At 44.9% G+C, this 121,896-nt stretch overlaps 1 protein-coding gene across 1 annotated transcript; it reads left to right on the forward strand.

Annotated features, from left to right (window-relative positions):
• Positions 1-60,557: 60,557 nt before the first annotated feature.
• GLDN (gliomedin) lies at positions 60,558-116,202 on the forward strand. The gene is made up of 10 exons (XM_010969519.3): positions 60,558-61,229; positions 82,551-82,602; positions 94,578-94,595; positions 94,968-95,075; positions 105,156-105,293; positions 107,495-107,632; positions 110,169-110,246; positions 110,339-110,464; positions 111,477-111,627; positions 113,075-116,202. The coding sequence occupies exons 1-10, from the start codon at positions 60,567-60,569 to the stop codon at positions 113,550-113,552; spliced, it is 1,950 nt and encodes a 649-aa protein (XP_010967821.3). The 5' UTR covers positions 60,558-60,566; the 3' UTR covers positions 113,553-116,202.
• The last annotated feature ends 5,694 nt before the right edge of the window (positions 116,203-121,896 follow it).

Raw genomic sequence — 121,896 nt, forward strand, 5'->3', positions numbered from 1 at the left:
TGTTTGGCTTTTGTAATAGATCGTAACGTACCAAGAGAAGCCAGTTACTAATCACAAATAGAAAACGGACCATGAGGAGGAGAAAAGATCTGTGCGTACACTTCCGTGACAGACAATAATGCCGCCGAGTCCCTGGGAGGGAGTGACATCTTCACGGGGCTCTCTGCTGAAACTTTGACTCCTCGTGGGGGTCTGAGGCATGTGCTAGGAAATGTGGATTTACCTACACGCATGTACCTGTCCCATGCAAACAAGTGCAATTTGGAGTATGAAGACCTAGGAAGTGTGAAGCTACTTTTGTCTTTTCCAAAGGAAAATTAAGAGGAAAACGCTACACGTAGGAAAATATTAAGTCAGATCTGAAGTGATCTTTGCCTTTAGCTAGATGTTTGTATGTGTGAATGACTGCCACTGCTTCGGGTCCAGGTGTGTATGTGCCAGGAGATGGGGGTTTGCCTACAAAGCAATTATTATCTTCTTCCCTGTGCTCAGGTATAGCCTTAACCAGGAGACAGCAGTCAAAACTATTGGTTAAGCAGGAAAGGCTTGGCCTTGGGGGTCTTTCTCTCCCCGCTCCTGGTGACTTAGCTCATTGATACCCTCCCCTCAAATTAACTGTTACTTAAGTATTACCCCTCCCAGGGGCAGGAATATATTTTTAAATGAAAGACTCTTATATTTCCTCAAGGTTCAAACGAATGACAGCATTCCAAGCTTCTTAATGGGTAAGATAGGTGATGGTTGGGAGCAAAATTAAGCGAGACACAACCCTTCACTGTGTAACACCAACCACAGCTCCCTCCTCCATCTCTTTCCCTACCTCCTCCATTCTTCATAGGTCTCTTTGGTCCCATCTTAGGTGAGAAGATAGCAAGCAAATACGTGGTCAAATAGTGCAGTTAAAAATCAAGCTAAGAGGTAAAAAGAGTACTTAGGATCTTACACAGTTTTTCCTTTACTAGCTTCCAAAGTGCTTGCCATTAGAGAAGACTTCTTGCCTTTAGCTTGATTGGTAAAGGACACACTGTGCAGGAGGTGGAGCCAGGGCTAGAGGCCGGGCTGGAAGCGTTGGGTGGGATGACGAAGAGATCTGGTTCTCATTCACTCTCTAGCTCTGGTCACTGTCAGATTTGCATCATCTCATCACTCATTTACAAAATAGATGAAAGACCCACAACCAGTTTGAATTTATTCAGAGATACATGGCAGTTTAAAAAAAATTTACAGCCTGTGCAAATGGGATGGGGCCAATGTTTAGCAGAAATTCATTACAAGAGGAGATGAAACACTGACTTTCTCCAAGCCAAGCTATGAGCCAAATGAACACATGGCATTTGAGCGCCAGAGAACAAACTCAGGTAAGCGCCAAGCAAGCATTTTCTCTTAAAATCTCCTCCTCCTTTTCCAATCCCCCCCCCAATTTTTCTTTATTGCCTTTTTTTTTTTTTTTTTTTTTTGAGAAAGAAATGGAAGCAGAAAGGAAAGGGATCCAAGACAGAAGAATTACAGGTAGAAAAAAGCCAGAGAAATTAAAATTTCCAAATACGAGGTCGGTACTTAGGAAATGCTAGTTGACTAAAAGAGGAGGCCAAGGGGGAAAGAGGCCATGAACTCGACTGTATGTTTCTTGAGGCAAAAAGCACCTTATACTTTCTTTCCCCAATTCCAAGTACTTTGTACAGGGCTTTTGCATTTTGAACACAAATGCTCTTGTCAAATTCTGAGTCAAAGGAGGGGAAAAAAAGCAGAAAGGGTGGGCCTGAAGGGATTGCACTACTCCTTGGCCCTGTATCCCATGTGCCCGATTGCCTCCCAAGCCATGTGCTCTGCAGACATTTGTATTTTAGACCTCAATCTAAAAATAAAATTACCTGCCCTTTTTATCCATCCGTCCAGCTCTCTCTACTCCTTTGGTTCCAGTTTGGCTCTCCCCACCGTTGTGGCCATTTACTTTGGATTCTTAATTTCTACCTCTGGGGCATGAGGTTCCACATCTACCTTTTGGCTACCTCTTGCCTATCAGGAGGTAACTCAGGCACCATTCAGGATACCAATCCTTGGTAGACTTCAGGCTTTCACCTGCCTGGGTGGAGGTAGGGAAATGCAATGGTCTATGAAGGACCCACTCAATTGTCAACACTGTGTGGCTGAAGGAAACAGGCTTGGATCCATGGGGGCTCTGCCTATGAATGTCCCAAATTAAAGCTTTGAAAGAAGATTTTTCACATGAATGAAACTGTTTGCACCAAGGAATGTGATCTGGTGCCATTTTGGGTCCTGGAGTACAGCAGACCACTTGTCCACAGGTACCTGGACCACAGAGCCCCCACAACCTGATCCCACAACTGCTGGACAGCTGCTCAGTCCACGCAAGCTCCATCTCCCAATCTCAGGAATGGAGGAGCAGCTAGGAACCCAGAAGTGTAGGCTCCTGCCTCCAGACCAGGAGATGGTACACTTAGAGACATCAAGCCCCAAGGCACCCTCTGCAGAAGTGGTTGTCACTGTAGGTGCCTTTCACTGGGGAAAGCAGTGTCCTTTGATGCCACTCCCAACTGAGCACCCAAAGATCCATCTATTGCCTACTGTCCAACTGCTGTAACTCCCCCAGGACTTGCTTCTCTTGGCCGAACACCCAAGATACCTTTTCTATAAGGTTCACACCTTAGCTAAGAAGTAGGAATTGTCTACTCCTATCCTGGGAAGGTTCCAGTGTAGTGGCCTGCAACTCTGTTCTTATTTCTCCAGGAAACTCCTCAGAAGAGGCCAAATGGCCTAGGAGCATGACCTGCTAGATAAGAATGGAGGTTGCTTCAAGTGTTTGAGGTCCTCTCTAGAAGGACTTCTGCATGTAGCCTAGAGCAGCTAGTAGAAGCTTGACTGCTACCATGCAAGACTGCTTTTTCCTAGCAGTTTTACCTTGCTGGGTGCCATTGTGCTGGTCAGAAAGCTACTCTTAGAAGCCAGGGCACCAGAGGGCACCAGAGGAGGGTCTGCCCTGGAAAAGTCACCTCCAGCAACCCAGCCCAGCAGCTGATATTAAAGAGTAGGGTTTGGGCAGTGGAGAGCAGCAAAGCACAACCACCTCCAGTTGAACTTCAGGGCAACTTTGGGAGTTGTGAGGTGAAGGGTCAGAGGGTCTGCTCTCCTGGGGACAGCTGCTCATCCTGGCCAGGGGTACTGCAACCAAGCTTGCCCTTGGGCTGATTGCCTCTCTGGACTTAAAAATTTTGTCACAATCCACAGAGATTTCTGGCATGCTAAGACCTGAGATACGGAGGGCTGGGTCAATAATGAGCAGACCTTAGGACTTGTGCTTATAGCTGCCTTCCCTGATCACAACTCCTCCTGGTCTCGCCGCCTCCTTGCAGTGATAAAGGCCTTAAGACATCACATTTCATCCTCCCGTTTTCAGCACATCATCACAGCGCTACTCAGCAAAAGTTCCTCTAAACACCTTGCTCCGCATCCAGATTGTATCCCAGAACTTGTGGGGGCACGCCCACCAGTTCTCCAATAATTACCTAAAGAGCAAGGCCAGACAAGTGTATTACTTGGGTGCTCAGGAAAGATTTGCCCTTGGACCCAGCACCAATGATGGGCCTGATCCAACTATTCAGGTAATGTACCTGCCTTGCTAGAACACCCCTTCTCTCCCCTCCCTCTCCCTCTCCCTCTCCACCCTGGCACAGAAAATATGGCTTCCGCCCATACCACTGTCCCAATGCTCTGGTCACACCAACACTCTGGCAGCCAGCCTGCCATTGGGAGAGCTACAGCATCCCCCTTCCAGGAAGCCCTCCAAGACACCTTGCTCTGACATGTTGAAGACCACAGTGAAGAGCCCACCAACTACCCCTGGGCTCCAGAGCAGGCACGTGTGTCCAACTCTTCTTGTAAGTTACCAGACATTCAAGGCAGCGAGCTCTTGGACTACAATTTGTGTGATAATTAACATAACGAAAGAGCAGAGCCTAATAAACAGCACCATACAGTCCAATTTCACTGCTTTTCTTAGAGAAAGAACCATGATGTTCTTCTCATAGATTGTCTGGCCCTAGTTGACCCTCTTCACAGCTGGTAATTTACCTCTGGTCACTGCCTCTGACAACATTCAGGCATTCATTGTACCCATCTGTTGAGTAGTTTTCTGAGTGAGCAAAGGATGGGGAGAGGGATGGGAAACAAGAGAAGGATATGCTGTGGTGGGGGAAATGTAGAAGCAAACCAAAGCCAAGTGTCCTCTTGAACCTCACAAGGTGCGTACATTACTGTCCACACTGAAAAAATTCCACAGTAACCTACTAACTCTGGAATCTCCTAATCCTCAAGAGAAAAATGGGAGATAATTACTAATTGCAACACAATTATAAACCAACAATATTTTTAGCAAAGTACAGTTAAACTGAGCAAAATTCTTACAAGTCAAAACTAGTCTCTATTCTCCTCTTTCTCTTGTCTGACTCACCCCTGAGTCCATCTATTCCTGTCTCCCTCCTCTACCTATACATCCCTTCAAGCCACCTCTCATCTGTAGGTAAGCACCCTCCCTCCCACCTTGTCTGTATACACCACTGCTGGGACAGACACACATCTTGAAATGCGGTGGGCTAAGATCAAGGTCAAAAAGCACTAAACTAAACTGCTCTGTCTTCAGGCATGTTTTGTTGGGTTTTCTCCCTGCCTTTAAGATTGATTCCTGTCTGAACCACAATCTTCAACCAGCAGGGTACAAAGTACTTCTTTATTTCACTCTGCACATAGCATTTCGAAGCCAAGTGTAAGTGTGCCTTAGCCGCCAGGCATGTCCAAAGCCCACTGTGTAAGGGCACCAGTCCTTCAATAGCTTAAAGGGAAACCTCAAAAGAACAAATGTTCTCCTGCTGTATGTGCTCCTGGCACCATCCCCTCCTCCCCATTCAGGGCTTCCCAACTTATTTTCATCCTGCAGGAGGTTTGTTGATCTGTAAGCATGGAGCAGGCATCCAGTGGAAGGGTTGATAAAAATCACCCAGAAGGAAATGAAAGGCAAGGAATCCACGCACAGGAGATACACTGGCCTACATGCAAGAGGTCGACACTTCACACCCGTGACATCTTGAAGGAGGTAAGCAGTGGCAGATTCAGAATACACCTCTAGCCTTTAGAAGGGACAGAAGGTGCTGCTCCAGTCTTGCTAAGGCTGGCTCCAGCAGAAAAAGCTTTCAGTTCATCCTCCCTATCATGTTCATCCGTGGGGCGGCATTGATAGAGCACAGGGACAACATGAGTGGGGTTTTGCCACCACATGTTCCTCCTACACATAAATCATCTAGATGACACTCACTCCGAACGAAAAATACCTCTAGGAATGAGCTAGAAAATTGGATCAGTCTTTCCTTACTTGCCTCTCCTGTTTTTCCCAGTCCCCTAGACCAACCCTAATCAAAATATAGAGAATTACAATGTTTAAGGAAAGAACCCAGCCTTTTAAGCCAAGAGAGAGTGGCTAACAGCTGCCGTGAGCTTAACATGATTGTTTCCAAGAGGCGCTGCTAAAGCAATGTGAACCTTGGTGCAAATCAGGGAAGGTCAGTTTTGAAGCAACCAGGAACTTGAGCCCACTTCAACTTAGGGCTTTTTATAATGCTGCTTCCGTGAGGGTGTTGTGAGCCTTCTCAGGTTCTTGGGCAGCTGTGGCTCAGACTTTGGCACCGCGGCTCTGCAGAAGGTCCCAGTTCCCACAGCTGCCCCCGCAGACTCCTCCTCCTCTCCTCGGCCCAAACACCTCTGCCCTAACTCTGCCCCAGCAGGTCTCCACCCTGCTCTCAAATGGCACCCCTCCTCCAAAGGGTCAGTTAAAACCCCCAAAGTGATTATTAAGCTGACTCCTGATTCTCCTCAATGATGCAGGGCTAAAACTGAAAGGAAACAAAAGCACCACCTTCTGGACATCCAACCCAAAGTAAGTCCAGGTCGCCAACCGATTTTATTGGCAACTGATAGGAAACTCTGGCTGTGTGCATCTTGGAGGTGGGGCATGAATTGAAGGTGCAATGTTAAGTTCAGTGCCTCAGTGAAATGATCCATGGGTGACTAGATTTGAGATAGATAGATATATATATATATATATATATATATATATATATATATATATATATATATACGTGCTAAAGAGTATTATTGGAGTAAAATGTAGTAATAAAAATCTGTTTTCATATACTGATTTAGAAGCACCATGGATTTGACAAATCATCTCAAGGCTCTGGAGTCTCTGTTTTTCCTTAGCCTATCTCCCTTAAAAGTTCATTAACTTCTCAAGAGTAAGGACCATGTCTTACTCATATTCCTGTCCCTAGAGTCCTGATGCCTGTAGCCCTCAATAGTTGGGCAGTGAGTTTTGAAAGAATGAAACTGTTTACCCTTTGCCTTAAGTCCCCATCCGCTACCTTCCCTGGGTGTCCTCGCATCCTGACAGCGGAGCTGCCTGAGCTCTCAATCCTGCCGCATTCCCATACCTGTCATGTCTTGATACAGGGATTCTTATTCAAGCAGCCACAGCTCTCCCACTGTCCAAAGTGTGGTACCAACTGGCTTCCCACTCCCAGTTGTCTAGTTTGGGCTTTGGTGCCCTGGAGCTGACCCCCAACTTTCCACAGTTGCTACTCAAGTCAAGATACTCTACCATCTCGTACTCCTTGGGATTCCTCTGCTGAAACCTGGACTCTTGCACCTCAGGCTTCACTGCTGGGTATGGGGTTCATCTCTGATCCCCTTTCCTTGTTCTGGGTGAACTGTCCAGTAAGCTCTCCAGCTGCACCTCCTTACCCTGTGCACGCTCCTGTGGCCCCTACAGAGACAGCATTCACTTACCCCCCGTCTTGCTCCTCTGCACTTACTCTCCTCTCACCCTCCATCCCCCTTCCTTCCTGGAAACAGAAGCCCTGATCTGAATCTTTGGCCCAACAGCCCATTCCCTATTAAACTCAGACTATTCTCAATGGTGACAGCCTCCTCTCTGCCCTCAGTCTGGTTTCTGCTTTGCCCCTCTGATGGGACGCTCCCACCTCCATTTCCTGAACCCCTGGTACTGACCAGTTGTTTAAATCAAGACAGGGGATTGCTGTGCCCTGTGTCCTCCCCTCCCAGCCAGCGCACCACTTAGCATATGGTCACAGCTAGTAAGAGGGCCCTGCCATCTCCCAGCCTTTCTTGGCAACCTTGAACACAACAAAGGGATCTGCAATATGGTGGTAACCCCCACCCCCACCCCCTACACACACACACACACACACACACTTGACTCCAGCTTCTTGCCCTGTCAACTAAGCAGGGAGGGGTTGTTCTGAAATGAGTTTATTGCTTTAGAACTAGGGTTTGGGGTTAGTTACATTCTTCGTGGAAGGAGGGGTGGGGGTTCAGGTCTCTGATGAGATATGCTGAACTGTCTGGGGACAGTCCCACTTTCCATGGTGTTTTACTCATTTCAGTGGAGGTAATTTACTTTGTGCATTACTAAAGATACAAATCCTTACATTTTAAAAGCTTTGTTATACTTTATACCTATTTCCAAAAACATTTTAAAAGAATTCCTTCTCAAATCGTGAATCTGGGGAAAGGGGGCCCCTAGATGAGTAGGTGACTGGGCCGCTGCTATCCCGGCCCAGTTCTGGGCATGGAGCCTCTCAGGAGACCCTACACCTGACTTTTGCCCCAGGTTTCATATGCCAAGAGTCCTGCTCTCATCAACAGGGACATGAACTTGGCTCTGCTTGTCATCATCCTTGGTTCCTGCCCAGTTGAGGCTGCAAACCACCCTCCTACCTTTTATTTGGGTGGGTGCTTTGGGGCCTTCTGCCATGCTCACATGGCAGGTTTACCTGCAGAGCGCTCAGCTGCCCACTGTGCCCCCTTTCCTCTACACTCCCCTCAGACACTCAGGATCCCTGATCATCCTCTCCCCAGCCCTTGCCAGAAAGCTTTCCTGAGTCATTCATCTCTTCTTGTAAATGGAGGGTAACCCTGGCACCTACTCTAGAGCTATTTGCACTTTAAGCCTTTTTCCAGTGAATCAAGGAATAAAACCTTGCCCCACTGAAAGAATTTAGCATTAACCCTTGGGAGCTGGAGAAGTTTGGGAGAGGCTCTCTTCCAGTGCCCCAATATCCTATACAATGCTCCTGCTACCAGACCCAGCAAAGGCTGTGAAATCAAGCATAAACAGCCCGCACATTCCTCCACCATGCCCCTGGCCCCACTACCTAACTTCAGGCCCACCACTGAGTGAGTGGAAGGTGGACAGCAGATGTGAAACTGAAGTTAAGTTAAAGACCCACCTTTTGAAGGCCATCTTCCCTGGCAGGTCCCAGCCTGCATGAGCCCACATTCCCCTAACTCCTCAGAGCTTCTATGTATTTCACATTCCTGCTCAGTTTCCCAGGAACTGCCTGGGAATGAGGCAATGTGTTTCTCTTTGCACAATGCCTGGCACATAGTAAGCACTCAGTAAATACTAGCTATTAGTAATAAGAATAATAAATCCAGGATGGGAACTATGGGATGGTTGCATCGAGGCTGCTAGGAGTATTCGTGGACCGCGGTGGTGGTGGGCAGCTAAATTCTTAGCACGTAGTGGACTATTCATTTAATGTTTCTGATCCAGAGGGAGTTTCAATTCTTTAAAGTATTTTGGCTAAATGACAAGGATAAGAGTCCCTTATTATACCTAAATCTCCAGGAGAGTTGAAAAAAAGATTTTCTGTGGACTGGCTGAACATCCTGCTCAATACCTAAGATGGAGGTTTATGACAAAACTAGTCTTCTGTCTCAGCTGTGAGGATTCCGACTGGTCAAGTGACTTTCATAGGACCCACCTACTTTCTATGGAAGGAGGCAGGTCTAGTAAGATGTATGAAAAGTGTAAAACCAATTAACCAAGCAAGATTCTTGTCTAAAGCCAGGGAACAGAAAGATAAACTGCTGAGGTTCTGTCTCTAGAGTCCAGAATTAATCTTGCTGCCTTAAGCCCAGGTTCACAGCACTATTTTCTTCCCTTCTCATCCGCTGTCATGTTGCTCTGCCCATAGAGGTTGGAATTTTGCCTCCATTTCCTGAGACTCTCTGGATTTTCCTCTGGTCCTCTTGCACTGCCTTGACTTCTAGCCTGGAGCACAGGTTTGCTCCCTTGCCCAGGACTTGCCATGCCCCTGCCCTGAGGGAAAGAGCACAGCACCTAGGTGCAGGTGAAGCCCCCACTTCACTTTGAGCATTGCAAAGACCCAAAAGCATTGCCCCCAAGCTCTAGATTCGATAAAATTGGGTAGAACGCTGGCTACCCTCCCCACCAGATGACAGATTCTGTGTCACTTTGGTCCCATCATGCCTTATGACTGAGCCAGCCTAAGTTCGACAGAAAACTAGGTTGGAAGCAGATTATTTAAGACCTTAAAAGTGAAGGTATGGAATAGGGGTGGAGGCACTGCAGGTGCTTAAGCAGGGAATCCATATGATCAGAACTGTGCTTCAGGCAGTGGTGGTGGGCAGCGTGGATTGTGTAGGCAGAACCTGAAGGCAGAGAGACTGGTTACATGGACCCAGATAACTTGTGTGCAGTGAAAGGCTGGAAAGGAGGGGACCAATGTGAGAGATGGTTCAGAAGAACTGACATGGATTTGGAAAGTGTAGAGGAAGGAAAAGTACATTATTACATTAAACAACCAGACAATTGCAAAACCATCTTTTGAATGCTGTCTTCCCTGGCTGGCCCACAATCTCCTGGCTCCTCAGAGTTTCTGTTTTCTTGAGATTCCCACTCAGTTTCCCAGGAACCACCTGAGAATGAGGCAAGGCCACGTTAGAGGGGAAATGTTCATGCTAATAAGAAATGGGCAAAGGGACCAACATTTAGCAAGTGCTTATTGTGAACGAGCATTGGTGGCATTCATGGAACACGAGAAAAAAGGACCTTGCCTCAAAGAGCACAGGCCAGAATTCCAGCCTAGGGGCGTGACCCCAAGTCCTTGCCCTTTTTGCACTGCAGTTTCTCTAGAGAAGTAAGAAACAGCAACAAATCAGAGGAGGAAGATAACAACTTTGAACATGTCCAGGCTCTGGAAGGACAGATGGCAGTTCAGTCAGCAGTTAGAAATGTTGGCATGGAAATCTGAAAATAGATCAGGACCAGAAGAAACCAATCTGAACATCAGTCACATGGACATTATAATGGAAACTCCAGGATACATCAAATCTTCGACAAAGAAATGGAGATCGGGAAAGAAAGCTCCGACTAGAACCCCGAGGGACACCCTCAGCTTACGAACTTAATGAAGAAGCAGAAAAGAAGCCATGAGAGTAGAATGAAAACCAGGAGAGGGTCATTCAACTGGAGTCCAAGGAAGGCAGTGTGAAAACAGGAAAGAGAAGCCATCAGCTTAGAACACTTTATACTGACAAATAGATTGGGGGAAAAAAACCCACAAGAAAAGGCCAGAAGCTTTAGCAGTTAGGAACGCACTAGTGCTCTCCCATCAGTCAGACTCAGTCAGATGGCGGGCAGGGGAGCTTAACAGCAGCAAATGTGGACTCTTCTTTCAAGAAATTTGGCAGTAAAAGAGGAAAGAACTGGAAAAGGTTGGGTAGGGGTGGAAGATCCTTCTTCGGACCAGGATTGCACAGACTTAATCACTCAATTTGTATTCCCTGTGATGCTCAAAGAGAGAAATGATCCTCAACCAGATTATTTATTGGTCCCAGACAGACCATACTGTAGTAGCAACAGTTTTATAATACCTCCCTTTCAACCCCAACTCCCTGGTGGGAGTAACTTTGCAACCATCACTGGCTTTAAAGGAATAAATCTGTAATATGCTGCTAGATTCTTGGCGATCACCTCACCCAGCCTTTCGCTGCACACAGCAGCAGGAATGGATCAAACTGGCATGGGGCCTTGTAGATCCAAAAATCTATAGAAAGTTTTGAGCATTTTCAAAACTGGCCAATTATATCCAACTTCTGCAGATTTAGTCTGTTCCTTGACATTCCCCCTTTCTTCAGCCTTTGAATTGGGAAAGGGGCTGTCCAGAGGAACAGTGTTAAAAGCCAACGGGGAAAGGCCCCTTCAGTTAGGGCCACAGGTGCAAGGGCCGCATGAGCATGAAATCCAGCTCCTGCTTCCTTGCCGAGTTTTGTGTCCACCCAGATGGGACACCTTTTTCTAAATTGCACAAAGGAGTGTAGGCTAGTGGGGGCTTGCTTATACACTTAGGTTGGGAGGAGGTTGGGGTCCTTCTGCATGAGTGGAGAGCAGCTCTCTCCTCAAGAGAAGGAATTCCTTCCTGATGAGGGCCCTCTAGCCTAGTCCCCAGTGACCAGACTCTGACTCTCTGCCCAGCCTAGTGAGAGGCTGAGATTGCTGGGGCAGAGTGCTCCATGGGCCACAGTGGGCTTGGGGAGAAAGGTGGGCTTCTGGGGGAGCACTGGATAAAATAGAGGAAAGGGCCAAGATGATCTGCTGAGTTGTGGGAACAAGCCTGTGTTCGGTGCCTGCTTCAAAATAGTGTCAATACAGAATTTGTGCAAATTATTTTCAACACAAAATTAGCAAGTCTGAGCTGTCACCCTCCTCTTTCATGAGCCAGCTGAGGCCAGACTGTAAGAGGTTAAATCATATGGAAACCCTTATTTTTAAAATGGAGCTACATTTAGTCAAGAACCACTTATGCAGGATATGTCTTCTGCCATTTACCAGAGAAAATGTGCTTTAATTCCTTGATGCCAAAGAATGTCTGACACATTGTATAATGAAACTAGAATAATTGAGCTACTTGTTCATTACAAAGCTCTCCAGCTGAATACCCTAAATTCTTCAGTGGCTGAGTGGGCTTCCATTGAATTAACAACGTTCTTTTAAAAAAAATTATTTTGAGGTAGGACACAATATTTACAATAGAATTTTTTGTGAAGCACTACCAGACGCTTTTTACTCCAGGAAGGATTGCATATTTTTCTTTGTTGATAATGCCAGGGTGATTCAGAAGGACAAGTGAAACGTTAGCCAAAGTGTTACACAGAAGTCCAGACGAGCTTCACTCTGGCCGTCTTTCTCTCTGTTCTCTCAGATCCCTCAGGGATCTCCCTTGACATTTCCCTGACCTACTGCCCCTCTCTCATGGAGTTCCTGCCAATTGCCTTGCCTCCAGGTAACTGAAACACCAATTTCCCTTCGTGAGCTGGGGAGCCCCATAAAGGCAGAGGCCATGTTGCATTAGCATCCCTGCTGTCAAAAGCAGGAAGCAGAGTACATCATGCCTAGGAGGCTCTCAGGAAGGCACTCATGTTGGGTGTAGAGACCTGGGGTTAGGTGAGAATCTGTAAAATAAGAACAGATAAACCAAGTCCAAACTCAGAAAGACTGATGCTCCCTCCTTCCCGAGGGACATGACCAGTGCAGTCTCCACATCTTCTCATTTCCTGGGAAGATTACATGGATTGCCAGCCAGCTGAGTCAGGGCTGTCATGTCACATTCAGGCTGGCTTTGGGAAAGCTGGCCGTACGTCAATCACAAAGTTCTGGCAGCAGAGAAGTTTGGGGAGTGGAGAGAAGAGTGAGAAAAGAGAGAAGGGACACAGTGAAAACAAGGCAGGCGGAAGCACGTTTCCAGGAGCAGGGAAGTGTTTTAAAGATCACAGACCAGTTGAGTTTGAGGACAACTAAGGAAAGGCCCCCGGGTTTCAGGAAGTTGCTTCTTGATTTTTCAATTATTTCCAAAGAGGCAAGGCAGGAGCTGGCTGGTAGGGAGGAGAGAGGGGCTGAGCTGGGGGTAAGGGTGGAGGTGGGGCAAGACAAAGACCACACATTTCCAGAGCAGCTAGGTGGGCGGATTAAAGCTGGGGGCATCTATGTCGGATAGGCTGGGGAGGGAGTGGATGCTGGGGTTTTGTTTTAGTGGCAACCCTCTGGGCAGCAGCTATGACAAAAGAAGCCTCGAGAGAAAGAATCCGAGTAGTAGAGGGAAAGTACATTCTTCTCCGAGGGAGGAAATAGAAAAGAACGGCTGTAGATTTGATACTCTTCTGTGAATCTCCCTGTCCCAAGTTAAGATGGCAACCCGGGGTGACGGGATGGAGACCTCAGTCACTTCTTTGTAATATGGGCTGGTCAGTGGAAACAGCAAATGAGCAGTGATGTGGAGCCATTGACCATCAAAGGACACTGTCACCTCTCAGCTGGTGATCCCCAGGGTCATTCCATGGACCGGTGTCCTTCTCTGGTAAACTTCTCACTGCAGTACGGACAATGAGGTTGTTTTCTCATAGAGCTAAATTCAATGTAAAGGACTTTCCTTTATGCTGAGATTATAATCTTCACTTTTTTTGTTACTAAAATGTTCTTTGCTGAACGTGAAACAATGATAGTAGCTCAGAGTTTGGGTTTTCCCCTCAATGTCTTTATACAGCCAAAGAAAAAAATACTGTTCCTTGTGGGTACCCCCTCTGCCACCACCACCCTTTATTTTTCATACTTCTGTTTGTAAAATAAATTCTTAGGAATAATTGTTCTCAACCTTATGTTTATATACCTCTAAAATACAGTACAGTTATTTTACATGAAGTATTTCAGAGCACACGAGGAAAGATGTTTTGGGCTTGGTCTCTCTGGCCAGGATTTACCACTGCATGCCCATGCACCAGTTGCACCGTGAATTGTTTCCTGCAGGGCCCACCTTGGAGATGAGCAGGAAGTCCAGTCTTTTCAATTCAACTACTTCCAAAAGGATCGAGCGACAGCCCTTGTGCACACCCACTGCGGAGACACCCTTGAACAGGTATGTAGTAGGGACAGGGCTCATGCAGCCCTGGGACCCCAGAACTTTAGACCTGGAGGGAACTTTAGAGTTTGTCTTGTCATCTAGTCTGGATTATTCTGCCTGAGACCCTTTTTAAGGGAGCACATTTGCCCACGGTCACACAATTCACTAGCGACAGAGCCAAGACAAGAGAGAGGCCCAGTCTCCAGACCCCCAGCCGGCCCTCTACCATCTCCGCCTGTTCCTAGCTCAGAATTATGGCAACCCCCTTTCCCAACAGGCGAGACACAAGCCAAACAACATCAGCCTCGGCCCAACATACGAGGCCTGTCAGGTGGTATGTGGAGTAGAGCGCCGTTTTCTCCTTTGTGACAACGGCTGTTTGCCCCAAATGCATAATGCCTTCCTAATTGTGTGACTCAGAGCTGCTGCTGCTGCTGCAGCCCCCACCCCCTCCCAGAGGGGCTTCTCTCCTAACGGCCCAGGGTTCAGTCCGTAGTCCACCTCAGCCTCCACGATTTCAACAAGGCTTTCCTGCAAACGCCCCCATTGCCCTGCTCCCTCCCCGACTTTCCTACCCAGTGCCCACCCCCATGAGTGGCATCTTGCCTCTCATGAACCAAACTGGCTGAGAGTTCTGATTCTACTGATTGGCATAAAAATTCTCATAGTAGGCTGAAAGATCAGGAATTGCAAACAAGAACACCTCCAGGGCTGGCAGAGACCTAGCAGAGTCACCTCCTGCTGTGGCTATACGGGCCATTGTGGACATGGTGCCACAGGAACATTAGAACGGAGGAGGATTTAGGCCACTCTGAGCAATGGGGGAAGACCCAGGAAAGCTTCACAGAGAAGATATTTGAGCTGGGCCTTGAAGAATGAGTTAGAGGCAGAGAGAGGACCTTCCAAATCCAGCTCCCTGCCCCTTGTCATATACCCGACCCTGGAGAGCAAAGCAGCAGCTACAGAGGACACTAGGGTTAAGAGCCAGGGAGGACCCGCCAGCTGGGGCACAGCTACTGTTCGGGGTCGTGTAGAGCCCAATGGTCCTTCCTTGCTGATTTGGGCTCTGCCCCAGCTGATATAATAAGGTCATCTGTCCGCTAACTGTAAGCTGAGACTTTATGCTTAAATGCCATTCAAGTTACTTCATATTTTGGCTTATTTAGTTCACTTTTTTAGATTTTGTAGAATAAAGTTTTATTGAGCCCATGCCACGAAAAATTAAGTGTAATCAGTTAATATTTTAGCTGTCACAATGGCAAGTTTGACAAGTTAGACTGACATCTCACTACCATTTTTGCCCTTGGGTAATGATGTAACCACTTCATGGTGCATGGTAATATGGTTAAGTTTAGTTGGAGATACGTTGTGAGCATGTGTATCATGGAAATTAACATAAAGGAACCCAGAAACAGATTCTTTGTGGAAAGAGCATTCGTGTAGGAATCAGGAAGTCTTGGCTTCTCGCCCCAGCTCAGCTCCTGGTACTAAGTATCTCATCTCTAACTTCCACCCACTTTACTTTCTTATCTGCAGGAGGGAAGCAGTTGCCTAGGGTGGGGAAAGATGGAATAGATGGTTTCTAAGGACTCTTCCAGCTCTGCCATTTCTATGACAAAACCCAAGGGAGTTCTTTCTCAAACACTGGTTCAGAATGTTCCCTTCCATGCCTATCAATCTTGTGTAATATTTGCTCCTGAAACCCCGAATCCTTGCTTTCTCAGGAACTCTTACCATTAGTAGTTGGCTGACTCAAAAATTGCTCAACTGCGAATGCTCATTGTCCCACTTTAGCTGTTGCTGAGAAAGAGCCAGTGGGGCTGGGGAAAGTGAGCAAAGGAGCTGGATCTGGGGCAGAGAATCACCCCTGGGATAATGGATCACTGCTTTTCTTCAAAGTAGACAATGAGGCCTGAGCTGACTGCAGATGTGAGCTTGCTCACACGGTTAGCAGGAGCTGGGAAGGGAGGTGGTGGGAGCCAGGCCCCCACCTGCCAGCTCTGGGCAGGTTTCTTGGAACCAACATGGGCATTTCTGGCTCCCTCAATCTATCCTTCTCAGAAAGCTCCACACATAGGCGAGCGGCCTTCTACCAAAACAGAGGATCCTTCCTCCCATGCCCTCCGTGGACTCCTTTCCATTATGGGTGTTATCTTCTGTCTGGTGGTGCCTGGGCTTCTTGCCATCGCCAGGGCTTCCTTTTGATCCCTGGTTTACATGGCTTTCTGTTGAGCAAATAAACACACACTCATCCCCACCCTCAACAAAACAAAGTCGATTCATTCACAGGAACTGCTACCCAGCTAACAGATGTTCTGGCCACCTCGCCCTGCAGCCAGACATGCTGCTGACCCCAAAAGTGAAAGGCTCTGTCACCCATTCTCATCCCCTAGTCGGCCAGTTGCTATCCAGGATTATACAAGAATTTTGATATTTGTCTTTCCTCCCCTACTCCTGCCTCCACAGCTCTTAGTGGCTCTTAAGACAGAGCTGTTCCCAATGTGGCCTTTGATCAGGTCAGCTGGAGCCTGGAAAAGACGGGCCATGTGGTCAGGGTTGCCTTGCCACAGCTACTCACATCCTCCATCTGCAGACCTGACTGTGCCTTTGGAATGGCAAGGCCATGAGGAGCCCTTTGGGGCACCTCCCCACCCAGAGAGAGAGCAGTGAGAAGCCCCTCTGTAGGAGTGTAATGGCCAACAAGTGCTGCCTTTCTGGCTTGTCCTGACTTTGGGGCTCGGCAGTCTTCCTTTCACTTGTAGTTTATGGCCTCTCAGGAGAGACAAGACCTTCACTAACATACTCCTCAGCTTTTAGAGTTTAGGGTGGCGCCCAACCAAATGGTCCGGGAGCCCAGGGGAGGGAACGTTGACTTCCAACAGGACACTCATGTAAAGTTCTATGGAGGTGGTGACTTTTGAACTGAGCCAGGGGAGAGGGGATTTCACTGGACAGAGAAATGGAGCTGGGAGGGCCGTCATTTCTGCAGCTGTCTCTGTGTGAAGGCAGGAGAACGCAGAGCCAATCTGAGCAGCAGGGAGAGTGGAGAGGCAGCCAATGGGGCAGGACAGACCATACTGCCACAAATGCGCTCCTCCAGTTGGTCAGCCAGCCCACTGGGAGCCCTAAGGCACCAGGAGTCCTGAACCCAGTTTAAGTAATACTCTTTAGACCCTTTTCTTCACAGAAACGCAGAGAGAGGATTTTGAGGGGGAAGTGACCCCTCAAGAGTCCTTAAAAGGCAACACCATGATCTCAATTCAACTTACTCCTTGTCTAAGGCTTCTCTGGAATCGTTCCAACAAATGTTTGGGATCTTCCAACATTTTTCTACATAAGTTACTGAGTGCTCTATGTCTACCCCAAACTGCAGCTAACAAGAAGGATTGCAAGGAGCCTATTAATTTGTCAATTAGAGGTAAAACTGTCTAGAAATCACTTTGGTGCTTTTCAAAGTCATCTCCAGGGGGCAATAGAAAGAGGTTTGAGTCACTTGTGACAGCATTGAGTGAAACTGACCCCTTGCTCCCCTGCCAATAGTCAAGGCAGAGAGTTTGAGGAATAAGACCCTAAAGGGCCTGCTCTCACCATACCTGCCAGGCCTGGAGCTCTAGAACTTCCTGTGCCAGAGGCCTGCGGAGTCCGAGCAGGACCACCACCAGCTTCTCCTCTAGCTCTAGCCCTACACTGGGAACCAGCTCCTGCTGCTTTTCACCCCTACAAGGAACAGCCTTTCCTCCAAATTATACCCCTCTTCTGCACCTTTTTAGTGTATCAAATGATCAGTTAATGCAATAAAAATATAATAAGAAGGACATTCCCTTTAAGAAAACCATCACCCCGAGAAACAGAAAACAATAGTAGGGAACAAACTGAATAGGACACCAATAGGATTAAAGGCCAACAAAGTGTGATCAAAGAAACAGCAAGAGGGGGAAGAGGCAAAGAGAAGTGAACAGAAAGCTAAGAAAAGAAATCACCTCCCCAAGGAAGATAACACAGTCGAACCAGGGGGAGGTAGGGGTGGGTGTCAGAAAAGAAATGAGATCCAAAAGGAGCTGTCACATTAAGGGTTAAAGAGGGACTTTGCTTGGGCTTGGAACAGGCATTGGAAAACTATACTTTGGAGGCAACCTACAAGGCAGACACTGGAAATACTGAGATTGAGTTCAGAGGCTGAAAGAATACTGATGTGGGGAAATCCCCAAAGGTAGTTTCTCACCCTGCACTTGGCCACATTGCCCCTTATGGTTTGCCTGTCTCTGCAGTATTCTATGGTAATTCTTGCCCCATAAGGGCAGACATTGAGCATACACCTGTGAGGGCAAAAGCTTCTTTTCCAAATTAGATCAGTTTAGCCTTTCTGGTCTTGAGTAGACCAGAGGCAGAATTCACCTCGGCCAAGGCTCCTCTCGCTGAGCTACGGATATAAAAGGTCAAGCAGAGAATGAGTGTCCCTTTCCCACTCCTGAGGATTCTCAGGGTCAGGGCCAGAGGCCTGCATGCTGACCCTACTCTGGCTGACTGACCATGCCTGCCTGCCTGCCTGCCTGCCTGCCTGCCTGCCTGCCTTCCTTCCTTCCTTTCTTCCTTCTGGCCATCCAAGACATGCTACCGCTCTCTCAGGCCTGTCTTCTGCTATTCATCCTTTGATTGACTAGACCCGATTTATCTGCGAGTTTTTTTTCCATAAAGAATCATGGGTTACTGTGTCTTTCCAAGGCTAGGGTTACTGCTGGCTAAATTCATCCCATCAGGAATGACTAGAATCCTGGGGAAATACTGGTTATGTTTGGGTTTAAAATCAGAAGTCCAAAGGGTGTGATGCCACCAAAGATTAAGCAAAAATTGTTCTTGAAAGTCATACAAATATTTTTAAGAGTAAGATTTGGGTAATGATTTCTCTGCCAGAGAAAAATTTTCACAAGATCCTTTCTACAATCTCCACAAAACGGTTGAGCTACAATTCCGAAACAGCAACAAAGGGGAAATGGGGAACTGGATTCAATATTTAAAGTGTAAACTTCTTAAGTATGTCCCCCACTTTTGTCTTTGTATTATGCTGTTGCCTCTTCTTGACCATTTCTTTTGTTCACATCAAGCAAATCATTTCCTTCTCCTCCCCACCCCATGTTCAGCTCCAGTCCTCTTCTTCCTCACATCTGTCTGCCTACAGACTCTTCAAAACATGTGCCCATACTTTGTCTGCTGGCAGACATGAACTAAACATGGACCTGACACTCTCACAAATTCAAGTGCACAGTCCTGAGCATATTCACTCTTTGAGGTCCCATCTCCCTTTCCACTGTGAAGCATCATTGCTCACTTGAGGGCAATCATTGGTGGAGTGACCTTGCATAGGACCAAAAGTGCATCACTGTCTCCCCTTCCAAATCACAGACTCATAGAATAATGGGGTTGAGTGTCAGCCTAACCACCCTTAGAGGGCATTTGTCATTCCAACCCTGAGTTCTCAACTTTTAATCATTACTCTCTATAAAAAATAGCCTATTTTCATCTGGGTGATATTGGACAAAATGTTAAAGCAGGCCAAGAGTCATCCTTGGTTTCCTCTTACTAGAGAATATGCCCAGAGTTCCTTGGCCTCTTTCTCACCTTTCTCCACCTGTATCCCCCCTACAGGTCACAGTCTTGGACTGACGGTATCCGTCCCCATAACTAGCACCACCTCCAATCTCTGCCTGTGGAAAGTTCCCTCTCATCCTCCTAGGTCCAGCTCAAATGCGACCTCCTCTGGTAGGCCTTCCTGGATACTGGATATCCAGCCTGCATCTTTCTCTCTTCTAAATCCCCATGACCCTTGGAATTGCCTTTGCTATGGTACTTGGGACTTTCTACCATTGGACAGTCAGCTCCTTGAGGGCAAGATCCATGTCTGATTCATCTCTGGGTCCCCTGCAGGGCTGAGCTCAGTAAACCCCTCCCAGGCATGCAGAAAGGGCTAAGGAAGGAGTGAGGCTCAAACCATGGCCCAGTGTGCTTTGCCAGTAGGCTGGGAGAAACTTAGGCCTGGAGTCTACCTCTTCCTAGGGCTAGTCAATCCCCTTTCTTCCCCTTCTCACTCCCAACCCATTGCTAAAGGACCTCTCTCTTTCAGTCTTTAGCCAACTGTCATGCAGGATAGAATCCACTGGGAAGGCTTCAGCTGTTAACAGCTTAGAATGTTGCTGCTCCCAGAAGTCTTTGCACTGAATTGGGGTTGGGGAGGGAGGTACAGGGAGGGGTGAAGAAGGTAAGGGTGCAAGCCTTCACTCCCCAATGACATGTACTCATGTTAGAGGATTTAAATATGACAGGCTGGGGAGAGAGGAATTGAGGGGGTTGAGAGGGCTGTTTCTTGACAACCCTTCAATCATATAGCCCCTTAGTATTCTGAGCTACTTTCCTTCTCTTTATGCCTGTGCCCCCTTTAAAAAGATACATGTCCTGGCAATAGTAGCCCTTAACTAAATAGTAACCATTCTTATTATTGTCACTAATAAATCAAAAACATAAACAACACAAACGTAAAAACACACAGAGCCCACCCTAAACACGTGAGTGCTTGGAGGTGCTAAGTAGGACATGTAGATGGATTTTGTTAGGCAGAGTTTCTGAAAGAAAGACTTTTTAAAGCATCTGCCTACCTGGTGGTGGAAACCAGGTTTTGTGTGCACAGAGAATGGCCAATGACTAGAGAGAGGGCCATTCTAGAAGACTGACAAGGGGAGTTGGTTAGATGGCAGGAGGCAGTAGGAGGGGAGAGAGGAGCCACGTTGAAGGGAGACATGATGATGAATTCAACTTTGAGTTGCGGTTTTGGGTGCTGGTGGGTTATTAAGAAGAAATGTCCCCTGAAGGTCCCAGGCTGAGAATGGAGAGGTGAGGCCTAAGGTCACAGGTGAGAATGGATCTTGCAAAGCAGCAGATATGAGGGAAAGGGCAGATGCAGGATGCAGCGGGGTGTCCAAATGGAAAAGTTTGGGGAGTGTGACGATATAGTAGGAGGAGCAGAGCTTCCAGCCCTTCTAAGCTCACCAACTGCAGCAGCAAAGTCTGGAAATATAAGGCCAGGGAAGAAAATATAAGTTAGAGAAGGAGGTCATTAGAAACCTGAAGTGTGCTCTTAAAGGCAGCCTTGTTTAAAATAAATATTGACATTGTCTTTAGTTAGTAATTTCAGAAATTAACATCGTTATTATTTTTCTGGGTTTGGGAGATATACTGAGGGCTCAATCAATGTTGAGTTGAAGTTCCCACTTGGCCCTCTCCCTGGTGCTGGATTTGCACAAATGCATCCCTTGTCTCAGGGGTATTGTGGAAACCATTGCTTTCTCCCTGTTCATCTCCCTTTAACTGCCAGCCAGGCAGTAAATCTTGTCAAATAAAATCACCTTGACGTGATTTGTGCCTCTCCTCCACCCACTATCACTAAGCTAATTGCTGCAAAATCTTAAAGGGAGACAGTAGTCCTTTCCATGAATAAAACTCTCTCTCAATGTTTTTTGAACCCAACTCTTGTTAACAGTGGTTTTCAGTGGACAGTGAGATTATGAGGAATGTTTATTTTCTTTATATTTTTTGCATTTTCCAAATATTACTTTGATAGTTAATTTTGTTTTGAAGGAAGAAAAGTATATTGGACATGATTGGAGTTATCACTCTTAGAATGTCTTCTAAGAGACTCCCTGTAAGCCATGAAGTTCTGAGTGACATGAAAATACATCTGTATCTCTTTTAAGAAAAAATTTTCAGCTTAATAGTCAAGGCTGAAATTTATTTTTTGAAAGATTTATGAGCATAAACTCTACAAGGTAAGCTTTAGGATTGCATTTCAAAATAGTTTGCTACCCTCCCACATGGCTGCTTCTCTTCCTTTCAATATAGAACATCACCCATGAATATCAGCTCCTTAATGCGTTATAAGAAAATGTGATTTTGGAAGATTCCTTAGAGTAGAATTATAAGGGCATGATCTACGTCATATGACTAGGAAAAACTCAGCTAGCAGGGAAGAATAGAGAAAACACATGGTTAGGATTGGCTCAAAACCAAATTCAGCCACAGGAGGGGACACATGCATTGATTCACCAGGCACACTGGAGAGGGGACTATGAGAGAGGAGCTGGGGTGTGAGGAGCCAGAGAGGAAAGCCATGGGGCCACATGGAGAGAAAGGCCCGGGAATGATAGAGTTATCTGGGACCTTTTCTGCTGAAATGTTAAATGCAAGACTGAGCCCATGGACCTAGTACATGAGGAAGATGGACGTGGTAGGTGGTCCCCAAGATTCCAGCCCCCTGGTGCACATGCACATATAATCCCTCACCCCTGGAGAATGAGCAGGACTTATGAATATGATGTAATTTCACTCTTGTGATTTATTTAACAGAAGGGATCTTGTAAACGAAATCAATGACCCTAATCAGTAGACTGTCAGTTAATTACAAGGAAGATCATTCTAGGTGGGCCTGAACTAATCAACTGAATCCTTTGAAAGAGTCCAGGCCTTCCCAGAAGTCAGAATGTTTTCAAAGCAGCAGAGATGCTCTTCTGTTGGCTTTCAGAAACAATCTACTGTGTTGTAGAGAGGACCACAGACAAGAAACAGCAGGTGGCCTCTAGGAACTGGAACTGAATTTTGCTAACAAGCAGTGAGCTTGGAAGAGAACCCTAAGCCTCAGATGAGACTGCATCCCCGGCCAACACATTGATTTCAGTCTGAGCAGAGGACGCAGCTAACCCATACGTGGACTCGAGAGTCACATGAGATAAATTTATGTTGTTTTAAGCCACTGAGTTCGTGGTAGTTTATTACATAGGAATAGAAAACTAATACAGTTGGTAAGGAGGGTGCAAATGTTGAGGACGGAGAAGGATGTAAGATCTGGGGTCCTGTGAGAAGCTTGGAAGCAAGAGAGTCATTCTGTGAGAGATGCTGAAGTATGCAATGAAACAGAGAAGACTTGCACTCCTCTTAAGGATTCCCACCTTAGGGTAGGGATTAAATTCATGTCTTGCTCAGGTGAGTGGTGCTGGCTGCAGGTCTGTGAGTTCTCCTGCCCAACAAGAGATTGGTGTACAGAAGGAAATCCAGAGGTGAGATCTACACCCTGGGTTTCAGTCAAAGGCAAATACTTCACTTTGGTCCCATAAAACTCGGAAAGCTTATTCCCTGAAATTTAGTTGTTTCCTAGAACTTTCTTTCATGTTGTTTGCTTGCTACCAAAGGCACAAAAACAAGCTCTCCCATTTTGTGGTGAATTTTCAATTCTTTCAGAATATTGAAAAAATAAAAGCACAGCCAGTTAATTTTTCCAGAAGAGCCAGTATTTGGTTTTTCTTTCTTCTTCTTTTTAAAAAAATTTGGAAAGGGTCACACCAGTTTCTTTTGAACTGGTGAATCACTTCAATGTTTGAATCATTTTAAAGGTTTCAGAGGGACTATTTCCTTTATATTGGAAATAATTAAAGGTTATATAATATGCACAGGAAGGATAAATAGCTTTAAAAAGACAACCCTCCATCTCTTTCTCTTCTACCATCTCAAGGGTCCTAAGTCTCCTATAAGAACAATAAAACATTTTTAGTTAAAAAGTTATCTTCATATGAAATTTCAAAGTTCTAGTAGATTGTGCAATAGAATTTTAAGTGCCCATTTTGTGAGAAAAGTATGGCACAGTGCTGCTGTCACCTCCACACCTGGAAACAAATTACAGGCATAACAATACAGGATGATTGTATGTGGTGTGAGGAGTCCAGACAAAGGTGTAATTGCAGAGGAGAGGAAATTGCCTAGAGACCAGGTGACCAGCCTTGAGCCTATCTTTGAAGGAAGGGCAATCTCTCATCAGTGATGAGGACTGAAAAGGGGAGGGCTGGTATGGGGCAGGAAAAATGCAGGAAGATTGGAGGGATCTAGGCATATTTGTGTAGCAATAAATAAACTAGTTGTGTCGAAGGTGGAATTCACAGCAGGAAGCAGAGATATTTGGAAAAGCAAGCAGCTGTGGAAGGTTTTGATTACTGAGTCTAGATCTTTCCTATATGCAATGGAAAGCCATTAAGGTCTTTTGGACCTAGCAAAAGCAAATGTTTTATGAAGATCCATGGTTGGTTGTGTTTGTCTGGATTGGTGGTAGGGAACCTATTGGGATTTTATGGTGAAAGTGATGAGGACCCAGCCAAGGCAGAGGTAAGGAGAGGAAGAGATGGCATTCAAAATATAATACACAAAATAATCAAAAGGATGTGGTGCCTCTCTAGGGAATCTGTTGACGTCATAAGCCTTCAAAGGTTTTGGCTGGGACTCTGTTTGGTGGGGACAAGTGGTCTCAGGCAACCTTCCTTTCTCTTTGCAGAGAAATATAATCATATGTGGGCTCACTGTAACATTTTTACAGAGTTAGCTCATGACTAATTGAGAACTTCAGAGATTAAAAATTAGTCACATCTGGAACAGAGCATTGTAATGGTGTGAATGGCTGCTTGCTCTGGGGCAAGTGTGAGCCAACTTTTAAAGATGCTCTGTGGGTGCAAATTGATGCAAAGAAACACTGCTCAAGCCCTAAGGTTCCACAGGCTTCCACATATCTTCTTACTTGGCTCCCTGCTAAGCTGCCAGATTCTGGGTTGCTTCAGTTTCCTCCTTGAGAAATATGTGTAATTAGCCTTAATGCTAGTCTCATTTTCACCCCTGCCATTTGACATCATTGCTGCCTCCACTCTTCAGCAATCATCAAACTGTGCAGTTACCCACTGCCTTGTACCTGGATTCCAGTGAAATGAAGAAGATGGAGACACTCAGAGTAAGAGCTAATTATCTATTGAGTACCTACAGTATACCAGGTCCTCTGCTAGAAACTAGCAGAATGTAAAGTGCTTAGCCTGGTGCCTAGTACAGCTGGGGCTCAGTCAGTGGTCATTTCCTTGCTCCTTCCTATTAAATTAGAAAGAGGGCATGAGATGGTGAGAGAAAAGGAGCCAGAAGGGAGACTGACAAGGAGAATCCCTGTCTGGTCTGAAATGAAACATGCAAGTTCCCCCAACCCTCCTGGAGCAAGAGGAGAAGCTGTCCTTCACTGACCACTTAGGAAGGAGGGAAGCCTTCCACCTCAAAGCTCCCAGCTCCCCTCTGAGCCAGGGCCAGCACTGAGGCTTGGGGGGAACTTGGAGGGGAGGAGTGACCCCACTACTCTGCTGCTTCTGGTCCCCACCAAGCCATCAGTCCTCTATCCTCAAATCACCCTTCTGGTCAGAGGAAAGTGTCTTAGAAAATGATCCCTCCATTTCCTTAGCTTTTCTTCCTTTGTCTTAGGGTCAGTTTCTGAATTTTTTTTTTAAGATGGGGGGGTTAACACTTGCTTGAATTATGCTCCAAGGAGATCTAGGTCTGAGAGCCTGGGCTCTGGCTTCCTAGTGGACTTCTTCCTCTCTTGTGAACCCCAGATCCCACTGTCAGGAGCAGGGTCTCTTTTCCCCAAAATTCTCCTCAGAATGATCCACTTGTCAGACCACTAAGTGTGAAATGGTAACATATTCAGAACCCAAAATCTTAGATGCTGGTGCAGTGGAGAAAAGAGAACCCACACTCAGGAGACCTGGTTTTAGTGCATGTTTTCCTGTTCAGACTTCGAGAAAATCATGTCACCCACTAAGTCTTAGTCTCCTTGTCTACCATCTAGGAGTCACAAAGCTTATCAAAAAGGCTTGCTGGATTGTGGTGAGGATGGCAAGATAATTGATGCACAGCACAGCCTTGCTGATATATGGCACCTACTTGTGCTAGTTAAATGACCGATCTTATTCTTCTGCCTCCTTTTTATCTCCTTTCCCAGAATCAACATTCCGGCCTTTCTTTGATGTAGAAAGAGATGGTAAGTGCTTTCAAAGAGAAATGGTAGCCAAGGTCAACTGAAGGAGATAGTTCACCTTCCTTATGAAGATTTATCTCCTTGGCAGATGGCCTCAGATTCTCCTACTCTTATTTTTTTAATACCAGATTCTATCGCTTTTCCACTTCAAGTGCTACTCTGGATGCTTTTAAATGTCTTCATTTCCCTTTTGAGTTCTGATTAACCCCAAACCAGACGATGTTCTCTACGACTATAGTAGGCAAAAAGATTGTTATTCAGAATAATCTTGGCATGTTGTAGAGTTCACAAAATTAAAAGTCGTACTTTTTATACAGTTTGGTAGAAGTGTTTTGTGGTTGTTTCCCCCTCAGAGGAGAGAGGCAATTAAAGATGTTTTCTAGAAAGGCAAAGCCTCAGAACAAGGCTGGGAAATGCTCTCTGGCAATGTGTTGTGGTTTGGTGTGCACAGGAGACCCTGAGAAAGATTTCAAGCTTGGGTCTTTCCTAAATTTCTAGTCCAAATTCCTGTTATTGTAATGGACTGTGAGCTCCTTGAGGACAGGGACCATGTTTTAGCCATTTTTGTATCCCCAGGATAAAGCACATAGGGGCATGCAATATATTGTTGCTGAGTGAACATTTATATCAAAGATCTATGCAAATAAGGCAGCAGACTTGGAGTCATAGAGTTCTGGGACCTGGTAACACCAGACCAGGGAATATCAGATTCCTGGATACGTGTTCTATCAGTGGACTCCTGCTAGTAAGACTCAGGGGAGCACCAACCAAAAGAAAAGGATTCCAAGTGTGTTGCTGGACTTCTGGTTCCAACCAAATGGAGGAGGTATATTGCATTCTGTCTCTCCCACGGATTACAACTAAACACTCTGAACAACAAACAAAATAAAACAAAACAAAAGCAATTAACTGAGGACTCTGAAAAGTAAATAAAAGGAGGAAGACTGGGGAGAGAAATGAAAACATGAAGTATGATCAATATGGTAGCAGCAAGTTTCCTGGAATTTTTATCCCGGTTGTGACCTGTCCATGACTTCTGTACAGAGTCATGAAACTGTATAGCAGTCATAGACAGCAACAACTCCAAAAAAACAGCCCATTTTTCTGGCCAAATGACCTGGAAAAGGAGACCCTGCAAGCCAAGAGAATGTGGAGAAAATCCTGTTCTTTTTTTCTCTTAGCTCATCCTCAAGGCTAGATGCATCCCTAAAACTGCACTGCCACCACCATGCTAGCAGCTCAGGTGCCTAAAATCGCTGAGAGAAAACCTGTACCTCTGGATAGAAGAACTCAGAAAAGTTCACACATAACCCTGTTATGTAAAAACTACGAGGGTAATACTCTTTTTTTTAAAAACCTCTTGTCAGGTCCTGAGGGAAGGACCAGTGGCATAAAACTGTGACATCATCAGTGGCTACAACTATGAGAACGATCCCCATCTTTCTAGGCAGAAGACCAAGAAAAGGGGCCCCTGGGAGCTAAAGAATGTGAAGGAATTCTTGCACACAAAAGAGTGGGAAAATGGGATTCCATGTATGAATTAACACAAGTCCTGGGCTTGCCTACAAGGTATACATGGCACAAACATACCCACACAGCACAGCAAAGACTTTGAAAGCTGAACTGACGGTGAAAGTACTACCTACAGAAGGTGAGACAGAACTTGCAGTCTGAACTTCACTGGTTTGTTTGCACGCTTAAACAAAACAAAAAATCAACAGGCTCTGATTTCAGCAGGACCGAGTCTCTTAACATATCATACCAAATGTCCAGGTTATAATCTAAAATTACCTAACATGATAAGAAGCAGAAAAATCTGACCAATTATCAAGGGAAAAGACAAGACAATGTTGGAACTGCTGGAAAAAAAGATTTTTGAAGCAGCTATTATAACCGTCCTTCATTATGTAAAGGTAAACAATCTTGAAATGAATGGAAAGATAGAACTCAGTAAAGAAACAAAAAACTACTTTAAAAAAAAAGAGAGCCAAATGGAAATTTTAGAATTGAGATGTACAATATCTGAAATAAAAAATTCACCAAATGCGCTTAATAGCAGAATGCAAATGACAGAAGAGTCGGTAGACTGAAAGATTAATAGAAATTATCCAATCTGAGGAACAGAGAGACAATGTTTGAAAAATAATGAATAGAGCCTTAGGGATTTGTGGGAATGATATCAGATGGTCTGACATTCATGTCATTGGAGAAGAGAAAAAGATTGGTATAAAAAAATTGGAAAAGCTAATAGTTAAAGATTTCCCAAATTTGGTGAAAAACATAAATTTATGGACTCAAGTAGTAGGCTCTGTAAATACCAAATAGAATGAACTCAAAGAAAACTGAACTGAATATCCCACTCCTTCCTCTCATCTTACCCAGCAGTGGCCTCCTCCTCACCTGCCTGGACCCTGAAGACATCTGTTTCTGACCCTCGGGTGAGGGAGGAGCACATGAACATGAGTCAGACACCTGGAGATTAATCCTGGCTCACTGAGTCAAGTGTGAGACCCAGTGAAAACTATTCCCCTGCCTAGGCCTCAGTTCTTCATCTGGAGAATCTCAGGGTTGATCTGCATGGTCTTCTAACTTGCCTTCCAGCTCTAAGATATCACCCATTATCCATTCCTAAGTATAGTTTTTCTATTTAAAAATTACAACATTTATTAAAGCCTAATGCTATGAAACAAGAGACCATTTTCCTGCCAAGAGTCTCATCACCTTTTGTAATGGTGCAAGTGACTGAAATGGGGAAGCTCACAGAACAGAACCAAAAATGGAGTCTCATAGCAACCAGAATGGAGGTCAGCTTTCCCCAGCAGTTTCCTACAGAGCTCTTCAAGCGCTAAGGGAAACCTGGGATTCATTGCAAAGGAAAGGAAGCTCTGCAGAAAACTTTCACTCCCAATAAATGTATTTCCAGTTTCATCATATTTTTCAGATGATAAAGAATGGAATGGAATGCCCCCATTGCCTCACATTCCTAGTGTGATGTCAAGTCTGTTGGAAGGCATGAATTCCCCTATGTCTGTAAACACAATAACTACCATTTGTATAGCATCTTACAGTTAACAGAGCAGTTCTTGTTTCATCCTCCCAACCACCATCCTCTGAGGGAGGTGGGAGCAATCACCTCCTGTTTGCTCAGAGAAAAGTCTGAGAGAGGTTGAGAATTTTACCCCAGACCATCCAGCACTGAACTGGAGAAAGCACCAACTGTTCTGGCATCCAATTCCGTCCTCTTTTCCCACCACCAAGAACCAGAGGCCCTGGGCAATGCCAAAGCCAAGCTGTGAGCTACAGCTACTGGGCACAGGGCCAGTTTACCCCACTTTAGGAGGGCAGGCTGTAGTAGATTAGATCCTCTCGGCTCATTCCTCCCAAGAGGAACACAGTGTTGAGAGTTGGCTCCGAGACGCTCTGGCCCTTTCCCGTTCCCTCATCTGCCCCTAGCCAGGCTGCTTGGCTGGGGAGGCTCTCTGGTCTCAGACACAGAAAGTTCTCTATCCCCACACCCTCCATTTGATGACTCTTTTGAAAATGTCTTCCCTCCCCTCCCTCCAGCCACCTGTGAATGTGCTCGCCCTCAAGTCAAGTAGGCTTGGGGATTGGTGGTGGTTTCTTCAGGTTTTACCACTGAGAGACCTTGAAGGGCTTTGCTGCATGGCCCCCATGTCTGCTTCCACTCGGCTCTGCTCTCCATCAGGGAATTACTGTCCCCTCCCATGCCTGAACATTCATTCAGCCTCCACACTGCATTGATGTGCCCACAGGTCATCTTTTCCTCCCTGCAAGAGCCATTTTCAGCTCATTTATTCACACACTGTCCCTTCATTTTCAAGAAAAATACAAAGTAGTCTCTTTGAGTGTGATAATTCTGAGTCATTGCATACTGTCATCATTTCAGAACAAAAAGAAGTCAAAAGGTGGGTGGATTCATTTCATCTGGCAAAGGAATAGGCCTTCTCTTCTTTGTTTTACCCTTAATGACTCATTCAACCTGAATCAAAGCTGAGCAGTTTTGGCCTTGGAACAGGAATCTGGAGGGTAAAGGGAACAGAGTGTAGGCATCACATAAGCTGGGGCCGTGGGCCCAAACCCCAGGAACCATGTCCATGTGGCATGAAGTGGGCAGAAAAGACTGTGAAAATAGAGGGGTAGAATGGTGCCATGTAAAGCCCTTGCTCATCTCTGGACCTAGTTCTTTCCTCTATAAAAACTGCTAAAGGCTTACACAAGAGTAACTTTGGAAAGGACAGGGACACGTGATAGCACTATGACTATTTCCCTGAATCACTGCACTTTCCTACCTGGGCATTGGAGCCTTGGTTTGGGAAAGGAGGTTTGACCCTCACCTGGCTTAGGTACCTAGAAAGGTGGAGAGAGGAGGCTTTGCTGTCAGACTGACTTAGGTCTGGGTCCCACCTCTGCCACTTCCTGACTCTGTGACCTTGGGACAAGTACTTAATCTCTCTGAGTCTCAGTGTTCTCATTTGTAAAAAGGGAATGGTAATTCCCTCTTTTTGAGGTAGTATCCTCTTTGTGAAGATAAAATGTAACATCTGCAAAGTGCCTAGCATGATGCCTGCTGAAATCATTATTATCTCCCTGACTCACATACAGGATGTGTAGAACAGTGGACAGTTTGGCTTGGTGGTCTTGGATAGTCATTTAATCTTCCTCAGTTTCTTCTTTGGTAAAATGGAATAACATGCTTGGCGAGAGGGTTGTGAACACTAGAAATGATGGTGTAAAGAGCCCAGCACAGCTCCAGTGCACTGTGGATCCTTAACTGGTGCTACTGATCAATTAGCGGTTATAATGATTTACCTTAGAGGTTGCTGTCGGGGCCAAATGCCCCTAAAAAGGGGTCCCTGGGAAGGTTGCAGCAGCCCTTAAATCAAAGCCAGTGTCAGAGACTGGAGACCAACGTAGGAACACCAGTGGGATTTGAGCCAGAGAAGGTGGGACCAGGGTGCCATCAGCTGGGACCAGTACCCAGAAGTGGGGGCAGAGTGCTCAGACAGCACATGGCTCCTGGAAGGAGACTTGCCCCCCCCCCCAAGGGCCGGAGAGGCTACTCCACACACCCAATTTTTGCAGCTGTGTCTACCACAGTTTGGGGCTCAAGAAGTCTTACTAATGGGTCCACAGGCCTCACTCACAATGCAGGTGGCCAGGCAGGGTTCTGCAGGGGCCTAGAACTAGTGAAGCAACACCCTGGGACAACAGCTCTCATCAGAGGGACCTGAGTCACTGCAAAAGACCTACAAGCATAAGCAATCCTTTGGGGGAAGGAGGACCTTTTGTCTTTTTCCTGGTGGAAGCTGGGATCTCAGGTTTTGGTCATGCTGAGATGTCTAGTGGTCCATAGACCCCTTGAGGTTCCAACACAAGTGGCCTTGGGATACATGAAGAACTCTATACCACTCTGAAAGAGCAATGAGATTTATCTCCCCAGTCCCTCCCTTCATTAAAAGTTTTAATTGCATCCACTGGAGAACCAGCTGTTTTTGGCTCTCCCAGGAAAACCACAACCAAACCACCGGCTAAAACCACTCCATGCTCTGCCTCAGTACTCCTACCTGCTTTATTGTTCAGCCTGGAATGTCCTCTCCATTCACCAAAGTCTTACCCATACACAAGGCCCAGCACCAGTCCCAACACTTCCAGGAAGCCCTCTAACACCTTTCTAGCCCATGACAGTTACCCCTTCCTTAAAACCTATGGTCATGCCAGCATTTTCTTTCTAGATAGCTCTGATTCCATGGCTTTGTTTGTTAGCATCTCTCTTTGTTATTTTACCTTTTTTTGATTATGAATGTTAGTTTCCTCTGTCTTTCTAGTTTCTTACTTCCAACTAGTCACCAAAGACTGTTGGTTGTGCCACTCAGAAATATCTCAAATCCATCAGCTTCTCTCTACTTCTTGGCCATTTTCTAGTTCAGGCCACCATCACTGCAACAGCCTCCTACATGGCTCCCTGCATCTGAACCTGCCCCTCCAATCCATTCTCCACTCTGAGGCTAGAGGACTCTTTCTACAATACAGATCTGCCTCAAGCACTTTACCCTACTGGCCTTGAGATAAAATATAAACTCTCCAACAGGCCTTTCAAACTCCTTCATTTACTGGTCCCTGCCCACTTTTGCAGTCACATTTCTCAACATTCCCCACCACTGACACTGAGGCCTGTCCCACCCTGGTCATGATGAAGCCCTCTCAGCTCCTCACACACTCCTTTGGATATTCTGTCTGGGACAGTCTTCCTTCCCACTCTCCATGCCCACGCACAGCACTCCCTTGGCCTGCACACCCCCAGTCTTCAGGTCTCCACTTCAGTGTTATCTCACCCACTAAGCCTCAACCCTTCCCCCAACATCCCAGTCCAGGTGACATACCTGGAGTACCTTGTCCCCCCCACATCATGGCACTTTTATCCCATTTTGTAATTGCCTGTTTTACTGGTCTCTGTCCTCCACTAGATGATGAGCAGTTTCAGAGCAGGAGCCATGCCTGCACAGTTTACTGTTCTATCACCAGTGCTGGGCCCAGTGTCTACCTTTAGTAGACTCTCAAGAAATAATTTTATAATGAATGAAGGAAAAGAAGAATGAATTTGTACATCCGAATCTTCAAGGACAGCAACCATTTCTTATGCTGCTCTTTTAGAATCTCGCTCAGGACCCTATGCGTTCTAGATACAAAGGAAAGGAGGTCATTATTTACTGTGAGTAAAATAGTCCTGTTATTTAAATAGCATGCTCCCCTATTTCTTGATGTTTCCCTCTCTCCAGACTGAAGGCTTTTTGAACTGCACACTAGCAAGAATACGGCTGATAACACAGTGACCTATATCTGCCTACAGGGGTCCCCAGCCAAGACTGGGAGGTTCACAGAATTCAAGGCCTCTGGAACCTGAATGGGCTGTTCCTCGAGGAGGAGCAGAAGAGGCCTTGATAAGTGTCCAGAAACTCACTTCTAGTCCTGCTCCTTCATTAGTCAGATATGGGATGATGGGCAAATCACTTAGCTTCTCTGGAGTTCAGTTTCCTCATTGGTAAAATGTGGTAAGGGGGAAGGGCCAATAATGTGTCTTCACTTACAGCTATGAGTTATCATTCTATGAGAAAACATGTTACGACATTACCACCAGAGGTGAAGAAGAATCAAGTTGTTTCCAACCTAAAGATCAGGACACCTGTACCACTTCAAACAATGTAAGTGTTTTGTAATCATAATCCCATCCATTATATGAGGCTTTAAATTTGGTAGTGAGTTTTCGTAATTTTTTTTCTTTTGATAACTGTGGCAGAGGCAACCATATAGGTATGTCAGTATCCCTTCCCCTCTTATTCCCTATTAATCATCAGAAATTGCAAAATGCTCAGTTAAAAACTATTCCCCAGCCTCCCTTACAGCTGGAATGACCATGTGACTAAGTTCTAGCCAATAAGATATGAGCAGAAGTCACGTGTAGCACCCAGGAAGCCTCCCTAAAGGGAGAGAAGACACTTTTGGCACTCTTTCTCCTCTCCTTCCTGCTAGCTGAATGAGAATAAGATGTCTGGAGCTTGGCAGCCATCGTGGACCATGAGGTGATGTGCTAAGAATGGTAGGGCAGCAAGACAGAAGGAGTGTGGGTCCCTGATACCTGGAGCCACCATCCCAGCCCTGGGCCACTTCTGTCGGACCTCTTTGCCATGAGAAACAAATAATTTCTGTCTTGTTTAAACTACTATTACTTTCATTTTCCTGTCACAAATAAACAAACCTAATCCTAATTGATAAAATAGTCATCTACTTTATACAAGACCTTGTGCTAAATGCTGTAGGGGATTCAAAGGTATATAAGATTTAGACACACAAGACCTGGATAGGAAGGTTCTATCTGGGTCTGAAGGAAAGGCTAAGAAAGGTTTGGCTTGGCAGGGCCATGAGGGAATTATGGGAGATGAGGCCAGGGACTATGATGAAAAGGGTTTGAATACCACGTTAATGAGGTTGGATTTGATCTTGTGACGGACAAACAGAGCAGACAACCTTGCCCCAATTTGCAAATGAAGAAGTCCATGCCTAGGTTACAGGACTTGTCCAAGGTTGCCCAGCCAGAGAGTGACAGAGCCAATCTCAGTTCTCTTAACACTTGGTCCAGTGTCATCCCGCACTTCTGTTCTGCTTTTGAAAGAATCTGAGGCAGAAAGAGTAGGAATGGTGGTTTTACACTCTGATACAGTCGGGGAACTGGACTGGGCACCCTTCCAGTTGCCCCCAAACTTCTGAGAAGAAGCTTTGGGAATTACCAGAAGTCTAGGATCCAGCCCTACCTTTAAGTTGGAGGACCCTTCCTGGGCCCCCTACTTAGCCACCCCCATGAGACTGCAGTGGCCAGGGTGCTCCTTGCTATGTAGTAGGTACCCAAGGGTCAGGCACAGTGCTGGATGCTCTATGCACATCATCTAGTTTACTGACCTCAACAGCGTAACAAAGTTATAATACCTATCCCTATTTTACAGATGAAGATGAAGAAACAGAGGATCAGAGAAATGAAGCCAAAGTTGCTCAGTTCATGGAAAAGTTAAGGTAAAAGGCCACGTTTGTTCATTTCCGTAGACCTGTTCTAATACTCACATTCTAACATCTTCCCATTCCCTGCCAAACCAAGGAACAGTTTCCTATTGCTGCTCAGTCTCCAAGGACTTACCTCGTTTGATGGGTTGACCGGTGCCAAGGGTCTCCTGCCAGATTCAAACCCTGCTCATTCCACCTGCAGTCAGGAGCCAGCATCTCATCCAGGAATCACATCACCCATGCTCTGCACATGACCCCATGCAGGTGAGGGATCTCCTGTGGAGAGAGCGGACCCACGGATGCCTGGACCTCTGTGACCTAAGGCCTCCCAAGACTCTTAATTTTGGCTGGTCATGGGGCAGGGATATCAGAGTCCTCCCATTGTAGGTTCTAGAGGTCATAGATTCCAGTGAGTTGTTTCATGGGATCAGGGACGCTCTGTTCTTTGTGTCCTTTCTGTGGCTGTCATGGTTAGAATGCATTTGTTCTGATTTGCACTGACATTCATTCAATAAACAACTGGTCATTGGAACTGAATCTCCTATCATTGCCAGCATTTAGAAAGTTGAGTTTCATTTTGCTGGTCATCTAGTGTGTATCTTTCCAGTAATGTGGTATGTCCAGTGTTCCAAAATGAACCACATATTCCCCTAAGCTGACTATACTGGTTTTCTTCTGGAAATTTCAGAGGAAGCACCCTGAGATGTAGCCTGCAGAGCTAAAGGTGATGGGTGGACCTTGGTCCCTCTGCATTCATTGCCCAAATACAAGGGGCCAGGCACTTTGCCAGGCTTTGCCCTGGGCCATCACCAGTCCACCCTGTTCTTGTCTTGCACAACCTCCCTTCCCTTTGGCCAGTCTCTGTTTCTTTCCGAGCTCAGCCTAAGATTCTCACCCCCACACCCTCTCCCCTAATCAGACTGAAGATGGAATATGTTCACCTTATTTTATTATAACTAGATATATGAGGCTTAGCCTAAGGCTATTAGTTTTTAATGGCTAATAGAATATTCATCCATTTCCTTATAAACACTGTAATCAACATTCCTATTCTCTGATGCACCACTCAAAGTATCTAAAATCAGACATGAAAGAGTAATATAAATTTACTCATAACCAAGTTTTCTGAAGATACAAGCAGATCCTGTCAGATGCAGAAGCACACGCAGTTCCCACAAAGACTTTCACGCATTGTAGCATGTCAGAATATCTCACCAGAGCTATTCGTTACACCTTGTAGACATTCTTACAAACAGTTTTTACACAATCCTCATAACCCACCATTGTCACCAATAAGTGATGGCAATTTAAGTGGATGGAGCATTACTAAAGGCTCATTGCTTCATTGGCTATAGCAGTTTCATAAAAATCATGCCCTAAGTGTTTCATATACAGCAGTACATTGCATTTATACATCCTCCTAGGAAGAATAAGCAGCTGGTGGGCACAAAAGGATTTTGAAATCCTGTACCACACCATACACGTACTAGCTGTCCTTCTAGACAGACAACAAAAGATGTTGGCCAAAATCAGGCTAGGTTCCAGACCCAGTTTACCTCTTAATAGTTGTGTGATCTAATAGGTCAACACTCTCTGAACCTCAGGTTTTTCATCCGTAAAATGGAAATGATAATAATGCCTGCCCTACTGTGAGGTTCAAACGAGATTAGGGATGAGAAATCCTTTCTAGGCCACAAAGCAACAATCATACGTTACCCATTTTTTCACGCATGTTTACTCTTAATCTTCACAATGCTAGGAGTGAGACACTGTCTTCCCCTTTTACGGACACAGAGACTCAAGTGACTAAGCACTGGAGGGCCTTAAGTCCAAGCCTCGATCCCCCCTGTCCAGTGCCATTTCCCCACTGTGCGATGGCCCAGCCCATAGCCCCCCCCCCCCCCATCACTGCTGCGTGCCGGGAGCAAATCAGCTGTCAAGAGCACACTCTGCCCTTTCTGCCGAGGTGCCTGACTGGGCTCAGCCCAGTTCAAGATGCTGACAAACTTCAGGCCTGGTGCCTGAAAGAAAGAAGTTTTTCAAGAATATAAGGTGTGTTTGAACATGTGACAGTTGATATATACAGAATAGAGATTTTTGCTTTCATTATCCTTTTCACAGTGGTTGCTGGCGTGAACTTTTGAGAAAGTGCCGAATATCTGTAAGAACATATATCTGCCTCATAGGGAGATTCTATAGAATTCAATTCTATTATTTAAAATAGTTTTTCTGCCAACCAGCCCCTGCCTGAAGCTTGACACAGCAACTAGACTGATAATCTACAGCTATCTTAAGACAACTTTGTCAACCACTTTGATTTTAAATCCCATTCTTTTGACTATTTTAAAGATTATATGTTCCAAGGTATCCTTCTAAAAACTTGGTTTTATGTACTTACAATTTTTTCTGCAATAGATAATTCTAATGGTTAAATTTGACCCCTTTGACAGAAAAGAGATCATTGGATCCCTAAGGGTCAAGGAGGAGTTTATTGCAAAGGGCTTGGGGGAGTTTTGAAGAACTCTTCCACACTTTGATTATGGTGGTGATTGCATTTGTCAAATTTTGGGGTCAGTTTTATTGGATGTAAATTCTGCTTCAGTAAACATGACTTTTAAAATTAAAAAAAAAAAAAAAAAGCCACACTCCAGGCAGAGGGGGACCAAGGAAGCCCTACCTCTGGCCCCTGCTGCCCGACTACCCCCAATACAACTGTGTTTGCCAAGCATCTGTGGAGTTCCTGCCTTCACCCCAGCCCTGGGCCGAGAAAGCACTCGGCAAAGCACAGGGGATTCAACAGCACTGTCCTGAAGAGGCTCGTCATCTGGCTGAGGGAAGAACTCAGAGACACGCATAAGCAACGGTCCAGCACAAAATAGCGCATGGTCAGGGGCCAAGTGAGTGGGAAAGACAGATGGACATTCCCAGAGGCTCTGTTTGTGGACCCTGGCAATTCCTAAAGGTCTCTATGGCCCCCAAAAGCCTGTGAACTATATGGAAAGAAATGCTGTTTAGAAAAGAGACCTGACACACGAAGTTCCTGCGAGCAGCAGCCCACTCAGGGAGCACGCTCCTCGGCGTGTGAGAGGTGGGAAGCGGGAAGGTAGCCCCCACCCCCATCCTTGGGGCCCTCCCATCTCTGGCTGCCGGGGCTGCTTCCTGGACATGAGGTGGACTGAGTGGGGAGCCGCAAGCACCTTCCCGCCTCCTTGCTTGGGTGGGTGGGGGGTGCTCATCCATGAGTTGCACAGGCTCTGGCCTCTTCAGAGGAAGGTGGCCTTATTGCCAGGCCCGGTGTTCTTCCCCTGATCTCTTGCTGAGAACAGGTGAAGCCTTTCCATGAGCTGTGAAACCCCTTACCTGATCTGGAGGCACAAAGGGAAAATTAATATAGAGAGCTACTTTAAATGCCTCCCTTGTTTTGTTTAGTGTACTTGCAGAAGGGAACTGCTTTGGCGGTTAGAAAGAAGTTTGATATAAGAGTTTGTTGCTGCTGCTGCTGTTCACCACCCAAACAGGAAAAACAAACGGGCAATACTCAAAGGTCAGTAATACCACTGAATCGCTTTAAAATGTATCCTAGACTCCCATCATTTGTCACGTTTTTAAATTTCTGGAAGAGTAGAGAAGTCTCTGAGGAGAATTTGTCGTAATCTAATTCTTGACAAGATGTTTTCCACCTTCCCTCCCCAAACTCCCTCATCAGGGTTTTGCAAGTACATTTGATTGCAACTCACCGTCTGGCCTTCGGCAAGCCCCTAATGACAGTACCCCTAACTTCCCCTCCTGCTCTGCAGCCCCTTTCAGTTCCGTGGGTCCAGAACCAGTGATCCCATTAAGATACAATGCAGTTCCTAGAATTATAGGTCTGCAGGGAACACAACCTGCTTCTGGCCCAGCTGTTCCTAAACAGCTGCTTACACAGAGGTTTGAGACTTTCAAGTCTCAGTAATAGCTCCAAGGAATTCAGTGTTTTCTTCTGTACCAAATCCCTCCTGGAACCACAAGCTCCCTGGACAGGTCTTAGCTGACCCAGTAAAAGGAAGGAAATTGACCTTCTGCGCCCCTCCCAAGCTTGCTCTTCCAGTGACCTCCTGGACCGCTTTCTCTGGACCCCTCTCCATACCCCAACTGCCCCAAGAGTCCAGGCCCTTTGGTGGCCCGCCATACCTGGCCTTCTCCAGGCCTCTCCTCCCCTGCCTGCTGAGAGGCTCCTTCTGTAGGGGCTACACTCAGGTAGGATGGAGCCAACTGACTAACTCACACTCAGGCTTAATGCTTCCTCAAGAATGAAAATCCAGATGTCCCATAGGAGAAGAAAGCCATAACATTTCCACAGAAATTAACTTTAAAGAGTGGAACTTGAGGCATCAAAGATGAACCAAGAGAGGGAGATGTTTTGTTGCATGGGAGCCTTCCAACGCCAAATTTTTGGATTTGGGTTTGGCTCTATTCTGTCTTTAAAAACTGTGTGCTCTTGGGAAATTTATTTAAGCATTCTGAAATCTGATTTTTATGACTATAAAGTGGCTCTGGAGCGTCTGACCCACCACTACGAGATCATGTGAAAGTGCTTGAAAACTAAAGTTCAGCACTGACTGGCATGTCCACCCCCCACCCCCCCACCGCCCCCGCAGATCGTCTGGAAGCAGCCCCTCTCTAAGTCAGCTGTATCTTAGCTCCACCACTCAGAAGCCCTGCAGAGAAGATGCAGGAGGGAGAGAAAGATGCTCATGTTTTCACTTCCAGCCTTCCCCACCCTTCATCCTCTCCCCACTGCCTAATCACTGCAGGGATTCCCAATGTGTGTGTGTGTGTGTGTGTGTGTGTGTGTGTGTGTGTGTGTCTGTGTCTGTGTCTGTGTGTCTGTGTGTGGATTCCTACCCCATCCCACCAACTAAGAAAACACTCCAAATCTCTGAAACCCACAGGCTGAATTTCACCATGGTCAGGGTTTCTGACACTGTAACGGAACAGCAAGAGACTGGCGTGCAGTGTGGAAGGGAGGAGGGTCTGTAGTGGATAAAACTAGGGGACGTGAGGGTTTTGCTTTTTTTTAAACCTACAGAAAAATATAGCCCCTATGACACTATCCACAGCATCTTTCAGCCCCCTCAAAGACTGGGCAGCACAATGACAAGCTTGGTGCTATTTTAAAATCAGGCAGCCCATGCAGTGGGGCTATTCCTACATTCTCCTCAGTCAGAGGTCAGCCCTCCAGTCCCCAACACAATGGGAACTCTCCTTATTTAAATGTAAACATTTCTTGTCTTCTCCAACAATCAATATTGATAAAATCATAAACACTATGCTGGCAATTATTTTAGCTGTTTCTGGTTACCACTAGGCTCGTATGATGACAATGTGCTCCCATTTATGTTTGAAAATCGTTCTAAAAATGCTCACAGAAATAAGAGTGAATAAAACAAAGCCAATTCCTAGGACATGAATCTTGTAAAGAGAGGGACCGTCATGTTTAAATAAACCCTAGTCTGAAATTAAGTAGTGCATGCTGGGTGACAGGGTCACACACTGATCAGAGCTGGGCAGAACCTTCTCCCAATCCAGCTCACTGCTGGTTGAGAATGAAACCGAAGTAAAATAATAGAAACAAAAAGGTAATTATGAGCTAAAAAGAGAAAAGGCAAATTCAAAGCTGTTTTAAAACTAAACACTGATTTAAATCCAACTAACAAACAAACAAAAGGAAATTAAATGAGAAAAAGCATACATAGAAAATGCAAATTTCAGATAGGCCGAGTAAATGTTAACTGGAAATCCATTACAGCTGTCCCCTGATCTGGAGTTTTTATTGTCAGCCATACAGATCATAGTGGGTCATAATTCTGAGGAGACAGTGATTGGGAAAACAAAGGTCATAAGCAAACAGTAACAAAACGCCAGGGCTTGTCTTTGTCACAAATTGAAGTCAGAAGTGGAGATGCAGCCTCATTTTTTGGTGAAAATGACCAGGAAGAATAAACAGAGAAATAAAACAGTTCTTTCTCTTCTTCCCACAAAAGGGAATAAAATACCAGTAACGAGAAAAACAAAGTAATTGAGAGAATTCCTGAGTCCAGATAAACTGTCCCAGTTTGATTGGGGTGGGTGCCCAAACCAGGCTGCTCCAGGGCAAGGCCCTTATAGTGGTTCTGAACAGCAGGCTGAGGACAGATGCCCTGTGGGTGCTTATGGCTGGCAGGGTACAGAGGTTGTAAAGACAGGAGACTGGGAAGAAAGTTTCCCTTGTAAGAACTTTTACCCTAAAGATATTCACCTCCTCCACCATCTGCTTTCTCTGCTCCATCCTCTTAGGCTAACAGTATGACACTAAACCATGGAGCTTGTCTCTCATTCTTATCCAACAAGTAATTAGAAGAATTCCTGAGTGCCCCCAAATTCTCCCGGTTTGATTAGGGTAGTTGTCCAAGTCAGGTTGCTATGGAGCAAGGACCTGTTTTACTGAGCACTGTCAGCCCAATCCATAATTTACCTAGAACCTCCCAGCCACGGCTTCCAAGAGACCAGAGGCAAAGCTCTTCTAGGAAAATGAAGGAAGAGAAGTGCATCTGCAGTATTTAAGTCAAATATCCAGAACTCCTGGAGAACAAGGAATGAGACTATGGCAAAACTAATAGGAACATGACATGGATCTCACAGTAAAAGAATTATTGCTGGGACAATTCTCAATTACAATAAAATGTACAAAGTGGCTCAAGTTTAAATATTATACATTCCAGGACCTAGACTTTCACTCAGTTTTTTTTTTAAATCAGAATTATCTAAAGGCATGCAAAGTATCTAAAGAAAGGAACAATGTACATATGACATAGTATTGTCTTTCAAACTCAAAAATAGTAAGTTGTAAAACAAGATAGAGTTGTAGCCCGTCCTCAAGCCCATTGGCCATAAATACAGAATACTGAACCTGGAAGAAGTCTTAATAGGAGACCCAGGTCTAGGGTGATAATATCATCTGACAAAATGAGGCACGGGGCCTTGGGAAGGGCCAGTGTAATGAGGGGCTTTAAAGCTTAAGCATCTTTAGCTTAAGGTTCATACCTCTGCCAATGTATCACTATGTAATTCCTTTAAGTAGTTGTTTATTGCCGTTCATTGACTTACAGACTTTTAACCTGAAAATATGAACCGCCTTGTCCGTGGCCATGCAGCTAGCTTGTGGAAAAGTCAGGGATCAAGCCAGTCTTTTAAATCCAAATCCAGAGCTGTGTTCCCTGTACCCCACTACATCTCCAGCTACTTTGTATTCAACCCTAATCATCTGAAAGTGGCTCAGATGTTTGGTTCCAGGTAGTCAATAAAAGGTCTTAATTATCTGGCATCTTGAAAGAATAAACACTCCTAACATTTAGAAGTAAAGTAACGTAGGACTTAGTCCAGCCCTAAAGGAAGCTGGCGGGTGATACATGGTGCCATATGTCACGCTGGTGACAGCCCAGATCTCTCCTGCTTGGGCTCATTGCTAGTCTCCATTCCTTCCAGAATCAGGTGCCAGAGCTAATTAAATTCTGATTAAAGCCCAAGGCACCACCAGGGGTTTAGCTGGTGAGCTGGCTGGTTAGAAAGAACAAAACAGCTCCTTCTATTTGATTTTCAGACACCGGGATTAAGTTAGTAGAGCTATCCAGTATTCCTTCCACATGATGCATCTATTCATTCACTCACTCATTCATTCATTCATTCGACATTCTTAACGAGCACCTTAGGACATAGGACACATCCATCTCTCCCCTTTAGGAACTTACAGTCCATTTGAGGAAATAGGAAATGAACTCATGAAAAGAAGTTAAGATGGAGCAAGTGTAGGCATATCAGGGGAGGGGAGAGAGAGGTTCTTTGAAGTGGAGCCTATTCAGGCAACCTTCATGGAAGAGGCAGAACCTATAAGCTCCCGGGAGGAACTAAGCAGGGAGCCTCTTGATCCTTCCATCCCTTAGTTAAAGAAAGAAATATCTCAGTGACACTAAGGAATAGGACACATCAACCGTTTTCCTAGGGATTAGTTAATTTCTGAAGTTACCCCAAAGTGGAAGAAAGTTATTGGGGACCCAGTTTCCTCACTGTACACAGGCCCCACTGTACATGGGCTTGAGACTGACAGAGAAGCATTTCTTCAGAGACACTGGTTCACTTGCAGTAATGGATCTCAGCCACATTAGACCCAGTGCTCTTTCTCATAACAAATCATTTGTAACTGTCCCTCTGTTACGCTCAAATGAAAACCACAGATAATACAGTCTGCCTACACACAAAATTTCCCAAGATCTATAATTTCAAAAAAATTCAAAATAATGTACTCGCTTCATTGTAATCCAGAAACAAAGAAAAGCAATTTTATAGTAAAATAATAAGTATGTCAATACTTGAAAAAATGTGTACACAATTACAATGGAAGAGCTAATGAGTAGTTAGATGTCTGCACCTACATGCAGAAAGATCATAGATGCAATAGGTGCGAGTGCTCACAGATTCACATGTGTTTTAAGGGCCACTCACCTACTGTGCTTGGCATTGCCATTCATAATATGATTTTCCAGAATGGTGCACAACCCTCAGTAAAGTTCTGAACAAAATGTACCACCTTCACTCAATTTTGCCCTCTTGAAGAATGCAGTGTATGTTAAAACTGCAAAAAGTCCTTTGCATTTTTATATAAAATAGAGTTGGATCCTAGACCAAGATAATTATGAACAGGATTTTCACAGATGTGAACATCCAGTGGGATGTTTGGAAGTCCCCACAAGGACTGTCTTGTACTGACTACTGTAGAACATGTGACATTTCTGCCTGTGTCCACTGAGTGCCAGTAGCACCCACACTACATCATTGTGACAAATGCTTCCAGAATTTCCCAAAACACCTCTTAGGAGGTGGAACCACCCTCTCTGGGAAGCCTAAGATAGAGGGCAGGGGTGTGTGTATGTGCGGTGGGGGTGTGGGGGTCTTCCAACAGCTGGAGGTAGGGGTCATCTGCTCACTCTGCTGCTTTCTGTGATGGTTAATTTTATGTGTCAGCTTGACTGGGTCATAGGGTGCCCAGCCACCTGGTCAAACATTATTCTGGGCATTTCTATGAGTGTGTTTTTGGATGAGATTAACATTTAAACCAGTAGGCTGGGTAAAGCAGATTGCTCTCCCTAATGTGGATAGGTCTCGTCCAATCAGTTAAAGGCCTGAATGACAGAGCAAAATTCTGACCCTCCCTTAAGGAAGAGAGGATTCCTCCTGCCTGACTGCCTTCAAACTCGGGAACTGGCTTTTTCCTGCCTTAGGTCTCAAACTGAAACACTGGCTCTTCCTGAGTCTTGGGCCTGCCAGCATTCAGACTGGCACCACACCATCAGGTCTCCTGGGTCTCCAGCTTGCCAACACCCTGCACATCTGCCAGCCTCCATAATCATGTGAGTCAGCTCCTTACAATAAATCTGTATGTGTGTGTATACACAGACTATTTCTATATGTTATCTATACTTTTCTATGTATACATCTCTGAAGAGCCCTAACACACTCCCACACAAGTCTAAGCTATGTCCTTGCCTGGCCAGCCTCCGGCCTTCTGGTCCTCATTCCATCATAGCCCTTAGTCCACCTAAAACCACCTGAAGCACTGGATCAGGAGGCTCCAGCTCTAGCACACAAGACCCCACCCCAGACTCAACATGAACTAGGCAGTGGCAAACAGGAAGGGGAGCGGGTCCCAAGAAGGCAACTTTTAAAATTGATTGGCCCCTAGGACTTTGGCCCCTTTTCAGCATCTGCTTGGACATTCAGGCTTGAAGCTTCTTGTAAAACAGGGAGGACCTTTTGGGGAAGATGTGTGCGTTAGTAGTACTCCCCAAGAAATGTAACAGGCAGGTCAAAAAGGCCAGGGCCAAAGGCAGGAGCATTTTACAAGGTAAGCAGATTTAGAGAACCCCCTTCAAACACCACCTGAGATGGAGAAAGTTTCTCAAGGGAGAGGATGCTCCCTTGAGAAACTGGACAGAAGGGATGACAGTCTGAAACTGTGATTACTTCCCCTTCAGTGAGTGAGTCGTGTGGTCAGGAAAGGGGCCCCAGAAAGGAACTGTAGCAAACGTATTTCATTTTATCAGGCATTCACTCACCCATTCAAAGATGTACTGAATGTCTCCTGCATGCCAGGCACGCATTAAGTTCTGAGAATATAGTGATGAGCAAGATGTAGACCTGCACTTAAGGAGCTCACAACTGGCAAGATAGAAAGGCAATTATAAAATGATGGGATGTACACCAGGATAGGTAAACACAGTTGCAGAGGGAGCACATAGTTAGGGCAGCCTACTCTCTCAAGGAGGTGCATCAGGGGTGAGGAAGGATCCCCAAAGGCAATACCAGAAGTGAGGGGTTTTTTTAATGAAGTAGAGTTGACGTGCAAAATTATGTTACTTTCAGGTGTAAAACATAGTGATTGAGTATTTTCCTACATTACAAGATGATCACCATTATGAGTGTAGTTCCCATCTATCACCATACAAGTCATTACAGTACTGTGGACTGTGTTCCCTATGCTGTATGTTACAACCCGATGACTGGCTTTATAACTGTGAGACTGTAGCTCTTTATCTCCTTTACCTATTTTGCCCATTCCTTCACCCTCTCCCCTCTGACAACCACTAGTTTGTTTTCCGTATCTATGAGTCTGTTTATGTTTTATAATGTTTGTTGTTTTGTTTTGTAGATTCCACATACAAGTGATATCATATGGTACTTGTCTTTCTCTCTCGGACTTATTTCACTTAGCATAATTTTTAAGAATGGATTTAAGTTAGGCAGATAGAGAGGGGAAGAATGGCACAAGAGGCATAGAGATGCACACTGCAATGGCATGGAGCAGGGAAGGAGCGAGTGCCTCCCGGAAGCTAGAAGAAGGAACATAACGTGAGAAAAAGGCCGGAGAGAATAGGCAGGGGTCAGATCATGGAGGGCCCTGTGTGAGTAATGCCAGCAAGCCTGGTTTTCACTCTGAACATAATAGGAAGCCATTAAGATATTTTAAGCAAGGAAGTGACGTGATCAGATTTGTGTCATAAACCTATCACTTCCAGTGAAGAATCAATTTAGGTGTATAAATTAGTTAACTGGAAGCAGGAGCAGCACTAGGGAAGGTGCTGCATAATCTGGTTGAGGTGTGATGGGAACCCAAATTAAGGCACAGGGCAGGGAGAAAGGAAGGAATATAAAGAATATCAAGTGGATAAAGGATTTGTAGACACACACACACACACACGATCAATATGAAAAAAATCTGGCTATTACTAATAAAACAATAAAAAATAAAATGATATGGTACTTCCTTCCATCAACTTGATAAGAGTTTTTGTTTTGTTTTTAGGGAATACAGGAGCAGAAGACTTGGGAAAAGTTTGGATGTGTTGAGTTTGAAGTCCCTGTGGGCATCCACGTGGAGCCACACCATTGGTAGTTGGCCCTGTGGGTCAAGAGCTCAGAAGAGAGGCCTCGGCTACAGACACAGTTTGGGAGTCATCCATGGTAAGTGGTGGCCAGAAGCTCTGTAAGTCAGTGAAACCACCATGAGAGAGTCTACAGAGAGAGGCTGTAAGGCAAAACCTAAGAGAATACTGGCAATCGAAGTGAAAAGAGGTTGAAGAGCAGGTGAAGGAGGCTGAGAAGGGATGGTCAGAGAAACGAGAGGAAAACTATAGGAAAGTAATGTCTTGGAAGCCAAGGGAGGAAGGAGTGTCAAGGAGGAGGGAGTGATGAAGAGCACCGAAGGTTGCAGAGAGATCAAACAAGACTGACTTTTAGCTGAGAAGTATTCCTTGTATTTAGCAAGCAAGTTATCAGTGACTTGTTCTTTTATTTTTTTAACCCAATGTTTATTACTTATTTCATCCCTCCCCCCATTTCCTTTGTACTGATTAGTTAGCTCAAGTTGGTATTCAGTTCTTTTATTTTCCTTGTTAATTTGGGAGCTCTGCTCTTCTACCAGCTGCTTCCTCTTTTTTGTCACACATAGTCGGACCCATACTTTCCTTTCGTTATATGAAGTGTCCAACTATTTCCTCCAGATTCTCTATTCTCCTGCTGTTCCTCCTCTGCAGGATGAAATCTTTAGAATGCTTTCACTTCCCACTCTCACACAGCAACATGAGACCTGTGGAAAACTTCTACTTCCCCTCTTTCTTCTTTAGTACTTTTAGTTCCAGGCTATTATTAACATTTCCCCTTGAAATATGTCTCTTCTATTTTGAGCACTACTATTACACATTCCTAAATGGTCTGTGATTATCCATCCAAATGTAACTAATTATACATCGTACAGATCCTTGCTCATCACTGTTTTTTTTCCTTTTCATCCTTCCCCCATCCTGAAGACTTTAAGCTGATTCATTCGTTGTTTGGTTAGAGCTTTTCTTAACATCTTTTTCTCTGATGAAAAATGTGAATAACATGTCCTCTGAATCCTTGCATATCCTCAAATATATTTCTATCACTCTAACAGGGGAGTAAGATCTTGCTACAGAATTCTTGGTACACAGTATTTTTTTTCTGGTAATCTTCACATAATTCATTTCAGTCTTCTCTGCTTCAAGTGTTATAGAAGAGAAAGTTGATGCCCCCATGACACTTTTTTCTCTGTAAGTAACTTGTACTTTCTTTCTGGAAGATTATAAGATTTTCTTTTTTATCCTTAGACTTCAGGAATTTACCAAGCTATGACTCATTTGTCTTGCCCAGAACTCGCTGAAACCTTCCAATCAGCAGACTCAGACCTTTTATTTAGCTTGTAATTTTGCTTCCTGTTATTTAAGTACTACTTCTTTTCCATCTACTTAATTTGTCTGCAGATCTTATGCTCTGGTTTCAGAAAGTCTTTTTGTGCTCTACTGCAATCAGATTTACATCCTAATCTTATTAGTTTTAAAGTTAACACTGTTCTCTCTTGGCTTGGTTTCATGCAGACCACTTCTAAGTGTATTGCTGGACGCCTTAGATATTATGGTAGTATTCTCCTTTGTCTGCTCCCTGGGCTTAGTGCCAGCCACTAGGGTGCCTTAACAGGGAGTAGACCCGCAAGTGGTGGGTATTAGTCCCCTTATCAAGGCCCCAGGAGGAAGACTCTCATTTCCCAGTTTTCTCACATCTCCTAGTCTCAGGAATAGAGATAATATAAACTCAGTGCACCCGTACGATTCCTCTCCCTGTCATCCAGCCAGGTCCTGTAGCCAAGATACCTACTAGAGCCAGAAACTGGTGACTTCTTATGATCATAGAAGAAGAGGCAGTTTAGAGATCAGATGCTTACACACCTAGCTTTAAGAAAGCAGCATAATTCCATTCGGTAAGTCATCTCAAAGTGATAGCAGCAAGCTGGCAGAGTAGAAAGACCTGGGCCCTCCTTCTCTCTACAAACATACCAATTCGGCAACGATTCATGGGAAAATGCCCTCAGTGAGAAATCCAGAAACCAACTAAATGTCTCATGCACCCCAGGCAAACATTAAGTCAGACTTGCTGAACCTAATAGGGGAAGTCAGGACACCCTTTTGCCAAAAGTGTTACCCCCAGCACAGCTCCGATGATCAAGAAGAGTAACCCAAGCTCCCAGTTTCTCCCAGGGAAGAAAAGAGTTGTTTCACTTGTCCAGTACCCCAACTTTTCTGAGGGGGCTTCCCAAAGAACTAGCTCTGTCCTGCCAGTCTTGGAGCTCTGATGGGTCTAACACAGTCTAGCCACATAGGGGAGAACAGAGACAGCAGTGTGAACTGGTAAATACTATGGCTTCTCCCCTCTACTCAGCACAGAGTGAACAGACAAAAACCATTGCTGCCTGCTTCTTCTTGGCAAGGGAGAGGGTTGACTCAGGCTTCCAACACCACTACTTTATGTGTGGGGGGTGTCCTTAAAGGACTGACTTCTGCCTTGCTTGTCTTGGAATGCTGATATGACCTGGCAAAATCTATCCACCTTGGGGCTAGTGAGAACAGAGACAGAAGTTTGGGCTGGGAGTCACCACAGTGACTCTTTCATGGTTCAGCACAGATCAAGTAGATTATTAAAAAAGAGAAAAACAGTTCCTAGATTCTCCCTGAGGATGGGAAAAGTTGGAAAGAGTGTCCAGTGACCCCGGGGACTGCAAAAAACAAAGGAAGTGGGTTGGGTTAGCATGAAAGACTGAGAGGTCTTCAGAATAGCTAACCAGGCTGATTGGTGGGGGTCTTCTCCTGTACAAGGCCAATCTGTGAAGACTGGGAGAGGGGGCTGCTTTGTTGAATGTACAGACACTAACACAGAGAGTCAAGGAAAATAAAAAATCAGGCAAAGATGTGCTGAACAAAAAAACAAGATAAATCTTCAGAAAACTACCCTAATGAAATGGAGTTACATGATCTACATGACAGAGAATTCAAAATAACTGTCATAAAGATGCTCACTGGGGTCAAGAGAACCATGAATGAACAAAATGATAATTTCAACAAAGAGAAAATATAAAAAAGGACCAAACAGAAATCATGGAGCTGAAGAACATAATAACAAAACTGAAAAATTTACTAGAGTTCAACAACTGACTAGATTAAACAGAAGCAAGGATCAGTGAACCCAAAGACAAGTCATTGAAAATAATTCAGTCAGTGGGGCAGAAAGAATAAGAAAGAATGAAAAAGAGTGTAGACAGCTTTAGGGACTTGTGGGACATTATGGAGTAGACCAATATATTTATTGTGAGAATCCCAGAAAGAGAAAAGAGAGGACAAGAAAGCTTATTCAAAGAAATAATGGCTGAACACTTCTCAAATATGGGGAACAAAATGGACATGCAGACCTAAGAAGCCCAAAGAACACCAAATAAGATGAACCACAAAAAAACCCACACTGAAACATATTATAATCAAATTGTCAAAAATCAAAGACAGAGAGAATTTTGAAAGCAGCAAGAGAAAAGCAACTTGTCACATACAAGGGAGCTACCGTAAAACAATTGGTGATTTCTCAGCAGAAACATTGCAGGCCAGAAGGGATGGTATGATATATTCAAAGTGCTCAGAGGAAAAACTGCCAACCAAAAATGCTGCAGCTGAGAAAACTGTCCTTCAAAAATGAAGGGAAGATAAAGAATTTCCAGACAAACAAAAGCTGGGGGAGTTCATCACCACTAGACCACCTCACAAGAAATGCTAAAGGGAGTTCTACAAGTTGAAATAAAAAGCACACTAAATAGCAACATAATAGCATAAGAAAGTATGAACATTTTGGTAAAGGTAAATATCTATGCAAATACAGAATTCTGTATTACTGGAATGGTGGTGGGTAAATCATTTTTAATCCTCACATAGATGTTAAAAGACAAAAGTATTGAAAATAAGTATAACTAAAAATATGTTAAAAGATACACAATATGAATAGACATTGTGACAAGAGTAACAAGTTTGGGGAGCAGGAGAAGTTTAAGTGTAGAGTTTCTGTATGTGATTGAATTTAAGTTATCAGCTTAAAAACAGACTTATAACTATGAGATGTTTCATGTAAGTCCCAAGGTAACCAGAGACACAAAAAATACCTAAAGAAGTTATACAAAAGAAAAGGAAAAAGGAATCAAGGCATATCAATACAAAAAAAAAAATTAACAAAATACAAAGTAAGAGAGCAAGAGAGGAAGAGACGGACAAAAGAAAACACTTAACAAAATGGCCATAGTAAATCCTTCCCTACAAATAATTACTTTAAACATAAATGGATTAACTCCTCAATCAAAAGACATAGAATAGCTAGATGAATAAGAAAACAAGACCAACTATATGCATTCTACAAGAAACTGAGCTTAGATTTAAGGACATACATAATGTGAAAGTAAAGAGGTTGAAAAAGATATTTCATACAAATGGTAACCAAAAGAGAGCAGAGGTGGCTATGCTTAATATCAGACAAAATAAACTTTAAGGCAAAAAGTGTTACAAGAGACAAAGAAGGATTTTATATGAAGATAAAAGGGTCATTCTACCAGAAAGATATAAGAATATATATACATATATATGCACCCAACATTAGAGCACTTCAACATACAAGTAAACATCAACAGAACTGAAGGAAGAAATAGACAGCAATAGAATAATTAGTAGACTATTTCAATACCCCACTTTCAATAATGGATAAGACATTCAGACAGAAGATTGATAAGAAAACTTGGGGCGTGAACAACACTATAGACAAAATGAACCTAACAGATACAGAACGTTCTGCCCAACAGCAGCAGAACACACATTCTTCTCAAGTACACATGGAACTTTCTCCAGAGTAGACCACTTACTAGCTCACAAAACAAGTCTTAACAAATTTCAGATTGAAATCATACCAGTTATCTTTTCTGACCACAATGGAATGAAACTTCAATTCAGTACCAGAAGGAAAACTGGAAAATTCACAAATGTGTGCAGATTAAACAACACACTCTTGAACAACAATTAGCACAAAAAAGAAATCAAAACTGAAATTAGAAAAATACCTCAAGACCAACAAAACCAAAAACACAACATATCAAAACATATGCAAAAGCAGTACTAAGAGGGAAGTTTATTGAAATAAATGCCTACACTAAAAATGAGGAAAGATCTCAAATAAACAACCTAACTTTACACCTCAAGAAAAAGACAGAACAAACGAAAGCCAAAGTTAGCAAAAGAATGAAAATAACAAAGATTAGAAAGAAATAAATGGGATATATAAATCAATAGGAAAAAAAATGAAACTGAAAGTTGTTTCTTTGAAAAGATAAAATTGATAAACCTTAGCTAGACTAAGGAAAAAAAGGAAGAAGACTCAAATAATTAAAAATAATAATGAAAGAGGAGACATTACCACCAAGCCATAGAAGTAAAAGGATCATAAAAGATTCATAATAAGACTCATCATAAAAGATGCAAACAATCGTACACCAGCAAATTGGATGACCTAGAAGAAATTGTAAGTTTCCATAAACATACAATCTACCAAGACTGAATCATGAGGATATAGAAAATATGAACAGACCTGCAACTAGTATAGAGATTGAATTAATAATCAAAAACCTCCCAACAAAGAAAAGCCTAGGACCAGATAACTTTACTGGTAATTCTGTCAAACATTTAAAGTAGTATTAATGCCAGTCTTTCTCAAACTCTTCAAAAAGATTGAAAAGAAAGGAACACTTCCATACTAAATGTATAAGGCCAGCATTACCCTGATACTAAAGGCAGCCAAAGACCACAAAAAACAAAAACAAAAAACTGCAGGCCAATATCTCTGGTAAATATACATGCAAAAGTTCTCAACAAAAAATTCTAGCAAACTGAATCCAACAGCACATTAAAAGATTCATACACCGTGACCTAGTGAAATTTATCTCTGGGTTGCAAAGATGTTTCAACGTATGAAAATCAATTAATGTGATCAACCACATTAACAGAATAAAGGACAAAAATCTCATGATTGTTGCAATAGATGCCAAAAAATGTTTGACACATTTAACATTCTTTTATGATAAAACCTCTCAACAAATTAGGAATAGCATAAAAGTACCTCAGCATAACAAAGACCATATATAAGATGCCTACAGCTAACATCATGCTCAGTGATGAAGAACTGAAGCTTTTCCTCTAAGATCAGGAATAAAGCAAGGATGCCTACTTTCATCACTTTTACTCGACATAGTACTGGAAGTCCTAGCCAGAGCAAATAAGTAAGAAAAGAAATAAAAGGCATCCAAATTAGAAAGAAAGAAGTAAAATTGTCCTGTTTACAGACAACATGATCTTATAAATGGAAGACCCTAAAGATTCTATAAAAACTGTTAGAACCAATAAACAAGTCAGTAAAGTTACAAGATACAAAATCAATATACAAAAATCAGTTGTGTTTCTATACACTAACAACAAACTATCTGAAAAAGAAATTAGAAAAAGTCCCTTCACAATAGCACCCAAAAGAATGAAATACTTATGAATAAATTTAACTAAAAAAGTAAAAAGACTTCTATACTGAAAACTACAAAACACTGGTGAAAGAAATCAAAGAAAATATACATATACACGAATGGAAAGACAATTTGTGGCCATGGATTAGAACACTTAATATTGTTAAAATGTCCATACTACCCAAAGTCGTCTACAGATTCCATCCCTATCAAATCCCTATCAAAATCCCAATGGCAATTTTTGCAGAAATAGGAAAAATAATTCTAAAATTCATATGAACCAGCAAAAGACATGAATAACCAAATCAATCTAGAGAAATAGGAACAAAGCTGGAGGCATCACATTTCCTCCATATATTTCAACATATATTACAAGGCTATAGTAATCAAAAGAGTATAGGACTGGCATAAAAACAGACATATAGACATGGATCAGAATAGAGAACCCAGAAAAAAATTCATGCGTACATAATCAACTGGTCTTTGACAAGGGTGCTGAGAATACACAACGGGAAAAAAATAGTCTCTTCAATACATGGTGCTGAGAAAACTGGGTATGAATATAAATAAGAATGAAATTGGACCGTTAGCCTATACTCTATACAAAAATCAGCTCAAAATGGATTAAAGACTTAAATGTAAGACCTGGAACTGTAACTCCTAGAATAAAACATAGTGGAAAATCTTCATAACATTGGTCTTGGTAATGGTTTCATGGATCTAACACAAAAAGCACAGGCAACAGAAACAAAAATAGACAGGCAAGGCTGCATCAAACTAAAAAGCATCTCTGCACAGCAGAGGAAACAGCATAGTAAAAGGCAACATATGGCATGGGAGAAAAGATTTGCAAACATATATCTGATAAGTGGTTAATCTGCAAAATATATAAGGAACTCCTACAACTCAATAGCACAAAAAATAATAATCCAATTAAAGAAATGGACTAAGGAAGGACTTGAATAGATATTTCTCCAAAGAATACATACAAATGGTCAACCTTTGTTGTATATGGCCAATAGGGATATGAAAAAATGCTCATCACTAATCATCATGAAAATACAAATCTAAACCACAATGAGATACTACTTCACACTAGATAGAATGGCTATTACAAGAAACCAAAATTCAACAGTGATGGTAGGATGTTGAGAAAATTGAACCTTTTGTACACTGTTGGTAGGACTGTAAAATGGTTCGGCTTACATGAGAAACAGTATGAAGTTTCCTCAGAAAGTTAAAAATAGAACTGTCAAATGATCCAGCAATCCCACTTTTGGGTATTTATCCGAAGAATTAAAATCAGGATCTCAAGGAGTTTTCTGTACTCCCATGTTCACTGTAGCACTATTCACAATAGCTAAGATGTGGAAACAACCTAAATGTCCATCAACAAATGAATGGATAAAGAAAACGTGTTATATGCATACAATGGAACATCATACAGCCTTAAAAGAGAAAGAAATTCTGCAATATGAGACAACATGGATGAAACTTGAGGACATTATGCTAAGTGAAAAAAAGGCGGTCATGGAAGATAAATACTGCATGATTTCACTTATGTGAGGTATCTAAAATAGTCAAATTCATAGAATCAAAGAGTGGAATGGAAGCCAGGGCCTGGGAGGAAGAGGGCATGGAAAGCTACTAATCAAAAGACAATATTTTTGTTAAGCAAGAAGAATACAACCTAGAGGTCTGCTGTACAACACTGTATTAATAGTCAACAATACTGTATCTCATACTTTTAAAAAAAAGTAATATAAGTAGATCTCACGTTAAGTGTTTTTACCACAATAAAATAAAATGTTTTAAAAAGAAAGAAGATAAAGTGACACACAAGAATAATTCATTCCTAATTGTTTTGTTAGATTGTGGGAAAAAAAGAAAGAAAAAAAGAGGAAAAAAAGAAAGGGATAGGAGAGATACAGCCCAATATCACAGCTATGCACATTTAAAAAAAACAAAAAAAGAAGAAGAAGAAATCATCTCAGTCAGGGTCTGTAGTCTGACCTGCACTCCCCCTGACTGGGGGCAGTCCTCCAGTGACTGGCTTCAGTTCCCTGGCTCTGCAGATGGAGCGCCATCTTCTCCAGACTTGATATTGGCAGGAATCCCTTTTGGTCCCTCCCACTTAGCCTCTGGAGAGATGAAGCATATTTAGTTTTGCTTGTCACTTTGGCTTCTGACTCCAGGAATGAAAGGTCTTGGGCTCTCAGATCCCTAGTTCACCTTCCTTTCAGGTTCGCTATTCATCTCTGAGATGCAGAGATGACGGTTCCGCTACGTAGTCTCCAGGAAATCATCCTCTGACATCATTGCTCTCTGTGAACCCTCCATAAAATGCTAGACTTGGGACTGGCTTCCTCTCCCTTGTGAAGCTCACACATTCTAGCATTCAGTGCTTGCCCCGCCTTTGTTTTTAAGCCTTGGAGCCAAGTGCCGCTCTAAGCCCTTTTCCATTTCATCAAACTGAATCCTTTCCCTGCCTTATTTTTCCACTTTCTGTCCATCATCTTGAGCATTCCTGATTAGCCCAAGATATGGGCCAAGAAGTCTCCCACATTTGATAAGAATAAGTGCTGGGGAGGATTCAACAGGATGATCTTGGATAAGTCCCTTACCCTACCTGAGCCTCACTCTTCCATCTGTGAAAGGGTTGTAAGACTTACCCTGCTGACTTCACAGGCTTATTATGGAGCTCAAATGACATGAGAAAATACTTTGAAAACCAAAGTGCTCTGCACATGTAAAGCTTTGTTTTATCCTTTCCAAAACAGCGGTTCAAGTTTCTTAAGTGGGGCTTTGCAGTATTAACTTACTTCGATGGAGTTAGCCATTTCAAAACCACTCGTGGAGCTTCTCTTCATATTTTCCTTCAGCTTTTCAAAACAATCACATTTTTATTTACTGAAAGGCCATAACACAGGTGAAAAAAAAAAAAAAGACCTCTCTACAGTCTGACAAGGTTATAATTTAAAGTCTACTGCTGGAATTTGCAGACCTGTCTCTGACACTAATCAGCTGGTTGATGTAGTAGACATGGAGACGTGCCCGCGTCAAGGAAGGACTTGCTGCAGGGAGTGAGGTCAAGGTGTGCCTTGGCTTCAAGAGCTGCCTGGCCCAAGGCCACACGCTCCCTGGGGCAGCCCGCATCTGCCCCATGACTAAGAGAGAGTAGGGCGAAAGCCCAGTCATTCTGGCCTGACCTGGGACACTGATTGGCAATACTCAGTCCAGAGCTTCCCAGTGGGAGGGCCCAGGCTTGGCAGGACCACACTGAGTTGAACCTCTTCTTCTGCCCAATCCTGCTTCCTCTCTCTGTCCTTCACAGGTGCTGATCCCTGATCAATATCTTGCACTTCAAATTCCATCTCAGCATCTTTCCCAGGCAGCCCAACCTGTGACAGTTGGCTACTATGTACTAAAAAGGGCAGGATAGGGTCGGGTAGGGAGGGGTATGTTTACAGCAAACAAAGGAGACAAAGAAAGCACAGCAAAGGTAGAGGGGAAATTTGAAATCGCATTTCTGTACAACCTCAGACAGCTCCATGTCTGCTGGATTAGGGTGCCGAAAGATCTGAGAAATTATAACTATGATAGGCGGAACTCTGTTGCTACCTGCTCAACTTAGACCAAAATCTCATACGGAAAGCAATATCATCTAGTCTTATTCTCAGCCCTAGAGATAACCTGGTTTGGTCTCTCAGCCTGAAGCACCAAAGGCTGACTTCTCAGAAAATACAAGTATCTGTCGGCTATTATACAAAAACCCAAGCTGGTGTCAAGATTAGCCAAATCATCTAAATGTTGGTCACGAGTCTATTTTTCAACTCCCTTTAAATGGGCAGTGAAAGAGAAAGTGGCATTTTTCTAGAACTCAGTATTTTCTTATTTCATTTGGAAAGGTGGGTCTAAAGGCTGAGATTTAGCCTGGTGGAGGTCAAAGATCATATACAATTTCTGTAGTGACAGGAGCCACTGCAAATCCTGCAATAAAAGGTAATCTTTGAAAATGAAAATTATCATCTGTCGTCCACCAACCCAACTTGAGTGTGCATGCGTGGACACACACACACATACTTAAAATGCTCACTGGCTTCCCATTCCTCTTACAGTAAAGACCCCAGCCCTATGAGGTCCCATCCACAGAGTCTGGGTCTCCAGTCTCATTTCACTCCCTTCCCTCCTTTCTTACAGTCCTTTCTATGCTGCAGCCACACTTGCCTTCTTCTGGTTCCTCAAATTAACCATGGTACATCCTGCCATAGGGCCTCACACTTGCTGTCCCCTCTGCCTGCAGTTCTCCACCCACACTGTCACCTAGTTAATGACTACTCATCTTCAGATTCCAACTCAAGCACCAGCAGTTCCTCTGGGAAGCCTTGCCTGATCCCACACTCCATATCTAGGACAGGTTCCTCAGTGATATAGTCTCACAGAATCACATTCTTTTTTTTTTTTTTTTTCTTTTTTTAGGGGCCTATCTCATTGTCTCATTTCGAATTATACCCTCACATCTGTGACTACTTAGTTAATCTCTGTCTCCTGACTTAGACTGTAGGCTTCAGGAAGGCAGGAATGGTGTCTGGTTTTGCTCTCCATCTTATTCCTAGCCCGTCACACAGTTCCTGGCAGATAGTAAGCACCCAGTCTGTTGAATAAATGGATAAATGGATGGATGGATGGATGGATGGATGGGCAAGGAAAATGAGAGAATTTCTAATTTTGGTCAGGTGACTTGAAGTTTCTTGGAGTTAAAATGTAGAAATGGGGAGTTAAACCCGGAGGCAGTTGGGCAGATGTACGTGCTGGCAATTATTAGAGAAACTTTCTCCCTAACCAGTGGCAAAGGGGAAGGGCAGGGGTGGAGAGGCAGCAAAGCATCATCAAAAGTCACAGCATAGCTGCCAACCTTTGGACCAAAATACCCAAGTGCCAGGCCTTAGAGTAAATGAAAATTATTCACTTCACAATCAGGTGGAAATGCCATGGAGTTAAAGTTGGAGTATATTCTTGAATTAGATTTTATTCTCCAGGGCCCTAAAGTTAACCAGCTGGAATCATTTTTTAAGGACCATTCTATTTAACCTTTGGAGATGAAGCATCTGCCTTTTAATGGAAAAACCTACCTTTCATTGTGAAGATAGCACATGCTGTTCTTGGCTTCTTTGGCCTCCAGAAAAGAAAACTCAGATATCGCCCTATGTCCTCATTGTATCTTTTTTAAAATACTTTATTTATTATTGTATTATTAATTATTTAAAAAAAGTTTTGGTGGTGGGAAGGGAGGAGGTAATTAGGTTTATTTATTTTTAGAGGAGATACTGAGGATTAAACCCAGGACCTTGCTACCACTTGAGCTATACCCTCTACCCCACACTGTATCTTGAGCTCCCTATGTCAAAAAAACAGGCCAGATTAATAGCTAACTTTATTATCTAATAGTAAGTAGAATGTACCAGCTCATCCAGAGAATCCTAGGCAGGACAGCCTACATAGATGTATCTGCCTCTCAAAAAGTCTCAGGAGGCTTAGGAAGCCAGAGATTGAAGGGCCCCACATAACCAACTGTATTCAAAGCCACTGTATTCAGACGAGAGGCCATGTTTACCACCCACACAAAGTTCTGTTCCTGAAAAAAACATCAACAATCAATTAATCAAATATTCCTATTTGGCACAAGCCCCTGCTGTGAGGGACACAGTGAAGAGAGGTCTCTTCCTTAAGCATACTATAACTCAACTAAAGAACTAAGATCTGGAAGAACTAAGAAGCTGGTCAACAGCACAGGGCACAGTAGTGTATGAGTGTCAGCACGTTGAGACAGCCCATAGCCAATTGCACTGAAGTCCATTGAACCTTTACTATATGTGAAGTGCTTTACATGTATTTGATCAGTCAGTCTCCTCTGAGAAGTTGGGTAATGTACCCAGTCACACTGTTAAAAAGTAGTTTCAGGCTTAGGTCCATCTGATTCCAAAGGCCTTGCTCATTACCTCCTAGTCCCTGGGGCTTGCAGACTTCAGGGAGTGAGAAAGCTTGAGGCTGGCATGGAAGGCAAGGCTTGATGAAGAAGAGGGCTCAGAGCTAGACCTTAAACAGGGGCAACTCTGAGACAGACCAGAGAAAGAGAAAGGCAGATGTATAGGAGAGGTTATCAAGAAAGGACAGAGGAGAAAGGAGACAGAGAACAGAGCAAAGCCAGCCTCTCGGATACAGCTGTTTGGGGATGAAGGAGAATGGGTGAAGATAACTGCCTTGTACACCATAGCAACATGCCCCACCCTTCTTGTTCCTTGTAAAATACCATATTCTTACACAGAAAGACTTGGAGAGGGAATTACAAAAAGAGTCAAGTGGAAGGAAATCTGGCTTTTCCTTTGCCCTCTTTCTGCCCCTCTCTTGGCCTCAGGGCAGTATCTCAAGCACTCCACCCATCCAGCGCACTGTGCATACCACAGCCTTTTGAGTCCTGTATCCCAAGAGGGGCAGCATCCTGGCCTGAGGTTGTCAGATAAAGCCTGGCTGGTTCCAAGAGGAACTGGAACTTCGCTCCTTCTACTGGCTGTGGGCTTTGAACCAGAGGGAATGGAGAGGTGTGTATCAGGTTCCACTCACTCTCCTGACCACTGGACAGGCAGCCTTCCAGGGAAGATGGGGCCAGTTCTGCAGCATAAGCAGAGTTGCATTCTGAAGCCCTACCACCACTATGCACACATCGTTTCACACAGACATGCCCTCACTAAGCAGCCTTTCCTTCATTAATCTGTTCATTCGCTCATTCAACAAGTAATTACTGAGTGGCTATTTCAAGCCAGGGACTGTGCTAGATGTTGAGAGAGACAGGGCTACACAAGATGTGACCCCTTCCCTCAGGAGCTGGAGACTCTGTTGTTAATGGTGGGCATTGGTGGCAGGAGGTCAGGCAATAATAACTGTAATGAATATTAGGATAAAGAGAAGCTCAGGAAGCTCCATTGAACTCCAACTGCTCAAACCACAAGCTTCTTGTCTTGTTCATTTCTGTACCTCCAACACCCATTACTCTGCCCAACTGTTCAGTAAATTTTAGTGAATTAAATGAAGATCTTACTGGGGCTGACCTCCAACTCTTCTCTCTCTGTAGCTTCTCCCCATCAGTCTTAAGCCTGACAGTTGGCATCCTAAGCCTAGCTGAAAAGACGTGAGGATATATGGCAATTCTTCAATAGGTCATAGTAAGTTATAGTTGGGAGGAACTAGATGACATTGTCTGGGTCACCTCCATCCCCTCCCAGATATCATGTCCCCATAGTTGAGGTCCTTCATAAACCACTTGGACCTTCATGCTTTCTTGATTCCTCATCCTGGGTGCTCTTTTAAGAATATGCAAATTGGTCAATATCCCAATTAAAAGTCAGGAATCCAGACATTGACATAGAACCCTGACAGCTCCAGCTGGCTCAATGGCAGGGAGCCACCTCCTCCTTTGAGATCATGGGATGTGGAAACGAAATCTTGGCTTCTAGTTGGATCTTCCCACACCACTTCCCTGGGGCCCCAGGAAGGCAGAGCCATCACAGAGAAAGCTGAGAAAGATAGGGAGTGAAGAGATCCTCTGAGGAGACTGAGAAGTGACTCTGCATTGGAACAGTGGTCCTTGAGGCACAGCAAGCATATGCAAAAAAGGAGGGGGTGTGAAGGGGTAGCCAGGAGGTGTGAGGCAAATGCCCCCTCCAGTAAGACAGGCTAAGTAAGGTCCAGAAGGGGCCTGGCCAGAGTTCCAACCCTTCAGCCAGAAAGCACCTCAGAATCAGTCCAGAGTGGTCCTGGGACATGCTCAGAGCCCCCCCCCCCCCCCCCCCCCCAGCTTGTAGCAACAGGATAGGGTTAGAACCAGGTCTCCTGATGTCCACTCTGGAGTTTTATTTTTCTCATCACTCTGCTGCCTTCCAGATATGGATCTCATGGAAGAGTTCTTGGCCTGTCACATCCTAAAAAATTTTCCTTCATAGATGCTTGCCAGACAGGGCTGGGTTTTTCTGATTCTGATGGATGGCTCCTTTAATCCTCCAATGCCAGCTGTTTCCCTTTCTCTGTCCACCTGCCTGGGAAAGATCGAGTGGGGTCTTCAGTGGCCACATAAGGCCTTGTGACTGCAAGGAGGAATGATAGGCAGCCTGGGACCCAGCCCAGAGCAAACCTCCCAGGGACAGTGGGCACACGCCTTGGCATCTGGGCATGCTGATCCTTTTCTCCAGAGAGGGCAGTGTCGGGGGAGGAAGGGGTGGAATCCAGCCACTTCTCAGGCCCTAAGAATTCCTGCTCTCCCCCTCAGTCTGCTGACCCTTGTTCTGCTCGTCTGGGCCACAGCAATGCCCACGGGCAAGGCGGGAGGTGGGGGATGGGAATGGAGCGAGAAGCCGGTTTGCTGGTATGCTTGGCCGGGCACTGGGAGCGTGAGCCCTGCCCGCCCCTCCTCCGCGGGCTGTCGCCACTTGCTTCGCTCCCCCTCTCCGCCCGCCTGTCCCTCCGGGCTGCTCAGGCGCCACCACTACTGTCCCCAACCCGCCCTGCCAGTCAGGCCAAAGGGCGGCGTGACTCACGGCGCTGCCACCAGCCCACGGCTTGCCCACGGCGTATAAAGGCTTCCCCGGGCGGGAGGCGGCCGAGCCCTACCCGACCCGAGGTGTGCAGAGAGAACATGGCACGAGACGGGGAGCGAGGCCCCCGGGGCGCGGGCTGGGGGATGCGCGGAGCCCTGGCTGCCGTGGCGCTGCTCTCGGCACTCAATGCTGCGGGCACGGTGTTCGCGCTGTGCCAGTGGCGCGAGCTGAGCGTGGCGCTGAGGACGCTGGAGGCGCAGCGGGGCCGGGAGCAGCGCGAGGACAGCGCCCTGAGCGCCTTCCTTGCGGAGTTGAGTCGCGCACCGCGTCGAGCGCCCGCGCCACCCCCGGACCCCGGGAGCGCCGCGCGCAACAAGCGTAGCCACCGAGGGGAGCCCTCGCAGCACATCCGCGCCGAGAGCCACGACATGCTGATGATGATGACCTACTCCATGGTGCCGGTAGGCGAGGGCTGGACTCCCTGTGGCGCCCCCGCCAGGATGGGCAGCCGACAGTGCAGGGAGAGAGCCCCGAACGTCCACTCCTTCCCTCGCCAGACGGCGAGGTGCCATGGGGAGAGGCCCTGGGTATGAGTCCAGCTGGGGAGGTCACCTTGGCAAGCACCTTAGCCCTCTAGGGTCAGTTTCTTCATCTGCTAAGTGGGGGAGGGGTGAAGGGGTAAGTCTTCCACCTCTGACGTCGTTCATCTGCAGATAAATGAGGGGAGTAGGCAGTGTTTTTTAAGAGCCTGCTTCCTAACTTTGGACACAAGTTTTCACCTCCTGGTGTGACAGGAGCCACAGCGATCCCTGGTCTCTGTGCGATTGGTAGGGGCCCCCTAAGAACACAGAGGTAACATTGCTGAAAGAGCACAGGCTTCTTCAGTAAACGGACTCTTTCCCTGGCATAATCTAGTAGTCTGGCTTTTCATATGGCCTCAGCCCAGCCCCAGGAGACTGCCGACCTAAAGTTTCGGTGTAAGTAAAGACAGTCAGCCCTAATTTTAACAATCCCCGGATTTTTTTTTTTGCGGAGGAAGTTACTCGAATCTAAACCGGTTACAAATGGGAGAAATCAGCATAGAGCAATTTTCTTGAAGTGCAGTGTCAAAGCTGAGGTTCTTCCTTCCGGCTCCAAGAAGTCTGTGTAACTCTAGAAAATGTCAATGTATTTTCTCACAGGCATGTGCGTCTGGGGAGAGTCCATAGCTTTTCAATAGATTTTCAAAGGAACTTCATTGTACTCCCCCCACCCCCAAAAATTTAAGAAACACTGCTCTAAAGGACGTCTTCAAAGCAAAGGCTCAAAAATCTTTTTTCTAGTTTTGACTTTCTCTGCTTTTGCTGATTTTAACTCAGTAACTATCTAAACAATTACATTTACATCACATTATAGTTGCCTATTCCATTTCATTATCCATTACAACCACCATGGACTTATTTCACTTTAAAATTACAAAGATTTCAGTTCCATCACCTCTAGTCAAGTGTGAGCCGTATACTTCAGGATCCTAGGTTCTGGAAGATAAATCCACTAATCCTGTTACCATAGAAGCTTTTAACTATCTTACACGAGCTGAAGTGCTTTTGAAACTACGTGGAAGTGCTACACATTTCAAACACATATTTTGAGAAAGATCACATTTTTCATCCCTGGATTCATTTTTTATCCACGTTATGATTTAAAAATCTGAGCCAAAGCTAAAATTTCAAAAAGACTTAATGTAAAATGTAGAAATCTTAGGGGAATTCACTCTTTCTCTTGGCTCTCCACCACGCATGTTGAGGGGGTTTTGAAGCCCTCCAAGAGGGATGCATCTGAGCAACAATGTTTTATATTTTTAATCCTGCTTTTACAGTAGAGGCTTGTGTATCCAAATTGCAACCTGTTCAGTAACTAACTCAAGAGAACGCAACAGAGGCTCATTTCTGTGTCAATCTGAAAGCTAGATTTAACTACCACCACCTGCTCTGTTGCAGGTCAAAGAGCAGAAACATTACATTCATCAGGCTGAGAAGCATTTGTAGATTATCCCCAACTCAACCCCACTTGAAGCTGACCGTCATCAGGAAGGCATGCAGATTCTGATTCAGAAGGTCTAAGTTGGGGCCTGAGATTCTGCATTCGTAACAAGCTCGCACTGACATCAGTGTTACTGGTCTGAGAACCACTTTGAATTGCACTATTCTAGAGCAGTGGTTACACTGCTATATTCAGACTAATTTCAGCATTTCAAAAAGTCTTCCAAAATGGCTCATTTACCAAAGATGAGCCTTTTCAAGCCAACCAATACTTCAAAGTTCTGTGCTTTTGGCTGAAAGTACATCAACTCAGCATGGTAATTCTGGTTAGCACATTCTGACCAGAAACTGGTTGGCAGCTGAAATTTTGTTAAAAGGGCAACATAACTAATTATTACTTAAGTACAGTTAGTTTGGTACAGCCAAACACATTAAATCTTTCAGTGTAAGTGGGTACTTTAGAGAAAAGTTAACAAAAGAAAGCCCAGGTACCGCTGAATTAGACCACTAGTGGAAACCCATCTGCCAGGAGCTCCTGCAGGTGATGCTGCTTCTTTTTAGTCTCCACTCCCTCCCCACCCTTCTTCTCACTCCTTCTCCCATCAGCTGCGCTCTCTCATCTCATTCTTCAAGTCTCACCCTTACGGACGTCCTGGTAGCTTTAGCCTACTGCCTGAGATCTCGGGTTGAGCACCCGGTAGGAAGAAAGTTTTACTTCTCACCATGTGCATCTTAACACGCTCTACATGGATTGAAGATTTACATTTAAAAAGTGAAACTCTAAAACTGCTAGAAGAAAATACGAGTAAATTCATTTTTAATCTTGAAATGGGGAATACCTTTCTTTTAAACTCTAACTCAAAAGCCAGTTGCAAACAATAAATAAGTGAATTTAACCACATTTTAAAAACCCACAGAACCACAGCAAAACTTCTGCATGGCAAATAACAAAAAAAAACCAAACATACCATAAATAAAGGCAAAAGATAAATGACAAACTGCAAAGAAATAATTGCAGCTCATGTCATAGGTAAAGGGCTAATCTTCTGAATATATATAGCACTCCTAGTAGTTGATTTAAAAAAAAATTTAATAGGGAAATCTGCAACAGAAATAGGAATCTGACAGGAATATGGAATGGAGAGTTCTCAGGGAAAAAATTACAAATTTTTCTTAAACATGTAGGAGAAGAACCCTTGGTTTAAAAATGCAAATTGCAACTGCTCTGAAATAATTTTCACCTGTCAGAATGACAAAACTTTGAAAGTTTGACAACATCCTGTTGCAGAAGCTGGAGGGAAATAGACACACTCTTGCATTGCTGTTTGGAGTACAAAATGGTACAACCTAAATTTAAGGCAATTTGGGAATGCCCTGAAAGACTACCACTACATTTACCCTCTGACCCAGTAATCTCTTTTGTGGGAATTTGTCCTGCATAACAGACTGTATCACCTATGAAATGACATATGCACATATAGTCATTCATTGCAGAGTGTTTGTAAAAGCAAAAGACTATTAACAACCCATGTCCATCAGTACAGGACTAGTTAGGTAAACTGACCTACACACCCACTAAGATACCAGATAAAACAAGAATGAGTGAATTCTTTATGTATGGCTGTTAGAACAATCCCCAGGATATATTTTAAGTGATAAAAACGAGTCACAGAAAAACATACATTGTATTACCTTGCATAAGGAAGAAGGGGGAAAAAAATAAGTGAAACTAACAAAAGTGCTTACTTAGGGAGGGTGGGTATAAGGTGGAAATTAGCCTTTCCCTGCATAGCTTTGTATCTTATTTTGACTTTTGAACCATGTGATTGCGTTACTCTTATTGTATGGAAAGGCCATAAGCACAAGGTTACATGGCAGCTGCCACCAGGCTAGGGGGCCGTAGGGCACAGGCGGGACTGTGCCAGCCTGAGGTTCGTGCGTTCTTTCTGAAGGGGAGGCTTTTGCTGATGGTTGCTGCACAAGAACGAGAACCCTGTGCCTGATTGTTTGATTTTGTCAAGAGAAGTAAAAAAAAACCTGACTTTTTATGTGAAATTTCTTGGCTTTTAAGTATTGACAAAAATTCCGCCAAAATGCTTTTTAATTGGCTAGCAGTGTGTTGGCCAAACAACACTCACATTATGAGAGGCCACGCTAGGACTTCCAAGCTTAGTTTGCAGCAAGCTTCTCATAATCATGAGTGGTTTCGAACCAAAAATAGCTTTACTTAGTTCTACCACAACCCCGCCCTGCTGATTTTCCCAGCCAATTCTGAAAAGACAGTATTATTTGTGCCATTGTTATCAATGCTGGTTAAGTGGAGATGGTCTTCTGCTGTTGGTTTGGTTTGGGTTTCATTTTGTTTGTTTTTGGCTGTTTCTAAACATCCAACTCCACCTTCCATGGCTGGAGATTTGCTGTCACTGTGGCTTTTCAGAAGCATGTGCTCCGATTCTGAGGGTCCTTCTCGAGGAGATTCCAGTTATGTTAAGCAATAATGTGCTGTAGCAAACAGAGCTGATGTCATGATGACTGCTGCGAGGCACTTGTATGGATCTATACATTATCTTGCTTACAGGGGACAAAAATCACGTTACTTGTAGTCACAGCTCCTGTTTGCATGGATGCTGTATTTCCTTGAAGGCCCTAAATGGGCTCTGACCAGGGTCACCAGCCTTTCCCACCCCTTGGACTGGGTCACTTCCATCATGTAAAAGCTGAGGATTTAGACCAGGGGTCAACAAAATGTGGCCTAAGTTCAAATCAAGCCTGCTACTCGTTTTGTGTAGCTCATGACATGGCAGTTTTTTACATTTATAAATGGTTAGGGGGAAAGCCACAAGAAGAATAATGTTTAATGACATGTGAACATTATAAGAAATTCAAGTTTCAGTAACCATAAATTAAGTTTATTAGAACACAACCATTCCCACTTGTTCATGTGTTGTCTCTGGCTGCTTTCACATGGCAACCACAGAAGTGAGTAGCTGTAACGGAGACCATATGGCTCACAAAGCCTAAAATATTTTGTCTTGTCCTTTACAGAAAAAGCTGGCTGGCCCCTCATTTAGACAGTGACCCATGAGAACGGAGGGAATACTAGGGGTTGTTCCTTTGGAGAGCCCAGGCACTAAATTAGCATTGTTCTAGCGTTAGATTAACCCTGGGGTTTAAGACCTCCCCCAAGGAGGCAGGGTCCAGGGCAGAGTTGACCTGAGAATGTAGTTTCACCCTGGAGGGAGGCTGTAGAGCTGAGCGGGCCTTCAAGCATTGTTCCTTCTGGGCTGACTTCCTAAGTCAAGAGAAGTCAGTGTTGGGACAGCTTTTAACTCCCCATTTATCCCCACATCTAGGTCTTGTTTCACATTCCGTCTGTTCTCTTCAGCTGAAGGGAAGAGACTTACACCCCATTAGGTCCTGCAGTATGGAGTGGGCCTTGCTGAGAGTTCAGAGGTTTGATACAGCAGAACAAAAAAAGACAGGGCAGCCAAAGTAATAAACCCCCATGCAGAGCCTGGGAGGTGGGTTTCCATACCTTCCTCGTAGCAGCATGTGCTTGTGGGCACTTGGGATGTCACACCTGACGCTGTGGGGTTAGTCTGCATGTCAGAAGTCATTTCCAGGTATAATGAAGAGAGAACTTGAAGCCACATCTCTGCTGAGACTGCATCTGGTGTTGGTACTGGGAACACACCCATATACCTAACGTGTGTGTCGAGTCACAATGGTATGTGAGGAAGACCAGAGAGAGGTGGCCCCTTAGCTACACCCTTCAGACACTTTCTTCACTGACACATATTTTGTAAACATGCAAATGAAACATTCAGTGTAGATGTACAGTTGTCATGATTCTCTAAGTACTTCTGTAAGAAACAAGTGGTTCAAGACTGAGCATCTGGACCCATGAGAACAAGGAAATTGTGTTGACCACATGAATGGCATTAAACTGTCTGGACCTGCTCTCAGATCCTGGAGCTATCAGAAAGCTCCTAGTCTCTTTTTAGCCAAAGCAGCAGAGATGAGGGCAGTGAGACAAGTCTGCTGAGCCTTTGCAGTCTGAACAGGATGGACCTTCTCATTGTCCAGTCTCATCTTTATCTGCTTTTCCCTGCCTTTCTTTCAGCCTTCACTGCCATATACCAGGGATAAAATGGATACTTCCCTTTGGAACTCAAAACCATGTGCCCCCCTGGAAAAGTACCACTCCACTCTGGGGAGACAGCAGAACCCCCCAGATCTGCCTGTCATTCTGCACCACTGCCTACTAGACCACAGGCTGAGAGATCCTTGGGTGGAGGACCTTTTCTGGGTGAGGTCCAAAACAACTCAGTTCATGGGTCTCCCAGTGCCGAGGGGCTGTTCATCTTCCCTGGTGCCCTTGTCTTACAGTCTCTCTTTGACTGGCCCAGGCTCACCTCCACGTGGTTCTGCTGCCACCTTCAGCCATTGTGTGTCTGCCCTTAAGTTGAGTGACCTGGAATTCCTTCTTCATGGTTAAGTTCCCAGCCAAATTCTCTCTCCTTTATTTCTCTCTCCTTGATACTTCCCTGAGGTATGTTGTGCTGATGAGTGGTATGGACCCAGGAGTCAGATGGATTCACATCCTGGGGCCATCTCTTGGTAGCTGGGTGACTTTGGGCAAGTCTTTTAACTTGTCCAAGCCTGAGTTTCCTCCTCTGTAAGGTTGAGATCACAGTATGCATCCCTCAGGGTTGTTAAGAGGCTTAAGAGGAGTGATATAGGTAAAGTACAGCACCTGGTATATTCAGGATTCCAGTAAGTGTTCATTGTTGCTGTTACAGAAATTGATCACTGTTACTTTATCATTAGCCCTCCTTGCCCCATGCTCTCAGCATCTTGTTTCTGGGTTACTATCTCAGTTCCTTCAGAACGCCAAGTTGTCTGTTCATACATGCTTTTATCAGCTGCTGTTTAAGGGTAATATTTGGCCTCTTGGAGCCTAGATTGGCATCACACCAACCTAAATCATCTTGTCATTGAAAACAAAACAAAATTAGCCTTGATATGACCACAGGGCTTCTTCAGCAATTCTGGCTTTCCTGGGACCTCACCCCTTCTTCATGGCCACTGATGACACCCACTAAGAGAGAGTCATCTTCACCCACTTTCTGACTGGCGTAGCTGTTTTTCACTTCTCTTGATTCCTACTGGTGGCAGTCCTAGAAGAAGTTTTGAATACTTTCATTTAGAAAACTGAAAAAATGTGAGTGGAAGGTAGGAAAAAAAAAAAAAAAAGAGTGAAAGAGCAAAAAACTTTTAAGAAGAGAGAGCAGTTTACTTCCTAGGGGTCTCAGGTTCTCCAGGGTGTGGGTACCTGTGTGTCAACCATCAAGACAGTCTTTAGATCTGATAAAACATACTTATCCGGGAGGAAGAAAAAAAGACATTTTTCCTCTACATTCCTCAAACTCTCCTTCCCTTCCCCCTACCAAAAAAATCCTTGGCTTAATCTAGTTGACATTCAAGCTTAATTTACATTCATTTTATCTACAGACTAAAGGCCATGTGGTGTAAAACAAGCGGAAGCTTTTAGGTTGTGATTCTGATACAAAGGGAGCATTTTTCAGCCCATCAGTTGCTCTTTTTATGTAGCAATTTTGGTTTTAACAGCTCGGTATTTTAAGTAGATGTAATTTACTCCTAGTTTAACTAAAGTTCAAGACATAATTTTCTTTACTGAAAGGTAGAGTTAAAACAACAAGGCCAACTAAAGATCATTTAAAATGCTATTTGCAAAATTTATTCTGAATGCAATAGATAGAGTAACCCCTTCAATCCTGCCACTCAGAAAGTTTCTTGCACTCATCAAAGTGCTGGGAACGTTGGAGACCCTGCCTGGGCTGTATGTGAAAACTGTGAAGTACTTGGAAATGCGATGTGGATAACTGTACCCAAACTAAAGTGATCAACTAGCAACTGCAGAATTATCCCCCGGTTTTTCAGTACCTTAGTGGATTAGTATTGGAGTCTGGAATTCTTTTCACTCAAAGATGGAAAATGTCCTCTCCCTCTAGGCAACACTTGAGGACCCATGGAGTCAATCCCTCTGAACAGGGACACCTTTAGAGAAAAATCCTTTACAGTGAGAAGAGAGAAAATTGATCCTTACTAAAGTGATAAAGAAAGGTTTCATGGAGGTGACAGACCTTGGAGTGGGTGATGCAGAGTTGGTGAGATCTGAGCAGGCAAGGAGGGCAAATCATTCCAAGTGCAGGTCGTAACTTAAGCCAATGTCTAGGGGCTGGAACAAGCATGGTACAAGACTGGAAGAGCAAGAAGCTTCCTGCACTGGGGAGTTTGGGCCGTGGAAAGGGAACTAGGGTTGGCTAGGTTAGAGATAGACTAGAATTTCCACTTTTGAGAAGTTGAGAATGAATCTGATGGGCAATTTGGAGAAATTTAGACCCTTTTCCAGGGTTCAGTCATAAAGAAAGTGGTTTTATAGGATGGGTCTGGTGGTGCAATGCAGCAGAGACTGCAGAGGAGAGAGACAGAGACAAGAAGAAAGTTAGGAAGTTACTGTATTAGTTCAGGCAAGAAACGATTCTGTCTGGCTAAGGTGGTGGCATCAGAAATGGGGAAGAAGATATATATCCTAGAAATACCAAGAAATAAGAATGAATTGAACTTGGTAACTAATTGGATACAAGAAAGAGAAAAGGGCCACCTGATCCAGATCCACCTACTACTCAGAAGGATGGTGGCATCATGGGCAGAGTTGAGGAAACACTAAAGTGGGTTAGTTTAGAAGTGAGGATGTTGAATTTGCTTTGAGACTGAATGCAAAATGAAAAGAGAGGAAAAAGAGGGAGGAAAACCAAGGAATGAAAGAGTATTCTGGGAAAGGGAAATCAGGGAATTTCCTGCTTCCAAGAAATCTATCTTCCCCATGAAAGAGGTCTTTACAAGTCTAAAAAGTAAAAGGCAGACCCCAAAGCCTTTATAATGAGCACTGGAATCACACTATGTTTACTCCTCATTCCCCAATTAGCTGTGTGACCTTTAACGGGTCACTCAACCTCTCTGTGTCTCAGTTTCCTCATCCATAAAAAGGCAATGATGGCAGTATCTATCTTAGTTGTCAACATAAGGATTCAACTCAATAATCCATGTGAAGTCTTTAGCATGGTGCCTGGACTCAATATGTCTTAGCTTGTTGTTACTGATATTTAGTATTTTTCAAATCCCTCCTTTCTGTACCTCAGGGAATAGTGAAGCCTTGTAATTAACAAAAAAAGATTAAATCAATAAAACTTGCCAAAGAAAGGACAGATTCTAGGAATACTCCAACATTTAGAATCTTGTGTGATCAGGGAAATACACAGACCTCTAGAAAGAATGTTTCCCAGATAGTCATTTTTCTGGTTCATGGATCATACACACACACACACACACACACACACACACACACACACATATTTGGATATTGGATTTAGGGAAGTTAATCATACTAAACATAATTTGCAAATATTTTTATTTTTATTCATGTCCGTTGTGAACTCATGCATTCATTCTTTCACTGACCAAATCTTTTTGAACCCATAGCATAGCATGTTTGTCAAACCATCAGTCCCATCCAGCCGTGTTCTGATGCTAACAGGCATCAGTTGTTGTTTTGTGGTTGAGCATCTCACCCCAAGGTCCTCCTCCAGATATTTTCTGGCCAACCACTTGAAGCTGTTCCCTGTGCAGAGGGAGGAGGGGGCTGAGCAGGGAGTAGGTTGACAAAATATGTTCACAAATGTTTTTGCTATGTACAAAGAATGCCAAAGGGCAGAGTTTGGGATAATGGACTAATTCTTTGTCTATTAGCCCAACAATGGACAAGTTACTTAGCTATGGTTTATGTATACTTTTCTGACTATAAGCTGAAGAGTGCTTAGATAAAAATAAAAAGTTATCTGAAGATGCTTGTTGAAGGGAACAATATGAGCACAAAATATTGTTATTAACTGTTCTGAAAGATTATTCCCTCAGTACTCCTGCTTCAGAAAACTCCATTAGAGGCCTGGGGGAGACAAGTGACTCTTAGCTCGCTTCAAAACACTCATTGCTTGCACCCCTAACCTCTTCTACACTTATTAGCACTTATTGTCTGTATCACACAACTAAAACTTTGTTTGTGTACAGTTTTGGTCTCTAATTTGTCACCTTTAGTCACTTTATCTGTGTAAATATATCTTACGGCTCCTTGCAGTGAGGTATTTGATGAATAACTTGTGGACAAGGACTGTCACCTGCCGTATCAGTAAACAAAGGATGTTGCAGCATCAAGCCCAACAGTGCACCCTGAGGGGATTCAGGATGGAGAAAAACAGGATACTGACCCTATGGTTAAGGTGTATATCAAAGGACTTTTGCATCTTCCCACACATAGAAAAGCACTAAATTCATTATCTTGAGATGTCTGGTTTTTCTTGAATTAGCAATAATCTTTTGATGTTTGACTACCTGGGTTTTGTTTGTTTGTTTGTTCGTTTGTTTTTGCAAAAACTCCTGTATATACTGGCTCCTCCCTTACCTCTTTAGAACAGTCCTTCAGAGCTATCTGAGAGGCTATATCCTAGGCTTAAGTCCTCAGTAAATCCACGGAATAATCCTCAATTTTTAGGTTGTGTGTTTTTTTTCAGCTGATAACCTCTTCACTTACTAATGCATCCACAACTCCACAAGGACAAATATAGACTGAGGTATCTTCCAGTTTCTGAATCTAGTTTCTTGCCATACTAACAGTTTTGGAGGTGGGTCCTAGAGTAGTTTTTAAAGTCCTCCCTGGAAATTCATGCTATCCATCAAATAGGAGTTAGTGTCAGGGACTGGTGAGACTGATTTACAGGCCTTCTCTACCCGTCAGAGGTTCATTCATTCATTCATTCATTCAGCATGTCATGACTGAGCACCTACTATGTCCCACGCACTACTGTGGATGCACAAGAAACAGTATGAACAAACCGCACAAATCCCCATCCTCTTGGAGTTTATGTTTGGAGGGAGGGGGCAGGCAAGAACCAAAGTAAATAAATCATCTACAGTATTAGAATGTGATAAGTGCCATGGAGAACAATGAGACAGGGTTGAGGATTAGGGAGCAGGAAGAGGAAGATGCAATTGGAAGTCCTGTGGGTGGGGAAGCCCTCACTGAGAAGGTGATATTTGAGCAAAAACTTGAAGGAGGTGAGGGAGTGAGCCATGTGGATCTCTTAGGAAGGGCTTTCAGGCAGAGGGAACAGAAAGTGCAAAGACCCTGAGTGGGAGAGTGTCCAGAGAGCTCACAGAACAGCAAGAAGACTAGAGCAGAACAAGTGGGAGAGGGCAGAAAGAAGGAGGTCAGAGAGATAACTGGGGGAAGGAGGGACAAGAGGACCATTTCATGTAAGGCCTTGCAGGCTGTTGTAAGGACACTGACCTTTTTGGGGAGTCTTTGGAGGATTCTAGGCAATGGAGTGATATGACCCAACCTACCTTTTTGAAGAATCACTGTGATGAGACTAGACTGTGTGTGGGGAGGGTGGACAGTGGTAGCAGGGAGGCCATTTATTTAGCTGTTGCAATAATCCAGGGGAAAGAAGACAGGGTCTGAGGCCAGGGTGGTAGCAGTAGAGAGGATAAGTGGAGAGTGTCCGTATATGTCTGACAGCCAGGCTGAAGGAATTTGCTGACAGCTTGAATATGAGGTATGAGGGGGGGAAATAAAGAGTTAAATGACTTCAAGGGTTGTGGCCAAGCAGTGGAAAGATAGAATTGCCATTAATTGAGATAGAAGAACTGCAGATGGAACAAATTTAAGGGGAATATCAGGAGTTCCATTGTGGGCATGTTAACCCTGAGATTTCCATTAGATGTCCAAGCGACGAAGGTCAAAGAGGCAGCTGCATACCAGAGTCTGGAGGGGTCCTGGTTAGAGATGTACCCAGGAAATAGTGGAGATGCTGAGCATGACAATACTTACTACCTGAACACAGAGAGGCTCAAACCAAGAGTCTGTCTGCTCCTCCCTAAATCCAGATTATTTTATTTAAAGGTGTTTTATAAACAACCAAATAAAATGAATCATATTGCAAGCTTTTTGCACCTAGAGTGTTTGTCTTACCTTTATAAACACAGGACTTGACTTATCGAGTATTTGCTAATGAATAAATAAGTACTTCTAAATCAGTTAGAAATATCTTGGAAAGAAGTTTAAAAGAAATTTTTTAGTGACTAAGTAAAATGTAAGTCAGTATAACAAATGGTTAAGTGCCTGATCTGGGCAGTGTGGGTGCAATCTTTGGGTTATAGGGAAAAATAAGAAAGGAGTCCCCAAGGAATGTATAGGCTAGTGAGAGGAAAATGACAAATCCTCAAACACTTATGACACAAAGCAAGGGATAACAGGATCCTAAGAGAAGTAAGAATAACATCTCACTTGGGCAATCAGGAACGGTTTCAAGAAAGAGGTATCATCTGAGCTGAGCTGGGCAGGACTTCAGAAGGAGAGGGAAGGTAAGGAAGCTCTTGAACAGCAGGTGGTTCATTTTAGCTGGAGCATAAATAATATAGGTAGTCATGAAAATGTCTGAAAAGTCTTTACTTTCATTCTTAAAAATTATTTTGCATATACAGTTGAAAATGTTTTCTTTCCAGTACTTGAAACATGTCACCCCACTATCTTCTCACTTGCTTGTTTGCAATGAGAAGCCTGCTGTTCTCAGTCTTATTCCTCTCTATGGATTGTCTTTTCTTCCTCTGGCCGCCCCTAAGATTTACCCTTCACTGCATATTTTAAGCAGTTTTGTCCTTTTCTTCATGTTTCTTTTGCTTGTGTTTTGTTGAGCTTGTTGGAAATGCGAGTTAATAGTTCTCATTAAAATTGGGAAATTTTTCTGCTGTTATTTCTTCAAATATTTTTCTGCCCACCCTGCCAGCCAAGGATTCTAATTACACATAGATTGGGCCATTTAAATTTGTTCCATGGCTCACTGATGATCTGTTTGCGTTTTAAGTCTTTTTTCTCCATATGCTTCATTTTGGCTAGTTTCTATTGCTGTGTCTTCAAATTGACTAATCTTTCTTCTGCTCTTACTCCCATTCCGTGTACATTTCATTTCATTTCATTCATTCATTTCACACCATGGAAGGGGTGCAGCTGTTTGATTATGGTGAGGATGAATTTTTTACATTCGTTTATTGGTGATTTGAAATTTTCTCATTGTGTGAGATTTGTTCATTCATGTTTTAGCTCATTTTTAATTAGGACTTTAAAATCTTTTCCTTACTAATTTACAAATACCCCTTATGTAGGATAGTTATTTGCTTTTTGTATATTACATATGTTGCAGTATTTTTCCCTTAATAATGATTATAACATTTATTGAGAACCTAAAACTTGCCAGGGACTATGCTAAGAGTTTTAGGTATGTATGTCAAAAAGGTTCTTATGAAGTGGCCACTATTGTTATCATCATTATTATTCCCAATTTACAGACAGGTCACTGAGGCTTAGAGAAGTAAAGCATCCTGTTCAAGGTCACAGAGCCAGTGAGTGAAGGAATTGACACTTAGGTCAGACCTAGCCGTGTCTGCCTCCAAAATCCATGCTCTTCACACCACACCTTTCAGCCCTGTGCATTTTTGGGGTGTCCCCAGTGTGAGTGAATGTCACATTGGACTGTTCCCCACCCCAGATTCCAGCTGAAAGTTATTTTGCCAGAGACATCGGGTGAGGACGTTTGCTGGAACTGCTCCTTCCAACTGGGGTTGTTGAGGAGGCCTGAGCCCAAGCTGAGCTGCTTCAACATCTGTGACTCCCCAGCCTTCGCATGCAAGAGGGCTGGCCATGGCTGTGGGTGGACTCCAAACCATGACTTGTTAGTTATTTGTCCAGCATTTTATTAGAGAATCTGGGCAATGACTGAGGCAGGGTGAGAAGGAGGGCAAAGGGAAGCTGCACTGTCTCCAGCAATTCAGAACCTACTCAGCAAAATCCATGCCTTAGGGACAAGTCGTCTGAGACCCTGCTCCTCAGAGGGCAGGCTGGCTCTGCCCTATCCTGTTCCTTTTAGCAGAGCAGCAGGGGCTGGTGATAGCACGTTTTCCCCAAGGCAGTGCATTTTCACTGATGTTTGAGATGCCTTTTCATTCAGCACCCCAGCCTCTGCCTGGCTGACCCAGCCCTAACCAGCCCTGGGTGCAGAGCTCATGTAGGTGCCTCTGCTCAAGACAGTGTGAAAGGTATGCAGTATTCCCTCCAGACCAGGGGCACATCAATGATTTCTGGTTTTGCAGTGATGTCGATGTGGGTGGGGGTGGACAGTCATATCTCAGGGACCCTAATAGGATAACCCCAGCATCTCCATGCCCCTGTTTTTCTAGGGATTAGTGGAGTATTTGCCAAAACAAAGTTATCCTAAGCAAGTAGGCACAGAGAGAAGGAGGGAACCATGTACTAGATGTTCAGTTTCCCATAAACTGCTGCTCAAAAAGGAATAGTGTCTTTGGTTGAAGAGCACATTGCCCTCCCAGTTGAGTGAGTAATCAGTAATGAAGTATTTATTGAGTATCTACTATGTGCTCAATGCCACACTAATGCTGGGGAAGGGACCAGATGAGTAAACGGGGCGTACAGGGAAAGGATGAAACAGTCCCCACCATAAGAGCGCACCTGGGTGAGGAGCCAGAGTGATGCGTGAAAGAATGTGCCAACAGGCAGCCACGTGGTGATGCTGCTGGGCTGTAAAGGGGCAGTCGGTCACATGGAGGTCTTTGGGGAAGGTGGATTTATCTGGGCTCTCAGGATCCCAGACAGGATGAACTGACAGGAGCACTCAGCCCCCAGGCCATTGATGCTGGATGGCCTGGGTTTTCCTCATCTGTGCTGACAAATGCCTGGACCTTTGGCTGATCTTCCTGTGGGGCTGTAGGAAGAAGGCTGTGCCCCAGGATTTCATCCCCACACAAGGCACAGCCCACCTTCCTGTGGGGGATTGCAGATGGTCATCACCACGTCTTGATCCCAGTGTGAGTTCCTGCCTTTCACAGGGATGAGTCCAGGGTAGCTGACCCCAGCTTCAGACCCCAGGAGGGAGTCCTCCAACACCTGTGGGCTAACCTTCTAGCAGCTGGGCCACCACATTCAAAGCCCTGTCTCTTCAGTCCGAGGAATCTCAAGTCAATCACAGGCTAATTTTCGTCTCCCTGGAGCAGTTTCTAAAGAATCATTTGCATGCACATAATAACATCAATTTGCGTAATTATGGAGAGTCATTAAGGGTATTCAGTTGTCTAAGAAAAATGGAATTTAAGTTACAGAATAAGTCAAATCTGAAAGATGGCTTGGAATTTAAAGTGTTCCCCCCAGCAAACCAGAACCTGTAGTTGGGGAACTTTAGAGAAGCCATGACAGGACACATTATTTTAGCAAGTTGCTGATGACTGGCAGGTTGGCTCTCTTACTTTTTCATGAATCAGTCCTGAGAGTAAAGGTGAGAGGAAGGGAGCTAAAGAGGGTGGCCAGCCAACCACCTGAGGTTTTGTGTTCTGGTGAGCGGTGGCAGCCTATCGCATTTAGCTCTATTCATTCTGATGAAGAAGAAACACTTTTGATTAAGCCTTTCACTTTGGCACAGAAGAGATTTCTTGCAATTGACGCATATTCAACTAGTAAAAAGCTAATCTCGTATTCATATTCAGAGTAAACTAAGGCCAAAATTTGCATTTCCTATTGAATTTCAGACAACTCCTTTTGCAAAGCCTAAGCAGTATGAAAAAGTAGATATGGGGGAAAATAGGGTTCAGCTCTTGAAGCCATTTGGGGGAGACTGGGCCAGCTGCTTCACTTGCTTTCTCTGGACCTCAGCTTTCTCACCCCTCCTCCCCTGACTCTAGGTCTCTGGGTGTCCCTTCCCACCTCCGCCCCCCCCCGACCCCCCTCCTCCCCCGCCCATGGGAGCAGAGTTTGAAATCATCTGGTCCAGCCCCTCATTTTACGGATAAGTAACAACCCCACCACAAACCCAGAGAAGCTCCATTTTATTTGTTTTATATTTGGGGGTTTGGCAAAAGAAAAATCTTATAATTGACTAATGAATAATTTGAAAATCACCAGACTAGATGACTATTCTAGTTCATTCTATGTTCATTTGTCTAGAAGCAACAGTTATTTGGGTTCCCAGGGAAAGCTGGGTCATTAGACCCATTTTTTGGAGTCGCATAATGCTTGCACACTCTCTTCTGTCTCTTTGACTTGCTAAAAACACAGGAAAGTAAAATCGCCCATAATCCCAACATATCTTTAAATGATATAAACCAAGAAGTGAAAAATCCACTTTTTATCTCCTAGCCTCAGTCTCCAAGAGAAAAAAATCTCAGTAAATTGGTTCCTGACCCTCCCAATTTTTCTCTGTGCTTGTTCAGACATATCTAGATATTCTTTGTCAACCAAAAAGTTATATTGTGTTATGTGGCTTGGGCTGTATCTTGCTTTTATCACTTTGTGAAGGAAAAGCTGGGCTGGTCTAACAAGATAACTCACAGGTCTAGGAATGTAAAGGAGAGGCTGGGCTGGTCTAACAAGATAACTCACAAATCTAAGTATTGGAATACTGATCTGAGTTCAGCTAGACTAACTTGTAAGTCTAGGTTAATTAGTGTTGGTTTGCTGTTCATGTCTTTTTGCAAGCCAGCTGGGTTTTCAAAGATACATATCTGGCTTTGGAATGTTGGTTTGCTGCCTCCCCGCCTCCACTTTTGTGATGATAATGCTGCTAAATCTGTTCCATGCCTATTGGCCGAATACCCCAAGCTTGTACTTTACCCTATAAAACCTCATGAGCACGTCTTGGAGGTGCTCAGAGCTTCGGAGCAGAAGACCCTCTGAGCCCGCCGGCGTAATACATCTGAGTACTCCAACCCTCCGAGTGGTGCTTGTTTCTTGACTGGCCTGTCGTTTCCGTAACAACTTAACAGTCTGCCAAGGCCGTCCTTCCAGATTGATACACATAGGTCTACCTCACTCTTTTTCATTTGCTTAACAAGTGCCTAACTGATGAACATTTAGGTTGTTTGCATGCTTTTACCATTTCAAACAATACTGCAAAGAGCAGTCTTGTCCAGATATCCTTGTATAATCTTCCTACAAGTCAGTTTTCCAATTCCCGGCATTTCTTTCTCTTAGAGGTTGCCAAATTATGTCCCACCTATTTTCAGTTTGAATTAAAGCCAGCTCAAGCCATCTGATGCCAGATTAGCAAGAGGTTTATTATTCTTCTCTAGGGATCCCTTCCTTGTCCATGAATTGCCGAAGCTCCATGAGTTATGCTAGTCCCGAGAGAAAACTGGAAGGTCTGGTCAGGCCACTAATGGGACGCATTCTGACTGTCTTCTCTCCCATCACCGCCGTGCACTGTCAAGGCTGGAAACAAGCCCCCATGCAGTGTGATCTGTCCTTGAGCATTGCTGCATCAGTCTTCTCACTGGAGATGCCCCTGATGCCCCACAGTGTTTCTTTGGGGAAGATGACTCCATCTCCTCAGCAACGTGCTGACAGGGGTGCGCTAAGCCCACGCTCTCAGTTCTTCATGTTAACATCCAGGGTGGCCGCTGTTGTTTCCACAGAATGTGTCCTCCTTGTGTCCCAGTGTGGCTGGGTTGGGAGGGACCTCCTACCGCCACTATGGACCTTATCCTGCACCTCACCCGCCATCTTCTCAACACCACTGGATTCTCACATCTCAGACCCAGGTTAGCAATTCGTTGTCGCCTTTTCTCAAGGCAGGCCCTCCCTGGAGACCACTGACGTACTTTCCTACTTGAACCCCGTCTCCCCAGTGGAAAAGTTCTAGGTCTGGACCCAGGCACTGCTCTATGCACGTGGAGGGGATACAGACAAAACAGCAAGTTCTTGTGCTCTCAAAACGCTTCTATACTTTGGGGAGCAGGGGCAAGTAATAAACAAATGCTTACATAAGCAACATAAAAGTTCTGCAAAGACAAAAGGCCAGGTGAGGTTATGGGGTGTGGCTGCTAGGGCTACTTTCAGATGGGGAGTCAAGGAAAGCCTTCCTGATGAAGTAATATTTGAGCTGAGGCCTTAGTGGAGATGTGGGCACAGCATACAAGGCATGGCAAAGACCCGTGATGACGGCCGGTGTGACTGGAGCCGAGAGATGGGGAGAGTGGTGGGAGGTGGCCTCTAGAGGGACAGGGCCACTTCCTGGGTGGGTCCTCCTGACACCCCCAGGACAATGAGCTCTAAGGCCTCTTCCAACTTCACCGTTTTCAAATCTTAAATCAGAATTTAGGAAGTCCTTTATGCCAAATGTGACTCCAGAATTTGACAAGCGAGATTCTGTGACTTTCGATTTTGAATTTTCTTATTTTCATCCAAACTCTTTATTACTATTACCAGAAGAAAAAAAAAGTTTCTGATTTTCTTATGGCCACACTTCTTCATACTATGATACAATCTAACTTGGCCCAAGTTTGTGAAGAGAATATTCCTGAGTGAAGATGAACACAGTTTACTGGTAAATGTCTAAATTGACATTTGCATATAAATGAAGCCAAAAGGTCAGGAAGGGAGAACTCCCTCTTCATCATTTTTCACAGAAGCTGTGCCAACCCCAGACCAGTGCTGAGTGTAAAAGAGAAAGGTTAATTTTCCCTATTGATGCTTCTGTTGTTTCCAACTACTTCTGCCGTGATTCCTCCAGGCAACAAATGAAGCATTGTGAAGTCTTTAATGGTCCTCTCAGTGGACAATTATACTTTTTTTTTTACGATGATAAATTGTGTAGTGCAGCTGATTACATTCATTTATGAAAGTGACTAAAAGCAGTGAATCAAAATTTCTTCTGTCTGGTTATGTTAAGATAACCATCAGAGCCATAATAGAAGGTGCAGTAGACCTGGAATCAGGAAACCTGGAGTTGAGCCTGGCTCTGCAGTGAGCAAGCTGTGTGACCTTGAGTGAGTGACATCACCTGGCTAAGCCTCTCTGTCCTTATCTGTACAAAAGGGAGAGTCCCGCTGCCCAGTATACTTCAGCTCGGGGAGCCGTTGGGTCTGGGAGGGGAGGCTGAATTACAGGGACGATGTTCCAAGCACCTGGGATGTTTCAAGGCACTTGTTTAGCTGGAGGTGGTTTATACTATACGTGTTCATTGTATTATTCATCTTTAGACTGTTGACACACGTTTCATACTTTGGTGGTATGTAGGATACATTTCAGAATAAATTTCTAAAGCGGTCAATAAGTACCTGCTGATAAACCTGACAAAAAGTGAATACAGTACTCTGGATCTCCTGGCAAACAATAAACCTAGGTAGAAGACAAAACAATTTTCCCTTCCAATCAAAGCATATTCTTACTGAAAAGAGCTGAATTGAGAGAGTAATCAGTGGAAATTTTGAATAAAACAAAAGGGCATATCATGCTTAGTACAGCTCCTTCCCACCCTGGTTCTCCACTCCCCCCATTTGAGGTTTTTCAGGTTTCTCTCCAGAAATAGTCTAGAAAGACAGAGAATCTTGAAAGCAGCCAGAGGGAAGCATATAGAAGCATTTTGGTGTCCACTACTTTTTTATATAAATGAAAGCACGTTACACATGCTGCTCTGTCCATGGTAATTTTTTTCATTTATCGTGGAATATCAGCTTTATGGATTTAAATTTAGTCTTTTTTGTGCTATTTCATTGTATGGACACGCTACATTTTATCTAACAAGACCTCGCTGAAAAATATTTAGGTTGTTTCTAGTTTGTGTTCTTACCCACATTTCTGTAGCAACCATCTTTGTACTTAATCTTCTCACACATGTATGAGTGTTTCTGGAGAATAAATCTCAAAGTGTAACAGATGGAACAAAACATAGATCCATTTAGACTTTAGTAAATATTGTCAAAATGGCCTCCAAAGAAACCCTATCTTTCTACCCTTCTATCAACAGACACGAGAGCGCTACTTTCCTGACACCCTGGTGAAATGTGCTGTTATTCTTTTTATTTACAAACCTAAGAGCTAAAAGTAATATTTCATGATTTGATTTACTTTTTTAAACAATAAATGAAGATAAGGCACTCTTTTTTTTTTTTTTTCCTCCAAACTTCCTGTTTGAGTCCATTGCCCATTTTCCTTTTGGTTTTTTGTTCCTTTGCTTTGTAACAGCTCTTTATATACAAGCCCTTTGCAATTATTTTTCTAAGTTTGTGTTTCTCCTTTGTTGTTGCCTGTAGTATTTTACCTCTTGCAGAAATTTTTAATTATTAGAATTTATCACATTCTTTCCGTATACAGTATAGGGGTTGTTTCTTTCTTAGAAATGTCTTTCCTACTCTAGAGCCATTATAAATATTTTCCCCACAGTTTCCTTCAGTATTTTCACTGGTTTGTTTTTAACTTTTAAATTTTTGATCAGTGTTGCTTAATTAATTTTTTTAGTGTAAGGAGTGAAGTAGGAACCCAGCTTTTTGGTTTTTCCCTGGATGTCCATCCAGTTGTCTCAACTTCATTTCTCAACTAATAAGTTTTCTTCCCACAGTTTTGAAATGCCACATTATTTGGGTTTAAAAATAGCACTGTCTGTAAACTGAAAGTTCTTGGGTAGATTAGCTAAGTCATTTCTGGCCTATTCAAGGAGCCATCAAAACAGTAGCATAAAAGAGTGTCCTTATCAGATGCCAGGCCCAGTTATAAGTGTATTTCATATTTTTGCTCGTTTAATCCACATAGCCATGCTATAAGTAAGACTGGTACTATTAGCTCCATTTACAGACAAGGACACTACAGCAGAGAAGTTAAGTAATTTCCCCAAGGTCACACTGCTTGTGCATGGCAAAGCCATGATTTGAACACCAGCAGTTTAACTTTAGGACTCAAGCTTCTATCCACACTCTCTACCTCTTCCACGAAATAGGAAACACTTTTGTGTGCCCTTCCTAAATGCCAGACATTGTTCTAAGAACTTCACATATAATAACTTACGCTTCACAACAATCCTAAGATGTACATCTTCCAGAGAAGGAGGAATTTTGCCCTACCTTTAGAGCAGCAAAGAATCAGAAAAGTGTTTGAATCAGGGCTGACCCGATCAGATTTGGGTTTTGTGACGCTCATTAGGAGCAGCGTGGAGAATGGGTGGGGGAAGGAGTGTAGACTGGTGTGTGGGAACCAGGTGTCCGGCTGGTACCACGATGCAGTGACCGTCCACCGCAGGTGTCATCCAGCGTGAGTAGGCAGTGTCCATGTGGCTTGAGAATCACTGACTAGAGGCAGTTTCCACATGCCAGGCGTGGTGCTGCCTCAGCCCTCAAGGGCAGGTACTTAGATCATCTACATTTTCAGAGGAAACCAAAGGGTTGAATGGTTTAGGACTTCACTTGTACTCACCCAGCTCGTAAGTGCTTGCTTCTAAGCACTAAGTTCACCAGCCCTCCTTATTCAGACACAGAGATTAAGCCCTTCAGACTTGGGGTGCTGGCTTGGATTTGGGCTTGGTGATTCCTTCCCCATCCTCTGCCTTCTCAGAGTTTGATAAAAATCGAGGAGATTCTGTTGATGATGTTGATAGATGTATTGTTTATATTAAAAGAATAGCTCTTTTAAAGGTTTCTTTTCAGTTTTAGGTTAACTTTTCCTCAGACTTCTGCATATTCTCCAGAAGTCATTCTGTGAACTTTTACAGTTGCTTTTATAATTGCTGTAAAGGGGAAGTTTCAGGGTCCACTACCTCCTGCACTGCTGTTAACCGCCCTCTCTCCCCGCAGATCCGAGTGATGGTGGACCTGTGCAACAGCACCAGGGGTATCTGCCTGACAGGTAAGCTGGCCCCGCGCTGGCCGCAAGCAGCTCACACGGGAAACACGTGGGCTGGCCAAGGGATCAGGGACAAAATAAACACCTAGGAACACTTTAGATTGTAAAAATACATGTTGATTTACTTTTACCAGCTGTTTCTAATGGGCTGAAAATCAATTGTAATGTAATTATGAAAAATAATATTTTCAGCATTGCTATAGAAATAGAGCCATAAAAAATAACCAGGTCTTGGGTAATTAGAAATATGTGCTCCCTTGAACTGAGGCCATAGCTGTTTTCCTTATTCCCATTAGTTTTTTAAAAGGGATAAGAAAGGAAGAAGGGAAGGAAGGAAGGAATGCAGGCAGGCAGGCAGGCAGGAAGGAAGGAAGGCAGGCAGGCAGGCCTTGCTAAGTAGTAGGGATCTCTTACCAGAAGTAATTCTTTCCCTACATCCTGCATATAGCTTGAATGGGAAGCTCTAGACGCAAACTCCTCATTAGTCAAGAAGACATTTTTTATGAGAAGTGCTCTGTGTGGTGCCTGCTGTGCTGGGTGGGACTGAAGGCTGGTCACACTCTACCCTACTCCACTCAATGAATCCTGAGCAAATAAGAAGGAGGGAATTAACCTTGAGGCACCTCAAGCTTTGGGATCTGAAATGGTTGATGGGGGAGGGGGGGCGAGGAAGAGGGGAGTGGTTTTGATGTGGTTATACCAGAGACCTGATTCCCATCTTCAGGGAGGGACGCCTGCCTCCTGCCTTCAGAAGCTCACAGGGGGAACACGGGTACTGGCCAAAGGGCTAGGGACACAATAAACACCTATGAACACTTTAGGTTATAAACATACACATTGGTTTACTGTTACCAGATGTTTTTAATAGGACTGAAAATCAACTCTAATATAATTATGAAAAATAATATTTTCAGTATTGTCATAGTAGTATGGCCATGGAGAGTAACTAGGTCTTAGGTAATTAGAAATGCATGCTCCCTTGAACGGAGGCCAATCACCCAATTCATTGCCCCACCCCTCCACTCCCACCAGGCACTAACCCGGCCCAAGATTGGGCCTGCGGTGCCTGATTCCAGACACTGCATTTCCTGCCTCTTTGGAGGGGGTGTAACATTCCGAGGAAGCAGAGGGAAATTATTTTTGCATTAAACGTCTATTATGGAGAGGCTCAGATCAAAATGGCAGAGTACAAAAAGCCTGAGCTCACTTCTTCCCACGGACACACCAAAACTACAACTACCTGTAGAAAGACTATGTCTAAGAATGGCATGAGGACTAGCAGAGCAGATTTTCTACAACTAAGGATATAAAGAAAAGGACACATTGAGACTGGTAGGAGGGGCAGAGACACAGCTGAGTCAGAACCTACACCCCCAGTGCAGCAACCCAGAAGCAGGAGGGATGTCACAACTGCAGGGGTCCCCCCAGAGGAGCGAGGGGCCTGAGCCCCACATCAGGCCTCTCGCCTGGGGCACCTGCACAGGGAAGCTGAGCCCACATGACACCTGGCTTTGAAAACCAGTGGAGCTGACATCCAGCTGAGCTGGAGGGCTATGGGAAACCAAGACTCAGCTCCTGAAGGGCTTGCACACAAACTCCCTAGCTCTGACTCCCAGCACAGAGGCAGAGCTTGAAAAGTGCTTAGTCATCTGAGAAGGAGACTCATTGACTCATTTTAGGGCGTTTGCTAGAGGAGCAGGGATCTGAGGATCTTTCTCTAGGGATGGAAGTGCTGACAGATAGCATTTCATCTTCACTCCCCACCTAGCTGGCTCGGCAATGGCAGGCACCATTTCCATCACTCTCCATCAGCCTTACTAACACTGTGTGCCCCACCCTGAGGACCACTCCATCAGGCCCCTCCAAAGTGGCTCCCACTCCAGGGGGCCAGCCCCACCCACCAATATGCCTGCAGTGGTCATGGCCCAACCACAACAGGAGGGTGGACACAGCCTACACGGGATTCCCCTGGGGCATCTGGCTCTGGTGACTGGGAGTGGATTGTAGCACTGAGCCCCACAGGATACCTTCCACTCTTTCAAGACCAGGAGATGTAGCTGACATACCTAATACATAGAAACAAACACAGAGAGGCAAAATGAAGAGACGAAGGAATATCTTCCAAATGGAAAAAAAAAGACAAAACATCAGAAAAGGAACTAAATTAAAGAGAAATAAGCAATTAACAAGATAAAAAGTTCAAAGTATAAACATGTGCACTGACTCCAGAGAACAATGGATTAACTTAGTGAGAACTTCAACAAAGAGAGAAAAAATATAAAAAAGAACTAATCAGAACTGAAGAATACAATAACTGAAATGAAAAATACACTAGAGGGAATCAACAGCAGATTAGAGGATGCAGAACAGATCAGTGATCTGGAAGACAGGGTAGTGGAAATCACCTAATCAGAGCAGCAAAAAGAAAAAGGAATTTTTAAAAAATGAGATAGTTTAAGGGACCTCTGGGTCAAGTGCACTAACATTTGCATTACAGGTGTCCCAGAAGAGTAAGAAGAGAGAGAAAGGGACAGAAAACCCACGTAAAGAAATAATGCCTGGAAACTTCCCTAACTGGGCAAAGGAAACAGACATCCAAGTCCAGGAAGCAGAGAGATGCCCCCAAAAGATAAACCCAAAGAGGCCCACAACAAGAGACATTATAGTTAAAATGTCAAAAGTTAAAGATAGAGAGAGAATCTTAAAAGCATCAAGAAAAAATTAGTTATGTACAAGGGAACCCCCACGAGATTATCAGATGATTTTTCAGCAGAAACTTTGCAAGCCAGAAGGGAGTTGCACCATATATTGTAAATACTACAAGGAAAAAAATTACAACCAAAAATAGTTTACCCAGCAAGGTTATCACTCAGAATTGAAGGAGATGTAGAGTTTCCCAGACAAGCAAAAGCTTTTAAAGGAGTTCATTACCACTGGACAGGCCTTATAAGAAATGTTAAAGGGTCTTTATTATTATTTTTTTATTGAAGTATAGTCAGTTTATATTGTTGTATTAATTCCTGGTGTACAGCATAGTGATTCAGTTATACACACACACACATATATATTCCTTTTCATATTCTTTTTCATTGTAGGATTTTGTAAGATACTGAATATAGATTCCTGTGCTATATAGTAGGACCTTATTGTTCATCTATTTTATATATAGTATCTACAAATCTCAGACTCCCAATTTATCCCTCCACCCTCCCCTTCCCCCCCTGGTAACCATAAGTTTGTTTTCAATGTCTGTGAGTCTATCTCTGTTTTGTAAATAAGTTCTGTTTTTAAGATTCCACATATAAGTGATATCACATGGTATTTTTCTTTCCCTTTCTGGCTTATTTCACTTAGTATGATGATCTCCAGTTCCATCTATGTTGCTGAAAATGGCATTATTTTATTCTTTTTTATGGCTGAGTAGTATTCCAGTGTGTGTGTGTGTATGTGTGTGTGTGTGTGTGTGTGTATTACATCTCTATCCAGTCATTTGTTGATGGACATTTATATTGCTTCCATGTCTTGGCTATTGTAAATAGTGCTGCTATGAACATTGGGTTTTTTTCCAGATATATGCCCAGAAGTGGGATTGCTGGATAATAAGGTAAGACTGTTTTCAGTTCTTTAAGGAATCTCCATACTGTTTTCCATAATGGCTGCACCAAACTACATTCCCACCAACAATGTAGGAGGGTTCCCTTTTCTCCACACCCTCTCCAGCATTTATCATTTGTGGACTTTTTAACGATGGGCATTCTGACTGGTGTAAGGTGATACCTCATTGTAGGTTTGATTTGCATTTCTCTGATAATTAGCTCAATGCGCACTTGAAGAGAATGTATGTTTTGGTGTTTTGGGATGTAATGTCCTCAAAATATCAATTAAGTCTAACTGTTCTATTGTGTCATTTAGCAACTCCATTGCCTTACTGATTTTCTGTCTGGAAGATCCATCCAATGATGTTAGTAGTGTGTTAAAGTCTCCTACTATTACTGTATTCAAAGGGACTTCTTCAAATGAAAAAGAAAAGGCCATAACTAGAAATTAGAAAGTTATGAAAAAAAAAATCATTGGTAAAGGCAAACACATAGGAAAGGTAGAGGATCAACCACCTATAAAGATAGTATTAAGGTTAAAAGGAAGAAGTAGTAAAAAAAAAATTATGTCTAATTAAGTGATACACAAATAAAAAGATGTAAAATGTGACGTCAGAAACATAAAATGAAGGGAGGAGACATAAAACTGTAGTACTTTTAGAATGCACTCAAACTTAAGTGACCTTCAACTTAAAATAGACTGCTATTTACATAAATTGTTATATATGAACCTCTAACTAAGGAGGTAAAAGATCTATAGCTGGAAAACTACAAGACACTGATGAAAGAAACTGAAGATGACACAAACAGATCGAAAGATACACTGTACTCATGGATTGAAAGAATAAATAAAATGACCATACTACCCAAGGCAATCTACAGAGTCAATGTAATCCCTATCAAAATGCCAATGGCATTTTTCACAGAACTGAAACAAATAATCCTAAAATTTGCATGGAACCACAAATAACCCCAAATAGCAAAACAATCTTAAGAAAGAAGAGCAAAGGACTCTGTGATTTGAAACTATATTACGAAGATACAGTAATCAAAACTGTAGGGTTCTGGCACAGAAACAGACGACATAGATCCATGGAACAGAATAGAGAGGCTGGAAATAAACTCATGCTTACACAGGCAATTAATTTTTGACAGGAGCCAAGAACAGAAGTGGAGAAAAGACAGTCTCTTAAATAAATGATGTTGGGGAAGCTGGACAGCCCCACACACAGGATCCAAACAGGACCACTTTCTTACACTATATGCAAAAATAAACTCAAGATGGATTAATGACTTAAATATAAGACCTGAATCCATAAAACTCCTAAAAGAAAACACAGGCAGTATACTCTATGACATCAGTCTTAGCAATATTTTTTTTAGCTCTGTCTTCACAGGCAAGGGCAACAAAAGCAAAAATAAACAAATGGGACTACATCAAGCTTTTTAAAGCTTTTGCACAATGAAGGAAACTGAACAAAAAGGCAACCAAACAAATGGGAGAAGATATTTGCCAATGATATATTTGATAAGGGGTTAATATGCAAAATATATAAAGAACTCAACTCAACTCAAAAAACAAACAATTCAATTAAAAAAATGGGCAGAGGACATTTTTCCAAGGAAGACATACAGGTGACCAACAGACACATGAAAAGATGCTCAACATCACTAATTGTCAGGGAAATGCAAATCAAAACCACAGTGAGATCACCTCACTCCTCTGTCAGAATGGCTATTATCAAAAAGACAACTAAAAACGTGTGTCAAAAAGATAGAGAGAAGGGAAGCCTCATGCGTACTGTTGGTGGGAATGTAAATTGGTGCAGCCACTGTGGAAAACAGTATGTAGGTTCCTCAAAAAGTTAAAAATAGAACTACTATATGGTCCAGAAATTCCACTTCTGGGTATTTATTTGAAAAAAATAAAAAACTAATTAGAAAATAATATATGCACCCCTATGTTCATTGCAGCATTATTACAGCAGCCAAAATATGGAAGCAACCTAAATGCCCATCGATAGATGAATGGATAAAGAAGATACACACACACACACACAATAGAGTATAATGGAGTACTATTCATCCCTTAAAAAGAATGAAATCTTGCCATTTATGACAACATGGATGGACCTAGAGGGTATAATGCTAACTGAAATAAGTCTGACAGAGAAAGACAAATATTCTATTTCACTTATATGTGGAATCCAAAAAACAAAACAAATGAACAAACATAACAAAACAAACAGGATTATGGATACAGAGACCAAATGGGTGGTTGCCAGAGGGGAGAGGGGTTGGGGGATAAGTGAAATACATGAGGGAGATTAAGGGGTGCAAACTTCCAGTTATAAAATACATAAGTCATAGGGATGTAATGTTCAGCACAGGGAATATAGTATTATTGCAGTAACTTTATATGGTGACAGATGGTTACTAGACTTACCATGGTGACCAATTTGTAATGTATATAAGTGTTGAAGCACTATGTAGTACGCCTGAAACTAATATAATATTGTACGTCAACTCTACTTTAACTAAAAAAAGAAAAAAAGAAAAAAATCTATTATGAAGTAAATGCACAGCTCTCACGGACTTTAAAGATAACCACAAGACTTTGAAGCCATCTGAAGCTTTTATTGGGTCTCCTCAGTCTATGACCCCAGGCTCTGGGGAGGCCCCAGTCACTTCACAGAGCTACACTGGTGGAGGCTGAGAAACTGTGCACAGTGCACACGGAGTTATAAGAAACCTCTTCTGGATTATTCTCCCCAGTACCTCTCCTTACCTGCCATGCATCAGGAAGTCTGTGTGAGTTGGCTGAGTGACTAAACCTGTGATTTATGTAGGTGGTTAATGGGGATGATGGACTGGTAAGAAAGATGCTTCCCAGAGGAACCCCAAGTCCAAGTCTGACTCTTGTTCATTTAGTTTAGCCTCAGAGAGAAAAGCTGTAATCCTGTGGCTTCTTGGAAAATGCTAATTGAATTACTTAAGTCACACTTTGGCCCTCACATAAAATTAAATACCTTCTGAACAGCTTGGTCCTTTATTCTGAAATCCTTGTGGCTTAATAAGCACTTTTCTTCCATCTCTGGAAGTCCTTTTTCAGCGTTCCCATGTGTGACAGTAATGAGCGCTGGAGAAATGCTCAAATGGATGGAATTACAGGCACAAAAGCCCTTTTGAGAGGCACAGGAAAAACCTCTTCCTTTTTTATTTTTATAGCGATAGAATGAGAGCAGGGCTGTTCAGTGAATGCGGGCTGGAGCCATTGAGAGCACTTAGGGAAGATTGGCGGGATCGCATCTGTGCTGGAGACGAGTTGAGGAGGTTATTCTTTGGCACCTCAAAATGCTTTTCAAAAGCCAGCACCTTCTTCTTTCATGCCAGTTTGAAATTGGGCCTCCTTTTACACAGAAAGCTCTTCAATTAAAACTTAGATGTGAAAAGTACAAGTTGCAAAGCGAGGTGGTGCCTTGGAATAGACCAGACTGCCGAGATTGGGGGCGGGGAGCACAGGACCCAGGACTGAACTGGGCAACTTTAGTGGGAGGAGCAGAGAGCCTGGGTCCAGAGCCCCCAGAAAATGCCCTCAGGAAGGGTTTCCAGGGCAGACCCTGGGCTTGAGGTCTGAGAACAAGATCTAGCTTTACACTGGATTCATCTTTGAAAAGGCAGGTGTTTGTGACTTGAGGCTAGTCCAGATGTGACCATGAAACCCTATTCTGGTTCCTTTTCCAGGACTTGGGTGTGGCTGTTATGGGGACAAGGATAGATGCTGTGTCATTTTGTGCAGCCTGTGACATCTCAGGTGAATAGTGGGGGCAGTTCACTAGCTAGAGGAGTTAGGGGGTTTTGCTAGTGCAGAATTTGTCAAACAACATGGTTTTCTGGATGCGTCTTACCCCTGAGCCCAGATGGCCTTGGGACCCCAGAGGCATCTTCTGGAAGAGCAGGTATCTTGAAGAAGGCAGCTTCTTTGGTAATTCTTCACTTCTAGTGGCCTCCACATACAGGCTTGTTGGAAAATCTCTAAACCATCATATTGCTAAACTGCTTGTTGGGACAGAGGTGCTTCCAATCCGCAGTGCCCATTCTCCTGGCAGCCAAGTCACTCCAGCCCCCTGATAGCACTCCTTATCCTACACCCAGGCAGGCATTAGTAATGGATCACAGTTACTGCCGAGCATGGCCTCAGGTCTCAGGTCATTCTTTTCTAGTGTTGCAAAAAGTTGTACTAATTGATTAGAACTGGCACTTGAAATAAAACCTATTTGCCATCCCTACTCTTTCTTAAGGTTGCATGACCATAATCCAAAGTTGACGTGCACCAAATAAATGAGATTGGACCAAAGCTGCAGCTTAATGGGGTCATGTAAGGAAAGACAGATACCTTTCCACGTCAGGTGCCCTAGGACTGGCAGAATAGCTGGCAGCAGGGGTGGTTGCAGAGGGTGTACCAGCATACAAAGGGTGGGAACCGAGACCCCAAAGGTACAGCCCGTGCCACCCTTGGTAAACAGATGGACAGGCCATTCTCAGGAGCAGCTCGTGCAGCTGATGATGTTTTCACTCGACTGGCCTCACTGAGCAGACTAGCTGGTTGTTTAGGGTAGGTGGATTCAGGCTGTGGGTGTGAGAGCTCAGATCCTCCCAGGTGGTCCCTTAAGGAGCGCCAGGCATGCCTGCCTCCCAAGGGAAAGGGAGTTCCACACCCACTTTGACCAGAGCTCCTGTCTAGCCCTGAAGCTGTGGCTGACATGAATCCAAGCCCCAGGGAGTCCTTGCTGAGAGTAGGCGCAGAAGAAAATCAGGATACAGACCTCAGAGGTGCTCCAGGCCTGGTGGTATCAGGTTTATGAAGTTTCATCTTTTACTAGCTCTTTCTATGGTAGCAGAACCAGACTGGATTTTTTGGCTTCTTTTTTTTTTTTTTTTCCCCTCTTGCAGCAAAAACTTAGGAAATGTGTAGCTGTTTCCCCTGTGGTCATTATTGGGCTAAGCAGGTAACTTGGGTCAGGCAACACCAGTTCTGACACCATCCCAGGGTAAAAGAGGGGCTACTAAAAGGAGATTAGAGATAACGCATCTTCTCCTGTGATTTGGAATGGCTGTGGCAGGAGGAGTCGAGGGTCAGGTTTTCTAGAGGCCTGTAGCGTTAGCCACTGGCCAGTGTCTGCCCTTGAAGTCAGGAAAAGAGATTTACATTTTTTATCATTCCCCGTAACTATGATGCTTGTACTTCCTGTCTTGCCCCTCACAGGCCCGGGGGTCTCAGCCACCCTGTGACTCAGGAATGCAGCGCACACACCCAGCCCTAGCCCTCCCTGCACTTGTGCCTGGGCCCTGCCAGCGTGGAAGGGATCACAGGGGCAGGGATCACAGGGGCAGGCGGGGGAAAGCCATCCTGGGGAGGCGGGGGCGCGGTAGGAGGCGGGACCACGTATGAACCAGGCCTCAGAGCCTCTGGGGCATGCCCCACTGTCCCGTTGGATTCCACTTACAAAACACGAATTCAAAGGTAAAACGGCCAAGAACTTCCAGACAACCACCACAGAGCATTTGCACCCAAGCAGGAGCCCCTTCTAGCGTGGGCCGTGTAGAAGTGCACTGGTAGCAGGCACAGGAAACAGCCCTGCGCAGTGTTAACGTGAACGCGGCTGCCCGCGTGTGTTCCCAGAGGGTCTGTGATTCCAGAAGTGGAGAAGGCTCAGGAGTGGAAAAAACGTCCTGAAAGACAGTTTTCTAAATGGCCAGTTGGCGCACATTATTTGACATTTGACTTCATGATAATGATGCATACTGGGGGCTTCTTCCAGGTGTAAAGGCCTTGGGCAGCGCCACTGGCATCCCGGGCACACTGGGACAGAGGTCCCCCATCACGGTAGCGCCCTGCTCATGAGCTCGTTGAAACTGCCGTTCTTTCTCTTCTGAAATTCTCTTCACAGTGAGCTTCAGGGTATGGGACCTGCTGAATTCCCTCCTCCGCCTTCTGATCACTCTTTCTTTCCTGGTGCTTCTTCCATCACCTGCCTCCCTCCAGCTGGGGTGTGTCCCCCTCTCTACATCCCTAAATTTGGCTCAGACATTTCACTCTCACCTCAAGGCTAGTAGCTCCCAAGCTTTCTAGGGTCAGAAACCCCTTACAGGACCTGCTTACTGATGCTGAGTGATTCTTCTCCCCGAAAATTTTCCGTTTGAGTTGGGGGTACCTGGGACCATCTGCATCCCAGTCACCTGTGGTGCTTGGTAAAAATGCAGGTTGCTGGGTCTCACTCTGAATCCAAACTGAATCAATCTTCAGATGGGGCCCAGGTATCTGCATTTTCACAAGAATTCTAGTTGATTCTATGGATTCAAATAACTAAGAACTGTAGCCATGGGGTGTCAGTGGACCTCAGGTTAATGTCAGGAAACCCTAGTCTAAACACTTCATCATAGTGACAACCTTGGCCATGACTAATGTGTCCTAAGCATACAGCTCCAGCCAGGACCTCTCCAATAACCTCACTGCCTGGAAATGGTTATTGGACCCAGGCAAACGTGCGCCATCTGGTGGTAAACTGACCACATTGACTGCAGGCTACACTGACCCTAGAAAACGTGTGCCGTTTTCAGCAAATCTTTTTGCCCAAGGTAGGACTGTATGTATTGAAAGCATACTTTCCAGCACTTATTCTTCCAAAAGGCTTCGTATTTGTCAAATAGTTTTATCGGTATCCAGGCTCCCAGTCATTTGAGAGGACTCCTCTTTTGCCTCCTATCCAGTCATGGAGTCCTGCCCATTCTTCTGCTGAAATACCTCTTGAATTTCTAGCTCTACTGTCACCAACCACTTTTATCCACAACCTTGTCCCAAACTTTAACTGCAAGAGATCCTCTGGGTATTTTCTCCCTGCACCCCTTTCTCTCTCTCTCCCTCACATCTCATTACCTAGTTCCATTTTCCATCTACGGAGATCATCTCAAATCACACTGACTTAGTGTCAACCTCCTGCTTAACGTTCTGTACTGTCGCTCCTCTCTGCCTCGCAGACACTGTCTACACCTCTCCACTTGGCCTTCAAGTGCTGCTGCCTCATACCCTCTGCCAAGTACTTCCACCTCATCTCTACATGCTCCAGCTTGGCCCGTCTCCTCCTTTCTTTCACCCTGAATCATGCGGGCTCCCACCCTGTACCTCTGCTCCAGCTGAGAAATTTGAGATCAGGTAACAGATACCTCTCTTAGTGTATAATTACCTAAGGATCTAAGGGGTTCAGATGAATCATTTACACATAAGCTAACAAAACAGTTTTACTTCTACATCTGTGTGAGATGCCCAGCCTTGCCTCTCAGCCGTCTCAGGCCTGTGGTGTCTTCAGAGCCACAGACAGACTGTGTGGGCCCAGATTTCCCCGGTATCCCTGTAGGGGTTTGCTTCTCAGCTCCTCCCTCCTTATCTCATTGTGGTTTCAAAGTATCTGTGTGCCCCAGATAGGTTGTAAACACAACAAACACAAAGACATAGATGTCTACTTGTTGGTAGATTTGGGTGCACATAGTAAGTGCTCAGTAAATGGTGGTTTTCTGAAAAGTCACAAGCTTGGATTTTTAGAAAGACCTTCCCACTCCAATGTTGGTGGTTGTTACGTGTGGTCTGGAGAAACAAAAGACCCCCAGTGGCTCATGTTACAACTTCACTGACTCGTCTGAGTGCTTAAATAGGATAATTGACACAAAGACTCTATCTGTAGAAGTAAAACTGTTTTGTTAGCTTATGTGTAAATGATGCATCTGAACCCCTTAGATCCTTGGGTAATTATACACTAAGAGAGGTATCTGTTACCTGATCTCAAATTTCTCAGGCTATTTCATGCAACAAAATAGAGATCCAGGGAACCAGATTCTGCTTATATGTCCCCTGGGCAGCCTCGAGACGACAAATTGGCTGGATAAGAGCACCTGGGACTGCTCTCAGGACAGCCAGCTCTCAGTCCTGCAAAGACAGCACTTCCATCTGCTGCCACTTACCTGTGCCAGAGCTGCACTAGGGCCTGCCTGCAACGTCACCAAACCTCATTTAAATCTGTTGATTGCTTGAAAGATGGCTGATTTGTGAATCTATACTGAAGCCATTTAGAAATTATTCTTGGTCCATTGGAACTTAAGCAAAAGTGGTTTTGATTGGCAAATAGTTCTTTGCTGAATTGTTTTTAAGGATCTTTGGGCAAATATGCTGAGTTCTAAATAAAAGGCACAGGGCGGTTCCGTAGGGCCCGTGGATGATTAGCACATTTTAAGATGGGAAGGTGCTCTTTGTTTTGGGGATTGTGATGCTGGCTTCATTTTCTTCCATCTGTGGTTTACCATTAATTTTTTTTTTTTTTTCTGTTGTAGGACCACCTGGCCCACCAGGTAAGAGCCCGTGGATTGGATTTTCCTGATTCATGGGGAGGATATGTGTGGCTGGCTCTGCAGGATTTCTCAGAAGGGACTGAGGGAGGAGGGGGAGGAGTCTGGAGGTGGCCTTCACTATGACCATGACCCCCTCCTTCTCTCTACCCCCGTGACCAGCTCTCCCATCCTCTCCCACTTGAGAATCTGCCACCACCATTCCCCACCTGTCACTGCTTCCGGAGAGGGTAGGGAAGGTGGAGAAGGAAAGGAAGAAGCAGAAGTCCTCGAAAAGGCATCAATGCTAATTGTCCAGTATCACTGGCTAAACAAAATCACATTCACTTCAGTGAATATTTTTGAAATTTTCCCGTTTCCCATATTTTGATATAGGACCTCCAGGAACTGGTGGGTTACCAGGATACAATGGATCAGATGGACTGCCTGGTCCCCAGGGCCCAAAAGGCGAAAAAGGAGCAAATGGAAAAAGAGGAAAAATGGGTATTTTGACAGTCTTCTAATTAATTGCCTTGTTTTTTGTCTCCATTTTTTTTTAATTGAACTATAGTTGGCTAGAATGTGTCAATCTCTGGTGTACAGCATATTGTCCATACATATCCATGATGGCCTTTTGGATGAGCCAGAGCCAGTACAGTGGGGACAGCACAGCGTCTGGGCACGCAGAGCTGGCTAACTCTGGCCTGGAAGCTGCTGTGTTCTGGGGTGGCAAAGGCCTTCTCTGTGATCCCACCCTGATGAAGGTTTATATCCACCTAGAGAAGCAGTCTGCCTGGGAACTGATGTCTGCTTCTCTGCTTGCTCTGACGCAGACAGAGAGATGGAGGGGCAGGAGTGGGCATCCCCGGGGAGGAGCACTGCCTGGGCTGTGATGGCTATATGTGCTGATGCCCCAAGTTCTTTCAAGGGTGACTTCCTGCCCTGCCATCTCACTAACTCGTCCTGCCCAGCAAATTGTTGTGTTTGAAGATCAGTTGGCTAATTTTGACCCTAGGGTTTGCTGGCTGGTGGAATAGCTAGAATGATTGGAGGAGAGAGGCAGCATCCAGGCCTCCTCGAGGCTGGCTCAGGTCATGCAGTCAAGGTCTCCTGTCCAGGGGCCACAGGACAATTACAGAGATGTGGCTGGCATGTCCAAGGGACTTTCTGTCCCCTGCTATAAGCAGCGGCATTGTCACCACCCAAGCAAAGGCTTGGAAGCGCCAAGATATCGGTTGTGTCAGAGAGCAGTGAGAGGCAGGGGCTCACGCAGGGCCTGGCAGGCGGCTGGGGGCTGGAGCGGGGCAAGTTCTGAGGGGCTCTGAGCACCAGTCCTGGGGAGTCCATGGAGAAGGCCAGGCAGAGTCACCTGAAGAAAGCTGGTGTGTGGCACAGTGGAGGCTCAAAAGCAGGGGTAGAGACCCCTCAGGAGACTTCAAGGGAGGCCCAGCTCTTAGCCACTGCAGAAGGTGGAGGCGCCACCCACCGTCTTGTTTACTTTGAACCTCTTATTTCTGTTGCCCCAACTCATCTGGCAGGCCCCAGGCTAGAAGTAGTACTAGAACACTCTTCCAGACAACACAGTAACCCCTTCCAGCATCTCGGCTCTTATTCCCATAAACAATTTAAGTGAGAGCCAGTGGAGAGAAAGAAAATTGTTGAGGGGCTCTGCCACTTGGCAGAAGCCTACATGCCTGTGTTCCCAGGGACAGCCTCTGTGAAAATGGTCCCACACGGCCCATGTCAGCTCAGTCCCCAGAAAGCCAGCAATTATAGCCTGAATTGTGGAGCAGGATGGACCCTCACATGTTGGATAATAATTATAATTATAAATGAACACCAGCATCAAATAACGATGGCCATCAGCATGCAGACACTTGGTTTACCCCAAAAGATGCCAGAAATGTGATCCAGTCCTGAGGATTCAGTAATGAGTATGACGAGGGCCAACTATAGGGGAAGGGGACAACCACGCAGCACTGGGCGTGGGGCAAGTGAGAAAGGGATGGTTTCCAAAGAGGTTTGAGACAGACCCCTGGCTGCGAGGAGATGTACTTAGCAGGCAGCACACAAGCCAGGGAATACAAAAAAGAAAAGCTCATTTATTTCTGTAAGACATATTCATGTGGCAGGTACAATGCTAGATGGTAGAGATCCAGAAATGAAAGAGCTAACACAGTCTCTGCCTTCGTGAGGCTGACATTCTAGTCTGGGCAGATTGACAATAAACAAGATATGTAAGCAGAATATACTGACTGTTAGTTACACGGTGCTAAGTGCTAAAGAGAAAAACCAGAGTGAGGGGAGGGGCTGAGAAGGGTGTGGGGCTGGGGAGCGCCTGGAGATTGGGAGGCCAGGTGAGGCTGCCTAAGAAGGCACCTTTGACCAAACACCTGGAGCAGGAGTGCGCCCAACGAGAGGGTTCCAGAGGAGTCTGTGTGCCAGCGGAAGCTGAAGAGCAACGGTGAAGCCAGGACGATGGACAGAGAGGCTGAGACGTGATTGTGGCCAAGCTGAGACCAGAGCAGCAACAAGGCCAAACCAGGTTGGCCCTGGGCATTTTAAGAACTGAGGTTGGCCCTGGCAGCTGTGCTGAGGGAGGCTGCAGGAGGGAAGGGAGGAGGCCTGAAGCAGGAGACAGCCGCGGAGGAATGGGAAGGTGCCGGATTCTGTTTATGGGTAAAGGCTGGCCAAATCCTTCACTTCCTGGAGATCCCACAGGAGCTGTGGCAAAGACACAGACACTCCTGTAGCCATCTCCCAGTGAAGGGGCCTCCTGGGATCAGCAACATTAGAACAAGAAGCCTCCACTAAGGTTGAGAACAGAACTTGAGTCACCAAGGGTCCCAGCCAGGCCCCAGTGGGGAAGGGGAAGACCAGCTACCATCCTAGATGTATAAAGGCAAAGGTTATTTGAAAAGCCTGGCTCTCTGGATAGGTTGTTGGAAGCCCTGCTCAGCCGTGGGCCAGCTCAGATTCTAGCCTGGACCATGAGACTCCAGAGCAAGGCCTGTGCTGTCTCTGTCACCCTGCCAAAGCCCCAGGGCTGTGCTTTCCCTCCCCTGCCTCCTTCCTGAGCCCAGGATGGGTTCCCATCCCACCCAGCAATCAGTGTAATTGCCGGGAATGGGAGGATGGACCAGAGCTGGCAGGGCCACAGAGGGGAAATGAGTGAGAGCAGTGAGAAGCCACAGAGGGGTTTCTGCGGCTGCTGCATGGAGGACACACTGGAGCCGGCACACAAGTGGAGACAGGAGACAGTTCAGAAGCTACCAAATGTGCAGGCGAAAGGGATGGCAGGCGGGGTTGTGGAAAGGCCGATGGAGCTGAGTGCCATTTTGGGGTGAATCAGCAAATATAAGGGAAGCAGATATAAGGACGAGGGGGAGGGAAGCACCAAGACTGACTCCAAGGTCTTTGTCCTGCCTGACTGCTTGTCCCTGAAGTGGGGAGCCCCAGACAGACTTAGTTCCAGGGAGACAGTCATGTCTCAGCATGGGATGGGCTGAGCTTGAGATGCCTTTAGATGTCCAGGAGGAGATGTCAGGGGGCTTTGGAGATGCAGGTCTGTAGTAGGAGACCCCAGGGCTGGAGGTGTACACAGGGCGTCACCCGAGGCAATGGGCTTTTGGGCCAGGGCGTGGTCCACTGGGGAGCGAGCCACCAGGAGAGGAGAGCCTGGGCCGAGCCCTGAGAATTGACAGCATATGGTGACCAAGTAGAAGGGGATGAGCCAGCAAAGGAGGCCAAGGACAGACTGAGCTGCCGGAGGAACACCAGGAGAGTGTGGGAACGTTCGGCAGCATTTACTGGGCAGGTTCCAAAGTGCTAGCGGGGAAACAAAATGGATGCAGCCCCTGTCCTGGAACTTCCCGTCTTTGATGGGGAGGCTGACATAAATAGTCAGCAGTCACACACCTGTCATCACAAAGTGAGACACAGGTTCAAAGGAGAGAACAGGGTGTTTGAGGTGTTGTGCAGAGAGGGAGGGTTGGCAGGTGACGTCTGGGGTCAGACCTGAAGGGTGAGGGTGAGGCAGAGGGTGGCCCGGGTGGAGAGAGCACGCCTGTAAAGGCCAGGCCAGTGCAGTGGGGGCCGGAGCGCGACGAGGCGAGGCGGGAGGCCGGGGCCAGGCCCTTCCAGAGCCTTCAGGTTAGTGGTTTGGGCCTCCCTGTCAGCCGCAGGGTCTCGCACAGGATGTGACCTGCTGGGCCAGGGTGGTGGCCATGGAGAAGGATGGGCCGATGTTTCAGCTGAGAGTTCTGGGATCATTAGCGGTTTGCCAGGCAGGGGTGGGAGAGGGGAGGAGTGGGAGCGCATTCCAGAAAGAGGGAACAACCAGTGCTGTTTCCAAAAAGGGAGAGAAGGGACAGGACTCGGTTAGGCCGGACTGTGCCCTCTAGCAGTGAGCCTCTGAACAAAACAGTAAAAGCTGACATTTACTGTTGGGCATCTGCCAATTCCTCTCCTGCACTGACCCTCACTTAGTCTTCACAGCAACCTTAAGGAGATGGATATTTTTGTTAACGTATTTTTTCCAGATGAAGAAGCCTTATCTTTCTGCTTCCCAGATAGGACAGGCCCACCCTGGCCCCGGGGCCTTTGCACTGCTGTACTTCTTCCCTTCCTGTGACTCGTTCTTCCCATGGTGCTGATCGCAGCTCATATATCACCTCTTCTTCCAGATCATCCCTGACCTCTGTGACCCGGCCTCATTGACTCTGTCACATTCCCCGTTCCCTTCCAAAACATATATCCTTCCCTGAAATTTTCTCCGTGGGTTGTTTCTTGATGTGTTGATGGTCTGACTCCCTAGGGAGAACGTGAGGTCAGTGAGAACCTGGCCATGTCTGTCTTGCTTAGTCCCGACCTCCCGAGCCTGGAACACCCAGCACAGGAGGGCAATCAAGACACTGTAAACTAACGGAAACAACTTGTCCAACATCCAAAAGCTAATAAGTGGAGGAGGTGGGACTTGGGTCAGGTCTGACTCCTGGACTCCTGCTCTTAAACATGACTACACTAAACTCCCCGACTTGAGGGGTCTGGGCCTGAGCTGTGAGAGCCATGTTCCTGGAGGTGCCACACAGCAGGAGAGGGCAGGAAACCTGGGCCTGGAGAGTGATGCTGTTACTTGTCGAAGGATGCTGCTGAGCCCGACGCTGAGTCTTTCCGGAGTGGGGGAGGGTGACAGCCCTTCAGAAGGCCCACACGACACGTGTGAAAACTCACAGTTCAATGAGTGATGACCTGCCAGGCAGACAGAACCGTCCCTGCTCCCTAGGCAGACGGGAGATGCAAAAGGACTTCTGGGAGTACCTGCCTCAAGCCCGGACTGGCTCTGAGGCCCTGGGCAGGTCACTCCATCACTGGACTTGGTCTCCTCATCTGCCCGCTGAGGAGATGGGGTTCCAACCCCTCTAACATAGTTTCCAGTTTTTAACGAGCCTGCTGTAGGGTTTGTCTGTGAGGGAGAGACTAGGTCTTGTATATCCAGTTGTTTGGCACAGCTCCCAGCCAGCCCCAGCTGAGACTCAGTAAATAATGGGTGAATGAAGAATGAATGAATGAATGAATGACAGAATATAGTTTCCATCTATAGGGGTTTATAGTCCAGTTGAAAGAGAAGATGTGGTTTATACACAGCATGAGTCAATAACTGGTTGTTCCAATATGAAGATGCTTTATCCTACATGGCAGGGGATGCTGCCAGAAGAAAAATCTGGACTTTCCTGTGCAGATAGTGAACATATAGGACCCTGTGTAGAGAATGGGTTGTACAATAGAGCCAGGTGTAGAGGACAAGGGAGAGACGTGGATTCAGCCTCTTGGAAGTAAGCAGAGAGAAGGGGAGGACAGAAAGGCCACGCCCAGAGGAACTGCCAGTGAGGCTGGTCCTGGGTACCCCAGGGGACCCAGGCAAGGCTGGGGTGGGGCCAGGGCCTTCAGCTCTCAGTCTGCAGGAGCCACCACGGGCTCTTGAGAAGAGTAACCTGATGAAATCAGAGTGTAGTGCTCTAGACCAACAGGAGACTGAAATATCAAGAGAGCCTTCAGTTTCTGACCTTAGGAATGCTAAGAGCAAGCGTGGAGCAGCACAGAGCAAGAGCCTGAAAGCTTGGTTTTGTTCCTGGCTCTTCCACTTACCAGCTGTTACTTAATCACTCTGTGCCACAGTTACCTTATCTGTAAAATGGGAGCAATAATAGTATTGACCGCACAGTGTCCTTAGGAAGATTAATTACTATAAAGATAAAGCACTTAGAATAGAGCAAGTGCTATATTAGTGTTAGATATTACTGTTTTGTTGTTCTAAGAATGGGGAAGGAAATCTGAGTGGAAATGCCTACATTTATTGGAAAACACCGACTTAGATTTGGAGAGAAAAACTGGACCTAAAGTAGACTTGAAATGTCAATTGTGCAACTAGCAGCTCACGAAGTTTGACATTCTGCACCCCAAAATGAAGCAGTTTCTTTCTCTCCATCTGCCTCTCGCTTTCTCACTGAAGAGTTAATGCTTCAGTGTCTTCTCTAAAAATCGAGTCCCCATAAAAACAGAAATAAATACCCTCCTCCTGATTCATCCCAGACCTGGGTTTTGTGCAACACCCTCCGGCTCCCTTTCCTCCACCTCAGTCAGTGACAGATGGCCCTGCCAAAAATACGATGTCCTCCCTCACCTCCTGCAGTGAAGATGACAGCGTTGACCCCAGCTAATCACACAACCCCAAACTTGAAAGCTGGGAAAATGGCCTGTTTGGAGTGGGCGCCACTGGAGAAGGGAAACAGAAGAGAGCCACATCAAGTGCACGAGCCTGGTGAGCAGAATCTGGCCTTTCTTCTCGGGCAGAATGTGCTGACTCCAGGCCGGCCAGGAGTCATGGGACGAATCATGCCAGGGTCCCGGGCACACCGTGCACGGCCGAGTCAGGACGACATGGAAGGTGCCACACTCGGGTCCTCTGATGCTGATTTTGATGAGGCGGGGGTGTACTTCTGATGCACAGCAGCCAGTGCCTGGCCAACCAAGATGAGGAAAAACTTTGTCGAAGATAGCAAAGACTGCAGGGAGACTAAACGTCCCCCACCCTTTCTTAATAAAAGCTGGAAAATGAGCGTGCACACACAGCTGAGAGTTAAAATACATCCGTCAGCAAAAGTCCTCAGTGTCTTGAGCTCTACATCCTGCCCCTTTGCGGGCTGCAGTATAGTGGCTGCATTACAGAATGAACGTTTTCCAATTTCACACCTGGCCTTTTTGAAGGGAGAAAAAAAGGCATAAGAGAAAGGGATAAAAGGAAAGAAGGAGAATCAAATGATGATGTGGAAAGGCTCTTTGTAACTAGAGTAAATGCCTGAAAAAGAAAACCCTGAAGTAACTAGCAGGTACCGTTTCCCTGAGCGTTGCTGAATGTGGGTCATGCGACACCTTTAGAAGGGCTCAGTTATACTTGGTGCCTTGTGCTGGCTGGACTCCATGGCAACGTCCTCGTCTTTTGTGTCCTTCAGATAATGCACCAGATTGCCTATTTAAAACACTGACAAAAGAATGTCCTCTCATGCAGAGGTCCCTGATGAAGGGCTCTCCTTCAGTGAGTGAACCACTTTCCAGCAAGGTGTCCTGATGACTGTGGGTGGGGAGGACCCACGGCGACAGGACTGCAGTGCTGTCATGAGCCTTGCCCCACCTGAGAGGCACTCCTTGCCCCTGTGTGACTGGATTCACGGCAGAGCCAGCGCCCACCGTGGAGGGGTTCCACTGTTCTTCCTCACATCCTTGTCCACGTGTCCCCAGCTACTCCATCAGCGCAACACGCCCAAGGTCACCCCTGGAAGAGGCAGGGAACCCAGGGCCTCTGACCTCCATCAGCAGTTGAACTGCATGGTTTTTGCTGAAATTTTTTATTTTTTTAACAGTTGGCTAAAACCTAGCAAACGTTTTTTTGTTCCCTACATTTTCTAACAGTGATCAGCACTTTAAGATTCTTTCCTACACTGCTGTCTTCCCTGGGATAGTCTGTGTAGGGTCCCTTGAATATGGAAGAGCAGAATCCATTCTGAATATGTGTCACTCCCTTGGCGTAGAGGACAGGTGCTAAGCGCTCCAGGTGTATGTTTTAGGGAGTAATTGCCTTTGATGACCGTGCAGAGTGTTCCGGCAGCCTCTGTGGTGTGCTGTGATATAATAAACTTCCCGTTGCTGAAGGAGCTTGAGAAGAGCCAGTTGGGTGGTGGAGAGAGGCTTTCAGAGCTGGATGGGAGGTTAATCTAAACGACCTCTAAGGTGCCTTCCAACCAAGACGTCTGTGATTCTCTTGGGACAGTTACATTGGAACCCTGTGGGGCTGGTAGGAAGTTTGGGCTGGGGTTCAAATTTTGTTTTAAAGCTGAAGGGAGGACAGTTGCGGTGCCAGAAGGATGACAATTTGAAAATGGGGATGGGCCATGCTGATGGGGCAGGGGAGAGGGGTGAATGGGCAGTCTCTCAGCTGTACCTTAGCTCGAACCTGAAAGAAGGGGCATGGGACTGGCAGGATAATTAGAAAAATCAATGGACCCTGAGCCCTCTTGGTCTATGGAGGTTGAGAGGAAGTAAAGTTTTGCCCTAAAACACGCCTCTGGCTCTTCCTTGTTGCCTGAAATCTCTACCACTTTGAACAATCTCTCTATTGAGCAATATCTCCAGGAGGCTCTTGTCAAAATGAGCAAATGGCCCCCACAATAGGGTATCTTGTTAACTGACCCATATCTGGCAAGACCTTTGCACAATATTAGGCAATCACTTTCCGCCTCAGGGCCACCGTGTCCCTAGGTGCTCACGAGTTCTAGTAGCTTTTTTATAGATGTTCTTCATAAACTGCCCATGTCATCTGCAAATGAAGACGATTTCAATTCATTCTTTCCTATCTGTTTGCCTTTGTTTCTTTTTCCTTCGCTTCATAGCAGTGGCTAGGACCTTCAGTACAGTGTAGTCAAAAAAAAGTGACGAGAGTATGTACCCTTGTCTTATTCCTGATCTTAGGGGGAAAGCGTTTAGCCTTCTGTCATTAAGAATGACGTTAGCTGTAGGTATTTTCATAGAAGCCCCTTTTCAGATTGAGGCAGTTTCCGTCTGTTCCTAGGTTGATGAGAATTTTCCTTAAGAATAAGTGTTGAAATTTATCAAATGTCTTTTCTGCATCCATCAAGATGATCATGTGGGTTTTTTTCTTTCTTAAACTGTTCATAGGCTGCATTACATTGACTAGCTGATTCAAATTCGGGACTATTCTGGTAGGCAGTTAAACTAGCTACTGCTCATCTCAGTCCTTCTGAAGCTTACTTCTAAGCTTTGTTGCAATGGCTCCACAGCAGCCTGGACTCTTGGGCTAATACAGCCTCACTCCTGAGACAGGACTTTCCAAGGACTCTCTCCCACACCTCACCACATTCTGAGAGCACTCTGCCTTGACCGGTGGGAATGAGATCCCCGCCCTGTGCAAGCTCTGAGAGCTGAGCAACAAACGGCTCTCTGTTCATCCTTTTCCCTGCCGTGTAGCATTTCTCCCTGCAGAGACGACTGCTCAGCCAAAGACTCAAGGAAGCCTCTCTCAAGTCTGCCAGCTCTCCTTCTACACAACTACCTCCTCTCCCGTATCCTGTCTCACGAACTCCAGCCACCTCTGCCTCCCCAAACTCTAGTTTTTGTCTCCTCACCTCAGCGAAATTGCTGGGCTTTGTTTGTGTACCCCCACCCTGTGCTGCTGTCTGGAAACTGCCTGCCAGCAGTGAGCCCCGGCAGTCACGTTGTGCACATAGTTTGCTTCCTTTCTCCCAGGGATCAGAACGCTGTTCTGCCCTTAGCCCAAGCTGAGATGAGTCACTGCGTAGATCTGGCCTCTTCCTCACTGTGTCTGGTGGCAGGACTGCAGCTCCCATAGGGGTGCCTCCTCTGAGCAGAGACACATTTCATTCATTACGTTTGGTTCACACCAGCACCATCCCTCGTAATGTAATGCTTGTCCTAAAGCAACTTCACCTGTTTTGCTATTTTGATTAAAAGTATTTTGCCTTGAAATGTCAGAGAAAAGGGTCTGGGAGATGGAATTAAGATGTGTGCTGCTCACTTAGCAGCACTGGTTGTAGCCCCTCTAGGCCTTAGTTCCAACTTCTGTAAAATGAGAATAAGGGTAACTGACCAGCCTACCGCTCCAATATGTTGTGAGGAATACACCAAATGACACAGGTGACCACACCCAGCCTCACAGTGCGGGACGACCCCCGCTCCCTGCAGGGTGGGGGCGGGGCGGGGCGCAGACTCTGCTAAGGCCTTACCTTGTCTCTGCTCTTGCCGTGATTGGCCCTCTCATGGTTGACTCCTCTTTCAACCTGTTGGCCCAGCCAGATGTCTCTAAACAAATTCAACAGAACCACCTAGAATGACTATTCTTTCATGAATTTATACCACACTGCTGGCCTAAAATGGTTATGAAGTGTGATGGATTTGGTTTCTGAATTTGCTCCACCTTTACGAAGTACAATATGAGAAAGTAGAGATCCAGAATTCCCTGCACAACAAGCTAATAAGTCTTTTTTCCCTCAGGGCCACCTGGAGCCACAGGAACTCCAGGGGAAAAGGGAGACCCTGGTGAGCTGGGCATGCCTGGAAACGAGGGACCAGCAGGGCAGAAGGGGGACAAAGGGGACAAAGGGGACGTATCCAACGATGTGCTCACCACAGGTAAGGGGCTGCTGCTCGGGCTCTGTCACAGGGTGAATTCGCCCAGAAATGGCTCCGGTTTTTAGTACAAAGGCTCCTCCATGTCTTCTCTGCTTGTCTGCCTTCTGTGCCCATCGGTTTCGCCACATGTTTTAGAGTTCTGTGCTTGCAACAAGGAGAAAACTGCATGTAACCCCGATGTTGGCGAGACCAAATCTGATATCTAAGCAAAAGTAGCTTAGATAGTTCTAAGGTCTAAGTGTCATGGTTGGATGGAATTAGGATGAAGGAAGCTTCCTTTTTCCAAAGAGCTATTAAATCCAGCACAATATAGAAAAGGACAAGTAAGCAAGCAATTTCAGATCCCTCCGAGGACAGCAGACAGAAAGCACAGGCATTTTCTTCCGTCGAGGTAGGGTCACCCTCAGGCCCTTATCCTAAAACTTTTGACATGGAATTGAGGCAGATATGGTTGCTGATCTTTTTCTGGTTTCCAGCCCAGGTTAAAAGCAGATAGTTGGTGTCTATGGGGGAGGAGGTGGGGGCTCAGCATACCTCAGAAAGACAATTACATGGTGGAGAGAGTAGATGCTGGCTGATAGCTATGGAGGAGGAAGAGGCAGAAGAATTTTAAAAGCATAGTGCCTTGGAGACCATTTATATCATAAAAACGTTACTATCCTATTAATTTATTCAATAAGCAGTTTTTGAATATCAGAGGACACCATGTATGAATTAGGGGCTTTGCCAGTAGCTGGAAATAGGAATATAGAAATGAGTAAGACATGACATCTGTCCTCAAAAAGCTAGGATGATGGATGCTCAGAATAATGACCCTGAATCAGTTGCCCCTCCAGCCATCCAAAATTGAGTGCCTCCTATTTGCCAGGCACTGTGCTAAGACCAAAGCAGCAAGGAAAGATCAAATTAGGTTTAGCATCCTTTGTTCCACAAGCAGGAACGCTGCTGTGCAAAATACATACAATTTAAGAAGTGTTTTGACAAGATCACATTTATGTGACTATGCTCTGAAAATATAAGATCATGTTATACTTAGTTATGGGAGAATTCTACACATCCAGAACACCACACTCCCCCAGACCACCAAACACGTGAGGGTGACCACAAACCATTCAGGAAAGCGACATCTCGGAGTGAACACCCATTGCAGAGGCCAGGCCAGAGCTGAGTGTGTCCCCTGGCTGGAAAGCAGAGAAGGAATAGGAGGGCTGGATTGTGTCTGCCCTGCCTAGAGATCTCTGCCCCTTCCGGCGTGGGCTTCGACCCACCCCTAGCCTCTGTGAGCCCTGCTTGCCCATTCTAAAGTGACTAAAAGTCTTGTTTGGTGCGGCTGAGAAGAGACAGATAAAGAGATCTTAGATCACCAGTCATCCCAGGAAGGGAGGGTAGAACCAAAGGGTCGAACATCCCAGCCTAGCAGCATCTTTATGAAAGTTTCCGGAACCAGTGGCCCCTGCAAAGGGCTGCCCCCACACCAGCCACCTGAAGCTAGAGGTGTGAAGGGATTCCACCTGCTGATGTGTAGGGAGTTCAACTGTCAGAGCACTCACACCGATGAGCCAAGCGGAGTCTCACAGGGCAGGACAGGGAGTATGAGCCTTCATCTGGAAATGAAGAAACAGACTCAGAGGGTTAAGCTGCCTGCCCAAGGTCACAAAGCTGGACGGGAGCCCCTGATTTCTTCTGCTCTGCAGAGCAGTGCTTCTCACACCTGCAAGCATCTTAGGAGGCTTTAAAAAATACAGATGACTGGCTTCCCCCCACATTTCGATCTAACTGATGTGGGGTGGGACCCAAGCATTAGAATTGTATCTGAGCTCCTTGGAGGATTCTGGTAAGCAGTCAGCATTGAGCTCTACCAACATGGGACAGGCTCCACTCCACCGGTGACTTGGGGCAAAGCACTGGACCCCCTGAGACTCGGGTCATTGAGGGGCTACTCACACTATCTCACAGAGTGGTCGGGAGGAATGCTGGGGAGGAGATGTGGAAAGTCCCTCCCACAGATCCTGGCCCGTGGTTGGAACTCGAGCTCTACTATGGGCCCTCCCTCTGAGCGCGAGGACAGCGAGCTTGGGAAGGGGACTCAGCGATTCCCTGGGGGTGATCGCTGGCCTCTCCCCCACCTTGTGTGAAACCCATCTCTGCTTGTAGCTCTTTAATCAATTCCCCCTCCCCTTCTTCTCTCTCTCTTTCTCCAGGCGCCAAAGGTGATCAAGGCCCACCTGGCCCACCAGGCCCACCTGGGCCCCCAGGCCCTCCAGGTCCCCCAGGGCCCCCTGGAAGCAGAAGATCCAAAGGCCCTCGGCAACCAAACATGTTCAACGGCCAGTGCCCAGGTCACCCACCCCTGCCCCGGGGACCCACCTCTTCAGTTAATGATCCCAAACTCTCTGGATTCACCACCAGATATTTTTTTAAATAGAAGGAGATTTTGCCTGGAGCGAGTGTTCCCTTTGACACACACTCCTGGGAGGCCCAAGCAGTCAGCCTGGGGATGAGGACTGGTGGCAGGTTTAGAATGGGGCCTCCCAGCCTTCCCCATCTGTCTTACTTACCACCAGTCACTCTTCCTTGCCAGGTCCACCACCCCTGGAGGGATGCCAGGGAGACAGAGGCACCGGGGGCACTGGATTGGCTAACTCCCACACACACACCCCAGTACCACCATCCCCACCACTAACATCTGAGTGCTAACAGTGTTCCAGGCACAGCGCTAAGTGTTTAGTTCATTTAATTCTACAACAGTCCTATAACATAGGAGTCACATTGTTACCAATTTACCAGATCAAAACTGAAACCCCAGGGAGCTACACAGCCTGCCCAATGGGGTCACTTAGTGGATGAGTGACAAGAGCTAGGATTCAAACCCAGGTCTGCCTGCCTGTAAAGTCCCTGCTTAGGGCATCTTCTTTTTCCGGAGATGGAAATTCACACTTTGAGAATAAGCCAGCCGAGGGCAGGTGGCCACAGTGTTGAAAGCTAACTGGAAATCAAGGGCCATATTAATGGGAAACTGGAACTTCTCCCCACAGTGGTGGCCAGGGACTTGTTCACCTAACTTAGGCCGTGAGAAGACACAGCTTGATGCCTTTCTTCCCGCATCAGAGAATAGGGTCCTGACTAGAGTTTCTTTCTCAGTTGCTGTGGATTTCACTGCCACTTTCCTAAACAATCTTTAGTTCTGTTTGTTGCACTGTCCTTTCTGGAAGACATTTTGGGGGCACACACTCAGCTGTCAGAATGGGTAAATCTGAGCTTTCAAAGGTATCGCCCCCCTACCCCACTCCCAGTAAATAGAGCGTGACTATCATCCTGCCCAGCAGGACATTAAATCACAGGGAAGCTGCTCCTTCTCTGGGTTCAGCGCCCCCCTCCATTTGCATCAGCCCTCGGTTCAGCTCCCCAGACTGTGAGCGGGGCCTGGGCCTGAGAGAAGGGGAGGTCTGACCCCACTTTGGCAGAATTCTAGTTTGCCAGAGGCTCTTTCCGCCAGTGAACGAGACTGCGGGGGGCTGGAGAGGTGCTCTCCTCCGCCTAGCCTGTCCACTGAGGCTGGTCTGCAGAGGTCGGGCCCCAGAGTTGTGAAAACTGCTTTAAATGAGAGGCCAGTGTCTTCCACGCTGCCTCCTAGAAATGAGTCCTCGTTGCCAGGCATCCTGCATCTGGACTTGGCCTCTCTCCTGCTCAGAGTCCATTTCTTCAACCTCCCCTCCTGCCTCCACAGCTTTAGAAGTAGAACACAAATTAATGAGGATCTTTTCCTCAGAACAGGAGGGTCTCTCTGTCCCTTTCTTGTGTGAACCCCAAGCCCCTAGTGGAAACTCCAGGTGAAACTCAGGGCAGCAGTGTTGCACATGGGGGATCTAACAGACCTCTTCGGGCGATGGAGGACTTCAGAGACACAGGCTCGTCCAGCTACAAGATTAGAGGCACCGGAGGGTCCTTCTCCCTTATCGTACTGATAAAGAAACCCTTCTAGTTTGTTCTGGGAGTTTCCCTAGTGACCGTGGAGATGCTTCTTTTTATCTAGCAACTGCAAGTTGATTTGAAACCCTCAGAATTTGTCCAGGGAAGTGAGCCTCACCTTTCCCAGAAAGCCTGATCCCCAGGAGGGGGGTCCTTCCCCCCGAGCCAGCCCACCCCCTCTCACTGGCCATGTTCCTCCTTTCTGTCTCCTGTCCTGCTTCTGCCACCCCAAGCCACCTCTCCACCAAAGGTCTGAACTAAACACTGAGGAGAACGATGACAAGCCAAGGCGGGTGAATTCTAACTCAGGTCTAGCCTCAAGCCAGCAGGGAATCAGGCAGCCCTCAACGACCTGGGTCCCACAGGCCTTCAAGCAGAGAGACAGGTGGGAAATGGCAGGGAGGGGCTCAAACATCTCTGGGCCTGGCTGCCTCTAGGCTCCTTCTCTGAGATTCTGCTCCAGTGGACCACCCCATCATGAGGCTGCTCCCTCACTTCTCCCTGTCAGTTTCCCTGAAAGTGAAAATCTCTCCAGAAAAAATACAAACTGTGCTGGTGATCCCATCTGCTCAGAGAGGCCAGGAACGTGCCCGTAAGCCTCTCTTTCCCCCAGGTTGCTGAGGACTTGGATGGCTGACCCCGGCAACTTTTTCCTTTGACTGACATCCTCTTTAGGTCGTACTACCTTAGCAGCTGTGGTCATGGAACTCTTTCTGGGAATTCACCAAGCAGGGGGAAGAAACTGAGAGTGTGTGATGTTGCTTAAAAGCAACAACTTACATCCCTATTGTAAGGGATGCTCCTGGGCCTGGAGTCTGGAGTGAGGTGGGGGAAAGCACCAGTTTATGAAGTTAGACAAGTCTCACTGTGCCAGCTGCATTTGCTCTGATGACTGTTGTTTCTTAGGTGAGACGTGTGCGATACCTAACGATGATTCCTTGGTTGGAAAAGCTGGTGAGAAAGTCAGTGAACACCCACAAGCAGGTACAGAGACAAAGCGTCCTGTTTTGAAATTCAGAAACCACATTCCTTTAAGTCATAATTGGTGGGTGAGAAACGTTCTCTTCTTCCAGTAGAATCCACGATCAAGTCCATTGGAAATCCAACACAGGTGTTAAAAGTTAAAGAGACCTTTGGGACTTGGATCAGAGAGTCTGCTAACAAGAGTGATGAACGGATCTGGGTGACTGAACATTTTTCAGGTGCTTTCACTTGGCAGATGACCCCTATCTGTGTTGTCATTGTGTCTTCCATCTGTTACCTCCCTTCAAGCTTATCCCCCTTGTGTGTCTGAAATCCCTGCTAATGGACGTAACAGAATTGCTCTTCATTTTAGAAAGCCCAAATGAGTAGGCGGAATACTTATCTCAGTTGAGCACACTGGTGACAAGCCTTGCAGTTCAGGTGACAGGGACATGACCAGGGCACCCCTCTGTGTGGCTTATCCAATTTTTGGCAAAGTATCCAGAAGGAAACAAAAGAGCGTTACGACTGATGGCTTCATAAACCCCAAAACCATGATCTGGAAGAAATGTCAGAGGCCCATTCTTTTTGCATGGGCTATCTTTTCCCTTTAAGGGGAGTACTTTAAGCAGCTGTCTCAGATGTCTGTGGGGAGATAGCCCAGGGGAGGGGGTAAGGGCCATCTGGCAGGTCTGCTGCATCAGAGCACAAGCCTAGTCATGCTGCCCCAGAGGGAGGTGGTCAGGGATTGCCCACAGTGGGAGCAGTGGCCCCATTCCAGGAGAGGCCAAGCCGTACCCACTGGTCAGAGCAGTAACTGGTATACGGGGCTTCATCAAGGCTCACTTGTCAGCGAGTGGTAACTGCCCAGGTGACCAGCTGAGGATTCTGTGGCTCAAAAGGAAAAAGGAAGTTGGTGAGTCAGCATGGCTGCCATGGGGGGCAGGAGGTGCCGGCACAAATGCCCAGTGTTTGCTCTTCCTGATTTCTGCCTAGGTCAGTTTGAGAGAAAATTCTATGGGAGGGGGTGATACTGTTTTCCTGGGAGGAGCAAAACCAACTCCGTGGCTACGATGTTCAAAGGACAGTTCAGGAATACATAGAAGAGAATTGACCTTTGAGTTTGGGAGTTTGGGACTCTTGAAGCAAGGACCCTTACAGGACATCTCACTCTCAACTTCCCTCCTTTTACCTTCCTCACCTGACTCACTGCCAAGCTCTGATTGCCTCTCCCTGGCTTCCTTCCTGCAGGCATCAGGGTGAAGGAATTCGAAGACCAGCCCTCACTGCTGAACGGCAGTTACACACTCATCCACCTCCCGTATTATTTCCACGGCTGCGGGCACACGGTCCACAACAACTCTCTCTACTACCACAAAGGAGGCTCCAACACCATCGTGAGGTGAGTCACTCAGGGTCCCAGCCGCCCTCCTCCCTGCCCCGCAGCACCTTCCCATGCATCCCAGCCGGCACCTGCTGTGTGGCGTTTTAGTTACCCTTCGGTTACTTAGCGGAAGGGACTGTGGTTCCACCAACTTTCTGTCCCCAGGGCCTGGCACACAGCCCAAGGGCAGTCAGGGTTTGCTGGACCACAGGCCATGCCGAGTGACCCCATATCTGCATTTATGGCTGGTCTGGACCCAAGAGTAGCCAGAGCCAGAGAGAAGTAAGCCTCCCAGCTTATCTTTATCTAGGCCTGCTGTTACATGGGGTGCTGGGAGGGGAGTTCAGGGCTGAATGAGCCCCAGAGGAGGATTGGCCACCCTAAGAAAGAGTGGCCTCTAATGACACTAAGCTTGCATGAGGCACTGGTTAGGAGACCCGGGCCGGGGCTCTACTCCAGCCCAGGCCAAAGGCTGGAGGAGAAGGAGAGGCAGCCTAGAATTAGACCCTGTTTTGCTGGGAGAGACAAGCCTTATCCAGGAATGTAGCTGGAGGTGCCAGGACCGGAAAGGGACTCAATGGGAGTCCTGAATCCCGGGCATTCGGAGTAAGGAGAACCCCGAGAGCTGAGATGGGCGAGCGGGGCTGTCTCTAGCCCTCACTCGTCTTTAGGTTCTTTTCCAGCTTGCTTCAGAGTTTCTTAAGGGTTCGTTACGCTCCGGTGCATTCCTGCTGCTTCATACCCTTTGCGTTTCTTCTGTGTCTCAATGGCGCCCTCTAGTGCTTTTCTTCTCTCAAGTCCCTGAATTTTCATTCCTGCAATGGACTCAGAATCCACTTTGGTAATCCATCTAAATTTGGAGTCTGCCAAATCAGATAGCCTCAGGGGGGCTGAGGGCCATGGGGTCCCATGCCATCGCTTCTTTGATCCAGTCACTTACCAGACAAGACAAATGACTTTACAGCCATGACTTAGCTACTTTGCTTCTCAGCTCCTGACTTCCTTCATGGAGACTGCTGTGAAATTTTTGTCTGAAAACTCCAGCTTAGAGTAAAGGAAGAACCCCCAAACTTGGAGGTCAGAAGCCTGAGTTTAAACTCTGGCTCTGCCACTTCTCTGTATTCCTGGGCCAGTCACGTCTTTTCTCATTCATAAAATGAAAGCAGTGGACTAGTTCCTCCTTTTAAGGCCCCTTGAAGCTTTGAGAGGGCATTTCAGGAGGTCAGCAAACACCTGAGGATTCAGAAGGATAAGGAATTTTACTGAGGTCGCACTTAGATGTAGTCACCGTCCTTTACACCCCTGCTGCCCATAGCACTGGAGCAGGACCAGGAGAATGGGCGTGACCTGGGAACCCACTAGAAATGCAGACTCCCAGGCCCCACCCCAATATAATGGAGGAGCCTGAAGAACCACCCTTATCCATGAAAATGGTGACTCACACCTACTTTTTTACACATTTCAGATTTGAATTTGGCAAAGAAACATCCCAAACTCTGAAGCTTGAAAACGCCTTATATTTTGATCGAAAATACCTCTTTGCAAATTCCAAGACATACTTCAATTTAGCTGTAGATGAAAAGGGCCTTTGGATTATCTATGCTTCCAGCGTGGATGGCTCGAGCATCCTTGTAGCACAGCTGGACGAGAGGACCTTCTCTGTGGTGCAGCACGTCAACACCACGTACCCCAAATCCAAGGCCGGCAATGCCTTCATTGCCCAAGGGATCCTCTATGTCACGGACACCAAAGATATGAGGATAACATTTGCTTTTGATTTGTTAGGAGGGAAACAGATCAATGCCAATTTCAATTTAAGAACTTCCCAGTCTGTTCTTGCCATGTTATCATACAATATGAGAGACCAGCATTTATACTCGTGGGAAGATGGCCATTTAATGCTTTATCCCATACAGTTTTTGTCAGCTACATTAAACCAGTGATGGGATACATTCTCTTCCCTTCAGTAAATTTCAGATGTTCTCTGGCACCATTTATACCCCAACAGGAAACTTGCCTTTAAGAATAGCCAGGTAACTTACTTGTCATAATGTCATGACATGGGTGTTTATGTGATTAGTGACCACCCCCTCCTTTAAATTCAGATTCTGTAGGGGAAAATAACAGATTGGAAATCAAAATGGCTGAGATTGGGTGATTCTTTCATAAACTAGCTGAGCAAGTGCTCTCTCCCTCTCTGGGTCTTGTTTCCCCCACTGTTAATATGAAATGGCTGGCTAAGATGATTGGGTAAGTTCTCCGCTACCTGGAGGGAATCCTGTGATTCTTAGCTGTTGCTGCTCTCCCAACTTTTATCTGTTTGGTTTTTCCTGGCTTTTAGCCACAGGCTGAGTTGATCATTCCGATTGCTTGAGTATTGAATTCCTTAGTGCTGACTTAACATTTAGTGCCTTGGAAGCTGCGCTGGCCCTTTAAGGCTATTGAGGTCCCTTATTATCCCTAATTTATTCTGTTTCTCTGCATCTGCACAGGCCACCTCAGCGCCAGAATGGCCATTATCCTCAGCTCCTGATTATCACTCCTAGATTAGCAAAAACCGACAACAGCTAGATGCTTGTGCTTCCCAGCAAAATAGAACAGGCCCTTCCAGGCTCCTCTCAATTTCTGATCATGCTGATTGGCAGCTGTGGGTCGTCAAGAGCAACCCCTCAGGTCTCGCGGGCTTCTTCCGCCATGGCTCCGGACCTGCTGTCAAGAGTACCCTGTAGACTGTGAGTGGGCATTACTCTGGCGAGAACTTTGAGAAGCGCTTTGCCGTTTTCAGAGAGGCACCATCTGTACAGAACATGGAGGAGCAAACTGTGGCCCTCGGGCCAAAGCCAGCCCATTGCCTGTTTTTGTAAATCAAGTTTTATTCAACACAGTCACGGGCATTTGGTTGTGTATTACAGTGTGGGACTACTGCTCTCCACTGGCGGATTTGTCAGCTGTCCACCCTCACTGAGTACTGTATGTGTGGGGGAGAGCTTCTGAAGCTGTCCCACTGGGGCCAAGTTGATTCTCAGTGGCCGTGAGTCCTGGTTTTATACTTTATTAATAGAAGCATTTTAAACGTAAAGGATATACAGATTTAAATATTTAAATCTCCCCACCCCCTGAATAAACCTAGGCAGCTATTAGGGAATTTATTGTTGTGTTCTCAAAATCATGAGTATTTGAAACTTTGCCCCCCAACTTTTTAATTAGATTGGTTATGTCATTGTCATCACAGCTTTTAAAAAATAGTCTTTTCAGATTCATGCTTTGTAACAAAGTAAAATAGAATTTCATGTTTGAGATCAATGTGTCTAATGAATGCTAGTTAGTCTTCTTTTAAAAGTATTTAAAAATACGCATTGCTGTTTCTGGACCCAGGGGACCTGAATATGAGTATAATTTCATAGTGATAGTGGTAATAGGAATACATACAACAGTAATTGTATATATGGTAGCAACCAAAAGAAGTTAGTTATTGAATTAGCCCATATTGCTTTTAGAAAAAAAGCTTTAGAAACCTCAGTTCTTAATATTTGAGCTATCTTGGCTCCCTTAATTATTGATAAGGAACCTTACACTTACTATTAGAGAAACTCATACTGGAATTTTTCTTTGTTTTGTTTTGCTATGGCAGAGTAATATAAGGACAACTGAGTTTGACTAACAAACAAAAATTAGTAATTTCCAAATATGGTTGAAAAAATTTCTTTACTAAGTGAAAAGAATTAAGATTTTACTCATTCTTTCCTGCAAACAGTGCTTGATTAAAAAAAGATTTGTGGTCACTGCTAATTAGAATATACCACCTAATGTTTTTAAGTCAAGATATCATTTTAGCAGTTTACATTATCACTTATAACCAGTTACTTAGAGGCACTTTCCAAATATCTGCACTTTTGATGTTAGAATCAAACCAGATAATTCTCTAACTCTTCTCTAAAGTAGATAGCTTCCCACCAGAAAGTAAATAAAACCACCCCTTCCAGCCTCAAAGGTGAGTGGACCCTATTTCAAAGCATTTTCTTTGAAACTGATCATGTGTCCTGCTGAAGCCATGTGGGTGATTACGGTCTCAGCGTATCACTAAGCACAGGTGTTATGACAGAGAAAGAGGTCTGGGGGTAGGGAGGATTTAAAATGAGGAGTTCTGATCTTAGGCACCTCCGCAGTCTTACTACCTTCCAACATGGCAAGGTGAAAAATCAAACGAGACACCAAAATTCTTGAAGAACCAGGTATCATTTTCCAACTGCACATGCTACATTTTGGCTGTGACTGTCTGATAGCAAAACACCTGAAGGAGAAGGTCATGATAGGGCTTTCTAGTTTTCATCCAGCTGCTGTGAGCTGGCATATCACACCATTAAAAGCCATAATTTCCAGTTTGTAACCACAGACTCTGAACTTTTTTTTTTTCGGAGGAGTTTCCAGGGAGTGAACCCAGGACCTCATGCATGCTAAGCATGTCCTCTACCACTGAGCTATACCCTCCCCTGATTCTGAACTATTCTGAACAAATGAATCATGGTGAATGTCTCTTTTGGGGTTGTAATTTAATGTTAATTAGTCAATAAAGATAATCATTGCTGAACACAATCACATGCTGAAACAAGTGTACTGTTATTTTTACCTGTTGTTAATTTATGTGTAACATTTCAAAGGAAAAATAACAGCCCCAAACCAATACTGTGGTAGAATATTTGTTGCTCCTCTGTTCAGACTCTCAGTTGGCTAGCTCCAGATGAATACTGGAAAAGTCATTGATATGGACTATGTTTTCTCTATAGGAAAACATGAAAAATGTAAAACTAGTAACGAAAACTAGATACTTATAGACGTAATGCAATGAAAATTTGCTAATTTATTGGCATAGGAATGACAACTAAAAAGGTCATGACATTTTGGGCTAAAAATAATGAACAGATTTTTAAAATTGGATTTGTGTGAATTTGGGTAAGTTTCAATCCCTCAGCCTCAGGTTCATCTGTAAAATGTGAACAGTGGTATTACTTACCTCCTTTAATTTTTCTATGTGAAATAAGAAATGCTCTAAAAATTATATGATTATTGATAAATTGTAATTGCTACTTTTATAATTCATCCCTACAAGGAGCCAGAGTGACCCAGTTATTCTTATGGCCTTATTCAAATGCTGCAAAAAACAAAACAAAACAAAAAACCTGCAGCAATGAGTGGGGCGCAGCGTCAGCAGTTTCTATGTACTGGTCTGTTGGAGCAGGTAGTTAATACTTCACATCACCAAAAAAAATGGTCCCTTAGTCATACAACAAATTTACAATAAAACTGCCCCTCAATATAATGAAAAAACAGTTCAAGGACCTGCTGCCTTGACCTATAGAGTCTTTATAACCTTCCCTAGAAGTGTCTCTGTTCGTGGGAGGCCCAGGCATGCATTGCTGATGACTTTTGTCATTAAAATAATATAAAGCAAAAAAAAAAAAAAAAAAAAAAGTAGAAGTCCACGAAGAAAATAGTCTTGCCCCTTTAACTGAACCGTTCAGACCTTGCCTGGGACGTTAACACACCCAGCCTTACAGACATTCACTGTAAAATTTAAAATAAGAAATTAACCTGTCTCACTACTTTTCCCTCCAAACCATCTGCCATGATCAGCCCCCAAAACTGAGCTACTTGAAAAGTGGCAGTTAAAACTAGTTCCTAAAATCCAAAAAATGAATTCTAAAATTGGTAAATTCTTGTGTCTAGCAATCTGTCATTGTCAGTGTCCCAAACTTATTTGCCAAGAGGCCACATACCCAATCCCAGGATTATAAAAGGTCAACACCAGATAGAACCTTTCCAGAACTTTCTGCCCTGGTGCTGGGGGTGCTAGTCCATTTCGCCATCAGCTGTTAGCCCTTTCAGGAACTGCCTCGTCCAGCGAGATCTGTTTTACCAGGAACGCACTCCCTCATCAATGGACGGATCAGGGTGAGTATAAAGCCTGGACAATACAGCCCAACTTGGAGCTACCCTGCAGGGCCATTCTAGTGCCAGACACCCCCATGGCTCAGCCACGTCTGTCACTGGGCCCATATCACAACTGATTTTTCCTTCTGCGCTCCTGCTTCCTTCTCCTCCCTTTCAAAAGTATTGATCCTAAGAGTGCTCTTTAACGGCCTCCTGCTGGCTAAACACCATCTCAGAGTTTGCTTCCACTGGGGGTAAACTGGGATGGGATGGCAGTGGAAAGGAACACATCAGCTAATGTTACACATTAGGTGTTGGAGAATTAAGGAGAAATAGGGGCGAGAAGGATAATCAGGGACTAAAAGGAAATCAGGTGGCTATGGCTAAGCTTGATTGACTCTTTCGAAAACAATAATAAAAAGCTGAGAGCAATTAATGGCCAACTGAAAGCTATTTGGGAACGCCCAGGGCCTCCTTAGCAGCATACAGCTCTCAACTCCAGCAGGAGAAGGACGGAGAAAGCTGAGATGGACCCCGGACTTGAAGACCAGCCCCAAAGAAGCGTTTTGCAAGTTCCAAAGAAGGTTGAACTCCCAGCAGAAGAAGATCGCTATCCCAAGGTGAGGACCTGGTCAGGGAAAGGATGGGGGTTTGATTATGGGGTGGTGATAACTGGGTTGACTGTTTCCAAGTTGTGGTTTGTGTAGCTTGTGGTCATCTAGAAATAAAGGGGAAATTCAAAGACGAGTTAAATCAAGCTTGTTGGCAAGTTTTTTTCTGCGAAAGGCCTGATAATAAATATTTTAGGCTTTGTGGGCCCCATGGTTTTTGTTTCAGCTACTGAACTCTGCTTTTGTGGCTGAAATAATCACCAGTTGAGTAAGCAGGGCTGAATGTCAATAGAACTTTATCAAGGGATGCTAAAGTTTGAATTTTGTCATTTTCATGTGTCACAAAATGTTTTTTTTTTTAACTACTTAAAAATGTAAAAACTATTCTTAGTTTGCAGACTGCACAAAAACAGGTGTGGGCTGGATTCTACCTACAGGCCGGTTTGCTGCACCCTGGTGTGATCTTGTGATTTATGATAAGAAATATATAGGTCTTTGTCTCCTTTTCTGGCACAGACCTCCTAGAACCCTTAGAATTCCTGTGATGAGAGCCAAAAGAAGTGTCTTTGGCTGTTCATGAAGTGACTTCTGGAAAGCCCATAGGTAATGTTAGCATGGGGGCTGGTTGCCAGCCACAGTTAGAGGGTTGGAACTTTCAGTCCCACTCCAACCGCCAGGGAGGGGAGAGGGGCTAGAGGCTGAATCAATCACCTGCATCCAATGATTTTTAATCAATCGTACCTATATAATGAAGTATCCATAAAACCCCAAAAGGACAGAGTTTGGAGAGCTTCTGGGTTGGTAAACACGTGGCAATGTGGGGAGAGCGGTGCCCTCCGAGAGGGCATAGAAGCTCCATGCCCTTTTCCCATACCTTGTCGTGTGCATCTCTTCCACCTGGTTGTTCCTGGCTTACATCCTTTTATAATTAACCAGCGACCTAGCAAAGTAAAATGTTTCTCTGAGTTCTGTGTGATGCTATAGCAAATTAATTGAAACCAAGAAGGAAATTGTTGAAACTTCTGATCCACAGTCGGTCAGAAGCATGGGTGACAACCTGGACTTGCAATTGGCATTCGAAGCAGGGACAGTCTTGTGGGACTGAGCCCTTAGCCTGTGGGATCTGATGCTGTCTTCAGATGGATAGTGTCAGAGTTAAGTTGAATTTTAAGACACCGACTAATAGCCAAGAATTGCTTAGTGGGAGAAAACTGGTCTGACACATCTGGTGTCAGAAGTGTTGTGTGTCCTAGAGTGAAAGTAAAAGAGAAATGAAGTTGGAAAATTGAGTGTTTTGCTATTCACCTGGGTTAAGTCATGCTACCCCAAGTTTTTTCATGTATAAGAAGATTTTACTGGCTGCTTCTGGAGGATGGGGGTCATTGTGTCAGCTTAAGATTGTTGCACAGACAGGGTTCAGTGCTTTTCTTCATTTTCTCCAAAGCCTGGAGAAGGAACACTGCAGTGGTGGACACATCAGTGGCATCATCACATTTCACATTTATTGAGTGCTTACTATGTGCCAGGTGCTGTGCTAAGTGCTTCACATGTAATCTTCATGGGAAGCCCATAAGGTACAAATCTTTTTACCCCCACCTTTCAGATTAAAAGAGATTCAGAAACTCACCCAAACTATCACTCAGCTTGTAAAGGGTGAAACTAGGATTCAAATTCAGGAAATCTGACAGCAGCGCCCGCACCATTAGTAACTAGTCTTTCCTGCCTCTCAGAAAGAAGCCTAGGAGTCTGCCATTCTTTCTAGCTCCTTCGGCCTTTCTACTGCAGCAGCAAGGGCTAAAGGCGCACACGTGAAGGAGGTTCAGCAAGTCCTTTTCTGTTTTGTCTTATTTGGTTGGTCTCATTCCTAGGAGTCTAGCAGTGAGATACGTTTTGGCAACCTGGTCCATTTGGCAGAAGACACAGCCGTCTTTGTGTTTGCTTACTCTCTTTCTCTGTACCCTACCCTCCTTTTGCTCTAGAATGTACTCTGGCTGATAGCAACATATGCCCTCCTGCTTTCTTTTAGTTCATATTAGCATGATATATTTTTTCCCACTCTTTTGCTTTTAATCTATGGGTATCATCTTAAAATACATTTTTGGAGGGAGGGTATAGCTCAAGTGGTAGAGCACATGCTTAGCATGCAAGAGGTGCTGGGTTCAATCGTCAGTACCTCCATTTAAAAAAATAATAAATAGACCAAATGACCCCCCCAATTAATTAACTAATTAATTAAAATAAATTTTTTTGTAGGCAGCATGTATTTAGGTCTTGCTTTTTTCCCCAATCTGATCATTCCTGCCTTTGAATTGAGGTATTTAAACAAGGGACTAGTACACTGGCTGATTGGGCTGCCTGTTTTTGTAAATAATGTTTTATTGGAGAACAGCCACGGCCGCTTGCTTCTGTGTTGACTGTGGCTGCTCTTGTGCTGTTGCAGCAGAGTTAAGGAGTTGCAGCAGAGAGTATAACTTGGCAAAGGTAAAGTATTTCCTCTCTGGCCCTTTAAGAAAAGGTTTGTTGATCTTTGATTCAGATATTTACATCTAATGTAATTATATGGTTGGTTAAAACCTACCATCTTGTTGCTGTCTCATTTGTCCTCTGTTCCCTTTTTTCTCTTTTTCTGTCTTTTGGGCTGATGAAAATGTTTTTGTAATTTCACCTTATTTCCTTCCTTGGCCTATTAGTTACAACTTTTTGTTGTGTTATTTTACTTTAAAGTTTACAGTGTGTAACTCTATCACAGTCTACCTTCAAACAACACACTATTTTACACATAGTGTAAGAACTTTATGGCAATATACTTCCATTCTCCTCTTTGGGCCTTTTTGGTATTGTTGTCATATATTTTACCAGCACATAACTGTAAAACTAGAAATGTTTAGATTATTTTTGCTTCAAGTAATCAATTGTCTTTTAAAGAGATTTAAATAGCGAAGGAAAAGTCTTTGTATAATTTACCTCTATAGTTACCGCTACTCGTGCTCGTCACTGCTTTGTGTCAAACCAGACCTCCAGCTGATGGTATCGTTTTCTTTTGGCTTGAAGGACTGACTTTCTCGACAGTCCTTTCACATTTCTTTTTTTTATACCTTTATTGTGGTATGATTCCTGTACAGTAAACTACACATATTTCAGATGTACAATTTGGTGAATTTTGATGGATGTATACACCCATGAAACCACCACCACAAACAAAATAGCTAACAGTCTCATCAGTCCCCAAGAGATGCAAATTTCACATTCTCAATTTATCCCTTCCCTCCCCCTTTATCCCCTGTTAATCATAAGTTTGTTCTATACGTCTGTGAGTCTTTCTGTTTTGTAGATAAGTTCATTTGTGTCCTTTTTTTTTTTTTTTTTTTTTAGATTCCACATAAAAGTGATATCATATGCCATTTTTCTTTCTCTTTCTGGCTTACTTCACTTAAAATGACATTCTTCAGGTCCATCCATGTTGCTGCAAATGGCATCATTTTATTCTTTTTTTATGGCCGAGTAGTATTTCATTGTATAAATATACCACAACTCCTTTATCCAGTCATCTGTTGATGGACATTTAGGTTGTTTCCATGTTTTGGCTGTTGTAAATAGTGCTGCTTTGAACACTGGGGTGCTTGTGTCTTTTTGAATTATATTTTTCTCTGGATATATGCCCAGGAGTGGGATTGCTGGATCATATGCTAAGTTTATTTTTAGTTTTTTGAGGAATCTCCATACTATTTTCCATAGTGGCTACATCAAT

This window comes from Camelus bactrianus, chromosome 6 (assembly GCF_048773025.1).
Source record: "Camelus bactrianus isolate YW-2024 breed Bactrian camel chromosome 6, ASM4877302v1, whole genome shotgun sequence".
NCBI classification, from domain to species: Eukaryota; Metazoa; Chordata; class Mammalia; order Artiodactyla; family Camelidae; genus Camelus; species Camelus bactrianus.

Bases quoted from the DNA above. Each gene is read 5' to 3' on its own strand.
- GLDN (XM_010969519.3), top strand. From the start codon at position 60,567: ATGGGAATGGAGCGAGAAGCCGGTTTGCTGGTATGCTTGGCCGGGCAC. The intron at 107,633-110,168 runs GTCACCCACCCC...GTTGTTTCTTAG, and splicing joins GTTCAACGGCCAGTGCCCAG to GTGAGACGTGTGCGATACCT. The intron at 110,465-111,476 runs GTGCTTTCACTT...TCCTTCCTGCAG, and splicing joins GGTGACTGAACATTTTTCAG to GCATCAGGGTGAAGGAATTC.